Here is a 127,409-nt window from a genome sequence, read left to right on the forward strand (position 1 = left end):
CAGAACAATGTTGATGTTTGCAGATCAATTCCTAAAAGCTGATGATGTGTTTGAGCTCAAAGGAACATTTCTGCTTTGAACAGACGACCACCACGACCATGAAGGCATCACAGCTCCTGCTCCAAACTCCAACATGTCGGCTGTGATGCAACAAAATTAATAGAAAAGATTTGTCAGCCTAACAGTGTGTTAAATGGTTGAATATTTTAACTAAAGGTTGTCACATGTCTGCATTAACTAGGATATTGAGGTACATGTGGCATGAGGAAAACAAGAAATTAATCATTTTTTCAAAAGAATTGTTTGCTGTTTTCCAAACAAAAATAAATTTCATTTATGAATGTAAAAGAGTTGGATAATAATAATAATAATAATAATAATAATAATAATAATAATAATAATAATAATAATACATTTTATTTATAAGGCGCCTTTCTGGGCACTCAAGGTCGCCGCACAGCATGTATACGGTATAAAAATACAATAAACAGTTACAACAACAACAGCAGTTTAAATACATACACAATTAAATAAAATGTATATGAAAACCTGAAAAGTTCACTGTTAAAGTGAATAGGCCATTTGGAAAAGATGAGTTTTTAGCTTTGATTCGAAATGTGGGAGTGTGTCAGTGTTGCGGAGGTCAGGGGGGAGTGAGTTCCAAAGCCGGGGAGCAGAGCAACTGAATGACCAGCTCCCCATGGTGACAAGACGGGCAGAAGGGAGAGAAAACTGGATAGAGGAAGAGGAGCGGAGGGAGCGAGCAGGTATGGAGACATGAAGGAGGTCAGAGAGATATGGAGGTGCAAAGTTGTGAAAGGCTTTGAATGCGTAGAGCAAGATTTTGTATTGAATGCGGAATGGGATGGGGAGCCAGTGAAGCTGTTGAAGGATAGGTGTGATATGGTTGATGGAGGGAGTGCGTGAGATGATACGAGCTGCTGAATTTTGAACCAGTTGAAGTTTATGGAGGGTTTTTTGTGGGAGACTAAACAGAAGAGAGTTACAATAGTCCAGGCGGGAAGTAACAAGACTGTATGAGTACAGCAGTGGACTGAGGAGAGAGGGAGGGCCGGAGACATTGGATGTTGGATGAAGTAGGCTGATCGGGTGACGCTAATTATGAGAGAAGTGAAAGAGAGACTACTGTCGAGGATGACACCCAAAGTACATTGAGTTTTAAGAAGTTTGAGGTGAACCAGGATGTTCCAGTTGACTTCATTGATGCAGTCAATCAGCGCTAATGGAGGCAGTGTGGGGTTGGGTTGGCTGGAAAGATAGAGCTGGGTGTCATCCGCATAGCAATGAAAATGGATGTGGTGTTTTTGGAAAATATGACCAAGCGGGAGAAGGTAGATAATAAAGAGGAGTGGACCGAGGACAGAACCCTGAGGGACACCAGTTGTGATAGGGACAGAATGAGAAGTGACAGATTTCAGTTGGATAAACTGAGTACGGTCAGACAGGTAGGAATGAAACCAGGAGAGGACGGTGCCAGAGATGCCAATGGAAGAGAGTCTGTACAGGAGGATAGAATGAGAAATGGTGTCAAAAGCTGAACTGAGATCAAGTAAAAGAAGGATGGATAATAAACCACAGTCAGCAGAGAGAAGAAGGTCATTAGTGATTTTTAGAAGAGCAGTTTCAGTACTATGAAGGGGACGGAAGGCAGATTGAAAAAATTCATACAGATTATTGGAGGACAGATTAGCATGAAGCTGAGCAGACACTGTTTTCTCAAGAATTTTTGAAATGAATGGAAGGTTGGAAATGGGACGGTAATTATTGAGGTCTGTTGGATCTGCACCCAGTTTTTTAAGTATGGGAGTGACAGCAGCAGTTTTCAGTACAGGAGGAACAATTCCAGAGGAGAGGGGAGCATGGATTATGTTGGTGATGAGAGGACAAACAGAGGGAGCTGTAGCTTTAACAAGGATGGTGGGCAGTGGGTCAAGCTGGCATGTGGAAGGTTTGGATTTTTTAATTAATTTAAAGATTTGACTAACTGTGGGTAGGGTAAATGAAGAAAATGAATTATCATATGTAAAAGACGGAATGGAAAGTAGAAAAATGGAGCAGAGTTGGGGGAAAGCGGTTGATGGATAAGGTGGATTTTTGTGGTAAAAAATGAAGCCAAGGTGTTGCAGAAATCAATTGAATAGAGATGTAATGGAAGGGAGTCAGGAGGTTCAGTGATGTTAGAGATGAGGGAGAAAAGAAACTATGAATTTTTTTTATTTGAATTGATTAGATTGGAGTAGTAGGCAGATTTGGTTTTGGAGATGCACTCTTTTAGTGGTGAGTGTGCTGTGTGTACATGTCTTTATGGATGGTTAGTCCGGTTTTGGTGTAGAGTCTTTCAAGTTGGCGACCTTTTGCTTTTAACTGTCTGAGAGTGGGGGTGTAACAGGGTGCAGTATAGGTGAATGAGACTGATCTGGATTTGAGCGGAGCAAGTGTGTTGAGGATGTGGTGCAGGTATGTGTTGTAGTGTGAAACAAGTTGATCTGGAGCTGTAAAACTGTCTGTATTTGGGAGTTCACTGATCAGGGCAGATAAAATCTCCAGGTTGATATCCTTAGCATTACAGAAGGTAATATTGCATGAAGGCCTGTGTTTGGAAAGAAACAAATTGACATTAAATATCACAAGCATATGGTCGGAAATCGGGATGAAGTTTGATTTACAGTCCATGGGTATTATACCTGAGCAACAGATTAAGTCTAGAATGTGTCCTTTTGAGTGAGTGGGAAAATCGACAAATTGTTGAAAACTAAAACTGTCCAAACAGGATAGGAAGTCATTAGTAAGTGAATTGTTAACATTATCCAGGTGAATATTTAGGTCTCCTAGTAATAAAACATTTGGTGAAAGTGCCTCAAATGACTGGAAGATAGGAACTGTTATAGGAGCTGCTCTCAAACACTCAAAACTGGTTGCTGAAGAAGTTGAAATGAACGACTTTTTTGTGATCGGCTGTTATGGGGTTAAACAAAACTGAGGGACATGATTAAATGGTGAAATTCTATAAAGGTTCTGTTATGTGTAGGCCTGACTCCTGCTCAGCTGTCCTGCATCTCTGTTGATTTTCTGTCTGCCTATTTAAGGTGTGTTGTTTCTGTGCTCAGTGTCGGAGCGTATTCTGTTCTTTGAGCCTTCAAGCTTGTGTTTCCCTCTGGCATTAAAGCCCTTCTTTTGGAATTCCATCTGGTTTGAGTTGTTCCTGCCTGCGTCTGGGTTTTTCTCCTCTACCTGACCGTAACATTACGCTCCGACCATGTCCATCCAACCCAGCAGGAGGGTCTGACTTAAGGGACTTACCAGGTTCTTCCCCCGAGGGGAGTTCTGCTACCGGCGATGTGCTATCTGTCCTGGCTCGTGAGATGCGTGGTTACATGTCCGGCATGCAACAGCTCCATGAGCGTCTCTCCAAGCTGGAGCATGTCCCCTCGTCTCCACCTCGCCAAACCCGACTGGGTCATCCGGAGCCGTTTGATGGCACGCCTGAGGACTGCCGGGCGTTCATCACCTCCTGTCGCCTTCATTTCGATTTCAACCCAAGCGAGTTCCCGTCTGAACAGAACAAGGTGGCTTTTGCTCTAAGTTACCTGACGGGCCGAGCCAAACGGTGGGGGTTAGCGGAGTGGGAGCGCGGAGCTGAGATGTGCCGCTCTTTCCGTGTTTTTTCCACTCAACTCCTCACCGTCTTCAATCCCTCTACTCCTCATCGAGCTGCGGCCTCAGAACTCCTCCGCCTCCAGCAAGGGGCTCGCAGCGTCTCGGACTATGCAGTGGAGTTCCGGACCCTGGCTGCCAGCACTCGCTGGCCGGATGAAGCATTGGTGGACGTTTTTCTCCGGGGTCTCTCCGACGGACTCAAGGACGAGCTAGCGGCTAGGGAGATTCCAGAGGATCTGGAGGAACTGATCTACCTCTCAGTGCGTATTGACCGCCGGATGCGGGAGCGGGGCCGTGAGCGTCACGGCAACACAGGTTTTCGCCCACCGCTGCATGAGGAGGATCCACCACTCCAGTCCGACACTCCACGACGGGGTTTTCTTCCTCCTGCGGAGCCCATGCAGCTGGGAGCCGGCCGTCTCACTCCTGCAGAACGAAGGCGCCGCTTGAGAGGAGGCCTTTGCTTATACTGTGGACAGTCTGGACACTGTGCGCGACTGCCCGGTAAACTCCAGGGTTCATCAGCAGTGAGGGAACTGGTGAGCCGCAATTCTTCTTTTTCTTCTACCTCACGGCCCTCTACCAAGGTCTTGGTGACCCATGCAGGAGCTCAGGAGGAGTTTGAGACTCTAATTGACTCGGGCTCCGATGGTGACTTAATCTCTCAGGAGGTGGTGAACAAACTTAAAATTCCTGTTGAGCCTTTATCACCTGTGTTAGTCATTCATGCCATAAATGGGTCTGTTATCCATAAGGTGTCATGTCGTACTGTTAACATTTCTGTGTCTGTGTCCGGAAACCACACTGAACGGATGAGTTTCTATGTTGTGGAGTCTCTGAAGCCACAGGTGATTTTGGGCTTTCCGTGGTTATGCAGACATACCCCTCATATTGACTGGTCTACCGGACGGGTTTTGTCATGGAGTCCCTTTTGTTTACTCAACTGTCTTTCTTCTGCTGCATTTCGTAGTCCTGTTACAGCACAGCGGTCTCCTGACCCGCCGGATCTCAACAATGTTCCCCCTGTTTACCATGATCTATGTACTGTTTTCTGTAAGTTTAGAGCTAAATCCCTTCCCCCCCACCGCCCTTATGATTGTGCCATTGACCTTTTGCCCGGAACCCAACCGCCTAAAGGCCATATTTACCCCCTGTCTCCACCTGAGCGGGAGGCTATGGACAATTACCTGCAGGAGAGTCTACAGGCCGGGATCATTCGACCTTCCTCCTCTCCCGCCGGGGCTGGGTTCTTCTTTGTGGGAAAGCGTGATGGAGGACTGCGACCCTGCATCGATTACAGGGGTTTGAACAATATTACGGTGCGAAATACTTATCCCCTTCCTTTGTTACAGACAGCGTTTGACCTTTTGAGCGGGGCTTCAGTTTTTTCTAGATTGGATCTCAGGAGTGCATATCATTTGGTCCGCATACGAGAGGGGGATGAGTGGAAGACTGCCTTCAACACTCCGAGCGGACATTTCGAGTACCTGGTTATGCCCTTCCGGCTCACTAATGCTCCAGCGGTCTTCCAGTGTTTGATTAATGATGTCCTGAAAGACATGATAAACAAGTTTGTCTTTGTTTATCTTGATGACATCCTGATCTTCTCTCCAGATCTCGACACCCATGTGCAGCACGTCAGAACCGTCCTCCAGCGCCTACTAGAGAACCAGCTTTACTGTAAAGCAGAGAAGTGCGAGTTCCACACCAAGCAGACTCGCTTCCTTGGTCATGTGGTTTCTCCCGGAGGCGTCCAGATGGACAGCGCCAAGGTCAAAGCCGTTCTGGAATGGCCTGTTCCTTCTGGACGGAAACAGCTCCAGCGCTTTCTCGGGTTCGCCAACTTTTATTAACGCTTCATCCGAGGCTTCAGTGGCGTTGCTGCACCCCTCCATAAGCTCACATCGGCTAAGGTACGTTTTGTCTGGGATGAGGGGGCCGACAAGACGTTCACCGAGCTGAAGCGACGTTTCTCTACAGCCCCTATTCTGACTCAGCCTGATCCCTCTAAGCAATTCATCGTAGAGGTGGATGCATCTGAGTCTGGGGTGGGGGCTGTGTTATCGCAGAGAGCGTCCAATAATAAGGTTCATCCCTGCGCGTATTTCTCCCGCAAGCTCACTCCTGCGGAGAGAAACTACGACATAGGGAACAGAGAACTCCTGGCAGTAAAACTGGCTTTGGAGGAGTGGCGTCATTGGTTGGAGGGGGCTGCGCAGCCGTTCTTGGTCTGGACTGATCATAAGAACTTGGAGTATATCAGGACTGCCAAGCGTCTTAACCCTCGTCAAGCGAGGTGGGCCCTCTTCTTTGACAGGTTCAATTTCTGTCTGTTCTACCGTCCTGGCAGCAGGAACTTCAAGCCAGACGCTCTCTCCCGCCAGTTCCAGCAGGAGGAGGAGTCTGGGTCTCCTGCTGTTACCACCACCATCATCCCTTCCCACCTGGTGTTGGGAACCACACGCTGGTCTCTGGAGCGGAGGGTTAAGGCGGCTGTTTCTGACCCCGCCACTGTACTAGCTGGCTGTCCAGACGGATGCCTGTTTGTTCCTCCTTCTCTGCGCACCTTGGTCCTAAAGTGGGGGCGCTCCTCCAGACTGGCTTGTCATCCCGGAGTGACCAGGACCGGCTTTCTTGTGGCCCAGCGTTTTTGGTGGCCCTCTTTGTCCTCCGACATTAGGGCTTTTGTGGCGGCTTGTCCTGTTTGTGCCAGTGTCAAGATCCCAAGGACCCCGCCTGCTGGTTTACTCCACCCTCTACCTGTGCCGTCTAGACCTTGGTCCCACGTAGCCATGGACTTTGTCACCGGTCTACCCAACTCCAGAGGTAAAACAGTCATACTCACCCTCATTGACCGTTTCTCCAAACTAGTGCATGCCATACCTCCGAGGAAACTCCCTTCTGCAAAGGAACTAGCGGTACTAGTTTCCCAGCATTTGTTCCGCCTGCACGGTCTTCCTCAGAACATCACCTCAGATCGTGGGCCTCAATTCGTTGCTGCCTTCTGGAGGGAGTTTTGCTGCCTCCTCGGGATCAAGGTCAGTCTGAGTTCTGGTTTCCATCCTCAGACTAACGGCCAGGTAGAGCGGTACAACCAGGATTTGGAGACAACACTTCGAGCCTTGTGCAGCAAGAACCCCAGAACCTGATCGTCTCAGCTCCCATGGGCTGAGTATTCCCACAACTCCCTAATCAACACTTCCGGATACTCCCCATTCCAAGCTGCCTATGCGTATCAACCCCCTTTGTTTCCCCACCAGGAACAATTGGCTGCCTCTTCTGGTCCCGCTGCCTTTTTGAGACGCTGTCGTCGCACCTGGAGCAGGTACAGACTGAAGCTTCTGCAGAACCAGGAGCGGTTCACGGCTGTAGCCAATCGTCGGAGGTCCGCAGCTCCGGAGTACAAGGTGGGGGACAGAGTATGGCTCTCCTCAGCCAATGTTCCTTTGAAGGGAGGGTCCAGAAAGCTGCAACCCCGCTACATCGGTCCCTACACCATCTCCAAGGTCATCAATCCTGTGGCTGTGGAGCTGGAACTGCCTCGCTCCCTGAGGATCCACCCGGTGTTCCACGTTAGCAAGATTAAGCCTGCCAGGGACTCTCCCCTACAGCCTGCTCCAGCTTCTCCTCCTGGCCCTCGTATCGTGGATGGTGATCCAGTTTATACGGTCAAGTCCCTCCTCGCTTCCAGACGGGTGGGTCGGGGCCTGCAGTACTTGGTCGATTGGAAGGGGTATGGACCGGCGGATCGTCAGTGGATCCCTGGCCGTTACATCGTTGATCCGTCCCTCATCTCTCGCTTCCATTGTGACTACCCTGATCAGCCTCGCCCTCGTCCGTCTGGTAGCCGGTCTTAGCGGGGGGGGGGTTATGTTATGTGTAGGCCTGACTCCTGCTCAGCTGTCCTGCATCTCTGTTGATTTTCTGTCTGCCTATTTAAGGTGTGTTGTTTCTGTGCTCAGTGTCGGAGCGTATTCTGTTCTTTGAGCCTTCAAGCTTGTGTTTCCCTCTGGCATTAAAGCCCTTCTTTTGGAATTCCATCTGGTTTGAGTTGTTCCTGCCTGCGTCTGGGTTTTTTCCTCTACCTGACCGTAACAGGTTCATGTATTTTTCTCATTTCTTCAATTTAAGTGACACTAAATATTGCAATGGATCATGTTAGCAGAAAAAACATGTGGTTATTAACTGTTTTTTTTATCAGTTTTGCATTCAGTGTCAAGGTAACTTTGGTTGGGGGTGGCATGCTCCTTTGGCTGACCCCTACTTCAGGCACCCATGACATTTTTAAAACATAATTTTCAAACTATTTTTGTTTGCTAAAATGCTGAGACATGTGGCTCTTTCCATTTCTTGTTTTAAAATGAATTTTATGGCTTAATATATACGAAAATATTTGAAGTAAACCTGTAGGAGACAAAGTGCACTGATTTCAGAGAATCACCCGACCATCTGTTAATCCGACAACTTGAAGCTCCGCCCCTCCTCCCAGTGACTGTCAGGTTTCTGGTTGAACTTGTTCTCTGTCTTTAGTTTCTCTAAACGTCCTGTTATGTTCATGGGATGTTTCTTCCTCCATCTTCATCTCAAATTCTCAGGTCACTTTACAAACATCCTGCAGCTCCTGACAGTCATTTCACCTCCAACAAGAAGCCACGCCCCCTTTTTCGTGTCAGTATCAAACCTGATCAGATCCTGATCCTCTGACTGTGTGGCAGTGGGTGTTCACTTGGTAGACAACAGGCAGGTTGAGGGTTTGATTCCAAGAAGGCTCACAGTCTGAATCTAACATTAATTTTCCACTTCAGCTGCTCCACCTGCTGCCCCGCCCACCTGTGCTGCCCCGCCCACCTGTGCTGCCCCGCCTCCATCCAGGTGGACTCTTCCTGGTTGTGAGTCAGTGATCAGTGCTGCAGCTGCGTTGACACGGTGAGTGGAGACTCTTCTTCCTCTTCATCTCTTTGCAGAAACTGAAGTGAGTTTGTTTCTGGAACTTTGTCTTCACTAACTTGACTGTTTGTTTCTGAATGTTTGGAGAAGATCTTCTTCTTTCTCTGCAAACTCTCATCACTCTGCTGTTTCCAAAGCTTCATCATTGTTGGATCAACAACATGGAGGACTCTTCTTCATCAAGTCAACAACAATAAGCTGATGCTTGTTGTGTTTTTTCATTTCTGACTCCAAACATTCCTGTTCTCCTCCATCCAAGTCTGTGTGAGAACTCATTACTAAAGTAATAGATTACAGTTCCAGGTAACTGTGAGCTGGAACACAGTAGAGTAATATTTCCTCATTCCATCTTCAGGAACTCTCAGATTCCACCAGACAAACAATCTAGAATAGAAATGTTTGTAGCAGAGAGACCATGAGGCGTTAGTGGATAAAAAACAAAGATTTTATGCTTTTCTTCAACCGACTATAAATTCTATTTTTCATATCATCATAAATGATTGTGTTTAATCTGCTGTTAGTCTTCATTGACCCTAAACTTCAGTTGTTGTCTTTCGTCTGTTTTTAGCACAGAGTTGTGTTTATAGTTTTTCTATTTCAGTCATGTAAACTTAATGACAGAGAATTTGAGCCTCCATCAAAATAAAAAAATAAATACATTTACTAGAATAAAATAGTACAATCATGAAAAAAGTTGTGAATTTATGAGGATAAACTTGTAGGATTATCGGTAAAAGAGTCAGTGTTATATGTCAATAAAGTTATAATTTCATAAGTTATGAGTTGAGAATGAAAAAGATCTGGACTTTTTTAAACCTTCTGCATTGATCAAAGTGTCAAACTAAAGTGTTTTTCTGCTCCTCACATCTTTCTCTCTGTTGGAATCTGTCAGAGTTTTTCCTGGAAGCTCTGACAGATCTGGAAGATCCACATTCTTTCAGTTTGATGTTTTCATTGGGATCAAATCTCTTCCTCAAACGGCTTTTCTGACTTGTTCACATTCAGACTTCAATCTGCTCAGTTCTGAGCTTTAGCAGAGGAGAACCATCATTTAAATCCTAAAAACATCTAAATCCTAAACAGATTCTGACAATATTTCTCTAAAAATCCAATAGAATCTGATATCAAACTAATAATTCTACATCATCAAATCCATTCTTTCTTTAGTCATTTTCCTTTATTTTTAGGATCTTGTGGATTTGAAACGTTGTGATTCTAACAGACGTGGAAAGAAAAGCTTCTCAGCTTGACTGTCAGCCATTTTCCTGAGCTGCATGTGAACAAACTCTCTGTTCCTCTGAGTCTGACTTCAGGGTCTTGGTCCTTCTTTTATATCCGACTGGCTTTTAACGTATGATCCTCCCAGAGTCCTTAGGTCTTCAGGTACAGGCCTGCTGAAGGTGTCCAGGGTCAGGACAAAAAACCACGGCGAGGCCTCGTTTAGAAACTATGAGCCTCGTCTGTGGAATAGTCTACCTGAGGATGTGAGGGCCTCATCCACTGTGGAGGTTTTTAAAAAGAAATTAAAGACACACTTTTTAAAATCAGCTTTTAATTAGATTTCACATCATATCTTTTCAAAGATAGAATTATTATTTTTTCTTTTTTTTACTACTGTGTTTTATGATGTTTTATCACATTCCAAATCTGTTTAGGTCACATGACCATCGGCTACAGTGGCCGTTTGGTTCCTATGTTCCGCTCTGAGTATTCTTGTATTCAGACTGAGGAATCTCAGAGAACTGAAGCTCAGTCTGATTGGAAATGAACAGAGACCACCTCCAAAGATGGGTTAGAGAGCGGTTCCTGGTTCCAGACCAGGATCCACTTGGGTTAATCAGACTGAAAATTTGTGGAAACAAACTCTGGTTCACTTTAAACCAAATGTGTCCAGTTTGAAAACACTCAAATTTTTTCTTTTTATGGACTAAACTCACTGAAGCTGAATTCTGATCCTCTGATTGTGTTTCCATTGTTTTCACTTTACCAGAAATAAACTTTATTATCAGAAATCTTCATGAAACCAAATCCTCCTTCATAGAATTGAGAACAACTTGGTGGTAAATTTGTCTCTTCAAAAGTTTTTCTTCTGCAGCTGTTCTAAAGAAAAGAACAATAAATTATCTCAGTACTCATGTTACAGTTTTCAGAGAGTAATATTGTAAGGTAATGGATTACTTTAGAACACGTAACCTGTAATGTTATCCAGTTTAGAGGTTCAACAGTGGAATCAAAGTCTCTGTTGGAGCTTTGAGAGGAAGAATTCATGTCTTTCTTTCTTTTCTCCTCATTCTTTGATTTTTGTCTGTTTTTCTTGATGCTTCATGTTTCCTGAAGTGTAGAAACAGGAAGTTTGTTGTTTCTTTGTCAAAGTGACTGAATGGAAATGTTGCTGCTGCAGCTCCATGTCTCCACCTGGTGGAGGGAGAGCAGAAGTGCAGCAGCTGATGGCAGCTTCCTCTGATGACGATGATGATGAGGGTTTCCTCTGCAGGTGAAGGTGTGTGTGAGCTGATGTGGATCCAGTCAATCCAGCATCATGGATCAGTTGGAGGAGCCACAGGAGGGAGCCCCTCCCTCTAAAAAAAGAAGAGATGGTAACCATGACAACCAAAACATAGCTCAGAGGTGAGATGAACATCTCCAACTGTCCATCATCTTCTCCATGTCAGAGCTCAGGACTCACACCAGCAACTTTCATTCTTCACAGGAACCAACCTGGACCTGGACCTGGACCTGGATCCAGCTGTGTGTCCAAAAGGAGTGACGAGTCAGAGAATCTTTTAAATAAACTCCTAAACAGTCAATTAGGAGTGGAACAGTAAGTGTGTCAGATGCATGTTTTGAATTCAACTGAAATACCTGCATGCAGTGTCACCCAGTTGTCAAAAGGGGGCGTTTTAACAGACTGTCTCACTGCAGATCAGTCTGGTCATGATCTGAGTTCAATAGTTCAACATGGAAGATAATCTGATCAACCTCCAGAACACAAGAAAGGAGTTTCTAATAAAACAAATTTGTTTCCATCAGTATTCTACAGAGACCTGGATCTGGATCCAGCTGTGTTTCCTTCAAGAGTGACTGGTCAAAGGGTTTTAATCCAGACTTCAAGGACATCCATCCAGCAGTGGAACAGTGAGTGTTTGTCAGAGTTTTTGGAGGCTGGATTCTAGTTCAGATGATCAACAGTTTTCAGATGAAGGACTTAAGGTCTGGTTCAGTTCTGGATCTCTCTGATCAGACTCACTTGGAGCATCATGTGTGTGATGAGATCTTTTCAGTTGAGTCTTCTGAGAGTCTCTGAGAGACATCAGAGATGTTGGAGAAGAAAACATGTTGACTGCTGACTCTGACTGACAGCAGCTCCAGTCTGATTCCAACCAAATCAGGAGAAAAGTTCCAGTTTTCTCTGGATTTGGGAGATTTTCACGTGTAAAATGTCTCAGAATCAGAATCCTTTATTGTCATTGTTTGTAATAATACAATGAAATTGGAGCTGCCTTGTCCTAAGTCAGACTGCTTGCTGGACAAAATATCAGGAATGATCGTGTTAAAGGCTGGGCTGTAGTCCACAAAGAGCACCCTGGCGTAGGTGTCTCTGTATTCCAGGTGGCTTAGCACAGTGTGGAGGGTGATGGGTATGGCATCCTCCGTCGATCTGTTTGCTTTGTAAACAAACTGGTGGGGGTCGAAGGTTGGAGATGGATGACTTCAGGCAAGCAGGGATAAAAGTCTGAGTTTGGTTTCATAGTGTGGCTGATTTCTGTACGTCTGACAGAGTTGAGCACTCTCGTAACGTGAGCATCCAGCAGCTCACCCGCAAACCTTGCTGCCCCCTGCTTGCCAAACTGGGAAGTGTAACATTTTTTTGTTTTTAAGGACGTCTGGGTTGTTCCAGATGGGTGTCATTTTGCTCGGTTGAATTGACGAGTTTGATATTTTGAGTAATTCCCACCAGGCTGTTAAAGTGGCGTTTATATTAATACTTTGAAAAGAGTCCTGTTTTTAACTGTTTGGCTAATAAATGGTAGATCTGACAGGTTGATCTTTCCACATAGTGCCTGTTCCAAGTCCAACTATGAGTTGGTTTCTCGATTATATATACATTTTAAAATGTATTTTAATCTATTTTCAAGAAAGTATTTGTAGAAGTTAAGTAATTCTAAGCCTCCACAGACTAATTCTTGCAATTTTATTGTTCCATAACAAGCTTGATATGGATGTTTTGAACCATTTTAGTGGGGGTTGTGTGGGGATCGTTGAGAAGAGATAATTCACTTTTGGAAAGATTTTCATTTTAACCAAGGCTACATTGCCCATAAGGGACAAAGGCAAGTTGACCCAGCTTGTTAGATTGTCCTGTATGCTTTTCAGTAGTGGGGTGTGGTTTGACTGCACCATTTCTGATGATTTTGGGGAAAACTAAATACCTAGATATTTTTTTGTTATTGCCTGATTTGACTGGTATCCTGAGTCTTTGCTCCGCATTACTGTTCAGTGATAATAATACAGAAAGATTCCAATTAATTGAGTAGTATGATATGAAGGAGAATTCACTAATATTTGTTGCTGTTTCATTTACAGAACGTGAGTTATTTAAAAACGGTAACATGTCATCTGCATAGAGACTAATTTTATGATGGCTGTGTTTGGTTTAAATTCCTTTAATGCTCTCATTCTGTCTTGTCACCTAGAGGCTCAATAAATATAGCAAAAAGAGTGGGGAAGAGTGGGCAACCTTGTCTGGTTCCTCTTCCAAGAAAAAACCTGTTGGAAGTCTGTCTATTAGTTCTGACTGATGCATTGGGGTTGTTACATAATGTTTTAGTTTAATTGACAAATGATTCTCCAAACCCAAACTTATGGAGGATTGCAATGAGGAACTTCCAATTTATTCTTTCAAAAGCTTTTTCAGGAGCCAGCGATAGTATGGTCATTTCCTGTTTTTTAATAGTGGCAAGGTCTATTATGTTAACGAGTCTGCGCACATTGCCATCCGAGTGTCTGCTTTTGATGAATCCAGTTTGATCGAGGTGAATTATGTAAGGACTGATTTTTTTCTATTCTCTGTGCTAGTGCTTTTGCTATTGCATTTTAACTTTTTAATAATGTCCCTAGCTAAAAGTATTTAGAGGTTTGATGGCTGTAAGGATCAAAGGATTTTAAGGATTCCCCATGTGTTTCAATTGAGGCAAAAATCCTGGAAATCCTGGAATATCTTGAAAAGTTCAAGGATTTGAAGGACCAAAAGTCATAGCTGAAAGAAATAAGGTGAAAGAGCTGAACATTTTAACAGTTGAATGGTTGAAATATCTGAAAAACTGTAGAAGTTAAGCAGCAAAAATTCTGGAAGATACTATAATAAAGAAAGACACCCAGGAAATATTTTGGGTTCTATGCTTAATAGCATTCAACCAGTAAACGGTTCATAGTGGTAACACAGAACAAACAGAACCAAACAAAACCCAATACGGCCACAGCCTTAACACACAGCCATGTTCAGGAACCATTTGGTGGTTGACCCTAAACTTAATTATCCACAGTTGATCATTCTTCTTGAAAATACACTTGTTGTTAAAGCTACGTATTTCCAGCATTTTGGAGCTTTTCACAATCCATGAATAGCAAGTAGAAACTGAACTGATAACAATTCCAGCTGCTGTATGCCAACGTGAACTCTTATCACAGATAGCCGAATTGCTTAGCCAACTGCCTGCATTCCGCTATTCCCTCTAGGTCACCCATCGTCTCCAATATCACCGATACCACCGACTTATCTAAAGTACCCTCATGTTACTGATCTTAAGACGTTTTTTTGTATAGCCAAAGCTAGTGCTTTGCCACCACATTGACCCTATGACTGTGCCATCAACCTTATTAATGACATCACCTTACCCATGGGTAAATTATTTAGTCTTTCTGGTCCTGAAAAGAAGACTATGCAAGATTATAATCACAAAGCTCAAATCTTTAGGCAACATCAGTCCCCCCTCTTCTCCTGTCGGCGCAGGTTTCTTTTTTGTTGAGAAAAAATACAAGTCGCTTCGACCCTTTACTGACTACCAGGAACTTAACCAGATCACAGTCAATGACAAGTATTCTCTCCCTCTTATCATTTCTGTCTTTGACTCCATCCAAGAAGCTCGCATTTTTTAGAAGTTAAATCTTCGAAAGGCTTACCATTTGGTTCGTATCTTCAAGGGTGACGTAAGAAAATCTGCCTTTAACACCCCGTTAGGTCATTACGAATATCTGGTAGTGCCTTTCGGACTCACGAACGCCCCGGCAGTTTTTCAAAGACTGGTCAATGATGTTATGCGTGATTTTCTCAACCGATTTGTTTTTGTTTATCTGGACGACATTCTCATATATTCTCATGACCTCGCCCAACATGAACACCATGTCCGTCTCGTCTTATTCTATTAAAGTTTTTGAAAAAACAATTGTTTGTCCATCAGGAAACAACGGAGACCTCAACCTGGATCTGGATCCAGCAGTGTGTCCCCCAAGAGTGACGAGTCAGCAAGTCATATACCTGACATCAAAATCATCATTTCAGGAGTGGAACAGTGAGTGTTTGTCAGAGTTAAAGGAGATTGGATTCTAGTTCAGATGATCAACAGTTTTCAGATGAAAGATCTAATTCAGTTTGTAAATTTACACGCTGTTTGAACAATTGCGGAGTCGGATTCAAATAGTATGTTTGATCAATATTACTAATGGCAGATGTGAATTCAGAAAGCCTAGAATTGAGTTTCTTTTGAGCACCAGCACTATAAGAGATAATTTGTCTCCTAAGACATGACTTTAGTGTATCCCATATTAGTGAGTGTGAAGTAGAGTCATTTTGGTTAAATAGGAGGAATACGTCAATAGAATTTGAGATGTAGTTTCAAAATTAAGAATTAAATCTCCAACGTGGGGGGCTGCATTTATTAAATTATATATCTGTATGTCCAATAATAAAGGTGTAAAAACTGCTCACTCAGTAATTTTGATTTGAATTTGATTTGATTTGAAATGGTTTATTTCAAGCAATCAAATAGAAGTTATACACAAAAGCAATATAAACATCAGTTATACATTCATACAATAACTAATCAAAATTAGGATAATTAGACATAATTAATAAATATTGCTTGAAAGGGAGTGGAAGGAAGCGAACTTATATAATTCCACCCCGTTATACTATAACCATTTTATTACATGATTTATCAATATCCGGTTCCTAGGTTTTATCAGACAGAATTAAGAATCATAAGGTATCAATAAGGCACATGCCAAAGATGAATTACTTAAGTACTACGTCAAAAATAACTATTTTAGAAATTAACATGGCAAATGCAGCATCTGAAATATATGCAAATTATGTTACTTTTAAAAATCATTCATATGCTTTAAAAAATAATACTATACCAGTAAAATAGACAACACTGTTTCAGGAATTTTCATAGCAAAATTTCATCAAGTATCAAAAGTTAAAAACATGTGCAAAGTTATGCTACATTAGGAAAGATTTTTGAATCAATTTATCAATTTTAGGAGCTAGTGAAGTAATATCATCAAAAGTCAATCAATTTAACAATTTTCAAAAGTGATTAATCATTTGTTTTACTCTTTTTATATATTTTTATTTTTTTATTTTTTTATAATAAAGTAATGCTGTTGGGGAAAAATAAAAAGGGTCCATAACTGTCGATTGTCCAAGGTTGGTATTTCTTCTTTTACTGATAACAGCTGATCTTCTGGGTTCAAAACAGTTAATAGTTCTCTTCGATGTTATGACTGCAGACATTAGATTCAGGTCCATATCCTTCTTCAGCTGATATCAGCTGCGGTGAAAGTTGAGGTCAAGTTGTCTGCAGCTCAGAACTCTGCTGTTATTCAGGTGACGTCAGACGATGGAGAAAGTGATGATTCCTGGTGTCATATTTCTTGAAATTATTTGGCTCTTTGGTTTATTACTCCACGTTGTTTCAGACAACCGTAATCAAGCACTTCTCAAAGTCCTTCATGGTGTTCACGACCAGAACCTTGGTCCGGTCCTCTGGACCGAGTGGTTTGACATAAATCCTGCAGCCTTTAACCCAAGTGTTCTCAATCTGCTTACGCTTCCTGAGAAGCCGTGCATGTTTTGAGATTTCAGCATTCCTTCTAGTCAGATGGTCGTTCAGATAAACAGTAGATCCTCTGAGGTTTTTGCGTAGATTCATCAGAGCTAGCTTGTGTTTGTGATTCACAAACCTGATGAGGATCGCTGGTTTATCCGTCTCCTTTCTCCTGGGGAGCAGGTGGCAGGTCTCGATGGTATTGAGATCCAGGGAAATCCCTTTAGATGTGAGAAATGAATGTATTTGCTGTTCCAGAGACTCTCCACTGACCTCCGTATTAGCACTGCCAGCTACGCTAGCGCTAGCATTAGCAGTGCTAGCTCGAGGCTTGATTGGTACTCCAGTGAGAATGACATTATTCATCCTTACTTGCTGTTCCACATCGTCCAGTCTTTTCTCCAGAATCCCGACCTGGTTTTCTCGCTGCTCGTTTTGAGCCCGAAATCTTCGGAACTCTTCCATCATATCCCAGAGCGGTGTTAGCTTAGCCGACACTTGATCCATAAAACTTTTCAGCGTTTCTTGAATAATGTCAAGAGACTTTTTGAGTTTTTCATATTCCTGGGGTTTCTTCGGGGGCATGGTCAGCTCTCTTTTTTGGAGAAAAATCAACTTTTTAAGTAATTTGAAGATAGTTGTAATCGCAGAGAGGCACGCCACGCGTCCTGCTGCTGTAACCCGGAACCGGAAACCGTAATCAAGATCCAAACATATTTACTTGCTGCATCAGACAAGGTAGAGTCTTTCTCAATTCCTTTGTATGTGATGCACAGCCACGCCGGATAACATTGTCCATATCGAGCTCCCTTGATGCCGCAGAGTTGGCACCTGACCACGACAAATCTCGCGTCGGAGGAGTTATGGCTGTATAGTCCGGGAAGAAAGAGAGGGCCATGTCCCGGACTTTGATCTGTTGAATCTCCCTCGAACGGAGTAAGATGTCTGCACAATCGCTGTAGTTGTGGAATTTTCACACAATGACCCGCGGCTGTTGACCTGGCTTTGGCGTGGGCTGGAGAGACCGGCTGGCAGTCCGAACGCCTCCTTCATCAATGCTCCAATAACTGTCATGCTGCAAGTCAGGCCCCTCCAGAACTCCCATGATTCAGACATTTTTATGCCTCGACCCGGACTCAAAATCCTCATATTTATTCTCAAGCTTAGAGTAGCTGTCAGTGACTCAATGGTGGTTTTCATCTGAGTGATGTCATCAGAGCAGCAGGAAAGCATGTGCTTCATCTCCCCCACAGTATCTCTCAGCATAGACACATTAGCATCGGTGTCGGACAAGGTTCTCAAGGACTTTAGCACAAAAAGGTAGGTTGGACGTTGGTCTATAGTTAGAAATCAGTGCAGTATCAAGCCCTTGTTTTTTCAGCAGTGGTCTCACTACCGCTTGTTTAAAATTGAGTGGAACCTGAGTGGACGAACGACTAGTGTTAATAATAGATAAAACTGCTGGTCCTTAGACTGGAAAAACTTTCTAAAAAAACAGGCTGGAAGACCATCGCTAGAAGTCCCAGCTAGCTTTAACCTTCAAACCACAGTCAGATGGAATTAATAGTTTGATGACATGTAGAAATGTCACATATTTTTAAAGAGTTTTCACTGAAAAATTTGTTTTTCACTCAGGATTCAACAGGAATCTGGACCTGGACCTGAACCTGAACCTGAACCTGAACTTGGACCTGAACTTGAACCTGGACCTGAACCTGGACCTGAACCTGGACCTGAACCTGGACCTGAACTTAGACCTGAACCTAGACCTGATTCTGGATCCGGCTCCAGCAGTGTGTCCTTCTGGAGTGACAAGTCAACAAATCATATTCCAGACTCCAAATACATCATTTCAGGAATGGAACAGTAAGTGTCTGTTAGAGTTAAAGGAGGCTGGATTCTAGTTTAGATGATCAACAGTTTTCAGATAAAGGACTTGAGGTCTGGTTTAGTTCTGGATCTCTGTGATCAGGCACACTTGGAGCATCAAGTATTTGATCACCCTGTGATTTAGCAAGTTCTCCCGTTTAGAAAACATGGAGGGGTCTAAAGTTTTTATCATCAGTGCATTTCCACAATGAGAGACAGAATCTGAAGAAACATTCAGAAATGACGTTGTACGATTTTTTTAAATCAATTTATTTGTAAATTACTTGGACAAATAAGTATTTGATCACTTGATTATCAGATAGATTTCTGACCAGCAAAGACATGCTGTTCTGCTTTTAAATAGTCCAACTCCACTCTGCTCATGATTCTAAATTAGTGTCACCTGTTTGAGGTGGTTAGCGTGCATAAAGGCACCTGTGCCCCCCCACAGTCAGTTAGATGTCTAACTACCAACATGGGCAAAACCAAAGGAGCTGTCAAAAGACACAAGAGACAAAATTGTAGACCTTCACAAAGCTGGAAGTGGCTACGGGGCAATTGCCAAGCAGCCTGGTGAGAAAAGAACAACTGTTGGAGCAATTGTCAGAAAATGGAAGAGGCTAATGATGACTGTCAATGTCCCTCGGACTGGGGCCCCTCGCAAGATCTCACCTCGTGGGGTATCGATGATGCTAAAGAAGGTGAAGAATCAGCCCAGGACTATACAGGAGGAGCTGGTCAATGACCTGAAGAGAGCTGGGACCACCATTTCCAAGGCTACTATAAGTAATACATTAAAACGTCATGGTTTAAAATCATGTATCGCACAGAAGGTTCCCCTGCTGAAGTGAGCTCTTGTCAAGGCCCGTCTGAAGTCTGGCAATGACCGTCTTGATGATCCAGAGGAGTCATGGGAGAAAGTCTTGTGGTCAGATGAGACCAAAATAGAACTTTTTGGTCTCTGAGTTTTGTTTCATAGTGTGGCTGATTTCTCCAAGTCTGACAGAGTTGACCACACCCACAACGTGAGTGTCCAGCAGGTCACCCACAGATTTTGCTGCTTTGTGCTCAATATTGTCACCTGGATTGAGTCCCAAATAAATAAATGGTTCATACTGGTCAATATTTAATATTTCTCTGTTTTACTCTGTAATGTTTCTGGATAAAGTAGGTAGAACTTAACAGACTGGAGATATCGTGAAGAACACAGTTGTTGATGATGTCATTCTCGTGTATTTTTGTGGTACCAGCATCGACTACACGTAATACATGCAGCCAAGATGCACATTGCTGCATTGCTGCAGGTTTTTTAATGTCGTCCCAGGCTAAAAGTTGTCTGTCATGTATTTAAAGTTCAAGTCCCGTTAGTGTTCATGCTCCTAGGTGTGTCAAATGAGTTCCCGCTGTTGGCCCCTCCCCCGAGGAAGCGGTGAGCTGCAGACACAGCCACGTTCAGGAACCATTTATTGGTTGAACCCTAAACTTAATCATCCACAGTTGGTACTTCTCCTTGAAAGACATTTGTTGTTAAAGCTACATTTCCCGACATTTTGGAGCTTTTCACAATCCATGAATAGCAAGTAGAAAAAGAACTGATAACAATTCCAGCTGCTGTACGCCAACGTGAACTCTCATCACCAATAGCAACAGGTTGAACTTCTGCCACAATTTCAATTCCAATCCCATGTTTTTATGTTTTTGCATCCAAAATATTAAAACTTCGTAACTTTTCCAAAACTATACAGAGTATTTCATTTTTTACAAACTTTTCAATGATCTAGAAACTACATTTTCATTTTCCAAAACTTTTCCAGGTTTTCCATGACTGTATGAACCCTGTTCAAATCTGAACTTCAGATTCTATTAGTCCATAAATGACATAAAAGTCAAGAGTTTGATTGCAGTCTAATAAATCTGTTATTAAGAATTCCACTTTACTCAGCATTAAAGTTTTTAATAAAACAATTGTTTTTCCATCAGGATTCTACAGAGACCTGAAACTGGATCTGGATCCAGCAGTGTGTCCTCTAGAAGTGACAAGTCAACAAGTCATATACCTGACATCAAAGTCATCCATCCAGGAGTGGAACAGTAAGTGTTTGTCAGAGTTTTTGGAGGCTGGATTCTAGTTCAGAAGATCAACAGTTTTCAGATGAAGGACTTGAGGTCTGGTTCAGTTCTGGATCTCTCTGATCAGACTCACTTGGAGCATCATGTGTGTGATGAGATCTTTTCAGTTGAGTCTTCTGAGAGACTCTGAGAGACATCAGAGATGTTGGAGAAGAAAACATGTTGACTGCTGACTCTGACTGACAGCAGCTCCAGTCTGATTCCAACCAAATCAGGAGAAAAGTTCCAGTTTTCTCTGGATTTTGGAGATTTTTGAATTGAAAATATCTTTTGGTTTCATAGTGTGGCTGATTTCTCCAAGCCTGTCATTTCCACTTGTTTCTCCTCCAGTCAGTCAGTCAGGATTGTCTTTTTCTGGAGAAGATTCAGATGAACATATTCTCATCAGTCCAGAAATGCTTGAAGAATATTTTCTGTTTTTTTCTAGAAACTGACATCCTCTCTGTAGAAAAAACATAATCATGAAATGTAGCTGATGTGCTTCAACAGCTAAACCGTGTAGATCTACATGAACTCAGCTCAGAGTCAAAAACCTTCTCACACATTGAGAAGGTTTAAAATTCCTAAGTTTGGGTAAGATCATCTCTCGCTTGTCTCAGGACCAATGATTAAAAACTCTGTTTTGTCCTGGTTGAGCTGCAATAATTTGTCTGCCATCCATGACTTTATATCTAAAATGCAGTTTAAAATAGTCTTTATAGGTTCAAGGTCATCAGGAGACACGACGATGTAAAGCTGTGTATCATCAGCATAGCTGTGAAAGTCAATGTCATGTCTTCTGATGACATCCCCAAGAGGCAACATATATAAATTAAAAAGTATTGGAGCCAACATTGAACCCCGGGGAACCACACAGCTTATTTTGTGGATTCTTGAAGACCAAGTAGCCATACTTACAAATATAACTAGAATATATCTATTAGAAAGGATTTAAGCCAGTTAAGAGCACTTCCTGAGACGCCATCCCGACTCCCAAGTCTGTCTAGTAAAGTCTGGTGATCTACCGTATCAAAGGCAGCACTAAGATCCAGCAGTTTCTGCGAGTCATAATTATGTCTGAGATAATTTAAAATGTCACTGTGATTTGCCCTAAAATCCGATTGACATTTTTTCAATAATTTTTCCTAAAAATGCTAAGTTGGATACAGGTCTGTAATTGCCTATGATATTTGGATCCATGTTTCTCTGCTTCAGGAGGGGCCTCACCATTGCAGTCTTACTGGCAGAGGGAAAGACACCCGTCTGAAGAGAGCAGTTTACTATATTTAAAAGCTCTGACTCACAGAATCCATAAATTGTTTAAAAAGAGAAGTGGGAATGGGATCTAAAAGGCAGGTTGTAGTGTCTGTTTGGGAAAAAACTCGACCAAGCATCTCCGCGTCAACCAGGATAAAACTCAATGCTACTGACCTGCTAGGATTAGTGCTATGCACCAGTCGAAGGTTAGATCCAATAGCATTGACTTTAATCCTGAAGTGGTCAGCAAAGTCCTCACATGCATTTTGTGAGTAAGGCACAATAGTTTTATTAAAATCTTTGTTTGATAAAAAATCAACTGTAATGTGGAGTAAAGGAATCTGGATGAAGTGAATCAGTGAATAAAGGACTAAAACATTTTCTGAAAGTCTTTAAAGCTGAACTTCAGATCATATCTGTCCATAAATGACATGAAGGTCAAAAGATTTCCAATTCAGTTTATGAATCTCTTCCTTAGCGTTTTACTGTTCAACCAATTTTAGAATGGTTTTCCACCAATCAAATTGTTCTATTAATACAAAGAGTTTAGTCCTAGAAGTTAATGAAGCTCATGGATTCTCCTTTATCTAGTTTTTTTGGTGGTGTCAGCAGTTATCCTGGTCGTGTCCCTGTTGTGTGTTTGTGTGTGTGCGCGTGCACAGTCCGATGTGTTTTATTTTGTATGCCATTAACATCACCCGCCTCACCCGCAAAACACTAACAATAATCAAGGATGCACACCACCCTGCACACAACCTGTTCAGCCTTCTGCCCTCAGGGAGGAGGTACAGGAGCCTCTGCTCCCGGACCACTAGACTCAGAAACAGTTTCACACACCAGGCCATCAGGATGCTAAACACCCTCTCCCCTCTCCACCTACCCACTACCCATATCCCCCCATGAACAGTGCTCAAACGAACCCCCCCCCCCTCCCCCCGCTGCCTTGAGACACTGCCTTAAGTGCACTCGCACTTTTATAGCAAATTGCCTATGTTGTATATTGTAAATTGTATCTTTTTCTTTCTTTTTACTTATTTATTTTATTTTAAACGTATACTTTGTTTTTATTTTTCTTCTCCTGAACAGACACGAGAGAGTAAGAAACGGATTTTCGATTCATTGTATGTGATGCACATGTGAAGAATTGACAATAAAGTTGACTTTGAACTTTGAACTTTAAATGAAACTTGTTGACAGTATTTAATCAAAGTGAGAATTTGATATCAATAACATGCAGATGTGCCAACAATCCTCTGCTACTTACAAACATTGTCCACTGAATATTTAGACCAATCAGGACTTTTACTTCAAAAAAATGTTTTTTAACTGGACCTCTTTAAATTTTAGTTTCTGCTATAAACCATCTCATCCCAGAGGGAATCAGCACCACCACTGCAATGTCATCTGTACATTTAACAACAGTGTTGTTCTGGTGTGTGGGTTTCAGTAATGGGTGTAGACCAAAGGTCTCAAACTTAGTTTACCTTAGGGCCACTGAAACTGTCTCGTTTGTAGAACATTCTAGCTGTGACATGACTCTAGTTGTTTTGGGTTAAACCCACCAGTACAGACAGAATGGATCTGATTGTTGCTGATTGTCCACAGACTGGACCAGCAGAGCTCAGAGACTCCCAGTGGTCCGTCTGTCCAGCAGCATCAAACACAGCTGGACTCCATCTTTCTGGTCTGTACATGAACAACAACTACTTTCCCATCATTCTGTCCACAGTCGTCTCCATGCTGCACTTTGGACACCAGTGGACTGTCAGAGTGTCCAACATGGAGCTGATGTTTGGCTCCATGACTTCACTCTGATTGGCTCATTCATCTGGAATTCTGTTGCAGCTGCTGGAGGACAACATTGTCACTTTTGTCAAGAAGGAGCTGAAGAAGATCCAGAAGCTTCTGAGTCACAGGGAGGATGAGGAGGAGCTGGAGGATGAAGATGAAGAGCAGAGGAGCAGCAGAGAGTCACTGATGAAGATCACAGTGAACTTCCTGAGGAGAATGAAGCAGGAGGAGCTGGCTGATGGACTGCAGAGCAGTAAGAGGATTTCTCTGAAGGTTTCAGCTGCTGAGTAATGAAGATTTACTGATGTCTGAACACATGGAACCACAGGGATTCAAACCCTCATCATTCAGGGCTGCAGAGAGTTGAATTACTGTTTATTGTCTTCAGGTTTGACTGCTGCTGTTTGTCGGCGTGAAGTCCAATCTGGTCTGAAGAAGAAGTTCCAGTGTTTGTTTGAGGGGATGGCTAAAGCAGGAAGCCCAACCCTTCTGAATGAGATCTACACAGAGCTCTTCATCACAGAGGGAGGAAGAGGAGAGCTGAATGAAGAACATGAGGTCAGACAGATTGAAGCAGCATCCAGGAAAGCAGACAGAGCAGAAACAAGCATCAGACAAGAAGAGCTCTTCCAACTCCCAGCTGGAAGACCAGAACCAATCAGAACCGTGATGACTAAGGGAGTGGCTGGCATCGGGAAAACAGTCTTAACACAGAAGTTCACTCTGGACTGGGCTGAAGGCAAAGCCCACCAGAACCTCCACTTCACATTTCCATTCACTTTCAGAGAGCTGAATGTGCTGAAAGAGGAGAAGTTCAGCTTGGTGGAACTTGTTCATCACTTCTTCCCTGAAACCAAACAAGCAGGAATCTGCAGCTTTGAAGACTTCCAGGTCCTCTTCATCTTTGATGGTCTGGATGAGAGTCGACTTCCTCTGGACTTCCACAAGACTCGGATCCTGAATGACCCTAGAAAGTCCACCTCAGTGGCTGATCTGCTGACAAACCTCATCAGGGGGAACCTGCTTCCCTCTGCTCTCCTCTGGATAACCACACGACCTGCAGCAGCCAATCAGATCCCTGCTGAATGTGTTGACATGGTGACAGAGGTCAGAGGGTTCAATGATCCACAGAAGGAGGAGTACTTCAGGAAGAGGTTCAGAGATGAAGAGCAGGCCAGCAGGATCATCTCCCACATCCAGAGATCCAGAAGCCTCCACATCATGTGCCACATCCCAGTCTTCTGCTGGATCACTGCTACAGTTCTGGAGGATCTGCTGAAGAGCAGAGGAAGAGGAGAGCTGCCCAAGAGCCTGACTGAGATGTACATCCACTTCCTGGTGGTTCAGGCCAAAGTCAAGAAGGTCAAGTATGATGGAGGAGCTGAGACAGATCCTCACTGGAGTCCAGATACCAGGAAGATGATGGAGTCTCTGGGAAAACTGGCTTTTGAGCAGCTGCAGAAAGGAAACCTGATCTTCTATGAATCCGACCTGACAGAGTGTGGCATCGATATCAGAGCAGCCTCAGTGTACTCAGGAGTGTTCACACAGGTCTTTAGAGAGGAGAGAGGCCTGTACCAGGACAAGGTCTTCTGCTTCATCCATCTGAGTGTTCAGGAGTTTCTGGCTGCTCTTCATGTCCACCTGACCTTCATCACCTCTGGACTCAACCTCATGAAAGAACAGAAGAAATATTGGCTCTCTGACCTTCTTCAAAGCAGTCCAGTCCAGTTGTACCAGAGTGCTGTGGAGAAGGCCTTACAGAGTCCAAACGGACACCTGGACTTGTTCCTCCGCTTCCTCCTGGGTCTTTCACTGCAGACCAATCAGAGTCTCCTACGAGGTCTGCTGACTCAGACAGGAAGTAGCTCACAGACCAATCAGGAAACAGTCCAGTTCATCAAGGAGAAGATCAGTGAGGATCTGCCTGCAGAGAAAAGCATCAACCTGTTCCACTGTCTGAATGAACTGAATGATGGTTCTCTAGTGGAGGAGATCCAACAGGTCCTGATGTCAGGACGTCTCTCCACAGAGAAACTGTCTCCTGCTCAGTGGTCTGCTCTGGTCTTCATCTTACTGTCATCAGAAGAAGATCTGGAAGAGTTTGACCTTTGGAAATACTCTCCTTCAGAGGAGGCTCTTCTGAGGCTACTGCCAGTGATCAAAGCCTCCAACAAAGCTCTGTAAGAACTCTCAGGAAAATCACCTTCAGTCAACAAATGAATCTGAGTGGAAACATGAAAGATTCAATAACTGCTGTCTGTCTTTGTTTTCTTCAGACTGAGAAGCTGTTTCCTGTCAGAGAGAAGCTGTGCAGCTCTGTCCTCAGTTCTCAGCTCTCAGTCCTCCAGACTCAGACATCTGGACCTGAGTAACAACATCCTGCAGGATTCAGGAGTGAAGCTACTGTCAGCTGAACTGGAGAGTCCAGACTGTAAACTGGAGACTCTCAGGTCAGTTTCATTTAACCCTTGTGCTATCTTAGATGACCCCACCCTTATATTGACGTGTTCTCCCTACCATGACAAAGCTGGATAAAGGTGGAAAGATTTCATGTAATCCATGGACACCACTGAAGATGGCTTTTTCCGTATACTTGTATAGCGCTTTTCGACCTACAAGGACAAAGCGCTTTACAGTCACAGACCCATTCACCCAGTCACACACACACATTCACACACTGGTGGCCGCTCCGCTGCCAACCACAGGCGCCCACCTACCACCAGAGGCAAGGGGGGGTTCAGTGTCTTGCCCAAGGACACTTCGACTCATGGGCGTGCAAAGCGGGAATCCAACCTGCAATATTACGATCATGGGTCGACTGCCCTACCGCTGCACCACGGCCCCCCTAAGATCCCCTAAGATCACAAATCATTGAAGAAAAAAGGTTCAGCGCACTGTCTAGTGGGTCTAGATGACCCTCACTCCCAATGTTTAAGGGCCTAGGATAGCACAAGGGTTGAATGTTGATTCTCTACAAGAAGTTCTATCTGTTTTTCTCTGATTTTGTCACTAAGGGGGGGCTGAATAACTACCCAAAATGCAGAGAAGATGAGGCAGGAAGTTTCAAGTCACCCAAAATCTTTAATACTCGAAATAACCAAAAACAACTGCTGAGCAGGCAATACCAACAAACACAAATTCGAGATACTTTGCTGTCTGATTTCAGGTTGGAGAACTGCAGTTTGTCAGAGATCAGCTGTGAAGTTCTGGTCTCAGCTCTGAAGAAAAACCCGTCCAATCTGACAGAACTGGACCTGAGCTGGAACCACAACCTGCAGGATTCAGGATTTCTTCATTTGTGTGGTTTTCTGGAGAGTCCAGACTGCAGACTGCAGACTTTGAGGTCAGTTGTGTTCAGATCAATGACTGACTGATGACATGACTAGAGAACGATGACTGACCCCCCCATTCCCACCTTACTGTATGCTGCTGCTGACTGCACTCACTCTTACTGATTTCTTTTTTCAGAGAGGTATTCACATATATCAGGTGTGCACAATTCATGTAAAGTTTGCATGTCCAGCTGTGCAGTATCAGTCATGTCAGGACTTTCCTCCACAGCTAACTAGCTGGGACACTAAGTGCAATGAACAGTGAATCGAACAATTATGTTACGAAAATGATAAAAAGTGCAATAATGAAACGGTTAGGACACTGCAATATTGTTATACTTTATTTTTTATAAAAAATGTTCAACTCTTAAATTTTGTTCCTCATCTTATGTAAAGTCAAAATCCCATTATGTATCTATCTGGGGGAGCGGTGAGCTGCAGACACAGCCACACTCAGGAGCCATTTGGTAGTTTAAACCCCCCCCAATCCAATCCCTTACTGCTGAGTGTCAAGCAGGGTCCTATTTTTAAGAGTCTTTGATGTGATTCGGCCTGGATTTGAACTCACGACCTTCCAGTCACAGGGCTGACACTCTACCACAAGGCCACTGAGAAGGTTATTTATGAGCCTTTTTAGTTTTTGTTACTTTGATGTCCTCTGTAATTCACCCTGACTTGAATGCTGCAGTAGAAAAATTACAATGTACTTGTTTTAAATGTACAAATGGCAATAAATTCTTAATCTTATCTTAATCTTAGACAAGAGCTTCACTGTTACATCTCTTTAGTTCTCCATGGAGGAGCAGTTTCTCTCACCGTCCCTGCTGTCTCTCTGTCTCTGGCGGCTCTGAGTCTAAGTAGAGCTGCAAAGACAAAAGCAACAGTTTAGAACCCCGTATTGCAAGAAAATGGGTACAACGTAATACAGGGAGGGGGGCCTTTTTCTTGTATTTCTACCAGAAATTTATACAAATAAAAACTTGAAATAAAAAAGAAGTGCTGCTTTTTAATAAGAGGAACAAAAAGGACAGGTGCTCTTTTTGCACCTGTCCTTTTTCTGTGCTAAAGATTCTTAACAGAGTTCTGTCTAGTTTATCTTTGTTGGAAAATTCTTTAATGTCTCTTTTAAAGGTTTTCATGAATCATTAAATTTGTTTTCTTGAATGTTTTCCTCTGTAAAATATCTGCAGAGGGTTTAAACTTTCTTTGTTCACTTGATTTGTGTTGGATTCATTAAATGTGATAAAGATGTTTCTATGGACTTTCTCTTTACCCATAATTTAAAATGATCTTCAATTCTGAATTAACAATTCCCTTTACAATTTGATGATGTCATTTGAAAGTGCATATTACAATATTGGATTCAAGATGAAGACGTTAATATAAAGTGTTACCAATTCAATTCAATCTGAATTTTTTTATTTTTCAGCCCAAAATTTCCGTCTGTCATCAGGGCGGGTCCGACCTGACTGAATGGACCAAGTTCCTGGACCTCCAGCTGCATCACTGCTCCTGAACACACTTTTCTGTCTGATTGCAGGTTGAAGAACTGCAGTTTGTCAAAGATCAGCTGTGAAGCTCTGGTCTCAGCTCTGTGTTCAGATCAATATGACTGACTGATGACATGACTACGGATCAATGACTGACCCCCCCCCCCCCCCCCATTCCCATTATTACCTTTTGGTGCGGCTGGCTGAAATTCAGAGTCTCGCTGAGACTCTGAATTTCCTTTTTTTTTCTTTTTTTTCCACAGAGGTATTCTTGTATATCGACTGACAACTCATGTGATATTTATTCCTTTGTACTTATTTCCCCAAAGGTCATTACAGTAGGTGATGTAGGGGGAGAAATAATTTAAATATTTTCTGATTACTAGTTTGTCTGATAATAAGCCTGTCCAAAGAGGAATGTTTTCAGTCTAACTTTGAATGTAGAAACTGTGTCGGCCGCTCTTCCATGAGCTGGGAGCTTATTCCATGAAACATGGGCTTGGTGGCTAAACGCTTTACCTCCAACTGTACAGATCTTCAATCTGGACTCATTGTGTGTTTCTCTTTAACACAGAGGAGTATTTCCTGTGCTACAGGTTCTTAACAGGACTCTGTCTAATTAAGCTTTGCTGTTGGAAAATTCTTTAATGTCTCTTTTCCAAGTTTTCATGAAGCAGCAACTTTGTTTTCTTGAATCTTTTTCCTCTGTCAAATATCTTCAGGGGGTTTAAACTTTTCAAGTTTTTTTTAGCCCATAATTTTAAGTGATCTTCAAATCTCAATGAACAATTCACTTTACAGTCTGGTCATAACATTTGAAAATGCTTTTTTTCCAATTTAAGATACAAAATGAAGAAATACCCCCCCCCCCCCCCCAAACACACACACACACACACAAAATGCATAATGCATTTTCATTTACAGGTCGTCAAAATTCTTCGGCCCAAATTTTCACCTGTAAATGTCATCTGTCAGTGTCTCATCAGGACAGATCCCACCTGACTGAATGCACCAAGTTCCTGGACCCTGAACACACTTTTCTGTCTGGTTTCAGGTTGAAGAACTGCAGTTTGTCAGAGATCAGCTGTAAAGATCTGGTCTCAGCTCTGAAGAAAAACCCGTCCAATCTGACAGAACTGGACCTGAATGTGAACAACCTCCAGGATTCAGGAGTTCTTCATCTGTGTGGTTTTCTGGAGAGTCCAGACTGCAGACTGCAGACTCTGAGGTCAGACTCCATGTTTCAGTTGTGTTCAGATCAATATGATGACAAAGTTGTGTTGACCTACAGTGAGCAGAAATGTCCAGATTCTGATCTGCAACAGGATCTTCCTGCAGCTGCTTGTTCCAAAGCTGTCTGCTGACATTTGTTCTCCACAATGTTCTGCTTTCAGCCATCAGCTCTTCTTTGTGTCTTTGCTCCAACAAACTCCATTAAAGCGTGTAAAGGAAGCAGCCGTGCACGCTCACATGCACTCTGAGTCCTGCTGCTGTGTTTCAGCAGATGCAGCTGAGAGTCCAGCGGCTGATGTTTGTGAGCAGACAGTGACAGAGTCCTGGTGCAGCTGGATGCTGCTCTGACAGACACATCCTCCACAAACATCCTCACCTTTTCATCCACAAACATCATCACATCATCCATCAAAGCTCCCAGCAGCTTCTGACTCTTCATTCAGAGCTGAAGTCATGCTTGATCAGGGATCAATGTCCAACATTTGCTGCTGACTCTTCCTCATCACTTCCTTCTTCTCTCTGCTTTGATCTGTTGGAGCTGAAAGTCTCTGCTTGAAGGGCTGCAGCAGAGAAGGACGAAGATCATCTCCTGAAAACTGGGAGGAAGACTTTCCAGCATCCTGCTGCTGAAATTCTCCCATGATTCAGTGCTGTTTGGAGAAGAGCTTAGCAGAACGAGAAAGTGGACTTTGTCTGCTGTTTGTGCGACAAACGTGTTGTATGACAGGGGAAATCCTCGCGCCACACCCCTCACCGGCGTTTCCGAGGAAGTCAGCTGGCCACGCCATCTCGTCACCACCCCCTTATATAGTCTTTTACTGAAGTTCCCCAATTATTTAGTTTTGATTCTTTTCCTTTTGAAGCATAATTTACATGAAAAATCAGGCAACCACCCTTTTCCACAGCAGGAATACATACATTACACATTTTTTATACAAAACATAAATTCCTGATAGTACCATGTCTTAAGAATTTTCCTCTAACTATGTTTTGCACAACATCAGTGTAATGTGACATTGTCACAGCGTGGCCTAGAGATCTGCTTGGGCTCTACATATTTCCTTTAATTTCTTTTCCCTCATAAGGTTTGTCTGACATTGTTTGGTGTTCCTGACATTATTCTTTTTAATTTTTAAATAGAGATTTTGCAACCACCCACATTGTAAAAATAGTTGTGGCTGTTAGAATAAACCAGCTGCTCCACCCGAGTGAACCATGTATCTGAGCGGAGCAGCCGGTCTCGTAGCTTAGTGTTTGCGGGCTGGGGAAGGGCTTTGTTACGGTGTGCGCTACGGATGAGGCAATCTGGACTCAGGAGAACCGTGTCTCCCAGGAGATTTGTATCTCCAAGCAGAGGAGCAGCTTTGGGACGGGCGTAGGCGGTTTTTGAATAAACAGTCCTGAGAAACCGTACAAACAATCATGTGAATTTGTGTTTCCAGTCAGTTCCAGACAAAATGAAGGCCGATGTTATTCCAATTTAAGTTCATCCACGGCTAAACATTGTTAGCATGACTAACACCCTCCCCTGCCTGCAAACAACGAGTCTACGAGCTACCAACTATGAGTCCTGGTGCTCTCCTCAGAGTCATGAACATGCAATGTGTGTGCATGCACGGTTGCCTCCTAGCTAGCTCGCCAAGTTTTTACTATGTAGCGTGTATGACTTACATGAACTTTACAAAGTTGGTTTTGATTAATTTGGGCTAGTTTGGTTCGACTCATGGAGGAATGTGAATGTTTAAAAACCACAGACGTGACTTAAGTTGCTAGTGTGAATGTATTTACAATATACAGTGAATACAAAAAGCACGATATATACAACAAAGGAATGTTTTTTGAGTCCAGAGGATGTTTTTTGTTGTTTTGCCTTTATAGTTCTTAAGGCGTTTGTTAGGCCTTATGGAAGAGTTTTGATAGTTCTCTTTTGGGAAGAAGAAAACAAAACAAAAAAGAAAGAAACACTCCAGCTAAATTGTTGGATGAGAAGGGGGTTAGTTCCTACCGCACTGGCAGTGAAGAGGGCAGAATCCAAGGCAAGATCGGGGCTCCTTTTTAGCTCGCCATCTGCAGAGGATTTATCCTCTTTCCTTCTGGGAGTGGTAAAACTGCCTGATCAACAATTCCATCCAGTGCTCAGGTTGAGCATCCAATAGATTGGTCTGCAAGACGACCAGTCTTGCGACCTGGCCTGTTAAAACAGGGTCAATAAATAAATAATAATTTCCTTTGATCAAAAGAAAGCATATCCCCACAACCTCCTTAATTAACATAATAAACAAATGCATACGCAATTCATAATCAGGAGGACACTACAAAAAAAAAACAATATCTCAAGTGCATAATTAATAGTTGTACATTTCAAAATTCAATCTCAATGTAGATGATCATCAATAATTTCATTTCAACGAGTACTCACAATACATATTTCAACATTATCAAGCAGAAAAATAGTTCATTTTAACCACATCCAATCATAAACAAACAATTCAATTAAGCTGGCGCCCGCGCCAGCTGTCTCAATCATGGCTGCACTCACCAGTTCACTTTTTGCTCAACTGTGCAGATTTAAATCCCGGCTTCAGGTAATGAACGCCGATCTGCAGCAGCGGTACACAGCCCAGCTCCCTCGTATTTGCAACCTGTCAGTGCTTTGACAGGTCTCCCAAAAACAAAAGCCACGTCACTACAGAACTTATATTTCCTGAGGAGGCTCAAGCGAGCTGGGATGGGGATCCCAGTCCTGACCTCCTTCTACAGGTGTGTGGTGGAGAGCGTCATGACCTCCTGCATCACGGTGTGGCACGGCAGCTGCTCTGCGGCAGAGAGGAAAGCTCTGCAACGAGTGACCAAAGCTGCACAGAGGACTGTGGGCTGCAGCCTGCCGTCCACCACTGACATCTATACGACCAGATGCAGGAAACGGGCCTCTCGCATCCTGAAAGACCCCACCCACCCCTCACACCCTCTGTTCTCCCTGCTCCCCTCAGGCAGGAGACTGAGGAGCATAAAGAGCAGGACCACCAGACTGAGGAACAGTTTCTTTCCTGAAGCAGTCAGACTGCTTAACTCCGGTTGATCACTGCACCCCCCCCCCCCCTCTATGGACAACAAGCTAATTCCCAAGTGCAATATCACAGGGCTGTGCAATACTTAACATAAAATACTGTGCAATTTGAAAAATACTTCTGTGCAATACTCATCAGGAACCACACCATAACAGACTGATATTTTACTGACATTATTATTGATATATATTATTTATGTCTGAATGTAAACGGCTGGCCCGGGACCAGAGAGCCTAATTTCGTTTTATCATGATAAAATGACAATAAAGTTTCCTGATTCCTGATTCCTGATTCCTGATTCCTATAGTCTCGCGGTATTTGCACAGCGCAAAGGAACCGGCAAATTTAAAGTGACAGCGCAGAATTTCATCTGGGTTACATGCGCAACAGTACGAGCACAGTTGATTAATACGTGTACGATTTATCAGATTTAAAAAAAAAAAAAAACCACTGGCACTTGGAGGGCTCCGTAAGAAACACTCATTGGTTTAGATCAGTGTTTTTCATCCAGTGTACCGTGAGAGACGTCAGGTGTGCCGCGGGAAACAAATTTTTTCTGATCTAAAAACATTTACATCTCCAGAATATAAGCTTTGTGTTAATCAAAAAGGCTCATGTTTCACACCGAGTAGTTTGTCAACAGCTTTGTGGAGCTCTTTAAAAAATAATACACCGGATCTCCCATGTCTTTTATAAGAAGGGGGAGAATAACTTTTGACAAGTGTCCAGCTGCAACTTTGATGTGTGTTAAATCAAAGGCGGAGTATGCGAATTAGATGCCCGCATGGCGTTTGATGTAAACATGCAATTTGAATTGAGCACATGGAGGGGGGGGCAATCTTCGGCACACGTCTGTGCAGAACCACGGCTAGTGATCCAAACGGATCACTGATCATTTGAGCCTACTAGAAGCTTACCGGGGATCCGTTGTCAGACCGTGTAAAAAGTGAATAAAAGAATGAACCTCAGAGGCGCGAGTCTGTCCGACATCAGCCCCACTGCATTCACTACAACTCCCATGATGCATTAGAATAATGTGACAGCATTTCTTCCTGTGCTGCTGTTATTTTTCGTAAAGCTCAACAAATGCAAACATCTGTTCTAACAGTTTGCAAATATTCCTGATAAAAGCAGGAAAACTGTTTATTTCTCCTTTAAGGTTTTGGTTGAAGAACAAAAAAATTAAAATCAGAGATTACAGTGTTTGATGAATAAGGTTGAAAAGCACAAACTTTGTCTTTAAACTCAACTCTTTGTTCTGGATTCAGGTTGATCTACTGCAGGTTGTCAAAGACCAGCTGTGCTACTCTGGTCTCAGCTCTGAAGTCCAACCCGTCCCACCTGAAAGAACTGGACCTGAGGATCAACAACCTTTATCCTTCAGATGTTCAGCAGCTCCAGGATCTGGTGAAGAGTCCAAACTCCAAACTGCAGACTCTGAGGTCAGTAGAGGGTTGGAGTCAGTCCAGCTGCTTCCAGATGTTTGGTCCCAAAGTTAGTCTGAGAGCAAAGATGCAGAGTTTCCTGTGAAGCTGCAGCTTCTCAGTGAAGCTCTGAGGAGAATGATGACAGGCTCCAGGACAACAGTCAGCCAATCAGAGCAGCAGAAGCTCCAACAGGTGAAGATGACAGGAAGCTGCTGCTCTGAACAGGACTGAAGCTCCTGCTGCTCTTTCTGCTGCTGTGCTGCATCACGGACTGACAGACCAGGATCAGGAGACATTCCTTCATCTCTGTCTCTACACTTTCTCTCTGAAGGTGGAAGGGCTGGTCAGACTGATGTTCCTCCTGGAGGAGGAGAGAGGAGCAGCAGCAGCAGCTGGTCTGCAGAGATGTTGTGACTGGACGGTGTTCCTGGGAGGTGGAGAGCAGAGTGATGGAGGAATCAGAGGAAGTGGAGATGAGTGTCAGAGCTGCAGCAGGAACTGATCTGAGATCAGCTCCACTGTCTCTCTCAGCATCAAGTGGACAGTTATTGTGCTGCAGCTCCCCCGTTGAACTGATCTTCTCAACTTGGAGTTTTGATCTAATGCATCACTTTTATGACATTTCTACCACTACGTTGCACACAAAGCTTTCTAAGTTGCAAATAAAAATACTAAGTATTTGCTTTTCAATTATTTTTTATATTGCTTTCACATTTTTTTGGCTTTCATTCATTCATTTTCTTCCGTTTATCCCTTTCGGGGTCATGGGGTTGCCGGAGCTTATCCCGGCCACTTATGGGCAAAGGCAGGGGACACCGTGGATAGGTCACCAGTTGTTTTTTTTTTGCTTTCACATTTTTTTTGCTTTCAAAAATTTTTTTTGCATTTGCAAAACGCATGTTTTTGCATGCATTGCGTTACATCTCACCTTTTCCTATCTTTGCTTTTGCTGACTACTCTGAGCGCGACTTAGATAAAACTGCCACCATTGCCACAGCCAAAAAAGTTTTTGCATGCGCTTTGTGTCATCTCACTTTTTACCTATCTTTGATATTGCTGAGTTAAGTTTCTGTTTAGCATGACAAAGATGCCATCAAAGACTTTCTGTGTTGAGACGCTGTCACTTTAACCCAGTGCATCATGGGAGATGTAGTGCAATCGGCCGCCGAACGCAGACAGACTCGCGTTTCTGAGCTAGGGCTGGGAATCACTGGGTACCTCACGATACGTTACGATTTGCGATACATTGCTCACAATAACGATACTATCACGATATGACGACAATGTGATAATCGATATATCTCGTCTCTTAACAACTCACAATATATAGATATATATATATATAGAGATAAGATATATATTAGAAAGAAGAACTTGAAAAACGTTTTTTTGAAAAATATTTCCCCATTTATTTTTTCGTTTTTAAACACTGTGATAATAAACAACTTGTGTCCTATTTGGTGTAATGAATAACAGACTTTTGTGTAACATTGCTGAAATCAGTAATACTGTCTGTAAAATTCAGTTTAAACAGTAGTGAACATGAACAGCAGTGCCATTTAGTACCAAATTGCTGTAAACAGGATAAAAAATGAATAAGTCAAGTAGCTGCCAGGCACATTGGTATTAACTTTTAAAAAACAAAACCATAACCATTTCTTAATTTAAAAAAATAGCTGTGAATCAGATATTAATTCTGTGAACAAATTATAGTGTCTTTGTTAAATAATAAATCCATAAAATAAATACATAAATATGATCATTGATAAATATGTACAAATACAAAATAATACAGAACACCAGCATTTGTAAATATGCATGCTTTGAAAATGATTATTTTGGGTGTTTTGGAAATAAGAATTACAGAATTACAATTATAATTACTGAATTACATCGACAATCAAGAGAAGACTTCACCAGAGTGAATACAGAGGGTTTACTGCAAGATGTCAACCATTAGTGTGCCTCAAAGACAGGAAGGCCAGATCAGAGTTTAGCAAACGACATCTAAAACAGTCTTCACAGTTCCAGAACAACATCCCATGGCAGATGAGACCAAGATCAACTTGTACCAGAGTGATGGAAAGAGAAGAGAATGGAGAAGGAAAGGAACTGCGCATGATCCTCAACATATCACCTCATCAGTGAAGCATGGTGGTGGTAATGTCATGGCGTGGGCATGTAGAGCTGCTGATGGACCTGGTTCTCTTGTATTTATTGATGATGTGACTGCTGACAAAAGCAGTAGGAACAACTCTGAAGTGTTTTGGGCAATATTATCTGCTCATGTTCAGCCAAATGCTTCAGCACTCATTGGACGGAGCTTAACAGTGCAGATGGACAATGATCCAAAGCTTGCTGCAACAGCAACCAAAGACTCTCTTAATACGGGAAAGAAGTGCAATGTTATGCAAAGGCCAAGTCAATCACATGACCTGAATCCGACTGAGCAAAATGTCCTAAGAACAAGCAGGAAGTGAAGACAGTTGCACTGAAGGCTGACACCCAGCTTCTGGTGATGTCTATGCGTTCCAGACTTCAGGCTGTAATTGACTGCAAAGGATTTGCAACAAAGTATTAAAAAGTGAATGTTTGGTTCATGATTATTATTCTGTCCCATTACTTTTGGATCTTTAACAGGCGGGAGGCAAATATGCAAACTGTTGTAATTCCTGCACCGCTCACCTGATCTGGATGTAAATACCCTCAAATTAAAGCTGACAGTCTGCAGTTGACTCGCATCTTGCTCGTTTAATTTTAAATCCATTGTGGTGGTGTATAGAGCCAAAAATGCTGGAATTGTGTTGATGTCCCATTATATATGGACCTGACTGTAACTGTCAAGCTTGAAGCTCCACCCCTCCTCCCAGTGACAGTCAGGATTTTGGTTGAACTTGTTCTCTGTCTTTAGTTTCTCTAAACGTCCTGCTGTGTTTATGGGATGTTTCTTCCTCCATCTTCATCTCGAATTCTCAGGTCACTTTACAAACATCCTGCAGCTCCTGTCAGTCATTTCACCAACAAGAAGCCCCGCTCCTTTTATCATGTCCACCATGTTGACGAGTGTCAGAATAAAACCTGACGCTCCTGATCCTCTGACTGTGCAGCAGTGGGTGTTCACTTGGTAGACAGCAGGCAGGTTGAGGGTTTGATTCCAGGAAGGCTCAAAGTCTGAATCAGACTTTTCCACTTCAGCTGCTCCACCTGCTGCCCCGCCTCCATCCAGGTGGACTCTTCCTGGTTGTGAGTCAGTGATCAGTGCTGCAGCTGCGTTGACACGGTGAGTGGAGACTCTTCTTCCTCTTCATCTCTTTGCAGAAACTGAAGTGAGTTTGTTTCTGGAACTGTGTCTTCACTAACTTGACTGTTTGTTTCTGAATGTTTGGAGAAGATCTTCTTCTTTCTCTGCAAACTCTCCTCCCTCTGCTGTTTCCAAAGCTTCATCATTGTTGGATCAACAACATGGAGGACTCTTCTTCATCAAGTCAACAACAATCAGCTGATGCTTGTTGTGTTTTTTCATTTCTGACTCCAAACCTTCCTGTTCTCCTCCATCCAAGTCTGTGTATGAACAGTGTTGGGAGGTAGGTGCGAAATGGCAGCCACGCCTCTGTCAGTCTGCCCCAGGGCAGCTGTGGCTACAACCGTAGCTACCATCACCAAGTATGAATGAGGAGTGAATGAATAATGGACACAATGTAAGTGCTTTGGGTGTCTTGAAAATCCAATCCATTATTATTATTATGTTGATCTGAAACCAGCCCAAAGCAAATTTTCTCTGCAATAATAAAATAAAAACCATCCAAACTGGACAGAAAACCACAGAATCTGGTAACACTGTTGGAAGACAGACTTCCTTGTTTGGCTCCTCTGTGACACACCAACACTGGCTTTATTGGTTACGTGACTTTTCCTGCAGCAATACACTCATCAATGTAACATCAAAGTGGTTGGTAATACAGTAACTCTTTGTTATTTGATCTTAGCAGCAAAAATATAACACTTAAGTTTTCGTGTCACCTTAACAAAATAACAAAATGCTGGTTGTCTAGTTAAGAAAAACACTACAAAAACTTAGAACAACTTGTTAAATCTGCGTGTGGCAAATGGAAACCTGGTTGCTAAGGTAAACTAAAAGAAGAACTTTGACGCAGAGACATCAAATTTGGAGAACACATGAATGACTATGGTTGCAATGGAAACCTACCCTCAGTAAAGTCAGCAGGCTTAAATTAGCTTCAGAACAGCTTACAGCAGATATTTCATTTATCGTATTTGGAGGTAAAAATTTGGCTCTTTTTGAAAACTATCATTGCTTGTGCTGCTTTTATCTTATAATCCTTATTTTAATCCAGAAATGACTTTCTTTGATGTAAATGTTAGATAATATAAGACCATAGGATGCTGATCTGAAAATGACATTTCATTGATGAAGGTGTTGACTTGTCATTAACTTTTGCTTTACAGTGAAGGTACTTTTCGGGTCAAAGGGCTCCAGCGTTGTCCTCAGTCCAGGTGATGCAGAAACGTCCATCATCAGAATAACATGGAAACATGGAGCTGATTTGGCTGCAGACTGGTTTGGAGGGAATCCAACTTTCTACTGCAGCTTTAAGGGTGAGACCTTAGTAGTTTTCCAATAATAAACAAATATGATGATACTGTGGTGTTGAAACCTTCTTGTTATTTTACTTTAAAAAATTACATTAACTTTCCCACTAACCTTCTGTTGTTTTTCTTGTCTTGTGACGGAAAGGATCAGTTTCTTTTGTGTGAAATGAGATTGTTGAACTGACTTTAACTTTAGCGTAGAAAATAAACATAAAATTCATTTAAAAAAATCCATTGTGGCGGGGTCCCGCTGGTAAATGATGCAGAGGAGCCAAGGTAGGAGCGTTCTTTTATTCAAGAACAATGAGCACCACAATTGCTCCATGCAGGGCACAACAGGTCATGTCACCTCTGTCACTCTCCTCCTTTTTACTTCCTGTGATGCTCCCTTTTAAATGATGAGCCCCTCCCATTGGGCGTGGCTCTTCATCATTTTCCAGGTGGCATCACAGGAACCAGTCTTAGATTGTCCAGCAAGACACTTGAACATAAAATACGTAAACAGTATGGCAACCACCACCAGCTGACTGAGCCACACCGTCACATCCATAAATATCTGTCATTCTTCCAGGTGGCTGCAGTTTAAATACTAAAACGGGGAATCTGACGATCAATGATGTGAGACCAGAGCACGGCGGCGAGTAGACGCCAGAGATTGATGGAAAACTCCTATCTGCTATAAAGCTACGAGTTTTCTGTAAGTTATAGTTTGTTATTCTGTAACTTTTCTTTGATTTGATTCATTTTATTAATCAAAACAAGTTTTGTATTTGTTCTCTTTTCAGCTCCAGTCCCCAAACCCAGAATTACTCCTGACTGTAATCCTGAGAAAACCAACTGTACCCTCACCTGTAGCTTTGACAGAACTGATGATCTGGGAGATGTGGAGGTTTTCTGGATTCTAGATGACAGACGTGAAAAAGGCACAGAGCTACAGATCACTAAGGTACACAGAAAACATTTAAAACATATTACTACAAACCTAAATTATTGAAAGAATTAGAAAAAAAACACATTTTAGTCTTTAACCTCTAGTGAGGATTTAGACTGTCCACGGTGATGAAACTTTATGAACTTTTGTCTTTAGGAGACAAAGGAGGAGACGTTTATCTGCAGCCTGAAAAATCCTGTCAGCTCTGAGAACAGCACAGAACTGAAGAACCCTCTCTTTTCTGGTGAGTCATCATGTCTGTAGAAACCCACAGAATCACAAGAACCACTAAAACCCAGAACAAGTCATTCATGAGACTGTTTATTTACTGTGATCTGTTATTTTTAGGAGGAAGACGTCTTTTTTATCTACTGATTCTTCTTTTCCTAATTGTTCTGATTGGGGTTGAACTGTTCTTGATTTTCCACTACATAAGTAAGAAAAAGTTTTTATCTTTGTTCAGTTCTAAAATCCAATCTGTGTTCATAATCTGAGCAAGTTCAATGATTTTCTTGTGTGGAATGAATTCAGGGTCTGTAAAATCCTCAGTCTGGTGGTTTTGTTTGGTTTCCTGTTATGAGCACAGAGTTCTGATGAACATGTTTCACATCGTGCTGCTTTCAATGACCCTCTCTTTCAGTAAATTTGAATTCAAATCAAACAATCCATGTAAAATAAGGATAACTTGTCCAAAACACGTCTAATGAAACCTGAATGGTTACAGATGAAACACAAACCTGATCCATGTTCTGAACTCAATGTGTAGATTTTAAGTTAGCTCTGTTTTGGTCTTTCAAACAGAACGTGACAGGATTTCACAAGGACCTGCTGTGTTTAGAGGTGAGATCATGAATCTTCTCTACAGAAACCAGAGGGTAAAATCAGCAGCAGTCTGTGTTTGAATCACAGACACTCTGTGTCCATGTGTTCTGAACAACTCAATATGTAGATGTGTAACGCTCAAAAAACATTTACTAGGTCTTCTGATTGATACATTACCAAGGGGTTTCCTCACCATGTTATTCAAGCCAAACAAACCCAGATAAACCCAAACAAAATAAGCCAGCCACTATATCTGCTAGTCACAAACAGCTTTTTATAATGAACATAAATAAATAAATGTCCTTTTCCCCGCGACAAACCGGCTGAAAAGAGAGAAACAACAAAAACAAACAAACAAACAAAAACGTCAATAGTTCTCTGTCCGCTACTGGGGCCTGTTGCACAAAAGTAGAATTAAGACATCCGGGATAAATGACTGAGCTGAGCTCAATGAATCCAAAACATGTGCATCCAGGCTTAATTGGTTGCACAAAGACCAAGCCAGGATGAGCAGACACTGATTCATCAAGCCAGGTGTAACCAATCCTGGATAGGTGCGCGCTCACGGCTCACTCAAACAGACCCCGCCGAAGATCACAGATAAACTGATTTACCATGGCAACTAGAGCCGCGTACCTTTCCCCGTCGGAAGCACAAATCCTCATGGAGGCATACGAGGAGGTAAAAGATATAATTAAGAAGAAAGGCAACACCGCCACAGTGATAAAGCACACTCAAGATTTTTTTAAATTAAATTACCAGCCAAATAATTTTATGAAAATCTAACTTGTCATTTCAACCAGAAAATGTTGTGTTTGTTAATCTTACGTGAATGAATCATGTCGATCATACATAAAAATAATCCATTTAAAAGTTACTAATTTCAATCATGTTGATCCAACATGATACCGTTAAATTGGATACTTTAGTAATCGCAAGGAATTGTGGGATTCCATTGTCTTTGTCTATCTGGGCAGATTGGGGTCTAAGTGTGAGTTTTTGTCCATGGGTTTTATTGTCTAGCTGTTTTACTCTGTTTTAACTAGTGATTTAAACTGTTATGGTTCTTTTTTTCTGCTCCATGAGTTAGAGTGTGGGAGAGGATGATGACCAAACCCCTTGTGCGGTAAACTGTTCATGTGACTTAAAACAGAATTCGCGTTATTTGAGTTCCTGTCTTGTGATGTGGGACATTACTGCGTATTTAATGTCTTTGATGTGAAAATTAAAAGACCCATTGGTTGAAACTTTGGAAAACTATATCAATGTCAGATGTATAAATAAAATTAAAGCAAAAAATTAAGTTATATCAACATAAATTGTGTTAGGTAGTCATACAAATTTAAGTTGAATAAACTTAATTTAATGAGGTGTGACCAATTGAAGTGATTCAATTAAGTTGGATCAACTTTTATCCTTTGACAGTGAGCAACAATATTAATTTAAAGTTGGGTCCAACTGCAGTATTTAGATTGAATCAACTTAAATTTATTAGTTTGAGCCTAAGTACATTAAGTAGGACCAATATGATTCATTTTTGTTCAAGTAACGCTGTCTAATCTTGTGGAAATCATTTCCATCATTTTTTTATGTTCATTCAAAGTGAACGTTTTTTGAGTGTAGTTTACCTGCTTTGTTTTATCCTTATTCAATAAAGGAACATAATGTTGCACATTGTGTTTTTATATTCATATTGAATGTGTATTATTTTATATGACAGAGTACTAGGGCCCCACTGAGGAAAAAGGATAAAGTCATAAATTTATGAGGCTGGTTCTTTCTGCAGAAAAGCAACATATTCTTTTTACAGTTTTGATAGTTATGACAATGTGATACTTCATATTCTGGCACATCAGCATGTCGTCGTTTATGAAACCATACTGAAGGACAATTTCACCAAATGCCCCACATCTGTCATTTTAACAACTGTCCTCCTTTAAAACAACTGGTTACAATATTATGACTTGTCTTTTTTTCCCTCTGTGGCCCTAATATTCTATCATTTTATATATAGCCTTATAGTCTATGGGAAACTGTAAATTATCTAATGATGGCAACATAATCTAAAACTCATTATTTATCCAAAATGATTGAAATTAATGATCACAAACATTTGATTGATGACAGTGGGTCTAGTTATATGTGATAACAATGTATAGTGAGCAGTGAAATATCTATTGGTTTCCATTTGTGGCGACTGCTGACTGACATTAGGGATGAGATTAAATAGATCCTGGAATTTAGCCTGGTCTGGAGCAGGCTAGCTCCACAGAATAAATCTCCATGGTAATATTATATCTGCGGCTGCAGACTTTCCGCGTCTGGCACCGCCACACCCCTCTCCTTCAGCGTCTCCCGCTCCTCTTTTCAAATCACCTCTGGTTTCCGCCTCTGTTTGTTTACCCAGTCAAAAGGTCCCATAGTCAATGACGCCATTAATCATATTCATAGGCAGTGTACACAGGATTTGATGCTATAATTCCCACATTTTCTTTTCATATGCATTTTCCCTTGAGCAATCAGTTTCTTTTCTCCTTATATTTTACATTTTCATTCATTGTTCTTTTCATTCGTTTTTCAATGTGGCGATGTCACAGATGTTAAGTTAGCTCTGTATTGGTTTTTCAAACAGGAGGGTGCCAGATTTAAAAGGGATGTTATGGATGCTTTTGTCAAGGTGAGATCATGAATGTTCTTTACAGAAACACGAGTTTAAATCAGCAGCAGTCTGTGTCTAAATCACAGACACTCAGCTTAAAGGAAGAAAACATTCATGAGTTCAGATTTGTTTGATTGCTGATCTTCTGTCTTTGTTGTTTACAGCAGAAGAAACTGAGGCCTCTAAATAGTGAGTTCAACACTTTTGTTTACTCAGAAATGTCTATGGACTTATTGGGGTGGGGTGTGTGTGTGTGTTTGTGGGGGGGGGTCAGCCTGCGATGCACCTTGGGGGGAGGAGCTACTTGACAGTGGTCCCCCTCCCATGGTTGCCATATGGAAACGGGCCCCTCCCCTCTCAGCTTTAATTGTACCTTAGACATTTGGATGGGAGGGGGGGGGGGTGCGCTTGGACATCACTGTGAGTAATCAGGAGATGTCCTCTCAGTGCCCTACCCGCCAATTTTAACTGCACCCTTTAGTACACACACCCTTTACCCCACAAATTATACACTGCTACGGCGGGGGTCTTGGTGTGGGGAAGGCTGGGCACTCTCCCTCTTTTTTACATTCCATCATCCACCTCAGAAGAACATAAAGACTCCCTCGGGCACAGGTGCTATTTTACCTTTGCGTGACAGAATGAAATGAAATGTTTCATATGTGAACCCCCCCTTCTATAATCACCCTCCCACCCCCTCTAACATCCCTCTCTCTTCTTCCCCCCTTTTTCTTTTCTGTTCGGTCTTACAAAAAATGTTAAATATATAATTAATATCAACAAAGTTTAGTATAAATTACAAAAGGGGTTTATTCAAAAACACCTCTGGTGTGTCCGATAATTCCTAAACCCATGTTGTAACAGTGAAATATGTTCAACACAAAAGATCTTCAGCTCTCATCTGTCTGCTCAGCTGTTGGACAGGACAAGTTAGAGAAACAATTCCTCACTGTTTCTCTCCACTTTTGATGTGAAGCCATGAAACATTTCACAAGTCCTTGTGATGTAGCAGTGCTGCTCATATATGGACAATTCAGGGGGGTCAGCAGGGCATTAGGGGAAGGGACAGACTGGGGAGGGCGGCTGTAGGAGGGAGCCCTGCAGATATATTGTTTGTCCTGTGGGTGTCGCTGTTGTGTGATTGGACATGTTAAAAACAGGCTGGAATCAAGTCAGAGGTGTTGGTCTGAAGGAGCAACTGGTTTTCAGCCGTTACCACAAATTAAAATAAAGTCTTAATGGGCTATGGATCATCAGTACAGAATGAAGAAATAAAAATTAGCTTTGATTGGCAACAATGACAGAACCAAAAATCTTTAGTTATGCAGAAACGGCGTTTAATCTGAGGAAGGCGTCGACCGTTCCAGACCATCAGGCCAACACCACCAGCATAGGAGCTCAAACATTGGACTGAGCTACAACAGCAGCCAATAAATGTTTAGAGGTTTGCTTTATTGGAACTGTCAGGGTTTTGACTTTATCCTAACAAAGAGGAAAGGAAAGGAAACAAGGATTTCTGGAAGACCTCTGTAGAAGGAGAGCCGTCTGTCACAGCCCAGGCTGTCACATAGGAACTCTGCCCTCTCAGTGGTGGGAAGGCAGAGTTCCTCTGGGACAAAGAGGGCGGTAGACTTCTGGACCAACAGGAGTATCAGTTTAGATTTTCAAAAGTCCAGAGAGACAGATGAATTTACCCAAACTCTGAAACTTCAAACCTTCTCCATGTGTGAGAAACCTGGGCGTACTTTTTGACTCTGAGCTGAATTTTATTCCACACATTAAAAATGTGTTAGGATTTCATAATATACATAACTCTCGAAGCGCGTCCATTATTCCTTCACTCCTCATTAATACTTGGTGACAGTAAGCTACTGTTGTAGCCACAGCTGCCCTGGTGCAGACTGACAGAGGCGTGGCTGCCAGGACGCGCCTATGGCACCATGGCCATGACCTTCACTGAATTCATTCATGCACATTCACAGGTAGGCAGTAGCGTTGAGGGTCTTGCCCAAGGGCCCCCACTTGGTGATGTTAATTTCTCAGTATTGATATTACCATTGCTTGCTTGTTCATTCCCCGCGAGAATGTTCCCTGTCACTTTACGGACCGAGATAACCAGCCGGAATTATCGTCTTCAAAACACTACCAGAGTCCGTCCATTACTCTCTTGCCAGCACAGAGATGCTGATGCTTGATTTTATCTTCAGATAAAAACCAAGGGTCAGAACCAAGGGTTTTAAAATCGGTTTTGAAATCGCTGCATCTAATCGCTGTGAAATTTTTGTTCTCTTAATGGTTTATTCATGTTTTTATGGTTTGGGGCTTTCTTATTTAAATGATCTGCTTGTAAGATATGAGCCCTCATGGACCCTGAGGTCCTTTGACAAGAGATAACCCAAAAAAATGTATAAAAAGTGACTCTTTACCAGTTATTGTGACTTCCAACACTTGAAATGAACTGATATCTAAAACTGAATAGAGATTTGGATGCTGACTGATAGAGGTTCCACACAATAAGAGTCTGATGGATTTGATTAAACTGCTCTGCAGAATAAGTTTAGTTTGCTTTGGATCAAACACGGTTACGAAGCCGCTGACCAGGAAAGAAGATGAAGAAAAAACAGTTTCACAGTTTTAAGCACAAATGTGATCATTTTGCTCCTTTTTGTGCTTCTTTGACACACAAGAACTGATATTAATCTTGAATTTTTTGTAATTAACTCTAACGTTAATAATCCTGCAACATAAACAGTTTGCTGCTTTCATTTAACCGTGTCTTCTTCTGAAAGGAACTGGAACGGACATCAAATTCGAGGATCCGAACACAGATCAACCTGAAGAGGCCATTTAGGAATTTGGTGAGGACCTTTAAACCAGCAAGAGTTGAAGTCTCTCTGCTTTAATATGACAGAAATTCTGCTTTTTACATATTTAGAATTTTTCAGTCCAGGTAAAATTCCAGTTTCCAACAATGTTTTCTCTTCAAGAATTTGTTTCATCATCACTGATTTGTAACCAGATGTTTTTGTATATTTTTTTATCTGAACTACAGTAAAACTTGAAATATGATTTTCAGAAACAGAGTCTGGTTGTGACTTCTGTTCCGTTCATTTCTCTTCTACTTTCATGAATCCTCAAAGGTCTAATGAATATTTTGGAGGTCAAGTCGTAACTTAAGTGGCAATTAAACATAAATACTCATCTGACTGTCTTATTGACGAGCTAACACGGATGAACCAGGAGTGAAAACTATAATAACAAGAATAAAAAGTGTTGAAGGAGATTTAATAAACCACATAGATGTGTGACATGGTAATAGTTCAGCTGGAGTTTGATGAAAAACTTTAACTTCATTTTATTCATATTTTTCTTTTATTTTTCTGTCTTTTGTTTCTCATCTTCAAATTTCTGACATTCTCAATTTGGTTAGAACTAAACACCTACAGACAGATGGACATTTTTGCAACTAGCAGGTGTGTTTGACACTTGGGTGTGTGTGTGGACAGGCTCCGCCCTTTTTGTACTGCATTTGAGCCTTACCATGGTGATTAACAACCAGTAAACTTGTTGCTCTATGCTGCTTCATGGTCTTATCCCCCTTCCCCTCCTACTATCACCCTCCTTCCCCCCCTCTTTCTAACGTCCCTCTCTCTTCTTCCCCTCTTTCCTTTTCCGTCCGGTCCAACACCAAAGATCTTCAAACATGTTTGAAATTAATAAAGTTTGGCCTCAATTACAAAAGGGGTTTATTCAGACATACCTTTGGTTTGTCTGAAGATTAATAACCCCTCTTGTTAAAGTAAAATATGTCCAACACAAGAGGCCCTCAGCTCTAATCTGACTGCCCAGCTGTTGGACAGGACAAGTTAAAAAAAAAAAAAAAAAAAAAAACACCTACTGTCAGTCCTGTAAAACACTTGTTTTCTGTAAAACACGATAAAAACCAGAAAATAATGACATAGATCTTTTTTTGTTGCCAGGCGACAACAGCTGATTGTGTAAACAAAGCCCCAGCAGATCGTTAAAGACCTGGAAATGGTGGAATGAAAGAGCAGCAGGAATGCCGCTCATTAAGTGTAAACAGAAATCCATGTTCATTAACCCTTGTTCTATCTTAGATGACTGTCACGTTTAGCTTGTAGTCTCGGAGGCCATCATCATGGTAGAAGCACAGGCGGAGTCAAACGACTTGGGTTTAGCTCAAAACTTTATTTCCTATTTCTTCAGCTGGGATGTAACAGTCATGCCCCAAGCTCTAACTGCTGACCAGCAACAACCTCCCAATGGTTACAACTCAGTCACTTCACAAACAAACAATTAGAGTACTGGATAGAAAACCAATAAGACATCATCACTGTGACATTTTACAAAAACACAAACTGTTAAGCTGGGAGAATTTCATCAAGTATGCAAAACTATGCCTATTCTATAAAATCATTTACGGTCTATCATCCCCTCCACTCAGTCAGTTTGTTAAAATAAGATCATCCCAAAGAGTGACTCGAGGGTCGGGTCAACAAGACTGTATAGTTCCTCTGAGGAGAAGTGCCTTCAGCCAGAGCGCCTTCTCTGTAACAGCAGCACAAGAATGGAACTCTGTCCCTCACATCATAAGACACATCACCACATACACTCTGTTTAAAAAGAACCTAAAAAACTGGCTCATATCACAGCAAACATGTTCACATTGAACTGGATTAACACCTGCCCTTCCTCCTCCCCTCCATCACCTTTGTGTCTTTTATGTTTTCACTATGTGCATGTTTTTATTAGTATATGTATTTTAGATGATAATTTAATTGTACATGTATATTTTTAATTAATGTACTTAATTGATGTTTTTAGGTTGACTATTTTTAACACCTGTCCGGGGACTACGGATGAAAAATAGCCTTTGGGCTAATTCTGGCGCATTGCAGTGATGCTTTTAATGTGCACTGTCCCTGTTAAATAAACGAATAAATAAATAAAATCTTCTTCCTCTTTCAGCTTTTTCCCATCAGCGAACAAGTCGCATGGTTTACTTGGCAACGTTTTACGCCGGATGCCCTTCCTGACGCAACCTTCTCAAGGCAGCCGGGCTTGGGACTGGCAGGGAGGTAGAGAGGGGAACAGGGAGCAGCCCGGAGTTGAACCCAGGTTTCACGGACGGAAGGCGCCGCAAACCAGCACGAGTAAATAATCTTAACTATGTTTTCACTTTATTTCATCTTTCACTGTTCAACCTACAAGAAAGTGTGTATTTACATTTTGTCTGAAGGACCAAAACAAAGAAACATTGTACCCCTGCCCTTCTATAATCACGTACACTCCCTGCTCTCTGCTGTATGTGAAGCAAACAAGTCAGCGGAGGACCCATTAACAAATCTGGGCTTTGCCTTAGTTTGAAAACGTTTTTTCAGTGTAGAACAGCTGCTTGCTTTGAGAAAAGGGGAACACCTCACATCCATGTGCCAACCTTCCTAGAATCCCACCATGGCGTAGCGTGCAGCAGGTACTGATCAGAAGCTGACTGGAGCATCTTTCCTCCATTTAACACAACCCATTTATTACTGGTCACAAAAAGTTTGTTTTTTCTAACTGAATTTCTTTCAGTTGAAAACTCATCAGATGACTTTCTCTAAAGAGGGGAGGAGAACCTGCTCCACCCCCCAAACAGCTCCAGACACAGAACCGGTACTTTCATGGAGTAGAGCTTCTACTGGACCATCTGCTGCTTTCTGCAGCTCACTCTTGTATCAAGATAAATGATTCACTTCATTTCAGATGGAAGAGTTTTCATGATGTGTGAGTGAAGAGCTCACTGAATGTTCATGAAGGTTTTGTTTGTCAATGAGACCTGCCATGCACAAAAAACAAATTTATCTCCAAAGTCAGCTGTGTTCTCTACTTGATGAAAATGAAGCAAAAGATCCATGTTACACTTTTTGATTTGGAATGTCTCCAAAACAATATAGTCAGTCCTGACAGCATATCTGTGCAGGTATGGAAGAGTTTAGAGGAGGTGGCTGTAGAGTTCCTGACTGTCTGACATTGAGAGGATGTCTGAGGAATGGAGAAGTGTTGTGGTTTCATTATATAGAACAAGGGAGATGTGCAGAATAACTAGAATAAAACTGATGAGTCACATGATGAAGATATGGGAAAAAGAACTGGAAGGTCGATTGAGGTCAGAGAGAACATTTGTGAAAAACAGTTTGGTTTCATTTGGTTTGAGGATGGAGTTGTGGTTTGTATTATGATGTTTGAAGTGACAGATTATGTTTGCAGATGACATTAAAATCTATATTGATAGCAGTGAGCATTTGGCATAACATCTTGAGAGGTGGAGGTTTGGTATGGAAAGGAGAGGAATGAAGATCAGCTGCAGGAAGACAGATAATCTGTGTGTAAATGAGAGCAACTTCAGAGGAACAGTGAGGTAACATGGAGCAGAACTGAGGCGGGTGGAGGACTTCTGGTTCTTAAGTCCAGAACAACAGAATGTAGGAAACGTAGAAAGGCGGCCGTGTTGTTGATTTAGAGACTCTGATGCAGAGACAGGAAGCAGAACTGGAGGTAGCAGAGATGAAGATGTTGAGGTTCTCTGTGGGAGAGACTAGGATGGATCAGGAATGAATCCATCAGAGGGACAGATCATGGTAGATGTTGTGGAGATAAATGCAGAGAAGCAGATAGAGATGTTTGGACACGCTGAGAGGAGAAACAGTGATGATGTTGGTTAAACGATGCTGAGGATGGAACTAACCAGAAGACCAAAGAGGAGGTTCTTGCATACCACCAATGAGATAGCTACAGAAAAACTGGACCAGTGTTTGGTTTGGCTACAACAGTGTTGATGAATTCATGAACTGTGAACGAAATCCTGAAAGAACCACAGATCACAAAATCATTTGAAGTTGCTGAGATATTATTTGACTTAAAAGTTGTTTTATAATTCTGAATATTTTACATAAAATCTCAAATAAAACATTTCAGTAAATGGAAACGTCTTTCAGAAATCATCTGTTTGATGAGAACATTTAGACTATTTGATCATTTAGACACATTCCTCCCAGAGGAAGAATCCAGGATGTATTTGGTAGAGATGCCTCAGCTGGCTCCGCCCACTGAGGAGAAGAAGCTCCTACTGGATGACTGAGCTCCTCAGCTCATCCAACGGAGCATCCAACCACTCTGTGGAGGAACCTCCTTCCAGCCTGAATCCAGGATCTCCTTTCAGTCGTGACTCAGAGGTGATCGTCCATGAAGATGGGAGCAAAGATGCAAAACGTAAAATAAATCCCTGAATCATGGTTTACTAGAATAGTAAAATAGATTAAAGGTGAACCTGTTTCTGTTATAAACCTAAAACCAAACAGCTTTATTTCCATAAAAATGTCTTTAGTCGCTTCTGCAGACCTGAAGACGACAGCAGAGATGAAGATCCTCTGAAGTCATAAAATGTCTCAAATGTTTTCTGCAGGACAGGAAGGTAAATGATTTATACTTTTGTATAAAATCCAAAGACAAAGAAAAAATGTACCTTAAAGTCTAAAACCTTTTGATAATTCTGGACTTTTCATTCATTCACTGACATTTTTTAAGAATCTTTTAACTCTGCATTTAATGTTCTGTACTTCATGAATGTTTGTTTTTTAAGTTTTGTCGTCAAAATCTGAACTTAAAAACGATTTTTCTTAAAGGTTCTGCATTTACAGAAATGTTCAAATAAAGTGTAATATACGACGTGAACGGATTCAGTTTTCTGTTTACCGTCTGTTTATATAGCTGTCTCTTACCGCACCACAACAGTACAACACAAATCTCACAGCGACACCTGTAGACACAAAGTTTATAACAACTCCAATACACTACATAAAGGTTTGTAGAATTTAACAGATTATTTCATCAGTGGTAACATTTTAAAAGGAATGAAACCCAACACTTCAGTTCATTTTTTCTTTAGCCATTTTCAAATCAAAACAATAACATTTACACATTGCTCCACTAGAGGGCGCACTGCTCTAAATTACAAACACTATCATGAATTTATGCTGTCACATTTTTAAGATTTTAAGTAATTTTTTTTATCCAAGTCATTTATGTGCTACAAAGTAATCTTGAAAACTGTAAAAATTCTTTGAAAATCCCAAATCAGATAAATTCAGATTATATGTCACTGAAAAATACAGATTTATTAGAAAAATGATTTTGATTCACATTAAACTGAAGGCAATGATAACTATTTCTCTTTACAATAAAGATCAACCAGAGTATTAAAAATTGGAACTGTTGATTCAGACAAACGTCCTTTTAATTTGAGATCAACAATTTCTGTGATGATGAAGAAAATCTGACTAAAGGAAACAGAAAAGGAACATGTGATAAAATCCTATAGAATTCTATGTGTTCATGATCCTTTTGATTTTATGCTTAATTTACAACTACTGGTCCAAAGCCCATTGAAACAACTGTTGTTTTGATTTTGGGCTGTATAAATAAAGTTGAATTGAAAATTGAATTGGATCCTGTTTGAGGAAAAGGCTGAGCAGAAATCTTTCAGCTTTGACTAAAGCAGAGGAAGAAACAGAAAGAGAAAAAAGTCCAAATCAGTTGATGTTTTACAGAAAACAATCAAATCATAAATCCAGTCAATGATTACACATCAACCAATCATCTGTTGACCACAAAACTGATAAACCAACTTTATCATCTGCTCCAGGGTCAGACTATGTCCTTCAGGTCCAAAGTCCACAGGAATCTGTTTTCTGACTGCATTCAGAACCGGTTTGAAACTGGAGCCGGTTGGACTTCAGGACACAAAGCGGTTCCAAAAACCTAGAGGAAGAAGTCAAAGAAAGAACAGCTGCATTTGTGTCAGAGGGGTGAGTTGATGGAACATCTGGGATGGAAAGAATGTGGATGTTTGCATTTCAAAGGCTTTCAGAAGAAGTTCTTGAATGTTAGGATCAGCTGGGAGCCTCTTTGTTGGAATCCTAAAGGATCCTGGCTGAGATCAGATCAGATTGATCCAACATTAGTTTGGAGTTCTGGATCATGAAGAGATTAAAGGATTTGAAGGAGTTGAAAGGAGGATCAATCATCTGAGCTTCTGCTTTTTCATCCCATTTCATCTGGTTGTGATTTTTCTTTTTTTGGTTATTTTTTCATCCTTCAACCAAACAAATAAACAAACTGAAGATCTACACCTCTGGAGGTGCAGATCATGAGATCATCTGCAAACAGATGGAGGCTTTTGGAATCTGCAAACACTGACCTCTGCAGGGCAGAATAGGAAGTGCAGCTTGATGTCTGAATGGAGGAAATGTTTGATCTTCATCAGATGAAATGAGAGGCTCTCATGTGAAGAAGAACATCTGAACAGCTTTGGTCATTTCCTGCTGCTTTTGCTCTGATGTTGCTTCAATTCTGCTTCAATAAGTTTATATTTCAACTCCTTTCATGGATTTTCTTAAGAGCAGCTCTAATGCAGGAGTGGTAAACCCTGGTCCTCAAGAGCAACAACCCTGTCTGTTTCCCAGTTCTCCATGGAATGTTTGATGCTGACTACCTAGATTGGGTTTCTTCAGCCAATCAGGATATAGAATTCCTAGAGTCAGCTAACCAGCAGCAAGTTGATCAGGGAGAACTGGAACCAGAGATGCACGATGCCCCGAGGACCTCTCTCTACCAGATGCGCTCAGCCTTTTTTACTCACCCTTTGAGGACGCTAACATCCCCCCCAGCACCAGACTCACCACCCCACCTGGCGAAGAGCCTTTTAGTGTGACACCCTTCAAGGAGGACCCTCTAGAGCAGGGCTCTACGGGACTACCCTGTCAGACTACAGGCAGGAGGTGGAACATCTGGAGGATTGGTGCAGAGAAAACAACCTCTGCATCAACATGAAGAAGACCAAAGAGATGATGGTGGACTTCTGGAAGGACAGACACCCCCTCCTCCCCTTCACATCAGAGGGGCCGTGGGCGTGCACATCTCCAATGATCTCACCTGGAGAACCAACAATTCCTGCCTGGTCAAGAAGGCACATCATCACCTCTATTTCCTGAGGAGGCTCAGGAGCTGGGATGGGGGTCTCAGTCCTGACCTCCTTCTACAGGTGTGTGGTGGAGAGCGTCCTGACCTCCTGCATCACTGTGTGGCACTGCAGCTGCTCTGTGGCAGAAAGAAAAGCTCTACAACGATTGACCAAAGCTGCACAGAGGACTGTGGGCTGCAGCCTGCAGACCACCACTGACAGGAAACAAGGAAACGAGCCTTCCCCATCCTGAAAGACCCACTCACACCCTCTGTTCTCCCTGCTCCCCTCAGGAAAGAAAGACCAGGACCACCAGACTGAGGAACAGTTTCTCACAGAAGCAGTTAGACTGCTGAACTCTGGGAGATCATGGTGGCCCTTGAAAAGCAGTGCTATGTGATTCTCTTCTGAGCTAAATTTCTGTGCAATAATCATAGGACTGTGCAATACTACATATATCATATTGATAAGTCTCTTACTTCCTGTCCTCATCACACTGAAAATGGCTGGCCCAGGACCAGAGACACATATTTCGATTCATACCTGTTGTGAATTGACAGTAAAGAATCCTGAGTGTTTGCTGCTGCAGCTCCATGTCTCCACCTGGTGGAGGAGAGCAGAAGTGCAGCAGCTGATGGCAGCTTCCTCTGATGATGAGGAGGGTTTCCTCTGCAGGTGAAGGAGGAAGGTGTGTGTGAGCTGATGTGGATCCAGTGAATCCAGCAACATGGATCAGTGGGAAGAACCACAGGAGGGAGCCCCTCCCTCTAAAAGAAGTAGAGATGGTAACCATGACAACCAGAGCAAAGTTCAGAGGTGAGATGAACATCTCCAACTGTCCATCATCTTCTCCATGTCAGAGCTCAGGACTCACACCAGCAACCTTCATTCTCCACAGGAACCAACCTGAACATGGATCTGGATCCAGCTGTGTGTCCTACAGGAGTGAAAGATCAAAGGGTTTACCTATGAACTTCAAAGACATCCATTCAGCAGTGGACCAGTGAGTGTTTGTCAGAGTTTTTGGAGGCTGGATTCTAGTTCAGATGATCAACAGTTTTCAGATGAAGGACTTGAGGTCTGGTTCAGTTCTGGATCTCTCTGATCAGACTCACTTGGAGCATCATGTGTGTGATGAGATCTTTTCAGTTGAGTCTTCTGAGAGTCTCTGAGAGACATCAGAGATGTTGGAGAAGAAAACATGTTGACTGCTGACTCTGACTGACAGCAGCTCCAGTCTGATTCCAACCAAATCAGGAGAAAAGTTCCAGTTTTCTCTGGATTTGGGAGATTTTCACGTTGAAAATGTCTGAGTTTGGTTTCATAGTGTGGCTGATTTCTCCAAGTCTGACAATTCTACTTGTTTCTCCTCCAGTCAGTCAGGATGGTCTTTTTCTAGAGAAGATTCAGATGAACGTATTCTCCTCAGTCCAGAAATGCTTAAAGAGTATTTTCTGTTTTTTTCTAAAAACTGACATCCTCTCTGTAGAAAAACATCATCCAGAAATGTAGCTGCTGTGCTCCAACAGCTAAACCATGTAGATCTTCATGAATTAGATCAGGTGTTAATATGCTTCAGACTAAATCTAACATTTCTGGAATCTATTTAGTTTTCTTTGGAAAAACTTCATTCTTATTATTAACTAAACAAAATTATAAAATGAGGACTTGTCGGAGTTCATTTTCCAGCATCCTCCACTTCTGAACCATGGATTTATTCATCTTGAATTCTCTGCAGCTGTTCGATTCCTCCACGTAGCTGATAGCTTGTAGTTTAAACAGTTTTAAACAGTGCGTTGAAAACTTTATGTTCAAACTTGTCTCCTTTTATTCCGTATTTCTTGTATTTATAAGAACTTCCACACGTTGCTTACTTGACAACTTGCTGTCAGAGTGCAATCAGAACCGTTACTCTAGCTCAGTGTTTTTCAACCAGTGTGCCGCGGCACACTAGTGTGCCGTGGGAGATGGTCAAGTGTGCCGTGAGAAATTGCCCTCATTAACTGATCTAAAAGCAATTACCATCTCCAAGAAATCAGCTCTTTGTTCATCCGAACAGGTCCTGATAAAACACTGAGGAGTTAAGAATATGAAATATCATAAAATTATTTTTTCTTTGTGTTTATATGATTCTATTAAAGATATTTTGATAAGAATAACGGGATACCGCGATTTAGCTGCAGCTATAAGTGTGTAAGGAAAAGTCCCGCCCCTTTAACTGTCTCCACCAATCATTCTTGACGGCTTAATCACATGTCATCAGTCTGACCAATCAGAAGTGGTTAAAGTATTCACTTCCTTGTTTTGATTTAGCGCAAAAAAGTCTCTCTGTTCTAACAAAAATACCAGCTAAAGCTCGTCTTTAGCGGTGCAGCTTTCCAGAGAATCTGGTATCAGACTGGAACAAGTGAACAAAACCATGAAGCTCAAAGACGCTGGTCTTTCTGCGGTCGGCGGATTACGGGCACTACATCTCCCATGATGCAGTAAAGTGACTGTCTTAGCGCACAATGAGTCTCTCTTCTTAACGTCTTAAAACAATGAACACACATCAAACAGTTTTTGAATCTTTTGACTTAATTTTTAATACATCTTTTAGAAAAAACAGCTGCAGCTTCCAGCGTTTTCTGCAACAATTATCACAAAAATGCATGTGAGATTGCAGAGCGGCTGTAGATCAATACAGACTGAGCTTTTTTTTTTTAATCTATTTTTTTGGATGCTGGTGTGCCGCGGGATTTTTGTCAAGGTTAAAGTGTGCCGTGGCTCAAAAAAGGTTGAAAAACACTGCTCTAGCTATTAGTTTGAGATTTTAAAATGGATTATAATATATTGAAATGTAACCACAATATTCTCACACATTCAAAGCCTTTATTCAATTTTGTCATGTATTTGTCTCTTTGCATTTTCAGGGTTGCCAAAACGATGTTCTTCATTATGCACATCGGGGAGGGGGAGGGGGGGGGAGGGGTGTGTGTGTGTGTCTTCTTTCACGTCCTCACTTCCCTCCTTACCGTTCTCATTTTCTCTCCTACTTCCTCTTGACTGAAGTCACTCAAAATAACTAGATGCACCGCACCACAGGGGGCTCTGTACATTTTGGAGAAAATTTACGACTTTTAAATGCGCCTTATGGTCGTATAAAAATCAATAAGATTTCTGAAGGTTAATTCAACCTTTAATCCTTTCACGCCTGACATTATTTCTAATTATATAAAATATTCTTCAGTGATTTTTCCATTCAAGGTGATGCTAAATGAACTGGAGTCCGGGATTTCTGGGTAATTCGTGAATTAGTGACATACGGAGTGAAAGGGTTAAATTATGAAAGTTTTATTGTAACTATTGATGACCTGCTAGTTACAGTGTCTTGTTAAAGAATTCACACCCTTGGATGTTTTTCTCCCTTTTGTTGCTTTCATAAATCACTTATGGTCAATAAAATTTGTCTTTCCTCAAAAAAATTTACTAGAAAAAAACCTTCAATTTTGGTGTGAAAACAGAATTCTACAAAGTAATGTCAATGAAAGAATAAATTAAATGAAATATAATTGTTTGCATAATTATTCACCTCCTTCCAGTCAGTATTTAGTAGATGCACCTTTGGCTGCCATCACAGCACTGAGTCTGTGTCGATACGTCTCAGTCATTCTTTTATATCTGCAGGAATTTTGCTCCATTCGTCTTTAGAAAACTGTTCAAGTTCTGTCAGGTTGCTAGGATACAGACATGAACAGCCCTTTTAGAATCCAGCCACAGATTCTCCGTGGGATTTAGGTCTGGGCTTTGACTCAGTCAATCCAGTCACCGGGAGACCAAAACCAACAGTATAAAATTATCTACGGGGACGGATAGAATTATGTTGGGGGCTGGATGTGGCCCATGGGCTTTGACTTGATTTGAAAATATAGGAGTCTTGATTAAGTGAATCAGTGAAAAAGGAACAACTTTCTAATAGTATTTAAAGTTGAACTTCAGATCATATTGAAGTTGAGCCGGCCCTGTCATGAAGAGTAAAAATTATAAGGATGTTTTTTTAAAAAAAAAGCACGTTTCTAGTCCATTCCTGTGGTGAGTTATGATTTTTTTAAAGAAATAACCAAAATGTGCAATTCCGCATCTAGAAAAATTGACAAAAAAACATTTTTTTAAAAAGTGAAATGCATTTAATTTGACATCTATTGGCCTCTGTGAATGAATGTGTAGTAATTAGTGATTAGGCTACTATGTTGGTTGAGGCATTTTTTCCAAATGAGTAAAAGAAAAAAAAGATGTTTATGCTTTTATGTTACTGGTTACTTGGGATCAGACGGGTTGAATGTGGCCCCCGAACCAAAATGAGTTTGACACCCCTGTATTAAGAGTTTTGTGGAAGAAGCTAATGAGGAATTGTGGATCCTCCTCTATCTAGTTTTCTTGGGGATGTCAGCAGGTGTGTGTATGTGAGTGTGTGTGTGTCTGAATTCATTTGAAGTGAGAGTTAGATATTAATTATTATTTATTTCACACTGAATATTTAGAAATCTTTTTTTTCCAAACCTTAACTGCAAAACGTTTTTTCTAACTAGACCTCATTAAATTTTAGTTGAAGACCAACCCCCCCCCCCCAGAGAGAGAATCAGCCCCCACCGCTGCAATGTCATCTGTACATTTAATAACACTGTTGTTCTGGTGTGTGGGTTTGCAGTTGTGGGTGTAGATCAGGGGTCTCAAACTCAGTTTACCATGGAGCCACAGCAGGCAGATGATGTGTCAGATAGTGATTGGTCTGGAAAAAGTTCGATAATACCATAGAAGAAGATTTTATGAAGTCTGTTTTAAACAAACATAGAACGAGATTATCTTCTAAACGCACTTTTATTATTGTTATGATTATTATTAAGTGAATGTTTGCCTATAGCTTTTTTTTAATATGTGCGCCCAGTGCTTTGTTATTGGCAGAACAGACCCGGAATAAGGGTTAGGATTAGGTTAATACATGCTAACAACATTTAGCCGTGGATGAACTTATACTGGAATAACATCATTAGGCATTATTTTGTCTGGAACTAACTGTTCACACTAGTTCAGATGACAGTTTTCACGGTTTCTCAGGACTGTTCATTCAAAAGCCGCCTCTGCTAGTGCACACACTTCTTTGCTTGGGGATACAAATCTCCCGGGAGACCCGGTTCTCCGGAGTCCAACAGCTAGCTCATGGAGAGCAGCTGAATGGCCTGCGTTCTGAACCCTTCTCCAGACTGCACACTATAACAAAGCACCTTCCCCGGCTGCAAACACGAAGCTACGAGACTCCAGCTGCTCTGATCAGAGACACGGTTCACTTGTGTAGCAGCAGGTTCATTCTAACAGCAACAGATCTTTTTACAAAGTGGGTTGTTGCAAAATCTCTCTATAAACACTACAAAGATGATGTCAGACACAACTTATGAGGGAAAAGACCTTTGGCCAAATGACCCCATAGTTTGAGACCCCTGGTGTAGATGAAAGGATTTAGGCAACAGCCAGTAGCTGTGTTTACATGTCTTTACTCTGCTCAAAGATTGGATTAGAATTGAACTGTGTGCATGTATGAAGTAATATGTGTGAAACTACATTGAGGAGAAAAGTTACAGCTTTGAGATTAAAAATTTTCTAAATTGCAATCAAAATGCTCAGTTTAAAAAACAAAACTTTGTCTTTTTCTTCAGCCAGTGAAACTAAATTGAGGGTAAAAGAGCCTATTTAGCTTCTGAGCCTCGGTAGCAGACATGTTTGATAAATATGGCGACTTGATTGGATAGAATCTAGACCAATCAGCATCAACCCTCTTGTCTAGGATTGGCGGTTTGGTGGAACAAACATCACCCTAAACTCTAAACTAGAGAGAAAGCCAGATGTGAAACAACGCATTTGAAAGAAATTGGGTCGCAAACTCAAAAATGTATCTTGAAAGCAAAAAAAAAAAAAATACTTTGAAAGCAAATATTTAATATTTTCATTTGCAACTTAGAAAGTTTTGTTTTTAAGACTGAACATTTTGATAGCAATTTAGGACATTTTTATCTCTAAACTGTGACTTTTGTTCTCAATATGGAGGCTACAATATCACTGCATATCGAAAGACCCTAAAAACTTTATCAGATCATTAAAAACGTTTTTCTTTTCTGTATTCTAAATACAAGAGTAACTTCAAAGTAACAAAGTAATGTGCATTTGACTCCATGTAAAAACGTGTTACTAGCATCAGCCTTTTTTTTTCTGGACATGATTGTTTTTGACGAATTCACGATTGTTTGCACGGTTTCATAGGATCGCTCAAAATGTCATTTCTGCATTCAAAAGCTGCCCCGGAGCTCAAACACCGTCCAGGCCCGCTCCTCTGTTCTCCTGAGAGAGAGTTCTCTGTAGTCAGGCAGCTGACTATGAGTTGAGTAGCCTTAAGTCCATAAGTGTCTCTAAAGGTTTGTTAGGGAGTTTGTTAGGGTGTTAAACTCTGAGCTACAGTCCACAAAGAGCATCCCTGTCAGCTCTCTTTTTGCTCTAGGTGGGACAGAGCATCATGGAGGGCTGTGGTCACAGAGTCCTCTGTGGATGTTCTGCCTCTTTAGGCAAACTGGTCAGAATCCAGACATGGAGGCAGCAGAGACATTAATGCAGCCTTTGACTCAAAGACAGTAGAGACACTTCAGTGACTCCATAGACATGGACAGAGAACGTGTTGATATGATCTAGTGGTTTGCTGTTCTACATCTGAACTGTGAAATGAGAATCAAATGATAATTGAAAATTTGAAAAATGAAATGAAAATTGGAATTTAGTCATTTTTATATATTTAGATTATATAAAATATAAACTGATAAGATTTATTAAAGAAGTCCCAAAGTAACTTTACGAATAAGAAATGTAACCACACAGGAACAAAATACTGTAAATTTTCCTATATGTGTTGTTCAATTGGACCATTTTACATTTGAGTGAATGGAAACTGACTTGTTTGTAGAACATTCTAGTTGTGACATGACTGTAGTTGTTTTGGGTTAAACCCACCAGTACAGACAGAATGGATCTGATTGTTGCTGATTCTCCACAGACTGGACCAGCAGAGCTCAGAGACTCCCAGTGGTCCGTCTGTCCAGCAGCATCAAACACAGCTGGACTCCATCTTTCTGGTCTGTACATGAACAACAACTACTTTCCCATCATTCTGTCCACAGTCGTCTCCATGCTGCACTTTGGACACCAGTGGACTGTCAGTGTGTCCAACATGGAGCTGATGTTTGGCTCCATGACTTCACTCTGATTGGCTCATTCATCTGGAATTCTGTTGCAGCTGCTGGAGGACAACATTGTCACTTTTGTCAAGAAAGAGCTGAAGAAGATCCAGAAGCTTCTGAGTCACAGGGAGGATGAGGAGGAGCTGGAGGATGAAGATGAAGAGCAGAGGAGCAGCAGAGAGTCACTGATGAAGATCACAGTGAACTTCCTGAAGAGAATGAAGCAGGAGGAGCTGGCTGATGGACTGCAGAGCAGTAAGAGGATTTCTCTGAAGGTTTCAGCTGCTGAGAAATGAAGATTTACTGATGTCTGAACACATGGAACCACAGGGATTCAAACCCTCATCATTCAGGGCTGCAGAGAGTTGATTTACTGTTTGTTGTCTTCATTCAGGTTTGACTGCTGCAGTTTGTCGACATGAAGTCCAATCTGGTCTGAAGAAGAAGTTCCAGTGTTTGTTTGAGGGGATGGCTAAAGCAGGAAGCCCAACCCTTCTGAATGAGATCTACACAGAGCTCTTCATCACAGAGGGAGGAAGAGGAGAGCTGAATGAAGAACATGAGGTCAGACAGATTGAAGCAGCATCCAGGAAAGCAGACAGAGCAGAAACAAGCATCAGACAAGAAGAGCTCTTCCAACTCCCAGCTGGAAGACCAGAACCAATCAGAACCGTGATGACTAAGGGAGTGGCTGGCATCGGGAAAACAGTCTTAACACAGAAGTTCACTCTGGACTGGGCTGAAGGCAAAGCCCACCAGAACCTCCACTTCACATTTCCATTCACTTTCAGAGAGCTGAATGTGCTGAAAAGGAAGAAGTTCAGCTTGGTGGAACTTGTTCATCACTTCTTCCCTGAAACCAAACAAGCAGGAATCTGCAGCTTTGAAGACTTCCAGGTCCTCTTCATCTTTGATGGTCTGGATGAGAGTCGACTTCCTCTGGACTTCCACAAGACTCGGATCCTGAATGACCCTAGAAAGTCCACCTCAGTGGCTGATCTGCTGACAAACCTCATCAGGGGGAACCTGCTTCCCTCTGCTCGCCTCTGGATAACCACACGACCTGCAGCAGCCAATCAGATTCCTCCAGGATATGTTGACATGGTGACAGAGGTCAGAGGGTTCAATGATCCACAGAAGGAGGAGTACTTCAGGAAGAGGTTAAGAAATAAAAAGCAGGCCAGCAGGATCATCTCTCACATCCAGAGATCCAGAAGCCTCCACATCATGTGCCACATCCCAGTCTTCTGCTGGATCACTGCTACAGTTCTGGAGGATCTGCTGAAGAGCAGAGGAAGAGGAGAGCTGCCCAAGAGCCTGACTGAGATGTACATCCACTTCCTGGTGGTTCAGGCCAAAGTCAAGAAGGTCAAGTATGATGGAGGAGCTGAAACAGATCCTCACTGGAGTCCAGAGAGCAGGAAGATGATGGAGTCTCTGGGAAAACTGGCTTTTGAGCAGCTGCAGAAAGGAAACCTGATCTTCTATGAATCCGACCTGACAGAGTGTGGCATCGATATCAGAGCAGCCTCAGTGTACTCAGGAGTGTTAACACAGGTCTTTAGAGAGGAGAGAGGCCTGTACCAGGACAAGGTCTTCTGCTTCATCCATCTGAGTGTTCAGGAGTTTCTGGCTGCTCTTCATGTCCACCTGACCTTCATCACCTCCAAACTCAACCTCATGGAGGAAGAACAACAGAAAAAGTCTTGGTTTTCCTTTTCTTTTCTTCAAAGCGGTCCAGTCCAGTTGTACCAGAGTGCTGTGAAGAAGGCCTTACAGAGTCCAAATGGACACCTGGACTTGTTCCTCCGCTTCCTCTTGGGTCTTTCACTGCAGACCAATCAGAGTCTCCTACGAGGTCTGCTGACTCAGACAGGAAGTAGCTCACAGACCAATCAGGAAACAGTCCAGTTCATCAAGGAGAAGATCAGTGAGGATCTGTCTACAGAGAGAAGCATCAACCTGTTCCACTGTCTGAATGAACTGAATGATGGTTCTCTAGTGGAGGAGATCCAACAGTTCCTGAGGTCAGGACGTCTCTCTAGACGTAAACTGTCTCCTGCTCAGTGGTCTGCTCTGGTCTTCATCTTACTGTCATCAGAAGAAGATCTGGAAGAGTTTGATCTGCAGAAATACTCTCCTTCAGAGGAGGCTCTACTGAGGCTGCTGCCAGTGATCAAAGCCTCCAACAAAGCTCTGTAAGAACTCTCAGGAAAATCACCTTCAGTCAACAAATGAAACATGAAAGATTCAATAACTGCTGTCTGTCTTTGTTTTCTTCAGACTGAAAGACTGTAATCTGTCAGAGAGAAGCTGTGCAGATCTGTCCTCAGTTCTCAGCTCTCAGTCCTCCAGACTCAGACATCTGGACCTGAGTTCCAACAACCTGCAGGATTCAGGAGTGAAGCTACTGTCAGCCGGACTGAAGAGTCCAGACTGTAAACTGGAGACTCTCAGGTCAGTTTCATTTAAATGTTGATTCTCTACAAGAAATTCTGTCTGTTTTTCTCTGATTTAGTAGAAAGTATCATATAGACGTCACTGAAAACGAAACAGCAGTAGGTAGAAAAAACATCAGTTCAATTCAAAACCCCAGCTGGGTGTAATCTGATTACCTTTTTTTCTTGGATGTTTTTCCAAACCAGACTGTCAAGGTGCTTTTATTGCTTGTAATATTAAATGTTTTTACTTTTTCCTTAGTTTGCTAATTATAGTTATTAACATTTTCCACAAATGAACAGCGTCATTTAAAAAAAAAAAACTTGTTCACATTAACATTTGTCAGAACAGAAAGAAAATCTGGGTTTAATCTGATCGTGTTTGGTTATTCTTCCACAAACTGAACTTATAACTTCATAAATATCAGTGGCTGCAACACCAAAAACATGACCAAAAACCCAGCCATGATGTCATGTAAGCAATAGCTTGCAGATCAGCTTTGAACTTTTCCCACTAACGCGGCACATTCATGTTCCATAAAGACACTCATTTCACCCTACCAGTCATCAGCAACAATTAAAAAATAAGAGGATTTTCATTTTACCACAGCAAACTTAGTTTCTTTTTTCCCCGTCTCAATCATTAGGGAGACCATGCGGCTGCAGGCGGGGAGGGGGGGGGGGGGGGGGAAATGAAGGCAAACGCTGAGCTGCAGCGAGACTGAACTAGTACAGGAAGTTGTCCTTAACATTTAATTTAGTTTTAATATTCCTCTCCCCCTTAGTATGATCTGTGTTGTTATATCTTTTATATTTATTTTAATGTTTTGTAATGTATGTAGCCTTTTTTTAATCAATAAGTATTTAAGATTATTTAAATTGATCACTCAACTACAAAAACCCTCAGGACACCGTTTCCCATAATGCATTGTTTTATAGTCATGCAGTCAATGCAGTCAGCGCAGTACTTAAATTTCCAGCTGCGTTCGCCATGCTCCCGCGCCATTCTCCTGATATTTTTGTGATGATTGACAGGTGATGTTGGAGCAAAAACATACGTCACACACCAGGGGGGTTTTCCAGGAAGCATGTTTAAACTAGCCTGACTTTAAGCCTGAACTCTGGCTGAAATCCGCCTGAACTTGCTTACTCTGGGTATGTCGGTTCCAAAAGACCGGATATGAGTTGGCGTAATTACGCTCGACTTGGTAAGCCTGGGTTAATGCACGTGCACAGCAGGTACATAAAGACATTCTCAATGGATCGCCGATTTCCGGAGTCACCATGGAAACGCGTGGAAAAAAAGAAAGCGCTATACTTTAGTGAGACGGAGTCTGAGATTAATGACGATGTATGACGATTATACGTCCATCAAAAAGTAATATGGCTGCATCATCAAAAGAAAGAGTTTCTGCTTGTAGTAGAAGAACAGACAAAGTAAACGCACAAGTTTCTGATCTTATTTCCATTTTCCTTGTGACGCATATATATATATATATAACTTATCCAATTTTGCCAACTTAAATGAAATACTTCTATTGGTAACAAATAATTGAGTAAAATTTAATCAACGTAATTTCTTTTGTCTATAAAACTCAATAATTGTTTATACAACTCAAATTTATGTATTTATCCAACTAAATGTCATATTACTCCAATTCAATTAATATTCTTTCCATCTTAATTAATTATATTTCTTGATCTTGATCTCTCATATGTCTAAGTATGAGCCGGCAGATATGCTCATTTTTATAACAATAAAAAAGACGGGGGAAAAAATGCTCATTCCGCACAACTTCATTAAAGAATTTTCCATCAATTTTATTACAGTACATTTCGGTAGGGGTGTTATATAAACTCATCATCCTCTCCTTCACTCTTACTCATGGTGCAGAGACATAAGCACAGTAAGACTAAATAACTCAGCAAAACATGGCACAACACAGTAAAACAGCTAAACAACTAAACACATTTGGTCAAAAACCCACACTTAAACCCAAATCCGTCCAGACAGGCAAAGGAAATGGTATCCCACAATCCTTTGCGGTGCCGATCTAACAGCAGCATCAAAGTTACACCTACTTAATTGAATTAATTTGAATGAAAGGAAACTAAATGTCTGATAACTACGTGTTATTTTTAAGGTGACCTAACATTATAATGATTTATCTTAACTGAAGCAAATAATTAAGTTAGGTCCAAGTAAAAAAGTTTATTTTTCCAACATCCATATGTGGTCTTATCACCCTCTCATGGTGGAAAAAGTATTATCTGAGCTTCTTCATCCACTAAATCATCTTCAAATGGACACGCCATGCTGCTTCACCTCTCTGTAAACAAACTAACCTTCAACTAAACCTGCCCCCGACCAGGTTATGTTCAGAGCATGAGTTGCTATGGCAACTTGACGTACCCTGAAACATACCTCCATTTCTGGAACCGAAAGCTGAGGTTATCAACTTCCTTAACCTCAAACTTAGCGTGGGAGCTAGCATAACCTGCTTTCTGGAATACCCCCCAGGTGATGTGAGCAGCGTTGCGTACGGTGGCCCAGAAGGGTCAAAACACAACACATTAACTTTACACACAACACATTAACTTTACACACAACACATTAACTTTACACACAACACATTAACTTAACACACAACACATTAACTCACAACACAACACATTAACTCACAACACAATAACTCACAACACAACACATTAACTCACAACACAACACAAAAACTCACAACACAACACATTAACTCACAACACAATAACTCACAACACAACACATTAACTCACAACACAACACATTAACTCACAAAGGAAGTAAAGCAGCAATGGAAGTGCTTTTATTCTGAAATTTCCACTGGGCTGAGTGGCTAACTGCCTAACAGAAAGTAACGTCACAGTGAGCTGTGGAGGGAGCATGATTGTCTACAAGAGAAGCTACACAATGTTAATGCACACTCCTCCGCGCTGCACTCACACCCCTCTCTGTCGCTGCACGTGCTCCGCTCCTCTCCGTTCTTCAGGCCCCTCCTCTCACACTCACTTGGTCCCCAACACCCCCCACCCACCCACACACCCTCCCAGTCCCTGCACGCGCTCCTCTCCTTTCTTCCGCTCCCTCTTCCTCTTCCTCTCACACACGCACGCGGTCCCCAACACTTGACACGACAAATGTGGAGAGATCGCACTGTCAGGCTTTCATGAACACAATTTCTAAGAGGCGGGGCGTTGCACTCCCCCAACAACAGGTTAGATGACAGAGCCCGGTCCATTAAGCTCTGCCGTTCACGGAGCTTCAGTAGAACTCCAAAAGCCACACGGCCTAACGTAGGCCGCTATTATATATTCATGAGTCGGAAAAAACCCGCTCAACCGACCTTAAAACCGCCCAAATTATGCATTTTTGACCGCAAATATACACCCAAAACCGCCCAATCTGGCAACGCTGCTGCTAGCTTCTCTTGTAGAATATCATGCTCCCTCCACAGCTCACTGTGACGTTACTTTCTGTTAGGCAGTTAGCCACTCAGCCCAGTGGAAATTTCAGAATAAAAGCACTTCCATTGCAGCTTTACTTCCGTTGTGAGTTAGTGTTGTGAGTTATTGTGTTGTGTTGTGAGTTAATGTGTTGTGTTGTGAATTAATGTGTTGTGTTGTGAGTTATTGTGTTGTGTTGTGAGTTAATGTGTTGTGTGTAAAGTTAATGTGTTGTGTGTAAAGTTAATGTGTTGTGTGTAAAGTTAATGTGTTGTGTTGTGACCCTTCTGGGCCACCGTAGTTGCGTCCACCTGGGTGATCTCAAAAACGCTTTTGTGCATCTTGTCTGCACTTATTTAGTATCGTAAACATGAATTTCCATCAGTTTTTGAGCCTTTCTTTGATCTCAGGAATGGATTGTTCTGATCTCCAATGAGCAGCCCGTTCTTTTATTAATAATGATAATAATAATAATTGATACTTTATTTATCCCACAATGGGGAAATTGTTCTCCGCATTTTGACCAATCCCATGGGGGGAGCGGTGAGCTGCAGACTAGCCGTGCTGGGGGAGCGACAGCTGGCTGGGGAGAGCGGGAATACATCCGCCAACCCTTCCGTTATTCGACAACCTGCTCTACCACCTGAGCTAAACTGCCGCCCACAGACATGTAATTATTATTTAATTTAATAATAAAATTTTAATTATATTATTAAATGTAATTATTTAACCACAGTTTGAATTCAGTATGAAAATATGGGAGTGGATGACCGGCTGCTCTACAATAACTTGTGGCCAGGGTTTCAATGTGCAAAAAGTCATAAGAAAGAAAATGGTTACTGAATTTTGTTTCTCCTTTACTGATTTGTGTTTTAAAGAGTAAACTTAATAAGAAGCAAACATGGCTGATAAAGCCCCCCTTAGGGTCTTATGTGTGCACATGGCTGCCTCCAGATGATCCATGTCTGTATTTAATCATAAGTCTGAAAATCTTCTTGTACTGCATGTTCTTGTATTTCTCATAGAACAGGTTCCTATTTGCTAGCTGCTGTTTTAATGTCTCTTTTGAGAGAGACAGCAACAGAAGCCCATGAAAGCAGAGAGCTTGGAAAATAAAATTCAGAACTCCCCCAAAAGTATCTTCTAGAGGAGGGGTTGGAAACCTGAACTTCTCAAAGAGCCATTTGGATCAGTTTTCCACAGAAATTAAGGCACAGGGAGCCGCAACACTAGGTGTGTTAGAAAAATTGTTTCGCCGATATATCACGATAGTTCATTTAGTACTTGTATTGATGGAAATTTAATTGTTTATGAGCGTGACGTTTCCTTTGGTCTTTTGTCCATTTTCCACAACCTTGAACAGGCTTTTCTGTCTGTCTAACACCCAGAGTTAAGATGAGTGAGATGATGGAAACAAATTCACTTTGATACAGACTCCTTTCTATTTATTTATTTCTTTAAATCCAGTAAACCCAAAAAATATATAAATTTTATGGATGACAACTATTTTTTATTAGGAAGCTGCTGTTAGTTTGTCTGGAATCATAAGTGGTGAGTCTAAGCCCCTCCCCCTTCCAGTGTGTTAATGATAATAATAATAATGGATTAGATTTATCTGTGCTTTTCCAGACGCTCAAAGCGCTTACATTGTGTCCATTACTCATTCACTCCTCATTCATACTTGGTGACGGTAAGCTACGGTTGTAGCCACAGCTGCCCTGGGGCAGACTGACAGAGGCGTGGCTGCCGGTTCGCGCCTACAGCCCCTCTGACCATCTCCGGGATCATTCATACACATTCACACACCAGTGGAGCCACACTGGACGACAGGATGGTGAAGGTTCTTGCTCAAGGACACAACGACATTTGGCTGGTGGGAGCAGGGATCGAACCACCTACCCTTCGATCATGGGACGACCCGCTCAACCACCTGAGCCACTGTTCTACACAGACAGCGCAGCATACAGGCATCATAGCAGCAAGTTGACAGGATAGTATTGGCGCCCTAATGCAAATTTAATGAATTTTAAGGGGAAATGGGCGGTTTTAGTCTAGAAAAAAAAATATCACCTGGAAATGTCATCTGTCAGTCTGTCATCATCTGACTGAATGCACCAAGTTCCTGGACCTCCAGCTGCATCACTGCTCCTGAACACACTTTTCTATCTGATTGCAGGTTGAAGAACTGCAGTTTGTCAAAGATCAGCTGTAAAGTTCTGGTCTCAGCTCTGAAGAAAAACCCGTCTAATCTGACAGAACTGGACCTGAGCTTAAACTTCCTGCAGGATTCAGGAGTTCTTCATCTGTGTGGTTTTCTGGAGAGTCCAGACTGCAGACTGCAGACTCTGAGGTCAGACTCCATGTTTCAGTTGTGTTCAGATCAATATGATGACAAAGTTCTGTTGACCCACAGTGAGCAGAAATGTCTAGATTCTGATCTGCAGCAGCATCTTCCTGCAACTGCTTGTTCTCTTCAAAGATCTGCAGAAGAACTTCTTTTCTTCCTGCAGCTGCTTGTTCTCTTCAAAGATCTGCAGAAGAACTTCTTCTTTTCTTCCTGCAGCTGCTTGTTTCAAAGCTGTCTGCTGACATTTGTGCTCCACAAAGTTCTGCTTGCAGCCATCAGCTCTTCTTTGTGTCTTTGCTCCAACGGACTCCTTTAAAGCGTGTGCAGAAGCAGCCGTGCACGCTCACATGCACTCTGAGTCCTGCTGCTGTGTTTCAGCAGATGCAGCTGAGAGTCCGGCGGCTGATGTTTGTGAGCAGACAGTGACAGAGTCCTGCTGCAGCTGGATGCTGCTCTGACAGACACATCCTCCACAAACATCCTCACCTTTTCATCCACAAACATCATCACATCATCCATCAAAGCTCCCAGCAGCTTCTGACTCTTCATTCAGAGCTGAAGTCATAGATCAGGGATCAATGTCCAACATTTGCTGCTGACTCTTCCTCATCACTTCCTTCTTCTCTCTGCTTTGATCTGTTGGAGCTGAAAGTCTCTGCTTGAAGGGCTGCAGCAGAGAAGGACTGGAAGATCATCTCCTGAAAACTGGGAGGAAGACTTTCCAGCATCCTGCTGCTGAAATTCTCCCATGATTCAGTGCTGTTTGGAGAAGAGCTGAGCAGAAAGAGGAAGTGGACTTTTTCTGCTGTTGCTGCAGAAACATCAGTTGGTTTGGATGCAGCCACAGGCTGATGTTTGACTTTCACACATCTTGACTTCTTTCCTGAAGCAGCTGCATGTTGTCCTGAATGTTCCTGAATGTTCTTCTTCTCTGCTTCTGCTGGACTCTTCTGATCTGCTGCTGTTGCTTCACATCTTTGGACTTTTTCTAAACTTTCTGATCTTCTTCAGCTCTGAACTCTTTAGAAGAAGTGAAGGTTGAAAAACATGAACTTTGTCTTTAAACTCAACTCTTTCTTCTGGATTCAGGTTGAGGAACTGCAGTTTGTCAAAGTCCAGCTGTGCTGCTCTGGTCTCAGCTCTGAAGTCCAACCCGTCCCACCTGACAGAACTGGACCTGAGGTTCAACAACGTTCAGTCTTCAGATGTTCAGCAGCTCCAGGATCTGGTGGAGAGTCCAAACTCCAAACTGCAGACTCTGAGGTCAGTAGAGGGTTGGAGTCAGTCCAGCTGCTTCCAGATGTTTGGTCCTAAAGTTAGTCTGAGAGCAAAGATGCAGAGTTTCCTGTGAAGCTGCAGCTTCTCAGTGAAGCTCTGAGGAGAATGATGACAGGCTTCAGGACAACAGTCAGCCAATCAGAGCAGCAGAAGCTCCAACAGGTGAAGATGACAGGAAGCTGCTGCTCTGAACAGGACTGAAGCTCCTGCTGGTCTTTCTGCTGCTGTGCTGCATCACTGACTGACAGACCAGGATCAGGAGACACTCCTTCATCTCTGTCTCTCTACACTTTCTCTCTGAAGGTGGAAGGGCTGGTCAGACTGATGTTCCTCCTGGAGGAGCAGAGAGGAGCAGCAGCAGCAGCTGGTCTGCAGAGATGTTGTGACTGGACGGTGTTCCTGGGAGGTGGAGAGCAGAGTGATGGAGGAATCAGAGGAAGTGGAGATGAGTGTCAGAGCTGCAGCAGGAACTGATCTGAGATCAGCTCCACTGTCTCTCTCAGCATCAAGTGGACAGTTATTGATCTGCAGCTCCGCCGATGGACTGATGGAGAACTGCACTTCCTTTTCTCAACTTGGAGTTTTTATCTAATACATCACTATTATGGAGTGACATTTCTGCCATTACGTGGCAGTTTTGCACACAAAACTTTCTAAGTTGCTAATGAAAATTTAAAATATTTGCTTTTCAATTATATTTTCTTTTGCTTTCACATTTTATTTTTGCTTTCATTCATTCATTTTCTTCTGTTCATCCCTTCCGGGGTCACGGGGCTGCTGGAACACTTATGGGCGAAGGCAGGGTACACCCTGGACATGTCGCTAGTCCTTTATTTTTGCTTTTTTGCTTTCAAAAAGTTTTTTTTGCTTTCAAAAACTGCATTTTTCGAATTTGCAAAACACGTTTTCGCATGCATTGTGTAACATCTTGATTTTTCCTATCTTTGATTTTTGCAGAGTTAAGTTTCAGTTTAGCGTGACAAAGATCCCATCAAAGAGTTTCTTTCGCGCTAATCGTGTCTTTCTGTTCAGACATGAAGATTTTCACACTTTACACCACGGGAGTGAAAATGCTCTGTCAAAGTTTAGTACATGGGGCGGGGGGTCTCATCACAATAACCTCTTTGGGTATCATTGGAATTTATGTCCCAGTAGCCAATTAGATCAAATCCTCATCAATCATGTAAAAATAGGATCTGTTAGGCAGTGAAAACTTGAAAACTGAATTGAGCCTAAAAAAAATGAGAATTGAAAGCAAAGAAGGAGAGAAAAAAATGTTGAAAATACAAAACATCTTTTGTTAATTTTTATGGTTACATTTTTCTTTTCATTCAATTTTTAAAATGTATTTTTCATTTTCATTTTCAATGTTTTTTCAAGTTAACAATGTGTACTGTCAAGTTAAAATTGTTTTCCAATTTTCTGGTTTTCTGTTTCTTTTTAAAAAAAAAAATTACTTTAAACCAGTGTTTTTCAACCTTTTTTGAGCCACGGCACACCAGCATCCAAGAGTAGAAGGAGAAGAAGGAGAAACTCATAGTCTGTATTGATCTACAGCCTCTCCACAATCTCACATGCATTTTTGTGGTAATTGTGGCAGAAAAAGCTGGAAGCTGCAGCTGTTTTTTCTAAAAGATGTAATAAAAATGAAGTTAGAAGATTTAAAAACTGTTTGATGCGTGTTCGTTGTGGTTTCAAGACGTTTAACAAGGAAGACTTGTGCGCTGAGACACTGTCACTTTAACCCAATGCATCATGGGAGATGTAGTGCAATTAGCCGCCGAACGCAGACAGATTAGCGTCTCTGAGCTTTATTATTTTGTTCACTTGTTCCACGGTCTGACACCGGATTCTGTGGAAAGCTACACCGCTAAAGACGAGCTTTAGCTGGTATTTTTGTTAGAACTGAGAGACTTATGAGCAGAATCAGGACAAAGAAGTGAAGACTTTAAGCACTTCTGATTGGTCAGGCTGATGACGTGTGATTAAGCCTCCAAGAATGATTGGTGGAGACAGTTAAAGGGGCGGGACTTTTCCGAAAACAGCTGAAGCCACAGCTAAATCGCGGTACCGTCATTCTTATCCAAATGTCTTTAATGGAATCAAATAAACACAAAGAAAAAAGTATTTTATGATCTTTCATATTCCTAACTACTCAGTGTTTTATGTTTGGGTGAACACAGAGCGAAAATCCTGGAGATGGAAAATGTTTTTAGATCAGTTAATGAGGGTAATTTCCCACGGCACACCTGACCATCTCCCACACACCAGTTTAAAAACACTGCTTTAAACTAATCCTAATTTGACCCCATAGATCAGTTGGATTCAGATGTTCAGCAGCTCCAAGATCTGGAGAAAAACAGATTATTTTCTAGATCATCACTTTCTTCTTTGATCGACATTTGATTAATAGATGTGAGTTTGGGATGGACCAATCAAGGATTGAGGGAATCACTGATCAGACAGAACATTTCTAGATGAGATTGATCTATGTGTGGGTCAGGGAAAAACACAGTCAGGGGTTGGGTCCTGGTTCTGTCTCTGGAACAGGAAAGAACCAGAACTCTGGATCACAAGATTTATATCTTAAATATGAAATAAAATTTTTCAATTCAGTTTTTATTTCTGTGATTTGTAACTTTTATTGTGTAGGTCTTTTTGTTGATTCTCAGGTGCTGAGTTGTGTTCTGTTTGTTGTGTATGCTTAGGCTCCCCCTTAATTTAAGATGCTCCTATAATAAATTCAAGATATTCTTTATCTCCAGTTCTGTTTTTACGCTCTACACATCGTTATCGACTGCATGACAGAGTTTAGTGTGAGCCTAACATAGATGCACACCCCCACTGTAAACACTGCTGAACGGAAATACACTGAAGGATTTATAATGACAATTTCTGTATACTAATAGAGACACAAGTCCCCTTCACACACTGATGCAAGATGCTAGCTAGACCACCAGGAGCATCAAGAGGTTTAGAGTCCAACTCAAGTATGCTTTGACACATGGACAGGAAAGGTAGGAATCAAACCTTCAACGTTACAATCACAGGGCGACCGCTCTACCTCTGTATCACAGCCAACTGCTATGTGGTGAGTGGCCACTAAAAGTTAGTGACTGAGACTGAGAGCTAAACAGGAACAACAAGAATGAATGCTAAACAGAACCAGAACGCAAAAATGTACATAAAGCATATGGACAAAACCAAGAAAACTGACCAACAGACAGCAGACAATTCTACCAGAGATGAGATTCTGCTGCCGGGCCTAAAATCCCATTTACAGAAACTGGATATACTGATGCATCAGACCAGTGAAAACACTGGAAACATCCTCACACTGCAGGGAAACTGCATGTTTCATTTCATTTATGAGTCTATGTTAGGGAGGACTGCGAGGATGGAGGACTGTATCACTGATTCAGGGTAGGAGTTTAACAGTAAACAAGTGTGTCGGTCAGAACACAGGGATGAGGAAAAAAGAGATGTGACTCTACTTGGCAGATGTTTTGAATTTATTCCATTGCTGATTAATCCAAGTTAGTCTGCAAACAACAACAAAATCACTCTCATCACTACATAAGAGTTATGATAAATAACACAAGCTGGCCTGCTATAAATAAAATAAATTAAATAAAACAAATAAACTGACTCAGTATGTCATTATGAAAATAAAGTCCTACAATAGGCAAAATATAATTAAATCTGATTTAGACCTCATAGAAACCGTAACAACAGTGACACCTAGCGGCTGAGAAAAACAACTGCACGAATAAATGAGTAAAGCACGTAAAACAATGGATTTGAACACTTTAAAATGAAAGTTTTAAAAGTTTAAACATGTAATAAAATATACACTTTTAATTTAACAAAAAAGGAACCAATTTCAAAGATTTCAAAACAAAACATCTTCTATAATTTCGTAGGTTCTTTTATATCAGCCATGGCTGTGTTTTTCACATACCTGACATGTTTCAATAGATGTCTTCCGTCTTTGTCATATTCGTCATAAGGTGGTATTGATGTGACACATTTAAAAACAGATGATTGTGCTCTGTCATACCTGGAGCAACATCCTCCAGCAGCAAACGGACATCAAGGGGCGGAGTCACTTTTCTAAGTGTGACAGGTCACAACCATCTGTTTTTAAAGACGTCCCATCACTACCACCTGATGAGGACTCTGTAGAAGATGGAAGACATCCGTCAAAAAACATCAGTAATATGAAAAACACCTAAGAATTCAATTAATCAAATGCATACACTAGGAACTTTATTGAACTTAAACATTTTCTGTTTTTTTTCTTTTGGTAATAAATGAAAAACAGATGTTTATTCACACAAATATCTGGCCACAAACACAGAACGATGGACCACTTTTGGAGTGGATGTGTCATCAGGCAGTGGTGAAACCTTTTGTTCCATAGATGAATCAGTACCAACAACTGGACCAACTGTCAGTCTGCAGTCATCTGCTCTCACATTAGACAAAGTTGTTCTAATGATAGAATGAACATATGGAGGCTAAAGAATGGAATGGGGGTGACCATTAGACTTCAGGAGATCAACATGACCGTCAGTTTCTATCGTTTATTGATATGTAAAGAGGTTTTGTCTTTTTCCCCTCTGGAATCTGTTGTTTTTAGGAGTTCTTCCTTACTGAGAAGGAGGGTCTAAGGGCAGGGATGCCCAGTTTAGTTTAGTTTAGTTTAGCAATCAGCCTTTTTATTTTACAACTGATTTTGTGTTTTGTACAATTCGTGAAATAAAACTCAATTGAAATAAATGTGTTTATTCAAAACAACAACAATTCAAGTCTCTTCAAAACCAGTCTCCCTAAACGTTGATGTGATGACATAACATTTAGTACGTCTCTGACCTAAAAACCTGAAACCCACTCTAGTGAAATATAGCTTCACGTTTGACAATAATAAACTAATCCTATTTTAACCTCACTGTGTAAAACTAAATGTTTTAACAGCCACTTCTACTCAGGTTAAACAAATCCAAACATTTACTTTATCAGTTACAATGTGAATGTGGAACTCTTCCACTATCTAAAACATTTATTATTTCCAGAAGTTGCTGTAAAAATCTAGACTATTGAATGACAAATGCAGAAGTCATATCTTACAGAACAGTTTTTTCAACCTATGTCTTGGTTTCCCCTGAAATAAATAACTGTCCTGTGAGCAGCTGCTGGCCTTCAAACTACAGTCAGGACCATAAATATTTGGACAGAGACACACTCTTTGTAATTTAGTTTCTGTACATTACCACAGTGAATTTTAAATAGAACAACTCAGATGCCATTGAAGTGCAGACTTTCAGCTTTAATCCATGGGTTAAACAAAAAGATTGCATAAAAATCTAAAAAAATTAAATCATTTTTTAAACACAATCCCTTCATTTCATGGGCTTGTCAGTAATTGGACAAATGAAATAACAGAAAACCAAATGGTCATTCCTAATATTTGATTAAAAAAGCCTTTGTTGGCAATAACAGCCTAGAGTCTTGAACTCATGGACATCACCAGATGCTGGTTTTCTCCTTCTGAATGCTCTGCCAGGCCTTTACTGCAGAGGCTTTCAGCTGCTGTTTGTTTGTGGGCCTTTCTGTCTGAAGTTTAGTCTCCAACAAGTGAAATGCTGCTCAATTGGGTTCAGATCAGGTGACCAACTTGGCCATTCCAGAATGTTCCACTTCTTTGCTTTAATAAACTCCTGAGTTGCTTTGGCTGGATGTTTTGGGTCGTTGTCCATCTGGATTATGAAACGCCGTCCAATCAGTTTGGCTGCATTCACCTGGATCTGTGCAGACAGTTTGTCTCTGAACACCTCAGAATTCATTGATTAGATTAGATTAGATTTGCTTTATTGTCATTTTGCATAGTACAATGAGATTTAAGCATCGCCATCAGTGCAAGAACAGCAAGGAAGGGAAAATAATAAAAAAACATCTTAATACAATAAAATCAAACAAACAAACAAAGTATATACACGTGTGCAATATAAACTGTAAACTGTAATGAAGAGTGCCGAAATAATTGTGCAAAATTGCGTACGAAAACTGTGTGTAAACATGTCAAAGTGCAAGAGGTGCCGCTGCTGCTGCGGTGGGGGTCTTGGTGTGGGGGTGGCTGGGCTGGGCGCTCCTCCTCCTTCTTTTCACATTCCACCATCCATTTTAGAAGAACATAAACACTCACCTGAGCACAGGTGTTAGCTCACCTTTGCACTAACAGTTTGCATGATTGATTGAATGAAATATTTCACACTAGTTGGTTTAAAGGCATAAGTATGCGTGTGTGAACACTATCTGTTTTGTGTACATGTTGACATGTGGACATTTTTGCGGCTGGCAGGTGTGTTGATAACATTTGAGTGTGTGTGGACAGGCCCCGCCCTTTGAGATTTGTACAACATCTGAATCTTACCGTTATGATAAACATCCAGTAGCTCGTTGCTTCATGCTGCTTCATGGTTTTATCCCCCCCTCCCTCCTATGATTACCCTCCTATCCCCCCTCTCTCTAACATCCCTCTCTCTTCTTCCCTCCTTTCATTTTCCGTCCGGTCCAACACAAAAGATTTTCAAACATGATTGAAATTAATAAAGTTTGGCCTCAATTCCAAAAGGGGTTTATTTAAACATACCTCTGGTTCGTCTGAAGATTAAAAACCCCTGTTGTTTAAGTAAAATATGTCCAACACTGTCAGATAAATGCATCTAAACATTAAAGAAAAACACAATTAGAAATAATAGACCACAGCAAGAATCAAGTTTCTCATGCACGAGGGAGAAGAAGCCAGTGTGACAGAAGACAACCAACACGCTGCTCTTCTCAAAAGTCTGCCTCTCCCTGTGCACCTTTTATTAAGAACACAAGAAGGAGGTAACAGTTTCAGGACAAACAGAAAAAGTTCATTAGGGGGTGTCATACAATGACCCCTTTGGTGGATTCTAACTTCAAACAGTATCACTTATCAGCTGAGGACAGTGTGTCGTAAAACCCCCCCCTTCCTGGCTGGGCATGAGAAGCAGATGACCAAACACACAGAACTGTTTTCAGAAGAGGTAAAAAGGTCAATCTGAGTTAACATTTAAAGAAATACATTTAAACAATGATAATAATAAAACAAATTCCTTCACATACTCCCTCCTGTTTATCATTGATAAATGTTAAAATCTCACATCCAATATCACATCTCTTTTCAGTTTTCTGTGACATCTTCATTTTCATAACACTTTCAATTTACACTCAGATGAGACGTTTTTTTTTTGTTTTTTTTTCAAGTCATTACAGTTTCAAAATCATTACAGTCATCTTGTTCTCCCTTTAATAACAAGTTGTATTCTTGACTCAGAAGAACACTTTGTACTCCACCATTCACTGCTCTGGAAATCATAGATTGAATACAAGGAAAAATGCACATAGTGAACACACAACATATAATCAGTACCATAAGAATAGGTGTCACTATTTTTAACAAAAGTTGCCACCAGGAACCAAAAGCAAACCAGGAGAAGAAATCCCAAGATTGGGGTTTCCTGTCATCCTGCATTGCCTGCTGAACCTTTTCAAGTTGATGTAATGCTTCAGTGACGCTGTGACCTTCATCTGTGTTGTCAGGAATAAATGTACAACAGGTATCATTTAACATTTTACAAACACCTCCTTCCTGAGCAACCAATAAGTCCAAAACCAATCTGTTCTGTAGAACCATAAGTCTCATGCTTGACATTTCTTCATTATAGCCTTTAAATGCTTTAATTGTAGCGTTCAAAAATAAACCTAATCGATAATCAATGGTCTCAATTCTGAGAGCGTTTTTAGCAGTTCCTACCCAGGGAAACAATGCCATAGTTACCTTTTGCCCCATATTCCAGAGTTTATGGTCTTTAGGAACATCTGATCCCCATATGGAATCATGTGGCTTGTCATCAATAAGGTTACGTCTGTGGCGCAGGTGAGGCTCATGGACTGCAGAAACTATGAAAGTGTGATCTGTGACCTTTACGGGAGCACAAATCCCACTCCAGTCTCTAGGCAGACTGAGGTAGAGGGCCTGTCCACATAACCAAAACATTTGATCAACCACATAAGTACCATTGTTACCTGGCATTAAATCTGGATTAGATCCAACACAACGTCCTCTGGGGCAGGGAACTGCATGGGAAACCCTGTCATTGATTATCTGGATCAGCCATCGTCGAGAAATGTTTAGTCTGTCCTCGTTGGTGGTTCTTCTTGCAGGTGGATAATGATTCCAAAAGAATCAAATCCATGTGGTTGCTCCTGTCAGGAATAGCAGGAACAGTAAACAAAATAAACTGTCTCTTAGCCCAGTTGGACACGCCATGGTGGATATGTACCTATCTTCGGGAGGGAGAGGTTACTAGCACATCACCTCCTCAAGTCCTCTAACAGTGTAGGATCCGTGTAGTGCAAAAGAGATCTGGTGTGCTTTCTTCCCTAAGACTAGGTGGATTCCCCTGCTTCGCTGACGTTGAGACAAGCAGCTTCTATACAGCTGCCTCCCTTTGTAGTCAGACTTCCCCACCTAGCAGTTGGAATTAGCCTCACCCAGATGCTTTTTCTTGCAGTGTGACAGGTGGATCCAAGACGTCCTTTCAGCGATCTTGACAGCTGTTGGTGTAGTTAGCAGGACTTGGAATGGCCCTTCCCACCGTGGGCTGGACCAACACTTCCTTTTTATGGCCTTCACAAACACCCAATCACCAACCTGCACTGGTGAAGTGTCCTGTGGAGATAAAAAGGAATCTGGCACTTGATTTGTCCTTTGCACATCTTTAGTGGTAAACATTTTTCTCAAATAATCCACTAAATTTGCATCATCATCTGGAGAATGTTGCTGTGTAGGATCAAGGTCTGGTAACCTATAAGAACGTCCATACAACATTTCAAAAGGCGTTAAAGGTTGACCTGCTGTGCGTGTGATACGCATGCTTAGTTGAACTAAGTCTATGCAGTCAGGCCACTGTCTGTTTGTCTCTTCCATGCATTTCTTTAACCTTGATTTGATAGTGCCATTAGTTCTCTCAACTAATCCTGCACTCTGTGGGTGATAACTACAATGTCTCTTTAAATCAATACAAAGATGTTGAGCCATTTTGTCTATCACTTGATTTACAAAATGTGTACCATTATCACTTCTTATCACTTGTGGTATGCCAAAAGTTGGGATTATTCTTTTACAAATAGCTTTAGCTACTGTAATAGCATCTTGTGTTGCACATGGAAAAATTTCAACCCATTTGGAAAATGCATCAATAATCACTAAACAATATTTCAATCCCTTGCTTTTATTCAATTCAATAAAATCCATATGGATTGTATGTAAAGGAAAAGGTGGTTCAGGAAATTTTCCTCTCTTAGGTCTAACATTGCCTTGGGGATTATGACGCATACATGTTACACATTGTTTACAAAAATTTTTTGAATAGAGAATAAATCCATAAGTTGTATAATATTTCTCTAATAAGTTCATCATCCCCCCTGTTGAGACATGGCAAGGCCCATGACTCAAAATTGCTGCCCATTTGTACATGGATTTTGGTAAAATAGGTTTACCTTCTGTGCTGACATAAAGACCTTGTTCCAACTTTGCTCCCTTTTTCAACCATAAATCTTTTTCTTGTTTCGGTGCACTGTGTTGCATTTCCTTTAAAACATCAGCGGGTGCATCTGCAGTCACATCCTCATTTGTGCATATTTCTACATCTTTTGTTGCAGCTTGCTTTGCTGTTGCATCTGCAAAGGCATTTCCTTTAGAAATATGATCTGTTCTTCGTGTGTGTCCCTCACATTTACATTTTGCCACTTTAGATGGTAACATTACAGCAGTTAATAATTCTTTCAGTAAGTCTACATGCGTTACTGGTTTTCCTGTTGACGTTTTAACCCTCAGTTCTTCCACTGTTGACAAAACAAATGCACTGTAGCAAACGCATATTGGCTATCAGTATAGATCGTAACTGGCTTATCTTTAAACAGTTTGCATGCTTCAGTTAAGGCTGTCAACTCTGCTGATTGTGCTGAGTAATTCCCAGGCAGGGGTCCTGCCTTCAAAACCTTATCTTGAGTTACAACAGCAAAACCCACTTTGTTCCTGCCTGTCTCATCTTTCTTCGCTGACCCATCAACAAAAACTATTTCCCCCTCAGTTAGTGGTACATCTGATAAGTCTGGTCTCGGCTTGTAAACTAAAGTTGTTTCTTGTAAGCAATTGTGAGGTTCTCCATCTTCTGGTGTAGGCATCAGCGTAGCTGGATTCAATGTAGTACACCTTTCAACAGTCAGGTGAGGCTGTGAAACTAATGTAGCTAAACATGATAAGTGTCTTGCTGGTGATAAAAATGTCATTTTAGTTTGTAATAGTAAAACTGAAACTGCATGCGGCACATACAGAGTAAGCTTGTGGAAAAGCACTACTTCAGCTGAGCTTTCCACTGCCATTGCTGCTGCTATCACTGCTTGAACACAAGGAGGTGTTGCTCTTGCTACAGGATCTAATTTTGAAGAATAAAATGCCACAGGTCTCTGTTTATCTCCATATTTTTGAAACAAAACAGATGTCATAAATCCATCTCTACAGTCTACAGTTTGACTGAAAGGTTTACTGTAATCCGGAAGAGCTAACACTGTTGTTCTGGCTAATGCTTGTTTTAATTCACAAAATGCTTTTACACCTTGTTCTGTCCATTTAATTTTATCATAAGCTGCCATAGGTGCTTCATAAATCAATTCTTGCAGTGGGGCTGCTATTTCAGCATAGTTTGGAATCCACATGCGATAGTAATTACATAACCCTAAAAATGACATCATTTGTTTCTTTGTTAAGGGTTGTGGTGCTGATAAAATCGCCACTTTTCTGTCTTCATTTAATTTTCTACCCTGAGATGTCAAAGTATGGCCTAAATATTTAACTTGTGGGGTCCATAGCTGTAATTTGTCTTTGTTTACTTTGTTTCCAGTCTCTGCCAAATAAGTCAATAAAGCTATGGTGTCTTTTTTACAAAACTCCGGTGAGGTTGATGCTATGAGAATGTCATCTACATAAGTTATGATTTGACTTTTCATAGGTGGCTCAAATCCCGCTAAACAGTTTGAAATAGCATCAGAAAAAATGGTAGGACTTTCTGCATAGCCCTGAGGTAGTCTTGTATAAGTGTACTTCTTTCCTTCAAAAGTAAATGCAAACCAATATTGACTATCTGGGTGTAAGGGGACTGAAAAAAATGCATTACTTAGATCGATTACTGAAAACCATTCTGCTCTTGGATCTAAGGTATTTAACAAAGTGTGTGGATCTGGTACATTAGGTGCTCTTTGTACAACTGCATCATTTACTGGTCTCAGATCTTGAACCATCCTCCAAGATGTAGAAGGAGGAGCCTTTTTAACTGGGAAAATTGGTGTGTTACAAGGTGACTCTGGGCACTGTACTAACACTCCTGCTTTGTACAGTTCATCTATCACAGGCCTTATTCCCTCTTTTGCATCATCCTTTAAAGGATATTGTTTTTTCCGTGGAGTATATTCTGTCTTCCCTCTAATGACCACTGGTGGGCATCCTTTAATTAACCCTACATCTGCTGGCCCTTTAGTCCAAAGTGACTGTGGAAGATCTTTAAGAGAATCTTCCTCTTCCTCTGTCAACATAATTTTCACTCAGCTTCTTCTGTCAGTCAGATGCGCATTAGCCTGTGTAATCACTACCCAGTTTAATGCAATCCTTTTAAACTTAGTTTCAGGATTGGTAGAAATCCCAGTTTCCGGATCAGTCTGCCAGTCCAAAGTATAAGTCACTTCCTGCACATGTTCTTTCATTTCTTCCCATTTTTCTCGTGAACCTTTAGAACAAGAAATAAATGGAACTGCATCTGCCATCTGTTTCCAATTTGTCAGTCTTTCTATTTACATTAAATTTTTTGCTTCTGGTGTAACTGTCACAGTACAGAAACTAGTTTCATCTTTCCAATAAAAATCATTTATTGTACATTTTTGAAATCCTAGTTTACTCACTGCTTCATCATATCTCCTGTCAGGGCCAGGAGACTTTTTGCATCTTAACATGACATACAGATTTTCTGGAGACATAAAATCTGCATGGGGTGACACTCTGGCTTTTGCTTTTTCCATTAAGTTTTTTGCAGTCTGTCCAAGATCAGTTTTCGGTAGATCTAAAGTCCAATAATAGTGTGGTTCACCTCTGCCTTCTAACACACAGATGTCTGTATCTGGGCAACGTCGTGCTTGCATCCCCCCTTCTCTGGTGGGGTAAATTCCTAACTTTAATCTTATCATGACATCTCTCCCTAAAAGATTAAAAGGACAGTTTGGTGCTAAAACCACAGGAATGCTTGTTGTTTCATTAGTGTCAGGATTTTCAAAACAAACTGGTTTACTCAAATGTTTAGTTTCAATTTGACCATCTGCAGATCTCATTTGTATTGTTTTATTTGACTTAGGAAAATCATTGTAATGACTTTTTATCACAGTTCTACAAGCCCCTGAGTCACAAAGAAAAACAAACGGTTGTCCCTGAACATAAAGAGTTATTTCTGGCTTTTCCATAAGACAAACTTCAGTGAGATCTAAAAATTCATCACAAATTGGTTGAATTTCTGGTTCAGATTCATTGTTAATCTTGACATTACTTCTACCATCTAGTCAATCTGATTTCTTTCTTTCAGGACAATCTCTCAGCCAATGATCTCTCTGTCCACAAATCCAACATCCATCATCAACCTGCTCTGACCCTCTGTTGCCACTTCCTCTAAACCTTCCTCTAAAACTTCCTTTAAAATTTCCTTTTCCACGACCACGCCCTTGGCCACGTCCACGATTTCTTCCTCTGTTCATATTCCTTCCAAAAAACACATCACTACTTTCCTCCTGCCAAAAAGTATCTACACTTTGATTTCTAACTTTCTTCTTATTCACCATCACCTTTTCTGCATGAACAGCAAAATTCATAAACTGTTGTAGCGCTCCTGTAGGCAGATCAATGTAATGCTTCCTTATCCAGTCTGCAATCTCTGGTCTCATAGCTTGCAGTAAGGCTTGTTTCAGCTGCTGTCTATAGGCACCATCATCATTATCATCATCTCTGAGTCCACTGTTAGCTTTAAAACTTCTTCAAATCTGACTCTAAAATCAAACACTAACTCTCCATCATTTGTTTAGTTTGACCAATCTTTCCATAATCAGGTCTCATTGGAAAGGCTTCTCTAATTCTTTGTCCTAAAAGTGTAAGACTTTGAATTAACTCTTGACTGTTATGTGGAAGAGGTCTGGGTGGATCGTCATCATTCATAGGATTCCTTTACTTTTGCCCAGTCTGCTTTCATAGCAGTCATGCATGCTTTCTGACATTTAATGCCATTCAGATGGTAAGCTCTCTGAACTTCCATCATTTGCCCGTGAGAGATAACTCCCCTCACTGCCTTCCGTACATCCTCTAATGTCCAGGTGCTAAGCAAAAGAAGTGTAGGCCTCTGGCCATCTTCTCCAGCTCTAGGATTGGACACTTCAATCATTGGGTTCAGATGACTCTCCAGCTTCTTCCAAACCAACCCCCATAGTTTTACTCCATTCAAGTTTTTTCCCTTTTCCTCTTAACATCATTTTTTCTTTTTCTGGTTTATTTAAATCAGTCAGTGGCGGGTAAAGACCCGTCAAGGAAGGAGCAGTTGGCCCCTCATAAGGAGGGGGTGAGAAAACAGCTGGATTCTCTTCCCCCCCTTTTTCCTCACGTCCCTGCTCACCCTGCAGCTCAGCTGCAGCCTGCTGCAGGGGTCTTGGTCTTATCACAACTGATTCATCATCCTCTTTTTTAGCAATCAGACATGCTTCCCTAGTTTTACTTTTCTGAATGCCATTCTTTCTTTTTGTTGCTTCATTTAACCACAGTTTTGCACAAATTAATTCTTCACTCCTTGTTGTTTCTTTTTTATTTTTTATTTTGTTTTTAATTTGTAACCTTTGAACTAATTCAGTACATGCCTGTACTCCAAGATTCCCCTCAAAATTGTAGTTTTTATCCCATTTTCTCAAGAACGTAGTTGAGCCTGGATGAGCTCTTTCCATGTATTTTGAATCCCCTGTTAATTCTACTTTTCTATTTGAATTCCCCATTTGTTTTTTTTTCTTTTTAATTTTATTTATTTATTTATTTTTATTATTTACGTTAGTCACAGAGTGTGATCAGAACCAACAGAGAATTTCTCTCAGGACCGAATTTCACTCCCCGTGCAACAAGCTTCTAGGTCAGACCTATTGTCTGATCCGGTCACACGTTTAGGGTCCTCCCAGGAGCAAAACACGTTTTAGACTCTGGGTTCTTTTCACCTAAAGCCAAATGAGATGAAATCTTGTTCTACTTCAACAAGCAGCCTTGTGTTAACACCGCAAGGTTTCCAGCTGCCCACTGTTTCGAACAAGTTCACTCCTTTCACACATGCACACACATTCACACCAAAAAAACTTTATTTTTATTTATTTTTAAATTTTAATAGGCCTTTTAGGGACTTGAACCCTCTTACGCGTTTTAGGCTGCAGGACTCGAACCTACACCTTTATACAGAATTCTGGACTTTTCCGGGACTTCAAACCCACACGTGTTTCAGGCAACAGGACTTGAACCTGTCCCTCAGAATTCTGGGCCACTTCGGGGACTCGAACCCCTGTAAAAGCGCTTTACTTGCCTTGTTGTTGTGGTCTGACTGGTTCACGGATAACGTCAATCCGGACCCAGGGATCAGACCAGTCGATTGGCCGGCGTAGAATTCACTACGACGGACTTTCCTCCGCAGACCTAGTCTCACGGGCTGTCGACAGACTTCAATCGGCGTGGTCCTCCCCCCAAGGACGCAGATATGTTGTCATCCGGCTCGAATGGACCAAAGAATGTCAGATAAATGCATCTAAACATTAAAGAAAAACACAATTAGAAATAATAGACCACAGCAAGAATCAAGTTTCTCATGCACGAGGGAGAAGAAGCCAGTGTGACAGAAGACAACCAACACGCTGCTCTTCTCAAAAGTCTGCCTCTCCCTGTGCACCTTTTATTAAGAACACAAGAAGGAGGTAACAGTTTCAGGACAAACAGAAAAAGTTCATTAGGGGGTGTCATACAATGACCCCTTTGGTGGATTCTAACTTCAAACAGTATCACTTATCAGCTGAGGACAGTGTGTCGTAAAACCCCCCCCTTCCTGGCTGGGCATGAGAAGCAGATGACCAAACACACAGAACTGTTTTCAGAAGAGGTAAAAAGGTCAATCTGAGTTAACATTTAAAGAAATACATTTAAACAATGATAATAATAAAACAAATTCCTTCACAAACACAAAAGGCCTGTTTGCCCAGCTGTTGGACTGGACAAGATAAAAAAAATAAAAATAAAAAAAAACATACCAAGGTACCTTTTGATGGGGAGAATGAACAGAGAATAATGCCCAGTAACAATCTCTCTCCGCTCTGGCGCAATATTCCTGTCGCCTCCCATTTTATTAACTTTGTCGGGTTTCCCTAATTTACATATGCACTGAGCTCTAAGGAGGGGGAACAAGAAGGCACAGGTGCAGCAGGATTATAAAACATCAATTATGACATGTTTATCTTTTGCAGCCTTCTCACATCATCTTCAGACCTGCAAAGCCTTTTCATACGGATAAACTAACACAGAACGTCCTTAGTTTTATTCTAGACACAGCTAACACAGGTTCCCAGGAGAATGCTGGAGAGCAACGAAAAGATGATCGCCTTCTCCCAAGGGTGTCACCTCCTCCTCCCTGTGAAACAGATTTGGACACAGACACTTCTGCAAACATGATTAAATCACCTATATATAGCTAGGTGATACCTAAAAAAGCAAATATGAGATAACTTATATACATTATTCCAACAGAAGATCCACATTCTTTCAGTCAGAGCTGCTCTCAGGTTCAAACTCTTGTTCCAAACAGTCTGAATGTTGATGTTTCTGTCAGCAGTAAAGAGGTCAGAGGTCAGAGCAGAGCTTTCAGTCACCAATGTGATCAGAAAAGATGGAAATATTCACAGAGAAACTAGGAATGTTCCCTAAAATCAGAACAATGTTGATGTTTGCAGATCAATTCCTAAAAGCTGATGATGTGTTTGAGCTCAAAGGAACATTTCTGCTTTGAACAGACGACCACCACGACCATGAAGGCATCACAGCTCCTGCTCCAAACTCCAACATGTCGGCTGTGATGCAACAACCTGACAGTTGATCTGACAGCAAAGGAATGGATGAGGAAGACAGACGAGAAGGAAAGTCTCTGCAGAGAGTTGAAAGACGACAGGAACAGAAAACAGACTCAGGTGGTTGGAGGAAGATCAGCAGGTATGAGGTGGAGAAGAGAAACACCTGAAGATCCTTTGAGGGAAAACAGAGATTTGGATGTTTGGAAAGATCAATGGGACTCATTTTCTGGACTTTTTCTAAACTTCCTGCATTGATCAAAGTGTCAAACTAAAGTGTTTTTCTGCTCCTCACATCTTTCTCTCTGTTGGAATCTGTCAGAGTTTTTTCCTGGAAGCTCTGACAGATCTGGAAGATCCACATTCTTTCAGTTTGATGTTTTCTTTGTCATCAAATCTCTTCCTCAAACGGCTTTTCTGACTTGTTCACATTCAGACTTCAATCTGCTCAGTTCTGAGCTTTAGCAGAGGAGAGCCATCATTTTTTCGTTTACCACCGTTGTGTCCCTTTTGGGTCACGGGGCTCCTGGAGCCCGACCACTTGTGGACGAAGGCAGGGGACACCCTGGACAGTTCGCTAGTCTGGCCAGTCTGTCACAGGGCCACAATCACACACCCATCCACACTCACACTCAAACCTAGGGACAATTTAGAGTTGCCAATTGACCTATGAAGCATGTTTTTGGACGGAGAGAGGAAGCCGGAGTCCCCGGACAAAACACACACATGCACAGGGAGAACATTCAAAGTCCATACAGAGAGGTTCTCCATTGATGTTCTGTTGCAGGTCCCCCCAGCCAGGACTTGAACCGGGGGCCTTCTTGCTATGAGGCTTCAGGAGAGCCGTCATCTAAATCCTAAAGACATCTAGATCCTAAACAGAATCCGACAATATTCCTCTAAAAATCCAATAGAATCTGTAATCAAACTAATAATTCTACATCATCAAATCCATTCTTTCTTCAGTCATTCTCCTTCAGTTTCAGGATCTTGTGGATTTGAAACGTTGTGATTCTAACAGACATGAAAAGAAAAGCTTCTCAGCTTCACTGTCAGCCATTTTCCTGAGCTGCATGTGAACAAACTCTCTGTTCCTCTGAGTCTGACTGATGATCAGAAGGAGCTGTTTCCAGGAAATAGTCAGGCCCCTCCCTTCAGCTCCATCAGGAGTTTCTGCTTCAGTGTCAGTAGATGACAGATGAGGGGGGGTCATGCACGTCTGGAAGGAGGAAAACAAAAAGCAGAAAGTCACATGACCTTCACTGAGGTCAACTGGTTCATTCTATGAAGTCGCTGCATATTGAGTATCTAGTGACTGAAAATCTTACCAAAAGAAATTGTGTTTCTTAGATTTGCATCAGATTAAGGACTTTTTTAACGTTTGAGAAAATGTTTTCCCACCTTAGACATGAAATCTCCATTAATAGTATTGTCAAAGTATACAAATAAATCATCTTTAATCAATGTTCGGAATATGTAACACTTAATAATATATTATCTCCTTTCCAATCCGGTTTTTGAAAGCACTTCTCTACTAATTCAGCCTTGTTAAAATTTACGAGTGATATTTTCTCTGGTTTTGATAATAACATGTTAACTGGTGCCTCTTACCAAAGCTTTTGACATGTTGGATCACTATCTGTTATTGGACAAACTTCATTCAATTGGCCTTGATAGATCCTCTCTCCTTTGGTTCAACTCATACCTTCATCATCGTCAGTGTGTGCTTTTTAATGGCAGCTATTCCAACTTTCTTAGCATAGACAAAGGCGTTCCACAAGGTTCCTCACATGGTCCCCTCTTAATTTCCATTTTCATTAATGACCTTCCAACTAAATGCACTTACAGCAATATTCAACTCTTTGCTGATGATACTGTCACTTACTCATCCTAATTAGATATTATTGACATTCAGCACTCAATTCAAAATGATTTTAATTCTGTTCAATTGTGGTTACAATCTAATAAACTTCTACTCAACAAATCAAAATCCAATTTTAGGTTGTTTCAAAAAAAGATTACGCCCTGTAGCTGCAAATGAAATAAATTTAACTTACATGGACATGTCACACATTTCAGCAGCAGAAAAATTCAAATACCTTGGTTTGTGCCTCACTCCCTTTTAGTGCTAATATAGAGTCCATTGTCCATAAAATTTCTTATCGTTTAAAATTACTTTATCTATTAATCAATTGTTTTAGTTTCTCAGTCAGGATGAAAGATTATCTCACAACTGATTATCCCGACTTTAGATTATGGTGACATAATATATCAAAACACTACTCTCACTAACCTCCGACCACTGAACGTTATTTATAACAGTTTGTGTAGATTTATTCTCCGTTGTCCGTTTAGAACTCACCACTGTCTTAAGTTATCAGCAACTGTCCTGGCTTCCCCTATCCTCCCGACGTCAATTTCACTGGCTATTGTACATCTTCAAATGTATTAACCTCAGTTACTCAGAATATCTCAAACAATATCTAACTCCTTTTCAGTTTTCTTATAATTTAGGTCATGCAGAACAAACTTTTTTGTTGTCCCAAGAGTCAAAAAGGAAATCGGAAAATATTAATTTTATTACAAGGTACCCTCTGACTGGAACAATCTTCCTCCATCTATTCGTTCTTTAACCTCATTCTTTGCAATTAAAAATTCCTGTATCTTTAGAACTAATGTAACTGTTTTTGATTGACTTTGATTTATTTCCTGCTTTTTATTTCCTTACATTTTAACCAAATGCTAAGAGGTACAATAAATGTCTGTGCTTGTGTGTGTGTGTGTGTTTGTGTGCATGCCTGCTTGTTGCCTTGTATATTTTAAGCTCTTCATTGTTTTGATATATGTAAAGTTTGCTCAACTGTATCTGTCAGTATTTGCTTGTTTTGTTGTTTGTCAAGGACCCCCTTGAAAACGAGATGACACATCTCAAGGGGCTTATCCTACAAACAAATAAATTGGAAATTAGAAAGATTTGTCACCGTAACATTGTGTTTTGTTACGCAGTTGAATATTTTAGCTAAAAGTTGTCACATGTCTGCATTAGCTAGGATATTGAGCTACATGTGGCACGACGAAAACAAGAAATTTATTTATTTTTTCAAAAAAATTGTTTGCTCTTTCCCAAACAAAAATAAATATCATTTATTAATGTAACAGAGATGAAAGGTTGAGCTTGACAATAGAAACTATGAAATATGGGTAAGAAAATAGCCTAGTCCTTATCTGTCTTTAGAGTATGAGCGGGATAATATTCAGTGATGTCACTTCCTGGTTTTTATAAATTTTATAAAGATTCATGTATTTTTCTCAAGTTTCTTCAATTTAAGAAAAACTAAATATGCAAATAATAATGTTAGCAGAAAAAAAACATGTGGTTATTGACTGTTTTTTTTATCAGTTTTGCATTCAGTGTCAAGGTAACTTTGGTTGGGGGGGACATGCTCCTTTGGCTGACCTCTCTACTTCAAACACCCATGACATTTTTAAAACATAATTTTCAAATTCCATTTCTTGTTTTAAAATGCATTTTATGGCTTAATATATACGAAAAATCTTTGAAGTAAACGTGTAGGATACAGAGTGCACTGATTTCAGAGAATCACTTGATCATCTGTCAATCTGACAGTTTGAAGCTCCGCCCCTCCTCCCAGTGACTGTCAGGTTTCTGGTTGAACTTGTTCTCTGTCTTTAGTTTCTCTAAACGTCCTGCTGTGTTCATGGGATGTTTCTTCCTCCATCTTCATCTCAAATTCTCAGGTCACTTTACAAACATCCTGCAGCTCCTGACAGTCATTTCACCTACAAACAGAAGCCCCGCCCCCTTTTTCATGTTTGGATAAAACCTGATCAGATCCTGATCCTCTGACTGTGCAGCAGTGGGTGTTCACTTGGTAGACAACAGGCAGGTTGAGGGTTTGATTCCAAGAAGGCTCACAGTCTGAATCTAACATTAATTTTCCACTTCAGCTGCTCCACCTGCTGCCCCGCCCACCTGTGCTGCCCCGCCCACCTGTGCTGCCCCGCCCACCTGTGCTGCCCCGCCTCCATCCAGGTGGACTCTTCCTGGTTGTGAGTCAGTGATCTGTCCTGCAGCTGCGTTGACACGGTGAGTGGAGACTCTTCCTCCTCTTCATCTCTTTGCAGAAACTGAAGTGAGTTTGTTTCTGGAACTTTGTCTTCACTAACTTGACTGTTTGTTTCTGAATGTTTGGAGAAGATCTTCTTCTTTCTCTGCAAACTCTCATCACTCTGCTGTTTCCAAAGCTTCATCATTGTTGGATCAACAACATGGAGGACTCTTCTTCATCACCTCAACAACAATCAGCTGATGCTTGTTGTGTTTTTTCATTTCTGACTCCAAACCTTCCTGTTCTCCTCCATCCAAGTCTGTGTGAGAACTCATTACTAAAGTAATAGATTACAGTTCCAGGTAACTGTGTGCTGGAACACAGTAGAGTAATATTTCCTCATTCCATGTTCAGGAACTCTCAGATTCCATCAGACAAACAACCTAAAATAGAAATGTTTGTAGCAGAGAGACCATGAGGCCTTAGTGGATGAAAACAAAGATTTATCTGCTTTTCTTCAACTATGAATTTTATTTTTTAATATCATCATAAATGATTGTTTTCAATCTGCTTTTAGTCTTCATTGACCCTAAACTTTAGTTGTTGTGTTTCGTCTGTTTTTGGCACAGAGTTGTGTTTCTAGTTTTTGTATTTCGGTCATTTGAACTTTATGACAGAGAATTGAAGCCTCCATCAAAATAGAATCAATTAGTACAATTATGAGACAAAAGTAGTAATTCTATAAGAATAAACTTGTAGGATTATGGGTAAAAGAGTCAGTATTATATGATAATTAAGTTATAATTTCATAAGTTATGAGTTGAGAATGAAAAAGATCTGGACTTTTTCTAAACTTCCTGCATTGATCAAAGTGTCAAACTAAAATGTTTTTCTGCTCCTCACATCTTTCTCTGTTGGAATCTGTCAGAGTTTTTCCTGGAAGCTCTGACAGATCTGGAAGATCCACATTCTTTCAGTTTGATGTTTTCTTTGGGATCAAATCTCTTCCTCAAACAGCTTTTCTGACTTGTTCACATTCAGACTTCAATCTGGTCAGTTCTGAGCTTTTGCAGAGGAGAGCCATCTAAATCCTAAAAACATCTGAATCCTAAAAACATCTAAATCCTTAAAACATAGAAATACTAAACAGAATCTGACAATATTCCTCTAAAACTCCAATAGAATCTGCCATCAATCTAATAATTCTACATCATCAAATCCATTCTTTCTTCAGTCACTCTTCAGTTTCAGGATCTTGTGGATTTGAAACGTTGTGATTCTAACAGACGTGGAAAGAAAAGCTTCTCAGCTTCACTGTCAGCCATTTTCCTGAGCTGCATGTGAACAAACTCTCTGTTCCTCTCAGACTGACATCAGGGTCTTGGTCCTTCTTTTATATCCAACTTGCTTTTAACTTATGAACCTCCCAGAGTCCTAGGTCTTTAGGTGCAGGCCTGCTGAAGGTGTCCAGGGTCAGGACAAAAAACCACGTCGAGGCCTCATTTAGAAACTATGAGCCTCGTCTGTGGAATAGTCTACCTGAGGATGTGAGGGCCTCATCCACTGTGGAGGTTTTTAAAAAGAAATTAAAAACACACTTTTTAAAATCAGCTTTTAATTAGATTTCACATCATATCTTTTCAAAGATAGAATTATTATTTTTGTCTTTTTTTTTTTACTCTTGTGTTTTATCACATTCCAAATCTGTTTAGATCACATGACCATCGGCTACAGTGGCCGTTTGGTTCCTATGTTCCACTCTGAGTATTCTTGTATTCAGACTGAGGAATCTCAGAGAACTAAAGCTCAGTCTGATTGGAAATGAACAGAGACCACCTCCAAATATGGGTCATAGAACGGTTCCTGGTTCCAGACCAGGATCCACTTGGGTTAATCAGACTGAAAATTTGTTCCAGATTATTAGGAAAAACAAACTCTGGTTCACTTTAAACCAAATGTGTTCAGTCTGAAAAAACTCAAAGTTTTCTTTTTATGGAATAAACTCACTGAAGTTTAATTCTGATCCTCAGATTGTGTTTACATTGTTTTCACTTTACCAGAAATAAACTTTATTATCAGAAATCTTCATGAAACCAAATCCTCCTTCATAGAAATGACAACAACTTGGTGGTAAATTTGTCTCTTCAGAAGTTTTTCTTCTGCAGCTGTTCCAAAGAAACAAACTAAAAAGTAACTCAGTACTCATGTTACAGTATTCAGAGAGTAATATTGTAAAGTAATGGATTACTTTAGAACAGGGGTCTCTAACTCAATGTGCCTGGGGGCCACTGAATGCGGCGCCTAGCTGAGGGAGGGCCGCAACTTCAACGCACACACACACACGCAACTTGTGAGTGTCTGACTAAAAATGACTACAAACAATGCATTAGGAAATGTGTGCTGACAGTTTTTGTAGTTGAGTGATAAATTAACATAATGTAACGACCCAGCCGGACCGTCACTTTAGTGGGGTAGCTAAAGCCAACTGATAATTTAGATGGCTTCGTTGGAGAGCTGCCCGTGGCCCATACACCGCACGACCCCGGACAGTCTCAAGCAGAAATAAATAAGAAGAGAGGCAATCATTCCTTTTGAGAGTCAAGCCCGTTAATTCAAGCACACTCAAACAGCCAAACAGCAAACAGTGTCTAAGGCTACATCGACCCAGAGAAAAGTTCAGCACTGACTGCATGTATTTAGATACGTTCTGACAAATAAAGTAAGGAACTCCTTCATGTGGTCCGGGGAGGGGGCTGTCAGGTTTCCTGCCTTAAATGTTCCCCTGCTTTCGAGCCCGGTCAATGTCCCGCCCCCAAGAGTCATATACTCCACTGTGATTGGTTGGTTCGTCAACTCCGAGCACAAAATTGAAAAGGTGTCGTTCATACAGACTGGCGGGCCGCATTAACATTAAACTTTCATATTAAGGCGTGGGCCGCAAAATATCATCTTTGGGGCCGCCAAAAGCCCACGTGCTGCGAGTTTGGGACCCCTGCTGTAGAACAAGTAACCTGTAATGTTTTCCAGTCTAGAGGTTCAACAGTGGAATCAAAGTCTCTGTTGGAGCTTTGAGAGGAAGAATTCATGTCTTTCTTTCTTTTCTCCTCATTCTTTGATTTCTGTCTGTTTTTCTTGATGCTTCATGTTTACTGAAGTGTAGAAACAGGAAGTTTGTTGTTTCTTTGTCAAAGTGACTGAATGGAAATGTTGCTGCTGCAGCTCCATGTCTCCACCTGGTGGAGGGAGAGCAGAAGTGCAGCAGCTGATGGCAGCTTCCTCTGATGATGATGAGGGTTTCCTCTGCAGGTGAAGGTGGAAGGTGTGTGTGAGCTGATGTGGATCCAGTGAATCCAGCAGCATGAATCAGTGGGAGGAACCACAGGAGGTAGCCCCTCCCTCTATAAGCAAAGATGGTAACCATGACAACCAGAGCAAAGCTCAGGGGTGAGATGAACATCTCCAACTGTCCATGATCTTCTCCATGTCAGAGCTCAGGACTCACACCAGCAACCTTCATTCTGCACAGGAACCAACCTGGACCTGGACCTGAACCTGCACCTGAATCCAGCTGGGGGTCCAAAAGGGGTGACATATCAAGGGATAAACCTCCTGACTTCAAAGTCATCAGTTCAAAAGTGGAACTGTAAGTAGCTAACATTAGTTGATTCTTCTTTCTCATTCCCATCTCTAATCAGACAGTGACTAAGTCATTGGAGATTTCACTTTGTTTCACTTCATTTACAGCCTGATGGAATTCATAGATCGATGACATGTAGAAATTTCACTATTTTAAATATTTAGTTCAGTCTGATGCCTTTGAAAACAATCTTGTTTTTTTATAATATAGTATCATTTGAAACTAATTTTACATTAAAGATTTGTGTTTTTGTCCACAAACAAATCCATGATCACAGTAACAATACCTGCATGCAGTGTCACACAGTTGTCAGAAGGGGGCGTTTTATCAGACTGTCTCACTGCAGATCAGTCTGTTCATGATCTGAGTTCAATAGTTCAACATGGAAGATAATCTGATCAACCTCCAGAACACAAGAAATGAGTTTCTAATAAAACAAATGTTTTTTTTCCATCAGGACTCTACAGATACCTAAACCTGGATCCAGCTGTGGGTCCTACAAGTCAAAAAGTCCAAATCCAGACTTCAAGGACATCCATCCAGGAGTGGAACAGTGAGTGTTTGTCAGAGTTTTTGGAGGCTGGATTCTAGTTGAGATGATCAACAGTTTTCAGATGAAGGACTTGAGGTCTGGTTCAGTTCTGGATCTCTCTGATCAGACTCACTTGGAGCATCATGTGTGTGATGAGATCTTTTCAGTTGAGTCTTCTGAGAGTCTCTGAGAGACATCAGAGATGTTGGAGAAGAAAACATGTTGACTGCTGACTCTGACTGACAGCAGCTCCAGTCTGATTCCAACCAAATCAGGAGAAAAGTTCCAGTTTTCTCTGGATTTGGGAGATTTTCACGTTGAAAATGTCTGAATTTGGTTTCATAGTGTGGCTGATTTCTCCAAGTCTGATAAAGTTGACCACGCCCACAACGTGATTGTCCAGCAGGTCATCCACAGACTTTGCTGCTTTGTGCCCAATATTGTCGTCCGGATTGAGTCATAAATAAAATAAACGCTTCATAGTGGTCAATATTTAATACTTCTCCAAAGTTTTTCTCTGTAATGTTTGTGGATAAAGTAGGAAGAACTAAACAGAACAGAGATATCCTGGTGAAAACAGTTGTTGATGATGTCACTGGCACTTATTTTGAGGTCATTCCAGGCTAAATGTTTTGTGTATTTAAAGTTCAAGTCCCGTCAGCGTTCACTCCTAGGTGTGTCAAATGTGTTCCTCTGTTGGCCCCTCCCCCGGGGGAGCAGTGAGCTTCAGACACAGCCACGTTCAGGAACCATTTGGTGGTTGAACCCTGACCTTCATCATCCACAGTTGGTACTTCTCCTTGAACAGACATTTGTTGCCACAATTTCTATTAAATTATCATGATAAACTAGTTTATTCTTATGTTTTTGCATCCAAAATATTGAAACTTCATTACTTTTCCAAAACCTTACAGAAGAATTCATTTTTCACAAACTTTTTAGAAACTACAGTCTCATTTTCCAACCTTTTCCAGGTTTTCCATGACCGTATGAACCTTGTGCTGAACTTTAGATTCTATTTGTCCATAAATGAAATAAAGGTTTAAAGATTTCAATTGTAGTATAATAAATCTTTAATTTATTTATTATTGAACTAATTTAGTCTTAGTTCAACATTGATTTTCTACTCATCAATATTGTTCTATGAATACAAAGAGTTGATCCATGAGGACAGAAACTGAGGCTGAAAATGAATGAGTAAATCTGAAGAATGACTTGATGGAAATTGGAGAAAACAAACAGAATCCTGCTGATCTGAAAGTCTGTCCTTCAAAATAAAGTCCCTGGAAATGTCCCCTACTGCGGTTAATGCTTCTTTCTCATTCCCATCTGTAATCAGACAGTGACTAAGTCATTGGAGATTTCACTTTGTTTCACTTCATTTACAGCCTGATGGAATTCACAGATTGATGACATGTAGAAATGTCACATCATTTAAATATTTAGGGTTAAACCTGAAGCCTTTGAGAACAATCTTGTTTTTCAAAATAATACAGTATCATATGAAAACTAGTTTGTGATTACAAATGTGTGTCTTTGTCCACAAACAAATACATTATCTTAGTGACAATACCTGCATGCAGTGTCACACAGTTGTCAGAAGGGGGCGTTTGAACCGACTGTCTCACTGCAGATCAGTCTGTTCATGATCTGAGTTCAATAGTTCAACATGGAAGACAATCTAATCCACCTCCAGAACAGAAATGTTTCTAATAAAACTAATGTTTTTCCATCAGGATTCAACAGAGACCTCGAACTGATTCTGGATCCAGCTGTGAGTCCAACAGGAGTGACGTGTCAAAGAGTCCAAATCCTTACTTCAAGGACATCAGTCCAGAAGTGGAACGGTGAGTGTTTGTCAGAGTTTTTGGAGGCTGGATTCTAGTTCAGATGATCAACAGTTTTCAGATGAAGGACTTGAGGTCTGGTTCAGTTCTGGATCTCTCTGATCAGACTCACTTGGAGCATCATGTGTGTGATGAGATCTTTTCAGTTGAGTCTTCTGAGAGTCTCTGAGAGACATCAGAGATGTTGGAGAAGAAAACATGTTGACTGCTGACTCTGACTGACAGCAGCTCCAGTCTGATTCCAACCAAATCAGGAGAAAAGTTCCAGTTTTCTCTGGATTTGGGAGATTTTCACGTTGAAAATGTCTGAGTTTGGTTTCATAGTGTGACTGATTTCTCCAAGTCTGACAATTCCACTTGTTTCTCCTCCAGTCAGTCAGGATGGTTTTTTTCTAGAGAAGATTCAGATGAACATGATCTCCTCAGTCCAGAAATACCAGAGGAATATTTTCTGTTTTTTTTCTAGAAACTGACATCCTCTCTGTAGAAAAACATCATCAACCATAAATGTAGTTGCTGTGCTCCTACAGCTAAACCATGTAGATCTACATTAATTAGATCAGGTGTTAATATACTTCAGACTAAATCTAACATTTCTGGATCTAGATTTAGTCTGCTTTAGAAAATCCTCATCCTTTTAATTAACTAAACAAAGTTATGAAATAAACAATAATCCTGAAAGTGAATTCAGCATTTATTCCTTTCATGCCTGACATTATTTCTGATTATATAAATATATTTTACTGTGTTTTTTCCATTTAAGGTTTCTGGGTCATTTGTGCATCAGTGACATACAGCCTGAAATAGTTAAATTATGAAGTTTTTAATACAACTATTGATGATATAGTAGTTACAGTGCGTTGCTAATGTATTCACTCCTTTGGATTTTAGTCCCTTTTGTTGCTTTCATAAATCTCTCATGGTCCATAAAATGTGTCTGTCCTCACACAAATTTACTAGAAAAAACCTTCAATGTTGATGTGAAAACAGAATTCTACAAAGTAATGTCAGTTGTTGTCAATTGTTAATTGTTTGCATATTTATTCACCTCCTTCCAGTCAGTATTTAGTAGATTCATCTTTGGCTGCCATCACAGCACTGAAGGCCCGTTCACACCGGGACGAATTTCGCCGGCGATTTTCGCCGACGTTTAACGCCGCGTGACTAAACAAAGGGCACCAATGAGAGTGTGCACACCGACGCGAAAAAACGCCACGCGTCAAAGCGTCAAAAAAAAAAAAAACGCCTCGGGTTCGTTTTTTTTCTTCGACGCGTTGCGTCTACTCGACCAATGAGAATGGCGCTTTTGCACACGTGTCTGGAGCTTCTGAAGTTACAGTAAAACACAACTTGGGGACGCTCAAACACAAAACTGCCTTGCTGAGCACACATACCAGCGAAGAAGATAGACGCCAAGTAGCGTCTACACTGCCGCGAAGAAATAATGACGGACATTCTAAAATATCCCCGAACCAAGCACCAGTTGGAGCTACTGGTGCTTGAAATATTCATGTTTTCTTTGTTTGATTCTGACAAGCGTGTAAATACTTGCTCTCTTCTTCTGAGTGAAAAGCGACTTTAAGAAGCGTAAAGTTGCACAGCGCCACCTTGTGTACAGGAGTATTTCTGTTTTACATTAAGCGCCATCTAATGTCAGGGAAGGAAATTGCATGTTCGCTCGGCTCATCGTCAGCGAAAATCGCCTGGGTGTGAACACAAAAAACGTGGCGAAAACGCTGGCGAATAACGCCTGGCGAATATTCGTCCCAGTGTGTACGGGCCTTGAGTCTGTGTGGATACGTCTCAGTCATTCTGTACATCTGCAGGAATTTTGCTCCATTCGTCTTTGCAAAACTGTTCAATTTCTGTCAGGTTGCTAGGATACAGACATGAACAGCCCTTTTAGAGTCCAGCCACAGATTCTCTTTGGGATTTAGGTCTGGGCTTTGAATCAGTCAATCCAGTCACTCGGTGATTAATATCAACAGTATAAAATTATCTTGGGGGCGGATAGAATTACATGCTGGGCCGGATGTGGCCCATGGGCCCTGAATTTGACACATGTGGAGTAAAGGAGCCTTGATGGAGTGAATCAATGAAGAAAGTACAAACAAACTTTCTGAAAGTTTTTAAAGCTGGACTTCAGATCATCTTTCTCCATAAATGACATAAGCGTAAAAAGATTTCCAATTCACTTTAATGAATCTTTTACTCAGAATTTCACTGTTCAACCAGTTTTAGTTGAACATTGATTTTCTATCAACCAAATTGGCTGTGGATCCTGTCTCTGGCTTGTCTCGCACCCCCAACCGTCCCCCAACTTCAACTGGATGAAGATTATCTGATGGACTTTAAATATGTAGTTGTATAGTTAGATAAGTTAGTTTTTGTCTATGAGTTCTGGTAAATCGCATGTCCGTCCTGGGGGAGGATCCCTCCTTCATGTTGGCACCCCTGAGATTACTTCGTTCCGGAATCCGTTTTTTTTAGGCCTAAGGGTAGGAATGCCAGTTTAGTTAGTCTGTTTGGTTAAAGTTTTAATATGATCCTGTTGAATTCTATGCATTTATGATGCTTTTGGATTGTATGTTTCCCTTACAATTACCGATACGAAGCCCATTGAGACGACTATTGTTGTGAATTTGGGCTATACAAATAAAATGCAACTGAAATTGAATAGATATTAATTACATGCAGATGTCAACAATCCTCGGCTACTTACAAATATTTTACACTGAATACTTAGAAATAATTTTTTTCCAAACCTCAATTTCAAGACAGTTTTTCTAACTGGATCTCTTTCAGTGTTAGTTGAAGACCGCTGCTATAAACCATCTCATCCCAGAGGGAATCAGCCCCCACCACTGCAATGTCATCTGTAAATTCAACAGCAGTGTTGTTCTAGTGTGTGGGTTTGCAGTTGTGGGTGTAGATCAGGGGTCTCAAACTCAGTTTACCTCAGGGCCACTGGAACTGACTTGTTTGTAGAACATTCTAGCTGTGACATGACTCTAGTTATTTTGGGTTAAACCCACCAGTACAGACAGAATGGATCTGATTGTTGCTGATTCTCCACAGACTGGACCAGCAGAGCTCAGAGACTCCCAGTGGTCCGTCTGTCCAGCAGCATCAAACACAGCTGGACTCCATCTTTCTGGTCTGTACATGAACAACAACTACTTTCCCATCATTCTGTCCACAGTCGTCTCCATGCTGCACTTTGGACACCAGTGGACTGTCAGTGTGTCCAACATGGAGCTGATGTTTGGCTCCATGACTTCACTCTGATTGGCTCATTCATCTGGAATTCTGTTGCAGCTGCTGGAGGACAACATTGTCACTTTTGTCAAGGAGGAGCTGAAGAAGATCCAGAAGCTTCTGAGTCACAAGGAGGATGAAGAGGAGCTGGAGGATGAAGATGAAGAGCAGAGGAGCAGCAGAGAGTCACTGATGAAGATCACAGTGAACTTCCTGAGGAGAATGAAGCAGGAGGATCTGGCTGATGGACTGCAGAGCAGTAAGAGGATTTCTCTGAAGGTTTCAGCTGCTGAGAAATGAAGATTTACTGATGTCTGAACACATGGAACCACAGGGATTCAAACCCTCATCATTCAGGGCTGCAGAGAGTTGATTTACTGTTTGTTGTCTTCATTCAGGATCTGCTGCTGTTTGTAGACATAACGTCCAATCTAGTCTGAAGAAGAAGTTCCAGTGTTTGTTTGAGGGGATGGCTGAAGCAGGAAGCCCAACCCTTCTGAATGAGATCTACACAGAGCTCTTCATCACAGAGGGAGGAAGAGGAGAGCTGAATGAAGAACATGAGGTCAGACAGATTGAAGCAGCATCCAGGAAAGCAGACAGAGCAGAAACAAGCATCAGACAAGAAGAGCTCTTCCAACTCCCAGCTGGAAGACCAGAACCAATCAGAACCGTGATGACTAAGGGAGTGGCTGGCATCGGGAAAACAGTCTTAACACAGAAGTTCACTCTGGACTGGGCTGAAGGCAAAGCCCACCAGAACCTCCACTTCACATTTCCATTCACTTTCAGAGAGCTGAATGTGCTGAAAGAGGAGAAGTTCAGCTTGGTGGAACTTGTTCATCACTTCTTCCCTGAAACCAAACAAGCAGGAATCTGCAGCTTTGAAGACTTCCAGGTCCTCTTCATCTTTGATGGTCTGGATGAGAGTCGACTTCCTCTGGACTTCCACAAGACTCGGATCCTGAATGACCCTAGAAAGTCCACCTCAGTGGCTGATCTGCTGACAAACCTCATCAGGGGGAACCTGCTTCCCTCTGCTCTCCTCTGGATAACCACACGACCTGCAGCAGCCAATCAGATCCCTGCTGAATGTGTTGACATGGTGACAGAGGTCAGAGGGTTCAATGATCCACAGAAGGAGGAGTACTTCAGGAAGAGGTTCAGAGATGAAGAGCAGGCCAGCAGGATCATCTCCCACATCCAGAGATCCAGAAGCCTCCACATCATGTGCCACATCCCAGTCTTCTGCTGGATCACTGCTACAGTTCTGGAGGATCTGCTGAAGAGCAGAGGAAGAGGAGAGCTGCCCAAGAGCCTGACTGAGATGTACATCCACTTCCTGGTGGTTCAGGCCAAAGTCAAGAAGGTCAAGTATGATGGAGGAGCTGAGACAGATCCTCACTGGAGTCCAGATACCAGGAAGATGATGGAGTCTCTTGGAAAACTGGCTTTTGAGCAGCTGCAGAAAGGAAACCTGATCTTCTATGAATCCGACCTGACAGAGTGTGGCATCGATATCAGAGCAGCCTCAGTGTACTCAGGAGTGTTCACACAGGTCTTTAGAGAGGAGAGAGGCCTGTACCAGGACAAGGTCTTCTGCTTCATCCATCTGAGTGTTCAGGAGTTTCTGGCTGCTCTTCATGTCCACCTGACCTTCATCACCTCTGGACTCAACCTCATGAAAGAACAGAAGAAATATTGGCTCTCTGACCTTCTTCAAAGCAGTCCAGTCCAGTTGTACCAGAGTGCTGTGGAGAAGGCCTTACAGAGTCCAAACGGACACCTGGACTTGTTCCTCCGCTTCCTCCTGGGTCTTTCACTGCAGACCAATCAGAGTCTCCTACGAGGTCTGCTGACTCAGACAGGAAGTAGCTCACAGACCAATCAGGAAACAGTCCAGTTCATCAAGGAGAAGATCAGTGAGGATCTGCCTGCAGAGAAAAGCATCAACCTGTTCCACTGTCTGAATGAACTGAATGATGGTTCTCTAGTGGAGGAGATCCAACAGGTCCTGATGTCAGGACGTCTCTCCACAGAGAAACTGTCTCCTGCTCAGTGGTCTGCTCTGGTCTTCATCTTACTGTCATCAGAAGAAGATCTGGAAGAGTTTGACCTTTGGAAATACTCTCCTTCAGAGGAGGCTCTTCTGAGGCTACTGCCAGTGATCAAAGCCTCCAACAAAGCTCTGTAAGAACTCTCAGGAAAATCACCTTCAGTCAACAAATGAATCTGAGTGGAAACATGAAAGATTCAATAACTGCTGTCTGTCTTTGTTTTCTTCAGACTGAGAAGCTGTTTCCTGTCAGAGAGAAGCTGTGCAGCTCTGTCCTCAGTTCTCAGCTCTCAGTCCTCCAGACTCAGACATCTGGACCTGAGTAACAACATCCTGCAGGATTCAGGAGTGAAGCTACTGTCAGCTGAACTGGAGAGTCCAGACTGTAAACTGGAGACTCTCAGGTCAGTTTCATTTAACCCTTGTGCTATCTTAGATGACCCCACCCTTATATTGACGTGTTCTCCCTACCATGACAAAGCTGGATAAAGGTGGAAAGATTTCATGTAATCCATGGACACCACTGAAGATGGCTTTTTCCGTATACTTGTATAGCGCTTTTCGACCTACAAGGACAAAGCGCTTTACAGTCACAGACCCATTCACCCAGTCACACACACACATTCACACACTGGTGGCCGCTCCGCTGCCAACCACAGGCGCCCACCTACCACCAGAGGCAAGGGGGGGTTCAGTGTCTTGCCCAAGGACACTTCGACTCATGGGCGTGCAAAGCGGGAATCCAACCTGCAATATTACGATCATGGGTCGACTGCCCTACCGCTGCACCACGGCCCCCCTAAGATCCCCTAAGATCACAAATCATTGAAGAAAAAAGGTTCAGCGCACTGTCTAGTGGGTCTAGATGACCCTCACTCCCAATGTTTAAGGGCCTAGGATAGCACAAGGGTTGAATGTTGATTCTCTACAAGAAGTTCTATCTGTTTTTCTCTGATTTTGTCACTAAGGGGGGGCTGAATAACTACCCAAAATGCAGAGAAGATGAGGCAGGAAGTTTCAAGTCACCCAAAATCTTTAATACTCGAAATAACCAAAAACAACTGCTGAGCAGGCAATACCAACAAACACAAATTCGAGATACTTTGCTGTCTGATTTCAGGTTGGAGAACTGCAGTTTGTCAGAGATCAGCTGTGAAGTTCTGGTCTCAGCTCTGAAGAAAAACCCGTCCAATCTGACAGAACTGGACCTGAGCTGGAACCACAACCTGCAGGATTCAGGATTTCTTCATTTGTGTGGTTTTCTGGAGAGTCCAGACTGCAGACTGCAGACTTTGAGGTCAGTTGTGTTCAGATCAATGACTGACTGATGACATGACTAGAGAACGATGACTGACCCCCCCATTCCCACCTTACTGTATGCTGCTGCTGACTGCACTCACTCTTACTGATTTCTTTTTTCAGAGAGGTATTCACATATATCAGGTGTGCACAATTCATGTAAAGTTTGCATGTCCAGCTGTGCAGTATCAGTCATGTCAGGACTTTCCTCCACAGCTAACTAGCTGGGACACTAAGTGCAATGAACAGTGAATCGAACAATTATGTTACGAAAATGATAAAAAGTGCAATAATGAAACGGTTAGGACACTGCAATATTGTTATACTTTATTTTTTATAAAAAATGTTCAACTCTTAAATTTTGTTCCTCATCTTATGTAAAGTCAAAATCCCATTATGTATCTATTTGGGGGAGCGGTGAGCTGCAGACACAGCCACACTCAGGAGCCATTTGGTAGTTTAAACCCCCCCCAATCCAACCCCTTACTGCTGAGTGTCAAGCAGGGTCCTATTTTTAAGAGTCTTTGATGTGATTCGGCCTGGATTTGAACTCACGACCTTCCAGTCACAGGGCTGACACTCTACCACAAGGCCACTGAGAAGGTTATTTATGAGCCTTTTTAGTTTTTGTTACTTTGATGTCCTCTGTAATTCACCCTGACTTGAATGCTGCAGTAGAAAAATTACAATGTACTTGTTTTAAATGTACAAATGGCAATAAATTCTTAATCTTATCTTAATCTTAGACAAGAGCTTCACTGTTACATCTCTTTAGTTCTCCATGGAGGAGCAGTTTCTCTCACCGTCCCTGCTGTCTCTCTGTCTCTGGCGGCTCTGAGTCTAAGTAGAGCTGCAAAGACAAAAGCAACAGTTTAGAACCCCGTATTGCAAGAAAATGGGTACAACGTAATACAGGGAGGGGGGCCTTTTTCTTGTATTTCTACCAGAAATTTATACAAATAAAAACTTGAAATAAAAAAGAAGTGCTGCTTTTTAATAAGAGGAACAAAAAGGACAGGTGCTCTTTTTGCACCTGTCCTTTTTCTGTGCTAAAGATTCTTAACAGAGTTCTGTCTAGTTTATCTTTGTTGGAAAATTCTTTAATGTCTCTTTTAAAGGTTTTCATGAATCATTAAATTTGTTTTCTTGAATGTTTTCCTCTGTAAAATATCTGCAGAGGGTTTAAACTTTCTTTGTTCACTTGATTTGTGTTGGATTCATTAAATGTGATAAAGATGTTTCTATGGACTTTCTCTTTACCCATAATTTAAAATGATCTTCAATTCTGAATTAACAATTCCCTTTACAATTTGATGATGTCATTTGAAAGTGCATATTACAATATTGGATTCAAGATGAAGACGTTAATATAAAGTGTTACCAATTCAATTCAATCTGAATTTTTTTATTTTTCAGCCCAAAATTTCCGTCTGTCATCAGGGCGGGTCCGACCTGACTGAATGGACCAAGTTCCTGGACCTCCAGCTGCATCACTGCTCCTGAACACACTTTTCTGTCTGATTGCAGGTTGAAGAACTGCAGTTTGTCAAAGATCAGCTGTGAAGCTCTGGTCTCAGCTCTGTGTTCAGATCAATATGACTGACTGATGACATGACTACGGATCAATGACTGACCCCCCCCCCCCCCCCCCATTCCCATTATTACCTTTTGGTGCGGCTGGCTGAAATTCAGAGTCTCGCTGAGACTCTGAATTTCCTTTTTTTTTCTTTTTTTTCCACAGAGGTGTTCTTGTATATCGACTGACAACTCATGTGATATTTATTCCTTTGTACTTATTTCCCCAAAGGTCATTACAGTAGGTGATGTAGGGGGAGAAATAATTTAAATATTTTCTGATTACTAGTTTGTCTGATAATAAGCCTGTCCAAAGAGGAATGTTTTCAGTCTAACTTTGAATGTAGAAACTGTGTCGGCCGCTCTTCCATGAGCTGGGAGCTTATTCCATGAAACATGGGCTTGGTGGCTAAACGCTTTACCTCCAACTGTACAGATCTTCAATCTGGACTCATTGTGTGTTTCTCTTTAACACAGAGGAGTATTTCCTGTGCTACAGGTTCTTAACAGGACTCTGTCTAATTAAGCTTTGCTGTTGGAAAATTCTTTAATGTCTCTTTTCCAAGTTTTCATGAAGCAGCAACTTTGTTTTCTTGAATCTTTTTCCTCTGTCAAATATCTTCAGGGGGTTTAAACTTTTCAAGTTTTTTTTAGCCCATAATTTTAAGTGATCTTCAAATCTCAATGAACAATTCACTTTACAGTCTGGTCATAACATTTGAAAATGCTTTTTTTCCAATTTAAGATACAAAATGAAGAAATACCCCCCCCCCCCCCCAAACACACACACACACACACAAAATGCATAATGCATTTTCATTTACAGGTCGTCAAAATTCTTCGGCCCAAATTTTCACCTGTAAATGTCATCTGTCAGTGTCTCATCAGGACAGATCCCACCTGACTGAATGCACCAAGTTCCTGGACCCTGAACACACTTTTCTGTCTGGTTTCAGGTTGAAGAACTGCAGTTTGTCAGAGATCAGCTGTAAAGATCTGGTCTCAGCTCTGAAGAAAAACCCGTCCAATCTGACAGAACTGGACCTGAATGTGAACAACCTCCAGGATTCAGGAGTTCTTCATCTGTGTGGTTTTCTGGAGAGTCCAGACTGCAGACTGCAGACTCTGAGGTCAGACTCCATGTTTCAGTTGTGTTCAGATCAATATGATGACAAAGTTGTGTTGACCTACAGTGAGCAGAAATGTCCAGATTCTGATCTGCAACAGGATCTTCCTGCAGCTGCTTGTTCCAAAGCTGTCTGCTGACATTTGTTCTCCACAATGTTCTGCTTTCAGCCATCAGCTCTTCTTTGTGTCTTTGCTCCAACAAACTCCATTAAAGCGTGTAAAGGAAGCAGCCGTGCACGCTCACATGCACTCTGAGTCCTGCTGCTGTGTTTCAGCAGATGCAGCTGAGAGTCCAGCGGCTGATGTTTGTGAGCAGACAGTGACAGAGTCCTGGTGCAGCTGGATGCTGCTCTGACAGACACATCCTCCACAAACATCCTCACCTTTTCATCCACAAACATCATCACATCATCCATCAAAGCTCCCAGCAGCTTCTGACTCTTCATTCAGAGCTGAAGTCATGCTTGATCAGGGATCAATGTCCAACATTTGCTGCTGACTCTTCCTCATCACTTCCTTCTTCTCTCTGCTTTGATCTGTTGGAGCTGAAAGTCTCTGCTTGAAGGGCTGCAGCAGAGAAGGACGAAGATCATCTCCTGAAAACTGGGAGGAAGACTTTCCAGCATCCTGCTGCTGAAATTCTCCCATGATTCAGTGCTGTTTGGAGAAGAGCTTAGCAGAACGAGAAAGTGGACTTTGTCTGCTGTTTGTGCGACAAACGTGTTGTATGACAGGGGAAATCCTCGCGCCACACCCCTCACCGGCGTTTCCGAGGAAGTCAGCTGGCCACGCCATCTCGTCACCACCCCCTTATATAGTCTTTTACTGAAGTTCCCCAATTATTTAGTTTTGATTCTTTTCCTTTTGAAGCATAATTTACATGAAAAATCAGGCAACCACCCTTTTCCACAGCAGGAATACATACATTACACATTTTTTATACAAAACATAAATTCCTGATAGTACCATGTCTTAAGAATTTTCCTCTAACTATGTTTTGCACAACATCAGTGTAATGTGACATTGTCACAGCGTGGCCTAGAGATCTGCTTGGGCTCTACATATTTCCTTTAATTTCTTTTCCCTCATAAGGTTTGTCTGACATTGTTTGGTGTTCCTGACATTATTCTTTTTAATTTTTAAATAGAGATTTTGCAACCACCCACATTGTAAAAATAGTTGTGGCTGTTAGAATAAACCAGCTGCTCCACCCGAGTGAACCATGTATCTGAGCGGAGCAGCCGGTCTCGTAGCTTAGTGTTTGCGGGCTGGGGAAGGGCTTTGTTACGGTGTGCGCTACGGATGAGGCAATCTGGACTCAGGAGAACCGTGTCTCCCAGGAGATTTGTATCTCCAAGCAGAGGAGCAGCTTTGGGACGGGCGTAGGCGGTTTTTGAATAAACAGTCCTGAGAAACCGTACAAACAATCATGTGAATTTGTGTTTCCAGTCAGTTCCAGACAAAATGAAGGCCGATGTTATTCCAATTTAAGTTCATCCACGGCTAAACATTGTTAGCATGACTAACACCCTCCCCTGCCTGCAAACAACGAGTCTACGAGCTACCAACTATGAGTCCTGGTGCTCTCCTCAGAGTCATGAACATGCAATGTGTGTGCATGCACGGTTGCCTCCTAGCTAGCTCGCCAAGTTTTTACTATGTAGCGTGTATGACTTACATGAACTTTACAAAGTTGGTTTTGATTAATTTGGGCTAGTTTGGTTCGACTCATGGAGGAATGTGAATGTTTAAAAACCACAGACGTGACTTAAGTTGCTAGTGTGAATGTATTTACAATATACAGTGAATACAAAAAGCACGATATATACAACAAAGGAATGTTTTTTGAGTCCAGAGGATGTTTTTTGTTGTTTTGCCTTTATAGTTCTTAAGGCGTTTGTTAGGCCTTATGGAAGAGTTTTGATAGTTCTCTTTTGGGAAGAAGAAAACAAAACAAAAAAGAAAGAAACACTCCAGCTAAATTGTTGGATGAGAAGGGGGTTAGTTCCTACCGCACTGGCAGTGAAGAGGGCAGAATCCAAGGCAAGATCGGGGCTCCTTTTTAGCTCGCCATCTGCAGAGGATTTATCCTCTTTCCTTCTGGGAGTGGTAAAACTGCCTGATCAACAATTCCATCCAGTGCTCAGGTTGAGCATCCAATAGATTGGTCTGCAAGACGACCAGTCTTGCGACCTGGCCTGTTAAAACAGGGTCAATAAATAAATAATAATTTCCTTTGATCAAAAGAAAGCATATCCCCACAACCTCCTTAATTAACATAATAAACAAATGCATACGCAATTCATAATCAGGAGGACACTACAAAAAAAAAACAATATCTCAAGTGCATAATTAATAGTTGTACATTTCAAAATTCAATCTCAATGTAGATGATCATCAATAATTTCATTTCAACGAGTACTCACAATACATATTTCAACATTATCAAGCAGAAAAATAGTTCATTTTAACCACATCCAATCATAAACAAACAATTCAATTAAGCTGGCGCCCGCGCCAGCTGTCTCAATCATGGCTGCACTCACCAGTTCACTTTTTGCTCAACTGTGCAGATTTAAATCCCGGCTTCAGGTAATGAACGCCGATCTGCAGCAGCGGTACACAGCCCAGCTCCCTCGTATTTGCAACCTGTCAGTGCTTTGACAGGTCTCCCAAAAACAAAAGCCACGTCACTACAGAACTTATATTTCCTGAGGAGGCTCAAGCGAGCTGGGATGGGGATCCCAGTCCTGACCTCCTTCTACAGGTGTGTGGTGGAGAGCGTCATGACCTCCTGCATCACGGTGTGGCACGGCAGCTGCTCTGCGGCAGAGAGGAAAGCTCTGCAACGAGTGACCAAAGCTGCACAGAGGACTGTGGGCTGCAGCCTGCCGTCCACCACTGACATCTATACGACCAGATGCAGGAAACGGGCCTCTCGCATCCTGAAAGACCCCACCCACCCCTCACACCCTCTGTTCTCCCTGCTCCCCTCAGGCAGGAGACTGAGGAGCATAAAGAGCAGGACCACCAGACTGAGGAACAGTTTCTTTCCTGAAGCAGTCAGACTGCTTAACTCCGGTTGATCACTGCACCCCCCCCCCCCTCTATGGACAACAAGCTAATTCCCAAGTGCAATATCACAGGGCTGTGCAATACTTAACATAAAATACTGTGCAATTTGAAAAATACTTCTGTGCAATACTCATCAGGAACCACACCATAACAGACTGATATTTTACTGACATTATTATTGATATATATTATTTATGTCTGAATGTAAACGGCTGGCCCGGGACCAGAGAGCCTAATTTCGTTTTATCATGATAAAATGACAATAAAGTTTCCTGATTCCTGATTCCTGATTCCTGATTCCTATAGTCTCGCGGTATTTGCACAGCGCAAAGGAACCGGCAAATTTAAAGTGACAGCGCAGAATTTCATCTGGGTTACATGCGCAACAGTACGAGCACAGTTGATTAATACGTGTACGATTTATCAGATTTAAAAAAAAAAAAAAACCACTGGCACTTGGAGGGCTCCGTAAGAAACACTCATTGGTTTAGATCAGTGTTTTTCATCCAGTGTACCGTGAGAGACGTCAGGTGTGCCGCGGGAAACAAATTTTTTCTGATCTAAAAACATTTACATCTCCAGAATATAAGCTTTGTGTTAATCAAAAAGGCTCATGTTTCACACCGAGTAGTTTGTCAACAGCTTTGTGGAGCTCTTTAAAAAATAATACACCGGATCTCCCATGTCTTTTATAAGAAGGGGGAGAATAACTTTTGACAAGTGTCCAGCTGCAACTTTGATGTGTGTTAAATCAAAGGCGGAGTATGCGAATTAGATGCCCGCATGGCGTTTGATGTAAACATGCAATTTGAATTGAGCACATGGAGGGGGGGGCAATCTTCGGCACACGTCTGTGCAGAACCACGGCTAGTGATCCAAACGGATCACTGATCATTTGAGCCTACTAGAAGCTTACCGGGGATCCGTTGTCAGACCGTGTAAAAAGTGAATAAAAGAATGAACCTCAGAGGCGCGAGTCTGTCCGACATCAGCCCCACTGCATTCACTACAACTCCCATGATGCATTAGAATAATGTGACAGCATTTCTTCCTGTGCTGCTGTTATTTTTCGTAAAGCTCAACAAATGCAAACATCTGTTCTAACAGTTTGCAAATATTCCTGATAAAAGCAGGAAAACTGTTTATTTCTCCTTTAAGGTTTTGGTTGAAGAACAAAAAAATTAAAATCAGAGATTACAGTGTTTGATGAATAAGGTTGAAAAGCACAAACTTTGTCTTTAAACTCAACTCTTTGTTCTGGATTCAGGTTGATCTACTGCAGGTTGTCAAAGACCAGCTGTGCTACTCTGGTCTCAGCTCTGAAGTCCAACCCGTCCCACCTGAAAGAACTGGACCTGAGGATCAACAACCTTTATCCTTCAGATGTTCAGCAGCTCCAGGATCTGGTGAAGAGTCCAAACTCCAAACTGCAGACTCTGAGGTCAGTAGAGGGTTGGAGTCAGTCCAGCTGCTTCCAGATGTTTGGTCCCAAAGTTAGTCTGAGAGCAAAGATGCAGAGTTTCCTGTGAAGCTGCAGCTTCTCAGTGAAGCTCTGAGGAGAATGATGACAGGCTCCAGGACAACAGTCAGCCAATCAGAGCAGCAGAAGCTCCAACAGGTGAAGATGACAGGAAGCTGCTGCTCTGAACAGGACTGAAGCTCCTGCTGCTCTTTCTGCTGCTGTGCTGCATCACGGACTGACAGACCAGGATCAGGAGACATTCCTTCATCTCTGTCTCTACACTTTCTCTCTGAAGGTGGAAGGGCTGGTCAGACTGATGTTCCTCCTGGAGGAGGAGAGAGGAGCAGCAGCAGCAGCTGGTCTGCAGAGATGTTGTGACTGGACGGTGTTCCTGGGAGGTGGAGAGCAGAGTGATGGAGGAATCAGAGGAAGTGGAGATGAGTGTCAGAGCTGCAGCAGGAACTGATCTGAGATCAGCTCCACTGTCTCTCTCAGCATCAAGTGGACAGTTATTGTGCTGCAGCTCCCCCGGTGGACTGATCTTCTCAACTTGGAGTTTTGATCTAATGCATCACTTTTATGACATTTCTACCACTACGTTGCACACAAAGCTTTCTAAGTTGCAAATAAAAATACTAAGTATTTGCTTTTCAATTATTTTTTATATTGCTTTCACATTTTTTTGGCTTTCATTCATTCATTTTCTTCCGTTTATCCCTTTCGGGGTCATGGGGTTGCCGGAGCTTATCCCGGCCACTTATGGGCAAAGGCAGGGGACACCGTGGATAGGTCACCAGTTGTTTTTTTTTTGCTTTCACATTTTTTTTGCTTTCAAAAATTTTTTTTGCATTTGCAAAACGCATGTTTTTGCATGCATTGCGTTACATCTCACCTTTTCCTATCTTTGCTTTTGCTGACTACTCTGAGCGCGACTTAGATAAAACTGCCACCATTGCCACAGCCAAAAAAGTTTTTGCATGCGCTTTGTGTCATCTCACTTTTTACCTATCTTTGATATTGCTGAGTTAAGTTTCTGTTTAGCATGACAAAGATGCCATCAAAGACTTTCTGTGTTGAGACGCTGTCACTTTAACCCAGTGCATCATGGGAGATGTAGTGCAATCGGCCGCCGAACGCAGACAGACTCGCGTTTCTGAGCTAGGGCTGGGAATCACTGGGTACCTCACGATACGTTACGATTTGCGATACATTGCTCACAATAACGATACTATCACGATATGACGACAATGTGATAATCGATATATCTCGTCTCTTAACAACTCACAATATATAGATATATATATATATAGAGATAAGATATATATTAGAAAGAAGAACTTGAAAAACGTTTTTTTGAAAAATATTTCCCCATTTATTTTTTCGTTTTTAAACACTGTGATAATAAACAACTTGTGTCCTATTTGGTGTAATGAATAACAGACTTTTGTGTAACATTGCTGAAATCAGTAATACTGTCTGTAAAATTCAGTTTAAACAGTAGTGAACATGAACAGCAGTGCCATTTAGTACCAAATTGCTGTAAACAGGATAAAAAATGAATAAGTCAAGTAGCTGCCAGGCACATTGGTATTAACTTTTAAAAAACAAAACCATAACCATTTCTTAATTTAAAAAAATAGCTGTGAATCAGATATTAATTCTGTGAACAAATTATAGTGTCTTTGTTAAATAATAAATCCATAAAATAAATACATAAATATGATCATTGATAAATATGTACAAATACAAAATAATACAGAACACCAGCATTTGTAAATATGCATGCTTTGAAAATGATTATTTTGGGTGTTTTGGAAATAAGAATTACAGAATTACAATTATAATTACTGAATTACATCGACAATCAAGAGAAGACTTCACCAGAGTGAATACAGAGGGTTTACTGCAAGATGTCAACCATTAGTGTGCCTCAAAGACAGGAAGGCCAGATCAGAGTTTAGCAAACGACATCTAAAACAGTCTTCACAGTTCCAGAACAACATCCCATGGCAGATGAGACCAAGATCAACTTGTACCAGAGTGATGGAAAGAGAAGAGAATGGAGAAGGAAAGGAACTGCGCATGATCCTCAACATATCACCTCATCAGTGAAGCATGGTGGTGGTAATGTCATGGCGTGGGCATGTAGAGCTGCTGATGGACCTGGTTCTCTTGTATTTATTGATGATGTGACTGCTGACAAAAGCAGTAGGAACAACTCTGAAGTGTTTTGGGCAATATTATCTGCTCATGTTCAGCCAAATGCTTCAGCACTCATTGGACGGAGCTTAACAGTGCAGATGGACAATGATCCAAAGCTTGCTGCAACAGCAACCAAAGACTCTCTTAATACGGGAAAGAAGTGCAATGTTATGCAAAGGCCAAGTCAATCACATGACCTGAATCCGACTGAGCAAAATGTCCTAAGAACAAGCAGGAAGTGAAGACAGTTGCACTGAAGGCTGACACCCAGCTTCTGGTGATGTCTATGCGTTCCAGACTTCAGGCTGTAATTGACTGCAAAGGATTTGCAACAAAGTATTAAAAAGTGAATGTTTGGTTCATGATTATTATTCTGTCCCATTACTTTTGGATCTTTAACAGGCGGGAGGCAAATATGCAAACTGTTGTAATTCCTGCACCGCTCACCTGATCTGGATGTAAATACCCTCAAATTAAAGCTGACAGTCTGCAGTTGACTCGCATCTTGCTCGTTTAATTTTAAATCCATTGTGGTGGTGTATAGAGCCAAAAATGCTGGAATTGTGTTGATGTCCCATTATATATGGACCTGACTGTAACTGTCAAGCTTGAAGCTCCACCCCTCCTCCCAGTGACAGTCAGGATTTTGGTTGAACTTGTTCTCTGTCTTTAGTTTCTCTAAACGTCCTGCTGTGTTTATGGGATGTTTCTTCCTCCATCTTCATCTCGAATTCTCAGGTCACTTTACAAACATCCTGCAGCTCCTGTCAGTCATTTCACCAACAAGAAGCCCCGCTCCTTTTATCATGTCCACCATGTTGACGAGTGTCAGAATAAAACCTGACGCTCCTGATCCTCTGACTGTGCAGCAGTGGGTGTTCACTTGGTAGACAGCAGGCAGGTTGAGGGTTTGATTCCAGGAAGGCTCAAAGTCTGAATCAGACTTTTCCACTTCAGCTGCTCCACCTGCTGCCCCGCCTCCATCCAGGTGGACTCTTCCTGGTTGTGAGTCAGTGATCAGTGCTGCAGCTGCGTTGACACGGTGAGTGGAGACTCTTCTTCCTCTTCATCTCTTTGCAGAAACTGAAGTGAGTTTGTTTCTGGAACTGTGTCTTCACTAACTTGACTGTTTGTTTCTGAATGTTTGGAGAAGATCTTCTTCTTTCTCTGCAAACTCTCCTCCCTCTGCTGTTTCCAAAGCTTCATCATTGTTGGATCAACAACATGGAGGACTCTTCTTCATCAAGTCAACAACAATCAGCTGATGCTTGTTGTGTTTTTTCATTTCTGACTCCAAACCTTCCTGTTCTCCTCCATCCAAGTCTGTGTATGAACAGTGTTGGGAGGTAGGTGCGAAATGGCAGCCACGCCTCTGTCAGTCTGCCCCAGGGCAGCTGTGGCTACAACCGTAGCTACCATCACCAAGTATGAATGAGGAGTGAATGAATAATGGACACAATGTAAGTGCTTTGGGTGTCTTGAAAATCCAATCCATTATTATTATTATGTTGATCTGAAACCAGCCCAAAGCAAATTTTCTCTGCAATAATAAAATAAAAACCATCCAAACTGGACAGAAAACCACAGAATCTGGTAACACTGTTGGAAGACAGACTTCCTTGTTTGGCTCCTCTGTGACACACCAACACTGGCTTTATTGGTTACGTGACTTTTCCTGCAGCAATACACTCATCAATGTAACATCAAAGTGGTTGGTAATACAGTAACTCTTTGTTATTTGATCTTAGCAGCAAAAATATAACACTTAAGTTTTCGTGTCACCTTAACAAAATAACAAAATGCTGGTTGTCTAGTTAAGAAAAACACTACAAAAACTTAGAACAACTTGTTAAATCTGCGTGTGGCAAATGGAAACCTGGTTGCTAAGGTAAACTAAAAGAAGAACTTTGACGCAGAGACATCAAATTTGGAGAACACATGAATGACTATGGTTGCAATGGAAACCTACCCTCAGTAAAGTCAGCAGGCTTAAATTAGCTTCAGAACAGCTTACAGCAGATATTTCATTTATCGTATTTGGAGGTAAAAATTTGGCTCTTTTTGAAAACTATCATTGCTTGTGCTGCTTTTATCTTATAATCCTTATTTTAATCCAGAAATGACTTTCTTTGATGTAAATGTTAGATAATATAAGACCATAGGATGCTGATCTGAAAATGACATTTCATTGATGAAGGTGTTGACTTGTCATTAACTTTTGCTTTACAGTGAAGGTACTTTTCGGGTCAAAGGGCTCCAGCGTTGTCCTCAGTCCAGGTGATGCAGAAACGTCCATCATCAGAATAACATGGAAACATGGAGCTGATTTGGCTGCAGACTGGTTTGGAGGGAATCCAACTTTCTACTGCAGCTTTAAGGGTGAGACCTTAGTAGTTTTCCAATAATAAACAAATATGATGATACTGTGGTGTTGAAACCTTCTTGTTATTTTACTTTAAAAAATTACATTAACTTTCCCACTAACCTTCTGTTGTTTTTCTTGTCTTGTGACGGAAAGGATCAGTTTCTTTTGTGTGAAATGAGATTGTTGAACTGACTTTAACTTTAGCGTAGAAAATAAACATAAAATTCATTTAAAAAAATCCATTGTGGCGGGGTCCCGCTGGTAAATGATGCAGAGGAGCCAAGGTAGGAGCGTTCTTTTATTCAAGAACAATGAGCACCACAATTGCTCCATGCAGGGCACAACAGGTCATGTCACCTCTGTCACTCTCCTCCTTTTTACTTCCTGTGATGCTCCCTTTTAAATGATGAGCCCCTCCCATTGGGCGTGGCTCTTCATCATTTTCCAGGTGGCATCACAGGAACCAGTCTTAGATTGTCCAGCAAGACACTTGAACATAAAATACGTAAACAGTATGGCAACCACCACCAGCTGACTGAGCCACACCGTCACATCCATAAATATCTGTCATTCTTCCAGGTGGCTGCAGTTTAAATACTAAAACGGGGAATCTGACGATCAATGATGTGAGACCAGAGCACGGCGGCGAGTAGACGCCAGAGATTGATGGAAAACTCCTATCTGCTATAAAGCTACGAGTTTTCTGTAAGTTATAGTTTGTTATTCTGTAACTTTTCTTTGATTTGATTCATTTTATTAATCAAAACAAGTTTTGTATTTGTTCTCTTTTCAGCTCCAGTCCCCAAACCCAGAATTACTCCTGACTGTAATCCTGAGAAAACCAACTGTACCCTCACCTGTAGCTTTGACAGAACTGATGATCTGGGAGATGTGGAGGTTTTCTGGATTCCAGATGACAGACGTGAAAAAGGCACAGAGCTACAGATCACTAAGGTACACAGAAAACATTTAAAACATATTACTACAAACCTAAATTATTGAAAGAATTAGAAAAAAAACACATTTTAGTCTTTAACCTCTAGTGAGGATTTAGACTGTCCACGGTGATGAAACTTTATGAACTTTTGTCTTTAGGAGACAAAGGAGGAGACGTTTATCTGCAGCCTGAAAAATCCTGTCAGCTCTGAGAACAGCACAGAACTGAAGAACCCTCTCTTTTCTGGTGAGTCATCATGTCTGTAGAAACCCACAGAATCACAAGAACCACTAAAACCCAGAACAAGTCATTCATGAGACTGTTTATTTACTGTGATCTGTTATTTTTAGGAGGAAGACGTCTTTTTTATCTACTGATTCTTCTTTTCCTAATTGTTCTGATTGGGGTTGAACTGTTCTTGATTTTCCACTACATAAGTAAGAAAAAGTTTTTATCTTTGTTCAGTTCTAAAATCCAATCTGTGTTCATAATCTGAGCAAGTTCAATGATTTTCTTGTGTGGAATGAATTCAGGGTCTGTAAAATCCTCAGTCTGGTGGTTTTGTTTGGTTTCCTGTTATGAGCACAGAGTTCTGATGAACATGTTTCACATCGTGCTGCTTTCAATGACCCTCTCTTTCAGTAAATTTGAATTCAAATCAAACAATCCATGTAAAATAAGGATAACTTGTCCAAAACACGTCTAATGAAACCTGAATGGTTACAGATGAAACACAAACCTGATCCATGTTCTGAACTCAATGTGTAGATTTTAAGTTAGCTCTGTTTTGGTCTTTCAAACAGAACGTGACAGGATTTCACAAGGACCTGCTGTGTTTAGAGGTGAGATCATGAATCTTCTCTACAGAAACCAGAGGGTAAAATCAGCAGCAGTCTGTGTTTGAATCACAGACACTCTGTGTCCATGTGTTCTGAACAACTCAATATGTAGATGTGTAACGCTCAAAAAACATTTACTAGGTCTTCTGATTGATACATTACCAAGGGGTTTCCTCACCATGTTATTCAAGCCAAACAAACCCAGATAAACCCAAACAAAATAAGCCAGCCACTATATCTGCTAGTCACAAACAGCTTTTTATAATGAACATAAATAAATAAATGTCCTTTTCCCCGCGACAAACCGGCTGAAAAGAGAGAAACAACAAAAACAAACAAACAAACAAAAACGTCAATAGTTCTCTGTCCGCTACTGGGGCCTGTTGCACAAAAGTAGAATTAAGACATCCGGGATAAATGACTGAGCTGAGCTCAATGAATCCAAAACATGTGCATCCAGGCTTAATTGGTTGCACAAAGACCAAGCCAGGATGAGCAGACACTGATTCATCAAGCCAGGTGTAACCAATCCTGGATAGGTGCGCGCTCACGGCTCACTCAAACAGACCCCGCCGAAGATCACAGATAAACTGATTTACCATGGCAACTAGAGCCGCGTACCTTTCCCCGTCGGAAGCACAAATCCTCATGGAGGCATACGAGGAGGTAAAAGATATAATTAAGAAGAAAGGCAACACCGCCACAGTGATAAAGCACACTCAAGATTTTTTTAAATTAAATTACCAGCCAAATAATTTTATGAAAATCTAACTTGTCATTTCAACCAGAAAATGTTGTGTTTGTTAATCTTACGTGAATGAATCATGTCGATCATACATAAAAATAATCCATTTAAAAGTTACTAATTTCAATCATGTTGATCCAACATGATACCGTTAAATTGGATACTTTAGTAATCGCAAGGAATTGTGGGATTCCATTGTCTTTGTCTATCTGGGCAGATTGGGGTCTAAGTGTGAGTTTTTGTCCATGGGTTTTATTGTCTAGCTGTTTTACTCTGTTTTAACTAGTGATTTAAACTGTTATGGTTCTTTTTTTCTGCTCCATGAGTTAGAGTGTGGGAGAGGATGATGACCAAACCCCTTGTGCGGTAAACTGTTCATGTGACTTAAAACAGAATTCGCGTTATTTGAGTTCCTGTCTTGTGATGTGGGACATTACTGCGTATTTAATGTCTTTGATGTGAAAATTAAAAGACCCATTGGTTGAAACTTTGGAAAACTATATCAATGTCAGATGTATAAATAAAATTAAAGCAAAAAATTAAGTTATATCAACATAAATTGTGTTAGGTAGTCATACAAATTTAAGTTGAATAAACTTAATTTAATGAGGTGTGACCAATTGAAGTGATTCAATTAAGTTGGATCAACTTTTATCCTTTGACAGTGAGCAACAATATTAATTTAAAGTTGGGTCCAACTGCAGTATTTAGATTGAATCAACTTAAATTTATTAGTTTGAGCCTAAGTACATTAAGTAGGACCAATATGATTCATTTTTGTTCAAGTAACGCTGTCTAATCTTGTGGAAATCATTTCCATCATTTTTTTATGTTCATTCAAAGTGAACGTTTTTTGAGTGTAGTTTACCTGCTTTGTTTTATCCTTATTCAATAAAGGAACATAATGTTGCACATTGTGTTTTTATATTCATATTGAATGTGTATTATTTTATATGACAGAGTACTAGGGCCCCACTGAGGAAAAAGGATAAAGTCATAAATTTATGAGGCTGGTTCTTTCTGCAGAAAAGCAACATATTCTTTTTACAGTTTTGATAGTTATGACAATGTGATACTTCATATTCTGGCACATCAGCATGTCGTCGTTTATGAAACCATACTGAAGGACAATTTCACCAAATGCCCCACATCTGTCATTTTAACAACTGTCCTCCTTTAAAACAACTGGTTACAATATTATGACTTGTCTTTTTTTCCCTCTGTGGCCCTAATATTCTATCATTTTATATATAGCCTTATAGTCTATGGGAAACTGTAAATTATCTAATGATGGCAACATAATCTAAAACTCATTATTTATCCAAAATGATTGAAATTAATGATCACAAACATTTGATTGATGACAGTGGGTCTAGTTATATGTGATAACAATGTATAGTGAGCAGTGAAATATCTATTGGTTTCCATTTGTGGCGACTGCTGACTGACATTAGGGATGAGATTAAATAGATCCTGGAATTTAGCCTGGTCTGGAGCAGGCTAGCTCCACAGAATAAATCTCCATGGTAATATTATATCTGCGGCTGCAGACTTTCCGCGTCTGGCACCGCCACACCCCTCTCCTTCAGCGTCTCCCGCTCCTCTTTTCAAATCACCTCTGGTTTCCGCCTCTGTTTGTTTACCCAGTCAAAAGGTCCCATAGTCAATGACGCCATTAATCATATTCATAGGCAGTGTACACAGGATTTGATGCTATAATTCCCACATTTTCTTTTCATATGCATTTTCCCTTGAGCAATCAGTTTCTTTTCTCCTTATATTTTACATTTTCATTCATTGTTCTTTTCATTCGTTTTTCAATGTGGCGATGTCACAGATGTTAAGTTAGCTCTGTATTGGTTTTTCAAACAGGAGGGTGCCAGATTTAAAAGGGATGTTATGGATGCTTTTGTCAAGGTGAGATCATGAATGTTCTTTACAGAAACACGAGTTTAAATCAGCAGCAGTCTGTGTCTAAATCACAGACACTCAGCTTAAAGGAAGAAAACATTCATGAGTTCAGATTTGTTTGATTGCTGATCTTCTGTCTTTGTTGTTTACAGCAGAAGAAACTGAGGCCTCTAAATAGTGAGTTCAACACTTTTGTTTACTCAGAAATGTCTATGGACTTATTGGGGTGGGGTGTGTGTGTGTGTTTGTGGGGGGGGGTCAGCCTGCGATGCACCTTGGGGGGAGGAGCTACTTGACAGTGGTCCCCCTCCCATGGTTGCCATATGGAAACGGGCCCCTCCCCTCTCAGCTTTAATTGTACCTTAGACATTTGGATGGGAGGGGGGGGGGGTGCGCTTGGACATCACTGTGAGTAATCAGGAGATGTCCTCTCAGTGCCCTACCCGCCAATTTTAACTGCACCCTTTAGTACACACACCCTTTACCCCACAAATTATACACTGCTACGGCGGGGGTCTTGGTGTGGGGAAGGCTGGGCACTCTCCCTCTTTTTTACATTCCATCATCCACCTCAGAAGAACATAAAGACTCCCTCGGGCACAGGTGCTATTTTACCTTTGCGTGACAGAATGAAATGAAATGTTTCATATGTGAACCCCCCCTTCTATAATCACCCTCCCACCCCCTCTAACATCCCTCTCTCTTCTTCCCCCCTTTTTCTTTTCTGTTCGGTCTTACAAAAAATGTTAAATATATAATTAATATCAACAAAGTTTAGTATAAATTACAAAAGGGGTTTATTCAAAAACACCTCTGGTGTGTCCGATAATTCCTAAACCCATGTTGTAACAGTGAAATATGTTCAACACAAAAGATCTTCAGCTCTCATCTGTCTGCTCAGCTGTTGGACAGGACAAGTTAGAGAAACAATTCCTCACTGTTTCTCTCCACTTTTGATGTGAAGCCATGAAACATTTCACAAGTCCTTGTGATGTAGCAGTGCTGCTCATATATGGACAATTCAGGGGGGTCAGCAGGGCATTAGGGGAAGGGACAGACTGGGGAGGGCGGCTGTAGGAGGGAGCCCTGCAGATATATTGTTTGTCCTGTGGGTGTCGCTGTTGTGTGATTGGACATGTTAAAAACAGGCTGGAATCAAGTCAGAGGTGTTGGTCTGAAGGAGCAACTGGTTTTCAGCCGTTACCACAAATTAAAATAAAGTCTTAATGGGCTATGGATCATCAGTACAGAATGAAGAAATAAAAATTAGCTTTGATTGGCAACAATGACAGAACCAAAAATCTTTAGTTATGCAGAAACGGCGTTTAATCTGAGGAAGGCGTCGACCGTTCCAGACCATCAGGCCAACACCACCAGCATAGGAGCTCAAACATTGGACTGAGCTACAACAGCAGCCAATAAATGTTTAGAGGTTTGCTTTATTGGAACTGTCAGGGTTTTGACTTTATCCTAACAAAGAGGAAAGGAAAGGAAACAAGGATTTCTGGAAGACCTCTGTAGAAGGAGAGCCGTCTGTCACAGCCCAGGCTGTCACATAGGAACTCTGCCCTCTCAGTGGTGGGAAGGCAGAGTTCCTCTGGGACAAAGAGGGCGGTAGACTTCTGGACCAACAGGAGTATCAGTTTAGATTTTCAAAAGTCCAGAGAGACAGATGAATTTACCCAAACTCTGAAACTTCAAACCTTCTCCATGTGTGAGAAACCTGGGCGTACTTTTTGACTCTGAGCTGAATTTTATTCCACACATTAAAAATGTGTTAGGATTTCATAATATACATAACTCTCGAAGCGCGTCCATTATTCCTTCACTCCTCATTAATACTTGGTGACAGTAAGCTACTGTTGTAGCCACAGCTGCCCTGGTGCAGACTGACAGAGGCGTGGCTGCCAGGACGCGCCTATGGCACCATGGCCATGACCTTCACTGAATTCATTCATGCACATTCACAGGTAGGCAGTAGCGTTGAGGGTCTTGCCCAAGGGCCCCCACTTGGTGATGTTAATTTCTCAGTATTGATATTACCATTGCTTGCTTGTTCATTCCCCGCGAGAATGTTCCCTGTCACTTTACGGACCGAGATAACCAGCCGGAATTATCGTCTTCAAAACACTACCAGAGTCCGTCCATTACTCTCTTGCCAGCACAGAGATGCTGATGCTTGATTTTATCTTCAGATAAAAACCAAGGGTCAGAACCAAGGGTTTTAAAATCGGTTTTGAAATCGCTGCATCTAATCGCTGTGAAATTTTTGTTCTCTTAATGGTTTATTCATGTTTTTATGGTTTGGGGCTTTCTTATTTAAATGATCTGCTTGTAAGATATGAGCCCTCATGGACCCTGAGGTCCTTTGACAAGAGATAACCCAAAAAAATGTATAAAAAGTGACTCTTTACCAGTTATTGTGACTTCCAACACTTGAAATGAACTGATATCTAAAACTGAATAGAGATTTGGATGCTGACTGATAGAGGTTCCACACAATAAGAGTCTGATGGATTTGATTAAACTGCTCTGCAGAATAAGTTTAGTTTGCTTTGGATCAAACACGGTTACGAAGCCGCTGACCAGGAAAGAAGATGAAGAAAAAACAGTTTCACAGTTTTAAGCACAAATGTGATCATTTTGCTCCTTTTTGTGCTTCTTTGACACACAAGAACTGATATTAATCTTGAATTTTTTGTAATTAACTCTAACGTTAATAATCCTGCAACATAAACAGTTTGCTGCTTTCATTTAACCGTGTCTTCTTCTGAAAGGAACTGGAACGGACATCAAATTCGAGGATCCGAACACAGATCAACCTGAAGAGGCCATTTAGGAATTTGGTGAGGACCTTTAAACCAGCAAGAGTTGAAGTCTCTCTGCTTTAATATGACAGAAATTCTGCTTTTTACATATTTAGAATTTTTCAGTCCAGGTAAAATTCCAGTTTCCAACAATGTTTTCTCTTCAAGAATTTGTTTCATCATCACTGATTTGTAACCAGATGTTTTTGTATATTTTTTTATCTGAACTACAGTAAAACTTGAAATATGATTTTCAGAAACAGAGTCTGGTTGTGACTTCTGTTCCGTTCATTTCTCTTCTACTTTCATGAATCCTCAAAGGTCTAATGAATATTTTGGAGGTCAAGTCGTAACTTAAGTGGCAATTAAACATAAATACTCATCTGACTGTCTTATTGACGAGCTAACACGGATGAACCAGGAGTGAAAACTATAATAACAAGAATAAAAAGTGTTGAAGGAGATTTAATAAACCACATAGATGTGTGACATGGTAATAGTTCAGCTGGAGTTTGATGAAAAACTTTAACTTCATTTTATTCATATTTTTCTTTTATTTTTCTGTCTTTTGTTTCTCATCTTCAAATTTCTGACATTCTCAATTTGGTTAGAACTAAACACCTACAGACAGATGGACATTTTTGCAACTAGCAGGTGTGTTTGACACTTGGGTGTGTGTGTGGACAGGCTCCGCCCTTTTTGTACTGCATTTGAGCCTTACCATGGTGATTAACAACCAGTAAACTTGTTGCTCTATGCTGCTTCATGGTCTTATCCCCCTTCCCCTCCTACTATCACCCTCCTTCCCCCCCTCTTTCTAACGTCCCTCTCTCTTCTTCCCCTCTTTCCTTTTCCGTCCGGTCCAACACCAAAGATCTTCAAACATGTTTGAAATTAATAAAGTTTGGCCTCAATTACAAAAGGGGTTTATTCAGACATACCTTTGGTTTGTCTGAAGATTAATAACCCCTCTTGTTAAAGTAAAATATGTCCAACACAAGAGGCCCTCAGCTCTAATCTGACTGCCCAGCTGTTGGACAGGACAAGTTAAAAAAAAAAAAAAAAAAAAAAACACCTACTGTCAGTCCTGTAAAACACTTGTTTTCTGTAAAACACGATAAAAACCAGAAAATAATGACATAGATCTTTTTTTGTTGCCAGGCGACAACAGCTGATTGTGTAAACAAAGCCCCAGCAGATCGTTAAAGACCTGGAAATGGTGGAATGAAAGAGCAGCAGGAATGCCGCTCATTAAGTGTAAACAGAAATCCATGTTCATTAACCCTTGTTCTATCTTAGATGACTGTCACGTTTAGCTTGTAGTCTCGGAGGCCATCATCATGGTAGAAGCACAGGCGGAGTCAAACGACTTGGGTTTAGCTCAAAACTTTATTTCCTATTTCTTCAGCTGGGATGTAACAGTCATGCCCCAAGCTCTAACTGCTGACCAGCAACAACCTCCCAATGGTTACAACTCAGTCACTTCACAAACAAACAATTAGAGTACTGGATAGAAAACCAATAAGACATCATCACTGTGACATTTTACAAAAACACAAACTGTTAAGCTGGGAGAATTTCATCAAGTATGCAAAACTATGCCTATTCTATAAAATCATTTACGGTCTATCATCCCCTCCACTCAGTCAGTTTGTTAAAATAAGATCATCCCAAAGAGTGACTCGAGGGTCGGGTCAACAAGACTGTATAGTTCCTCTGAGGAGAAGTGCCTTCAGCCAGAGCGCCTTCTCTGTAACAGCAGCACAAGAATGGAACTCTGTCCCTCACATCATAAGACACATCACCACATACACTCTGTTTAAAAAGAACCTAAAAAACTGGCTCATATCACAGCAAACATGTTCACATTGAACTGGATTAACACCTGCCCTTCCTCCTCCCCTCCATCACCTTTGTGTCTTTTATGTTTTCACTATGTGCATGTTTTTATTAGTATATGTATTTTAGATGATAATTTAATTGTACATGTATATTTTTAATTAATGTACTTAATTGATGTTTTTAGGTTGACTATTTTTAACACCTGTCCGGGGACTACGGATGAAAAATAGCCTTTGGGCTAATTCTGGCGCATTGCAGTGATGCTTTTAATGTGCACTGTCCCTGTTAAATAAACGAATAAATAAATAAAATCTTCTTCCTCTTTCAGCTTTTTCCCATCAGCGAACAAGTCGCATGGTTTACTTGGCAACGTTTTACGCCGGATGCCCTTCCTGACGCAACCTTCTCAAGGCAGCCGGGCTTGGGACTGGCAGGGAGGTAGAGAGGGGAACAGGGAGCAGCCCGGAGTTGAACCCAGGTTTCACGGACGGAAGGCGCCGCAAACCAGCACGAGTAAATAATCTTAACTATGTTTTCACTTTATTTCATCTTTCACTGTTCAACCTACAAGAAAGTGTGTATTTACATTTTGTCTGAAGGACCAAAACAAAGAAACATTGTACCCCTGCCCTTCTATAATCACGTACACTCCCTGCTCTCTGCTGTATGTGAAGCAAACAAGTCAGCGGAGGACCCATTAACAAATCTGGGCTTTGCCTTAGTTTGAAAACGTTTTTTCAGTGTAGAACAGCTGCTTGCTTTGAGAAAAGGGGAACACCTCACATCCATGTGCCAACCTTCCTAGAATCCCACCATGGCGTAGCGTGCAGCAGGTACTGATCAGAAGCTGACTGGAGCATCTTTCCTCCATTTAACACAACCCATTTATTACTGGTCACAAAAAGTTTGTTTTTTCTAACTGAATTTCTTTCAGTTGAAAACTCATCAGATGACTTTCTCTAAAGAGGGGAGGAGAACCTGCTCCACCCCCCAAACAGCTCCAGACACAGAACCGGTACTTTCATGGAGTAGAGCTTCTACTGGACCATCTGCTGCTTTCTGCAGCTCACTCTTGTATCAAGATAAATGATTCACTTCATTTCAGATGGAAGAGTTTTCATGATGTGGGAGTGAAGAGCTCACTGAATGTTCATGAAGGTTTTGTTTGTCAATGAGACCTGCCATGCACAAAAAACAAATTTATCTCCAAAGTCAGCTGTGTTCTCTACTTGATGAAAATGAAGCAAAAGATCCATGTTACACTTTTTGATTTGGAATGTCTCCAAAACAATATAGTCAGTCCTGACAGCATATCTGTGCAGGTATGGAAGAGTTTAGAGGAGGTGGCTGTAGAGTTCCTGACTGTCTGACATTGAGAGGATGTCTGAGGAATGGAGAAGTGTTGTGGTTTCATTATATAGAACAAGGGAGATGTGCAGAATAACTAGAATAAAACTGATGAGTCACATGATGAAGATATGGGAAAAAGAACTGGAAGGTCGATTGAGGTCAGAGAGAACATTTGTGAAAAACAGTTTGGTTTCATTTGGTTTGAGGATGGAGTTGTGGTTTGTATTATGATGTTTGAAGTGACAGATTATGTTTGCAGATGACATTAAAATCTATATTGATAGCAGTGAGCATTTGGCATAACATCTTGAGAGGTGGAGGTTTGGTATGGAAAGGAGAGGAATGAAGATCAGCTGCAGGAAGACAGATAATCTGTGTGTAAATGAGAGCAACTTCAGAGGAACAGTGAGGTAACATGGAGCAGAACTGAGGCGGGTGGAGGACTTCTGGTTCTTAAGTCCAGAACAACAGAATGTAGGAAACGTAGAAAGGCGGCCGTGTTGTTGATTTAGAGACTCTGATGCAGAGACAGGAAGCAGAACTGGAGGTAGCAGAGATGAAGATGTTGAGGTTCTCTGTGGGAGAGACTAGGATGGATCAGGAATGAATCCATCAGAGGGACAGATCATGGTAGATGTTGTGGAGATAAATGCAGAGAAGCAGATAGAGATGTTTGGACACGCTGAGAGGAGAAACAGTGATGATGTTGGTTAAACGATGCTGAGGATGGAACTAACCAGAAGACCAAAGAGGAGGTTCTTGCATACCACCAATGAGATAGCTACAGAAAAACTGGACCAGTGTTTGGTTTGGCTACAACAGTGTTGATGAATTCATGAACTGTGAACGAAATCCTGAAAGAACCACAGATCACAAAATCATTTGAAGTTGCTGAGATATTATTTGACTTAAAAATTGTTTTATAATTCTGAATATTTAACATAAAATCTCAAATAAAACATTTCAGTAAATGGAAATGTTTTTAAGAAATCCTCTGTTTGATGGGAACATTTAAACCATTTGATCATTTAGACACATTCCTCCCAGAGGAAGAATCCAGGATGTATTTGGTAGAGATGCCTCAGCTGGCTCCGCCCACTGAGGAGAAGAAGCTCCTACTGGATGACTGAGCTCCTCAGCTCATCCAACGGAGCATCCAACCACTCTGTGGAGGAACCTCCTTCCAGCCTGAATCCAGGATCTCCTTTCAGTCGTGACTCAGAGGTGATCGTCCATGAAGATGGGAGCAAAGATGCAAAACGTAAAATAAATCCCTGAATCATGGTTTACTAGAATAGTAAAATAGATTAAAGGTGAACCTGTTTCTGTTATAAACCTAAAACCAAACAGCTTTATTTCCATAAAAATGTCTTTAGTCGCTTCTGCAGACCTGAAGACGACAGCAGAGATGAAGATCCTCTGAAGTCATAAAATGTCTCAAATGTTTTCTGCAGGACAGGAAGGTAAATGATTTATACTTTTGTATAAAATCCAAAGACAAAGAAAAAATGTACCTTAAAGTCTAAAACCTTTTGATAATTCTGGACTTTTCATTCATTCACTGACATTTTTTAAGAATCTTTTAACTCTGCATTTAATGTTCTGTACTTCATGAATGTTTGTTTTTTAAGTTTTGTCGTCAAAATCTGAACTTAAAAACGATTTTTCTTAAAGGTTCTGCATTTACAGAAATGTTCAAATAAAGTGTAATATACGACGTGAACGGATTCAGTTTTCTGTTTACCGTCTGTTTATATAGCTGTCTCTTACCGCACCACAACAGTACAACACAAATCTCACAGCGACACCTGTAGACACAAAGTTTATAACAACTCCAATACACTACATAAAGGTTTGTAGAATTTAACAGATTATTTCATCAGTGGTAACATTTTAAAAGGAATGAAACCCAACACTTCAGTTCATTTTTTCTTTAGCCATTTTCAAATCAAAACAATAACATTTACACATTGCTCCACTAGAGGGCGCACTGCTCTAAATTACAAACACTATCATGAATTTATGCTGTCACATTTTTAAGATTTTAAGTAATTTTTTTTATC

At 41.3% G+C, this 127,409-nt stretch overlaps 3 protein-coding genes and 2 long non-coding RNA genes across 6 annotated transcripts; all 5 read left to right on the forward strand.

Moving 5' to 3' along the window:
* The first annotated feature begins 8,504 nt into the window (after positions 1-8,504).
* On the forward strand, positions 8,505-111,639 carry LOC111946432 (NACHT, LRR and PYD domains-containing protein 12-like). 2 transcript variants are annotated; one of them, XM_078939519.1, is made up of 18 exons: positions 8,505-8,604; positions 11,120-11,253; positions 11,336-11,446; positions 11,656-11,760; positions 15,084-15,194; positions 18,369-18,599; positions 20,583-20,693; positions 23,574-23,652; positions 23,814-24,012; positions 24,148-25,942; positions 26,039-26,212; positions 26,929-27,105; positions 29,639-29,812; positions 68,707-68,880; positions 102,930-103,106; positions 105,640-105,813; positions 110,154-110,327; positions 110,644-111,639. In XM_078939519.1, the coding sequence occupies exons 2-18, from the start codon at positions 11,165-11,167 to the stop codon at positions 110,663-110,665; spliced, it is 4,077 nt and encodes a 1,358-aa protein (XP_078795645.1). In that variant the 5' UTR covers positions 8,505-8,604; positions 11,120-11,164; the 3' UTR covers positions 110,666-111,639. The 2 variants fall into 2 exon arrangements, with proteins under 2 accessions (XP_078795645.1, XP_078795648.1); XM_078939522.1 differs by lacking the exons at positions 68,707-68,880; positions 102,930-103,106; positions 105,640-105,813; positions 110,154-110,327; positions 110,644-111,639 and adding exons at positions 34,154-34,327; positions 34,644-35,638.
* On the forward strand, positions 39,470-40,670 carry LOC144988741 (uncharacterized). The gene is made up of 5 exons (XR_013652723.1): positions 39,470-39,620; positions 39,709-39,869; positions 40,011-40,098; positions 40,203-40,289; positions 40,656-40,670. It is a non-coding gene; the product is annotated as an uncharacterized LOC144988741 (long non-coding RNA).
* On the forward strand, positions 52,089-60,998 carry LOC144988738 (uncharacterized). The gene is made up of 5 exons (XM_078939634.1): positions 52,089-52,680; positions 54,032-54,172; positions 54,255-54,359; positions 60,429-60,507; positions 60,669-60,998. The coding sequence occupies exons 2-5, from the start codon at positions 54,084-54,086 to the stop codon at positions 60,906-60,908; spliced, it is 513 nt and encodes a 170-aa protein (XP_078795760.1). The 5' UTR covers positions 52,089-52,680; positions 54,032-54,083; the 3' UTR covers positions 60,909-60,998.
* LOC144988732 (uncharacterized) lies at positions 85,538-100,158 on the forward strand. Its single transcript, XM_078939631.1, has 8 exons — positions 85,538-86,551; positions 90,379-90,517; positions 93,786-93,923; positions 94,006-94,122; positions 94,574-94,669; positions 96,385-96,495; positions 99,574-99,652; positions 99,814-100,158. Exons 3-8 carry the CDS (start codon positions 93,838-93,840, stop codon positions 100,051-100,053), a joined length of 729 nt encoding a protein of 242 aa, XP_078795757.1. The 5' UTR covers positions 85,538-86,551; positions 90,379-90,517; positions 93,786-93,837; the 3' UTR covers positions 100,054-100,158.
* Positions 111,640-115,402: 3,763 nt separating the features above from the next.
* LOC144988749 (uncharacterized) lies at positions 115,403-116,714 on the forward strand. Its single transcript, XR_013652738.1, has 5 exons — positions 115,403-115,620; positions 115,709-115,869; positions 116,011-116,098; positions 116,203-116,289; positions 116,656-116,714. It is a non-coding gene; the product is annotated as an uncharacterized LOC144988749 (long non-coding RNA).
* The last annotated feature ends 10,695 nt before the right edge of the window (positions 116,715-127,409 follow it).

This window comes from Oryzias latipes, chromosome 2, assembly GCF_053564925.1.
Source record: "Oryzias latipes strain Hd-rR chromosome 2, Olatipes_Hd-rR_3.1".
Classification (NCBI taxonomy): Eukaryota; Metazoa; Chordata; class Actinopteri; order Beloniformes; family Adrianichthyidae; genus Oryzias; species Oryzias latipes.

Excerpts from the sequence above, each read along its gene's own strand:
- LOC111946432 (XM_078939519.1), top strand. The coding sequence starts at position 11,165 with ATGGATCAGTTGGAGGAGCCACAGGAGGGAGCCCCTCCCTCTAAAAAA. Across the intron at positions 11,447-11,655 it reads AGTCAATTAGGAGTGGAACA|TATTCTACAGAGACCTGGAT; the intron begins GTAAGTGTGTCA and ends TGTTTCCATCAG. Across the intron at positions 103,107-105,639 it reads TGCAGACTGCAGACTTTGAG|GTTGAAGAACTGCAGTTTGT; the intron begins GTCAGTTGTGTT and ends GTCTGGTTTCAG.
- LOC144988738 (XM_078939634.1), top strand. The coding sequence starts at position 54,084 with ATGGATCAGTGGGAAGAACCACAGGAGGGAGCCCCTCCCTCTAAAAGA. Across the intron at positions 54,360-60,428 it reads ATCCATTCAGCAGTGGACCA|ACTGGACCAGCAGAGCTCAG; the intron begins GTGAGTGTTTGT and ends GATTCTCCACAG. Across the intron at positions 60,508-60,668 it reads AGCTGGACTCCATCTTTCTG|CTGCTGGAGGACAACATTGT; the intron begins GTCTGTACATGA and ends ATTCTGTTGCAG.
- LOC144988732 (XM_078939631.1), top strand. The coding sequence starts at position 93,838 with ATGAATCAGTGGGAGGAACCACAGGAGGTAGCCCCTCCCTCTATAAGC. Across the intron at positions 94,670-96,384 it reads ATCCATCCAGGAGTGGAACA|GATTCAACAGAGACCTCGAA; the intron begins GTGAGTGTTTGT and ends TTTTTCCATCAG. Across the intron at positions 99,653-99,813 it reads AGCTGGACTCCATCTTTCTG|CTGCTGGAGGACAACATTGT; the intron begins GTCTGTACATGA and ends ATTCTGTTGCAG.